General features: G+C 42.2%; 1 protein-coding gene, 2 long non-coding RNA genes and 1 pseudogene across 5 annotated transcripts; 2 read left to right on the forward strand and 2 right to left on the reverse strand.

Moving 5' to 3' along the window:
• Nucleotides 1-5,749: 5,749 nt before the first annotated feature.
• Nucleotides 5,750-79,238, reverse strand: RNF24 (ring finger protein 24). Of its 3 annotated transcripts, none has more exons than XM_045445204.1 (7): nucleotides 79,068-79,238; nucleotides 52,803-52,938; nucleotides 30,550-30,699; nucleotides 24,343-24,385; nucleotides 22,077-22,118; nucleotides 7,842-7,921; nucleotides 5,750-6,868 (listed from the first exon to the last, which is right to left on the reverse strand). In XM_045445204.1, exons 3-7 carry the CDS (start codon nucleotides 30,690-30,692, stop codon nucleotides 6,730-6,732), a joined length of 447 nt encoding a protein of 148 aa, XP_045301160.1. In that variant the 5' UTR covers nucleotides 30,693-30,699; nucleotides 52,803-52,938; nucleotides 79,068-79,238; the 3' UTR covers nucleotides 5,750-6,729. The 3 variants fall into 3 exon arrangements, with proteins under 3 accessions (XP_045301160.1, XP_045301161.1, XP_045301162.1); XM_045445205.1 differs by lacking the exon at nucleotides 79,068-79,238 and adding an exon at nucleotides 58,552-58,970; XM_045445206.1 differs by lacking the exon at nucleotides 52,803-52,938.
• A 29,677-nt stretch (nucleotides 79,239-108,915) lies between these two features.
• LOC123579655 lies at nucleotides 108,916-110,672 on the forward strand. The gene is made up of 2 exons (XR_006702874.1): nucleotides 108,916-109,032; nucleotides 110,459-110,672. It is a non-coding gene; the product is annotated as an uncharacterized LOC123579655 (long non-coding RNA).
• Nucleotides 110,673-119,842: 9,170 nt separating this feature from the next.
• Nucleotides 119,843-120,350, reverse strand: LOC123579656 (annotated as a pseudogene).
• Nucleotides 120,351-133,787: 13,437 nt separating this feature from the next.
• LOC123579657 lies at nucleotides 133,788-135,019 on the forward strand. Its single transcript, XR_006702875.1, has 2 exons — nucleotides 133,788-134,052; nucleotides 134,651-135,019. It is a non-coding gene; the product is annotated as an uncharacterized LOC123579657 (long non-coding RNA).
• Nucleotides 135,020-144,179: the final 9,160 nt, after the last annotated feature.

Genomic DNA, 144,179 nt, shown 5'->3' on the forward strand with positions numbered 1-144,179 from the left:
TCCCAGTGAGGCACCCAGGCTTGTTGGGAAGGCTTGGTTTTGGATTGCCAGGTCTTGATACCAAAAAGGCAGCTGAATATTTGGGTTGGAGATTACAGACCTGCAAATGATGACTATCTAGGTGGGAATTTAGTGAATAGGAAGGTAGAGGGAGAATAACAAGATGGGCAGAGAAGGAAAAGGCTGCAGAGCATGGTCTGAGAAGGGGCTGAGGGAGAGGAGCTCTCCAGGCACCTGCATTCAGAGGAGGTTTAAGAAGTGGTCCAGATTTGTTGCAGGGTCACAGATGGCCTTGAGGGGGCCAGTTTCCCCCAAGCTGCGGAGCCAAAGCTGACCTGCAGGGCTTCTCGTGAGTGGCAGTGAGGAGAAACAGCAGTCACCACAGGGGGACTTTGGAGTCTAGGTGTGTTTTTTTCCCTCCTGACAGAATAGTTGGTATTTCCAAGCCTGAGATGCAGCTAGAGAGGTGGGGGGCAGCGTGGGCTAGTTCCACCACCTCAACCCCCCTGGGCGCTAGCTCCCGCATCTGTGAGACAGCTGGTGTGTCCCGTGGCATCTGCAGGGCTGAGGCCAGGGGGCAGGTGGGGTCTTGGCCACCTCCTCCCTCGCTGTGGCCTGGTGCTCTGCTCCTCACCTCTGACCTGCTCCCCACCCCATGGGGGTGCAGGCCCGAAGCTCCTTCATCACAATCACATGTTGCTGGTGACCAGCTCATTTTGATCAGAGCTACTTACCTTGACTTTCCATTGCTACACAGGCTCAAGAGGGGTGTAGGTGATCTCAGGCCCCTCTGAGTGGAAGGGTACATGCTCGGCACAAAGTATTTTCAAAACCTGCTTTTTATTTACATTTAAGTCAATTACATGCATGTTTTGTTTTTAAAACAGGAGTAATTAGCCAAAAATGCATTAAAATTTTAAAATAGCAATTAAATATACAAAAATATAGCTTACAAAAAACTGCGGATGTTTAAAAATATTCTGCTGCAGAATTCTTAGTGTACAAACACGTCTATGAAACCTGAGGCTCAGAGTTTCATAAACCTTTTTTTTTTTTTTTTTTTTTTGAGGGAGTTATACAAGATCTAGTGAGTAAACCCCAGTGGGCTAAACTACAGGACTAAACTACCCCCCTCCTTCCTGGCAATGATGTCAAGAAACCCAGAGACGACAGTTATGAGGAACACTCTTGGAAGACCAGGCTCTCTCCAGGAGGAGCTTCCCTAACACCGGCCCCACCGGCCCCACCTACCCACCTGCTGTAGGATGGCCTGGGAGGGACCGTGTGCAGCTGGCCCTAGATGCAGGCACAGGGAGCTGAGAGGAGCTTCACTAAGTACAGACCGGTCCCTTGACATTGGCGGGGACCACATTCTAGGTCCATGTCCCTGGAGCAGGGAGGGTGTTCTCCCTGACCTGAGAGCCACAGAAGTGAGCACTGGATTGGTAAGCAAGGGTGCAATGCTCGGTCTGAAAGTGGAACCAAACTATTAGCATTTTGCAAAGTTGGGCTCTAAAGCTGAACCGGACAAAGACAAACTTATTGAACGAGCCCCTCTATTTTTCTTGTGATATTCCCACTCAAGTGGAAGCACAGTCCATGGCATGGGGGATCTTTCATTAATACTATCTACTAAAGAACCACTTCTGGTTAACTGCAGATTTCACCAGAATTTAGACATTGTGAATTTAGACACATTCATCTCTTTTACTTAAGAAACTCGTAATAGCTGACGTGAAAGACATTCTAACCCAGGGCCAGATACTCAGGTGACAGAAGGGTGGCATTTCACATACAATTCCTTTCAAGTTTCAGGTTAGGGGCCTAAATTGCACTTTTAAACCAAGGAAAGCGCTGGGCTGCTGCTCTGGGAGGCAGGAAGCCAGGGAGGGGGGTGAGAACCACTGTAGGAGTCCATGCCCCTCCCCCTAGGGCTGCCTGGAAGAAGCAGCTTTGTAAGACATTTTTTTCTTAAAAGATTTCTGTTGTTGAATGGAGAAAATTCTGTGGCAAGCATTTTCTTTTTAATGTGTACATAAAGAGTGGGGAGGGAAAGGGAGCAGAGCCAGGACCCTGAAGACAGACACTGAAGTGTGTGTATCTATGGTTAGTCTTGAGGAGACTGGCCACCTACCTGCTTAGCGTCATCTGAGACATCTGTCCCCCAAACAGAAGGATGCCTCAGGCTTCAGTTGCTGCTGCTTATCAGACTCCTGCCTCAGAAACACAAGAACTCGCCTAAGAAATGACAGTTGTAGCCAGACGTCACCCCATCGGATGGGGTTGGATGGGGACCAGGGGGGTGTAAAGGCTGTTGGACCTGGACGAGAGGCCTGCATTGCTGTTCTCAGCAACACAGCAGAGCCTGCTGTTGGGTGTCCTGTCACAGACCAGACTGTCCTTGTGCAGTCTGGAAACTGGTGGTGCTCTCATATTATCTGAGTGTGTGGTAAGGGTCAGGGAGGGATTGCTATTTCTGCTTTGTATGGAAAACTAGAATTTTAGTATGCTGCAATCAATAAAAAATGCCTTATTCAAAAGGGAATGTGATTGCAAAGACATCCTCCAATTATGGGCTCACCTTGTACAGATACTCGGACTTCTGAGATGGCTCTTCCCCCATGAATAGCAATGCTCCTTGGATATACTGGTCTGGTATCACATGAGTAAAAGAGAAGAGTTATATATACACGTGTGTAATCCCTGTTTATGCGCAAATGGTCACTGGAAGGATCTACATGGAACGTAGTGGAACACAGCGGGTGTTCAAGGGGCAATAAGTTGGGCTCGCTAGGTCAGGGATGCAAGGAAGACTTGTGATTTGTGAATTATATGAAGGGATTACCTATTCAAAAATTTATGGAATAGCTGCCAAGGAGCACCATGGGCAAAGACAGATGGAGGTGACTGGCAAGATCAGGAGAGGAAAAGGAAGGGACCCAGGTAAACGCAGGCCCTACCCCAAGGGAACTCCTGTATCTCAGGAGGCTCTTGCTGAGGTTTTGTTGCTACCTGAGCTACAGAGGAGCCCTATGTGACTGGCATGATCCTGCCTATAATTAGGAACTTCCACAACCCCAGGCCTACTGCCCACCAGGCTTTGGACATGTATGGTCCTCATGAGAGCCAGCAGAAATGTCACTACAATTCTTAGAGGGCAGAGAAGGAAATCAGCTTTGGGAGGCTAACTTGCATAAAGACACATGGCTGGTGAATGGCAAGGGATGATTAAACTCACTCAGCACTTTTTCTGTCCAGATCCTCCCTGTGTTCATTTCATAATTCTCAGAAAGACTCAGAAAAACTACTACAGTTCAGAATAGCTTAGCAGAGCAAGACCAGGCCACAGAGGTGGCAGGCTTTGGAGTGGGGCTGTGGAAAGGTACAAATTGGTCCTCTAATGGGCCCAAGGGACTTGGCACTGGGGCAAAGGAACTTAATTTTGTCAAGATGTGTTAAGAACAGGCTATCTGGCAATGATGGAATGTTCCCTGTATTCCTCAGCTTAGACTTCCCCGTGGGCCATCTACTCGCATCTGGCCATTTCTGTCTAGTCCAGCTCCCTGCCTTGGTGGGCACAGGCTACGAGGACCTCACCTGCCAGGGACAGGCCCAACCACATCACACTGTGGCAGAGAGAAGCGGCAGATGACAATGTCTTATGCCTACTTAATCAGGAATCAAGTCAGACTGGTTTTGTTCCCTGTTTCTAAAGCCACCTGAATTCAGCTGTACTCCTAGCAACTAGATAATGATGCAGCCACCCATGGAGTTCAGTTGGGGCTGAGTTACATTCTTTTAACCCACAGCATACAAGTAACATCCGATCTTTGAGCTGCTTAGACACAGCAAGACAAAGTAAAACAAAAACAAAAACAAAAAAAAACCTGCCATGTCACCCCCCAGTGGCCCAAGAGCAGACCAAAGTCCCCACGTGTCTACAGATTAACAAAAGATCACCAACAACTTCCCAACAAAAGACAGATGTGGCCAGGGTGGCCTCAGTGTAAGGTGTGAGCCTGTGCCAAGAGTATTAGGGGATCCTTAACTCATTCTTTAAAAAGTTCAGATGAAGATTTAACCTTGTCCACAGACAACTGTGTTTTAATCAGAATTGAAGATGTAAATTAAGCCCTGGCCATTGGCAATAATGACAGTGCAGCATAGAGTCCTGGAGGAGGACCCAGGTGTGGGGAGCAGGTGCATTCAGGTTGTCTTGCTAAGAGTGGCAGGAACTACTACTCTGGGTGACACTGGCTGAGCTGCAGTGGGACACCGAGCCAAGAAAGGAGATGGCGAGCAGAGTGAGTATTCACCACTCCATATCCAGCCCCACCCTGGTGAAAGGGTGGCATTTTAAAAGCCCTCTGCATTCACAGGTGTGGAGGTCACGTTAGCGGCACCTCGTGGGGGTTGGTGACCAATGGAGAGTGCACGGCATTCTGGCGCTTTCCTCTAATGGCTGGAACTATGCACCAACCATATCAACTTGCCCTTCCTGTGACAGGGAAATGAACTAATCTACCCACACATACAGGGACAGAAAAAAGCTGCAACTGATGAGTTATAATCTTGCCAAAGCTGTGAGCTGAAATCATTTGCAGTTTTTAGAGCATGTGAATTCCTCCCTTCAGGGGAAAAAATTCTCTTTCCTGTTGGAACCTCGTAACAAGGTGAGATCTGTCCCAAGCCATCCCATGGGGAATGGTGGGTGTTGGCCACAACTGAGGCTAGTCTAGAAGCAAACCTACTTTTGACACTGTTCACTGGAAACATTTCACTGTAAACTGGGTGCTTTGCAGTATTCAACTCCATTGTGCTACCAACACAACGCAGAAATGGTGAAAGTAGGAGCGCATGAAAATCTCTTTTCAAGGATGCCCAACAGGCTAAGGCTTTCATATAAAAATACCCCACGCTTCCTTGCCCTGTTGAAGCAGCCAGTTGGCGTGACATGAATAGGTCACAAGGAGGAAACAGCCAATTCTGACCAACTGGATTTGTAATTTTCCAAACTGGATTTTGTCCAGCACTTTCCTAGGCTAATGGGAATTTTCCTCATCTGACCCCAGCCATTTGAGCCAAGGACAGGTTCTGTCTCCCATTCTAAGATGGTAGAGACGAATCCAGAAAAAAATCCCTGGAGACATGCCATGAACAGAGTAGTAAAGCTTCCTCCATTCTCTCTCCATACCATGCAGACCACATTTCCAATGAGAAACTGTCCTCACTCACACCTGGGGAATGGAGCAGAGGCAAAGCTCTTGACGAAGAGTCCACCCTATAACAGAAGGAGGTGGAAAGCAGTGTCGTGGAAAAGAACTTTCTATCTGACCCAAAGCCACTTCAGATGGCAAATTTATACAGTATTCATGAATCTGAATGGACTCTTCAGTCATTTCTAGAAAAGTTGGACAGAAAGAGCCAAAGAGCAGCATGCATTTCTCTCCTATAAAGACACTTTAAATTACTTATCGCAAGTCTGAATACTGAGGCACACACCAATGGGTGAACAGCCCTACGGGAGCTTCCTGAAACTATTTACAATTTCAAGTGGATCCCTCGCTTCAGAATTACAGAAAGATCTTATTTGGGATGCTTCAAATTGTTAAAAAGCCAATGACAGGCATTTTCTCTTAAGTAGAAACACAGGGCAGGAGAGGGAAGGAAACGGAAGGAGTGGAGAGAGGCAAGGGAGTCAGCATCCTCTCGTCTCAGCAGGGTTAGGGTTAGGGCAGGGCCTAACCCTCGTCTCAGCAGGGCCGGGAAGACTGGCCATTCTCAGGAAGAAGCTCCCCTTGGGAGCCATCTGAGAGGCTCACAGCAGCTCCTTACTGAGGCAGTGGGCTAAGACCAGCAGCTGCACTGGAACCCCACTGTATGGGGGTAGGCAGCACCCTGAGGCTCCCTGGGTCACACACAGACAGCACATCCCCTGCTGGGGCTCCAGACGGGCGGCCTGGCTGGGCTTCACTGGGGAGTTTGGGGGGGCGGGCAAGAATAAGAGGAAATGACTTCTGACCAAGCCTTTCCAAGCGCATCTAATGTGTTTAGATGATTTGATAAGCAAGTGTCATGAACTTGAGGGAGAAGGAGTGGCGAGGGGGCACTGCTGCTCTGTGGTAACCAAAGCCCCTGGGTTCCAAGATGACCTTATCAAAGGAACATAATGTGAAAAGCCTTGTTGGCACTGCCTCACCAATCACTGGCAACCAGTCGGGCTTCAACTGAGGTAACCGCTGGTTTTACTTGGCTCAGGGACTGCCAGGAGGGTCTGCTGCTGCAAAAGCATGCACGGTCTGCATAGAAGCTTATCTGTCCACAGGGTGGGGGGGGGGCGGGGGGGGCTTTAAACACCTGCCCTCAGTTCCCTTCTCTAACAATCCTATCTTCCCTTCTGCTTGATAAAGATTCACCTTGACATGGAGAAAAGTATCTGGGAGACAGAGTAATGGCGTCAGCAAGAGACCCTCATGAAATTTCTTGAACGTAACCGGAAGGCTTATCCATCATCCACTCCTCTTCTCTTGGCATGGGGTAGTGTCAGCGTGCTTTGGTTGTCACAAGACCCAGCAGTCTGGCTTCCCAGCGTAGCTGGCCCGAGTTCTTCATGAGGCAAAGGAAGTGGCAGCTGGTGCCCCAGGTAGAGCAGCCAACGCAGAGACCGCTTGTGTTCCTCCTGGCTCCATATGGATGTCGGATCCCACAGCAGTTTGGTCCTTGGGGGAGCTATACGATGTTCTCTGCCCCGGGCAGGGGCCCCTGCGGGGGTCCACGGTCCTGCTTACTGTGCAGCTGGGCCAGCTGCAGAACTGGCATGTTGCACAGTGGACATACTTTACGAACCTCGAGCCACTTAATAAGGCACCTGCAGGATGAGACAACACAGGAGGAAGATGTCAGTCCCAGGCTTATGGCGCCCCCTGCCAGATGCCTCATGGGTTAAACACATCTGCCCCTCTAGCCAGGGGTTGGTGTGAACACTCAGATCCCAAGCAGCTCCACCAGCAGGTGGAGAATGCCTTTTACCCTCTGGAGAAATCAAAGCCTCTAATCTTCTAAAAGGTGATACGAATCAGCCACAGCATGCTATACCCTCGAATCATCCATGACTTCTTAAAGGATGAAGTACACTGAGGAGGGTGGTGGGAAGTAGGAGAAATAAAAGTTTTTAATAGAAATGAAAACAAAAAATTGTGAGAGAAGAGGGAATATTAGTATGTTGGCATAGGAGATGGCTTCACACTCCCACTTACATTCATACTTTATTTATTTTGATTTAAAATAACTGGTTTTAAGTTTTTAGGAATAGAAGCTCTCGTTGGAAAATTCCATTTAAAGCAGCTGTTCGTAGCCTCAGCTCTAAGGAGGTGTGGGCTTATTTGGCCCTCTGCCCAAACTCCTGCCTGGCAGTCATGTTCTGCCACCCGGTCCCTCCTGATGTCACGTATGTACACACACACGTGCACGCATGCACCTCACTCCATAGGGTGCGTTGAGCTTGCTGCATTGTAGACTAATGATGAAGCTGTCCAGCTTGTCTGGCACTGCTCTAAACCCACAAGTAAGTGGCTCAATGTGCCTCAAATTCAGGTCCCTTTAAATAATTCCACACCAGGGGCACCTGCGTGGCTCAGTCAGTTAAGCGTCCAACTTTGGCTCATGATCTCGCCACTGGGTGAGTTCGAGCCCCGCGTCGGGCTCTGTGCTGACAGCTCAGAGCCTGGAGCCTGCTTCGGATTCTGTGTCTCCCTCTCTCTCCCTCTGCCCTTCCCCCCTTGCTCGCTTGCTCTCTCTCAAAAACCAAACATTAAAAAAAATAATTCCATACCAATACTCACTTTCTGTGAAAGGCATGCTTACATGGACAAATGCCCAACTCATCTCGAGGCTTGAAGTCTTCTAGACACACTGCACAGAGCTGAAAGACAATTGCACACATGAAGCAGAGTGCTAAATACTCTCCCAGGCCCCAAAGTAAAGTGCAGGCCCCCCGAAGCCAGCCATTTGAAGGGACTTACAAGGTCCCACAACTCCTTAAGTGAAAGAAGCAGGCTTGAATGGGCGAGGTCTTCTGAAGAGTCTCCTGCTCTTCCTGTCACACATCTTCAAGATGGAGGGCAGACAGGAGAAGACAGAAAGCAAGAAGCAGCTTCCTTTACTTCAGTAGTCAGAAGAGTCTGACTTGGCTTATTCTCAGTAGACAGGCTAAACATAAAGCGGCTGTCCTGGGTGGGTGAGGGGCTGGCTTCGCCAGGGAATGCTCTGCCCGCTCAGCAGCACGGCCCCTGAGGGGAGTGCTCATGCCCCGGGCCAGGCCCTGGAGCCCTCCTTTGGTTTTCACAATGTAGACACTATAAACTACATGGCACAGCCTGTGGTGACGTGCTTCTCACAGTCCCTGGGGTCCCTCACTTATGGGCTGCCTTGTCAACGTCTTTGTCATATATAAAGTTATTCAAGAGTCTCTAATAGTTAAACTTAAGAAAATACACAGACGGGGCCAGGCTCACTCTCTTGACAGGTGGCTAGGCTCCACTGCCTGGAAAGAGGCCTTCACTTCCAACCACTACTCCTTGGGCACACAGCAGTGTCCAGAGACATCAAGTATTGCATATACGCACTTCACAGGCAAGAAAACAGAGGCTTGGAGCCACCCTGGTGAGTGGCCGGACCTGGCTGAGGACCCAGGTCTGTTGCACTAATGTGCTGCTGTCCTACTTGTCTCCTGCCCAAAGGTTGAACTCCTCCCTGCTTGTTTCCCTGTCCATCTCCAGGGATCCTGATTCAACCGTCACCATTTCTTGTCCATCCAGCTGACACGGCCTCCCTGTTGCCTGTTTCTTAACCTATAATGTGTAGCCCAGTGTCTTCTTACATTATGTGATAGGCCACGTGGCTCTTGGTGCCCTGTGGCCAGTGCTGTGAATCTCAGTTTTCCAACACCCTTCTCTGGGGAGCTCTCAGGAGCCTTGTACACAGCAGATAGGATCTTCACAGGAGGAGAATGGTAACTGTCTTATCAAGATTCAGCCTTACCATGGAGACAGCAGGAGAGCAGGGGAGGAGGAAGGACAGACAGCTGGCCTTGGCTCAGACACCCACTAGCTGTGGAACCTCTGTCATCATGTGGCCTCTCTACAGATGTTCCTTCATCTGTAGAGTGGGGACACTACCTGCCCCACTGTCATCAGTTCAGACTGGGGACAGGGCTGAGGAGGCAGTAAGGCAGTCTACCAATACCAGTTGTTTTTATTTATGTTTAAATTTCATGACGGGAACACTATTTTTAAGCCCATTTTTGACTTCTGCAGGAAGGCTGAGAACGAGCTGTGTGGGTAAAGGTGAGAAACTAGCAGTTCCAGCCTTGGGGGTGATTTTTTGGGCTTCTGCTTAAAAGGAGAAATGATGTTCCCATCTGGTAGGCATTCTGGGAAGGCCCAGCTTTCCTCCCAGCACAGGGAGGGAAACAGGGTCAGGACTGCTGGCTCTGCCCTGTGGAGATTCAGCACTGATCCTACCAAAGGGCAAGAAGTTGGACAAGCCACTCAATTTTAATTTGCTTATTTTTCTAGGATCCAAAATTAGATGTGTAGCCTTTTTAAAATGGAGTTACAATTAATGGTTATAATGTGCTATTATGTTGTTAAACAAATTCTAAAACCATAGTCACCTGTAAAGAAAAAAAGGTTAAATTCTGACACGTTAAGTGCCAAAGGTGACCAAAAGCAAGGGCAGTCATGAAGAGAAAAGCCTCCGATCTGACTTTTCAGAAGTTCCATGAAGGGCCAAACTAATTTTACAACTTTACAGGTCCTATTTTGCACTTTACAGTATTTCAACAACAAACTGCTTCTCCATTGTAACTTCCCATACCTTTTTAAAAATGGAGGTATATTTCACATAATATTCATCCCTTTATACAATTCAGCATTTTTTTAGTATATTCACAGAGTTGTGCAACCATCACCACTATCTAATTCCAGAACATTTCATTCCATGCTCCCAAAGCCCACACCCATAAACAGTCACTCCCCATTCCCCCTTCTCGCAGTCCCTGGCAATCACTTACAACTTTCTGTCTTGATGGATTTGTCTATTCCGGTCATTTCCAGAATGGAATGGAATCATGAAATGGTATCATACAATAAGTGGTCTTTTTTTGTCTGCCTTCTTTCATTTAGCAAAATGCCTTCAAGGTTTATTCATGTTGTATCATGAATCAATATTTACTTTTATGGCTAAATAGTAGTATGGATACACTATATTTGTTTATCCATTCATTAGTTGATGGTTACTTGGATTGTTTCTACCTTTTAGCTATTATGAATAATGTTGCTCTACTCTAAACAAGTAACACAAGTTTTCAATTCTCTGGGTATATATCTAGGAGTAATTGCTAGGTCATATGGTAATTCTGTATTTAACTTTTTGAGGAATTACTAAATTGTTTGTTTCCCAGAATGGCTACATCATTTCACATTCCCACCAGCAGTGTATGAGGGCTCCAATTTCTCCATATCATCAGGTAATTTTTATTGCCTTTTAGATTATAACCATCCTAGATGGTATGAAGCGGTAATCTCATTGTGGTTTTGATTTGCACTTTCCTAATGACTAATGATGTGCTTATCGGCCTGTTGTATATCTTCTTTGGAGAAATGTCTGTTCAAAATTCTTTGTCCACGTTTTTAGTTGGGTTATTTTTCTTTTTACGGGTTGTAAGAGTTCTTTTTTTTTTTTTTTTTTTTTTAATTAAAAAAAAATTTTTTTTTTCAACGTTTATTTATTTTTGGGACAGAGAGAGACAGAGCATGAACGGGGAGGGGCAGAGAGAGAGGGAGACACAGAATCGGAAACAGGCTCCAGGCTCTGAGCCATCAGCCCAGAGCCCGACGCGGGGCTCGAACTCACGGACCGCGAGATCGTGACCTGGCTGAAGTCGGACGCTTAACCGACTGCGCCACCCAGGCGCCCCAAGAGTTCTTTATATATTCTAGATACAATTCCTTATCAGATAGCCAACTGATTTTGACAAAGGTGCAAAAAAGCATTTCAATGGCAGGACAACCTTTTCAACAAATGGTGTCGGAGCAATTGGACATCCATAGCTGGCTATCACCAAAAGCATGAAAGCATAAGCAATTGAAGGAAAAAGTAAATAAAATGGACTTTATCAAATTAAAAAAACTTTTGTTCTACAAAAGACCCTGTTAGGATAAAAAGGCTGATATAAAATATTTGCAGTTCTTTTTATTTTGTAGGCTTTTTATTGAATTGTAACAGTTATTTCTATGTTGTGGATACTACCTACTCTTATCAGATAGAAGATCTCCAAGTATTTTCTCCCTGTGGGCTATCTTTTTACTTTCTTGATAATAAGGGTTTTTAAAGTTTGATGAAGTTCAATTTATCTTTTTCTTTCGGTTGCTTGTGCTTTAGGTGTCATATCTAAGAAACCATCGTTTAACCCAAAGCCACGGAAATTTATATCTATGTTTATTTCTAAGAGTTTTGTAATTTTAGTTGTTACATCTGGGTCTTTGGTCCATTTTTAATTTTTATATATGGTGTAAAGCAGAGCCCTAACTTCATTATTTTATACAATTTGGTTATCCCAGCACCATTTGTTGAATCAACTGTTCTTTTCTTATTGAATTGTCTTGATGCACTTGTTGAAAATCAATTGACCATAATTGTATACATTTGTCTTTTTTTCTTAAAATAACTTTTTTTGGGGTGCCTGGGTGGCGCAGTCGGTTAAGCGTCCGACTTCAGCCAGGTCACGATCTCGCGGTCCGTGAGTTCGAGCCCCGCGTCGGGCTCTGGGCTGATGGCTCAGAGCCTGGAGCTTGTTTCCGATTCTGTGTCTCCCTCTCTCTCTGCCCCTCCCCCGTTCATGCTCTGTCTCTCTCTGTCCCAAAAATAAATAAACAATGAAAAAAAATAAAAAAAAAATAACTTTTTTTGGGGTGCCTGGGTGGCTCAGTCAGTTAAGCGTCCGACTTCGGCTCAGGTCATGATCTCATAGTTCATGAGTTCGAGCCCCGTGTCAGGCTCTCTGCTGACAGCTTGGAGCCTGGAGCCTGCTTCGGATTCTGTGTCTCCCTCTCTCTCTGCCCCTCCCCTGCTCTTTCTCTGTCTCTCTCAAATAAATAAATAAATAAATAAATAAATAAATAAATAACTTTTTTTTTTTTTTTTTTTTTTTTTTCAGTTTGAGAGAGAGAAAGAGTGTGTGCATGCATGTGTGAGTTGGGGAGGGGAGAGAGACAGGGAGAGAGAGAATCCCAAACAGGCTCCATGCTGTCCAGCTCAGAGCCCTGATGTGGGGCTTGAACCCATAAACTGTGAAATCATGAGCTAAGCTAAAACAAAAAGTTGGATGCTTAACCAACTGAGCCACCTAGGTGCCCCATATAGGTTTGTTTCTGAACTCTCAATTCTATTCCAGTGATCTGCACATCTCTCCAACTGGTAGGATCACACTGTCTTCAAACTGAGGCTTTGTGTTAAGTTCTAAAATTGGAAGATGTGACTCCTCCAACTCTGTCCTTTTGCAAGATTGTTTTCAGCTATTCTGGGTCTCTTGCATTTTCATGTCATTTTAGGATCTGCTTGTCAATTTTCACCAAAAAAAAAAAAAAAAGAAAAAAGAAAAAAAAAGGCAGCTGTGATTTTGATTGGGATTGTGTCAATTCTGTAAATATTTGGGGGAATATTGCCATTTTATCAATAGTAGGTCTTCCAAACCACAAACATGGTAGGTTTTTCCACTTATATAGGTCTTCTTTAATATCCTTCAATGGTATTTTGTACTTTTCAGTGTACAAGTCTGAGCTTTTGTTAAATTAATTCCTACCTGCTCTTTTTGATGCTGGTGTAAATGGAATAGTTTTCTTAATTTCACTTTTGGATTATTCATTGCCAGTGCATAGAAATACAGCTGGTTTTTGTATGTTGATCTTATTTGTTGCACTCATTTATTAGCTCTCATGATTTTTGGTGGATTCTGTAGGGTTTTCTGTTTTTATAAATTCATGTCATCTGAAAATAATAGTTTTCCTTTTTCCTTTCCAATCTGGATGCCTTTTATTACTTTTTCTTGCCTGACTGTTCTGGCTAGACCCTGCAGCACAATGCAGTACAACTGCAGTACAATGCTGAATAAAAATGGCAAGAGCAGACATCCTTGTCTTGTTCTGATCTTAGGGGAAAAAGCTTTCAGTTTTTTACCATTAAGTATGATGTTAGCTCTGTGTTTTCCATAGATCAAGTTGAGGAAGTTCCCTTCTATTCCTACTTTGATGAGTGTTTTTATCACGAAAGAATTTTGAATTTTGTTAAGGGCTTTCTCTGCATCTACTGAAGTGACCATGTTTTTTTTTTTTTTTTTTTTTTTTCCTCCCTTTATTCTGTTAATAGGGTGTATTACATTGATGGATTTTTCTTTGTTAAACCAACCTTGTATTCCTTGGGATAAATTCCATTTGATTATGGCATATAATTCTTTTTATATGGTGGTGGATTTAGTTTGCTAGTATTTTGTTGAGGATTTTTTCTCCTATGTTCATAAGAGATACTGGTTTGGAGTTCTCTCTCTCTCTCTCTCTCTCTCTCTCTCTCTTTTGTGTGTGACGTCTTTGTCTGGTCTTTACATTAGGGCCTGATAGAAGGAGACAGGAAGAGTTCCTCATCACTCTTCATTTTTTGAAGTCAAAGAATGGACTATGATAATGTTAGCCCTGCCAGAAGCTGGGATAGGAAGACACATTTACTGACTGGTTAGTCTATAAATACTTGAGTTTGCTTGTTTTACATGTTAAAAGTCAGAAAAGTTCTTAACTGATGGCACCTGCAGAAAGCAGAAGGAAGCTGAGTCAAGTAGCTCCAAAGTAATTTTTTTGCAGGTTGGGGAACAACAGAAGCTTCAAGTCTGTGGGGGCAGTTGGAACAGCATGTGATGACTCCAGACTCAAACACCTAGGGCCACACTATTTTTGTTTTGTATCCAAAATGTGTTTATTGGGATGGTTTCCCACTCGTCTTGATTCAGGGTGCTTTTAGTGCTGCTTTTATCTGAAGGAGCATTCTTCTTTTAAGTCTTACTTTTCTTCGTGTAGGTTGGCAGAGGAGAGTGAAGTAGCTAACGCACAAAATTACTATTTGTGCATGGTTAAAGGTGGTGGTGATTTTACAGCAACCTGGGCATTTCTGGGCATTTCAGTTCCTACTTCTGTATGGCTTATTTCACTTAGCATAACACTCTCCAGTTCCATCCATGTTGCTACAAAGGGCCATATTTCATTCTTTCTCATTGGAAGTGGCACATTTTAAAAGTGCTGAAAGAAAAGAAGTGTCAACCTAGAGTTCTATGCCCTTCCTTCAGGAATGAAAATGAAATAAAGACATTCTCAGATGAAGGCAAACTAGTAGAATTCAGAACCAGCAGATTTGCTCGAAAAGAAATGTTAGAGGAAGTTCATCAGATAGAAAGAAAATGACATTAAGAAGGAAACCTGATGGTAATGCAAGCTGGTGCAGCCACTCCGGAAAACAGTATGGAGGCTCCTCAAAAAATTAAAAATAGAACTACCCTATGACCCAGCAATTGCACTATTAGGCGTTTATCCACAGGATACAGGTATGCTGTTTCAAAGGGAAACATGCACCCCCATGTTTATAGCAGCACTATCAACAATAGCCAAAGTATGGAAAGAGCCCAAATGTCCATCGATGGATGAAGGGATAAAGAAAATGTGGTATATATATACAATGGAGTATTACTCGGCAATCAAAAAGAATGCAATCTTACCATTTGCAATGACGTGGATGGAACTGGAGGGTATTATGCTAAGTGAAATTAGTCAGAGAAAGACAAAAATCAAATGACTTCAATCATATGAGGACTTTAAAGAGACAAAACAGATGAACATAAGGGAAGGGAAACAAAAATAATATAAAAACCGGGAGGGGGACAAAACAGAAGAGACTCATAAATATGGAGAACAAACTGAGGGTTACTGGAGGGATTGTGGGAGGGGGGATGGGCTAAATGGGTAAGGAGCACTAAAGCATCTACTCCTGAAATCATTGTTGTACTATATGCTAACTAATTTGGATGTAAATTTTAAAAAATAAAAAAAAAAACAGTGCAAAAAAAAAAAGAAAAAAAAAGAGAAAGAAAGTATGACCCAGAAAAAAAAAAAAAAAAAAAAGGAAACTTGAAGGGGCACCTGGCTGGCTCAGTTGGTTAAGTGTCCGACTCTTGATTTCGGCTCAGGTCATGATCTCACAGTTTATGAGCTTGAGTCCTGCATCAGGTTCTGTGCTGACAGCATGGAGAGTGCTTGGGATTCTCTCTCTCTCTGCCGCTCCCCTGCTCTTTCTCTCTCTCTCTCAAAATTAAATAAACATTAAAAAAAAGAAGAAGAAGAAGGAAACTTGAAGGGGCACCTGGGTGGCTCAATCAGTTAAGCGTCCAACTCTTGATTTTGGCTCAGGTCACAGTCTCACAGTTCATGGGTTCAGGCTCTGTACCAATGGGATGGAACCTGATTGGGATCTCTCTCTCCTTTCTCTCTGCCCCTCCCCTCAGCATATGCACACACATGGACTATATATATATATATATATATACATATATATATATACACATATATATACATATATATATACATATATATATATAAACATTAATAAAAGAAGGAAACTTGGAATATTAGGAATGAAGAGCAACAGAAATGGTAAATATCTGAATATTTATGACTATTCTTCCTTTCCAGAATCCTTTAAAATATATTTGACAGTTATAAGTAAAAAATATAACACTGTCAGATGGATTTTCAATGTATATAGATGTAATATGATAGCAACTGCATAAGTGGAAAAAGGTAAAAGGGTCTATCTACATGGTGGAACGTTTCTACATTCCAACTGAAGTGCTAAAAAAAATAGTTCCAGGTGTATTTATTTTGTAATTCTCTAAAATATTACACAAAAAAGATAAAGCCAAAATCACAAAAGATACTAAAAATGGATTACTAAAAGTCTTCAAATAATCCAAAGGTGGCAGTAAAAGGGAAACAAGAATGAAAGAGGGAAAAACAGAAGACAGGTAATAAAATGGTAGACCCAATTACAAACATCAATAACTGCCTTGAATGTAAATGGTCTAAACACACCAATTAAAACAAAGATTGGCAGAGTGGATTAAAAAAAATCCATCATGACCCAACTTTATGCTATCTATAAGAAAACTCACTTCAAATATAATTCTATAGGTAGACTGAAAATAAAAGGATGGAAAAATACAGGCCATGGAAACATTAATCAAAAGAAAGCTAGAGGTGCTGTACTAATATCACACAAAGATTCCAAAGCAAAGAAAACTGCCAGAGATGAAGAGGGATATTATGTCTTGACAGAGGGATCAATTCACCAAGAAGACATAAAAATCTTAAATGTATAATAAGCACTAAAAACAGAGCTTTATATAAATCAGTATATACATACATGGAAAGACATAATGTGTTTTTAGATCATAAGACTCAACATGGTAAAGAGGCCAATTTTCCCCTGACTTACAGATTCGATGCAATACTAATCAAAATCCCAGGAGGACTTTTTCTTCTTTTTCGTAGATATAGACTAGCTGATGCCACAATTTAAATGGAAGAGCAAGGAACTAGACTAGCTAAAACAGTTTTGGAAAAGAAGAATAAAGTTGGAAGAATCCTATTGTCTTATTTTGACTTATTATAAAGTTGTGGTGTTGGTGAGGGAATGGGTGCATAAATCAATGGAACAGAATGGAGAACTGAGAAAGACAGTCACAAAATATGGCCATTTAATTTCTGACAAAGGAGATTTAATGGAGAAAGCAACTACTCAACAAAAACTAGAGTTGGGGACACTGTGGTGAACAAAGACTAAATGCAAATAGGGAGCAGATCGTAAACTAATGCCAAGACTCTCCAGCTTTTCTTGAAGAAACCCAGATCTGGCAACAACTGGCCTGCATTCCCCCATGACAACAATTAGCTAGAGCTGAGTGCTAGCAACTCCTTTAACAGGACCTGCATTCCCCAGTATGTCACAGATTCCACAGCACCTTTCTGTTTTTCTCGACACTAGATGTCAAGAAAATGTTTTTCTTGACATTAGAGGTCATTTAGGACTCCACTTACATGACTGTTCTGTTGTTTCTCTTAGAGATCTCCTTCTCTGTATCTGTTTCTCTATTAAAAGATGGAGAAATAAAAACAGGGAAGACTATGGGTATTAAGAGGATATTTTTCTTTGTAGAAGGATAATATATTATGTTTTGAATATGTATATAGTACCTCCTTAGCTTCACTCAGTGTAAGTGTTGCTTGACCCCTATACTGGTAGAAAAAATTAAACAAAAATGATACAGTCATAGATGTAGAGCTAACTAATAAGCTGGAGGGGGCAGGGGTGGTGTCTGGGCATCTGAGTTGGTAAGGTCCCAGGAAGGCTCCCTTAGGGGAGCAAAAGCCAAGAAGTAGCTATGTGATTATGCAATATCAGACCCCTTAAGAACTTCTCAGTATATATCCCAGATAACACACAGCACCCTTTTGCACACCCCAGTGTGACTTGCTTGTTTACAGTCTTCTCTACCAGATTGTTAACTGCCTAAGGGCAGAAATTAGTATTTTACGCTCCTTTGTGTCTCTGTAGTTTAGTAAGTGTCTGACATGTTTTATGTATTCAATAACTCTAAAATTACTGTAAAAGTAATGTACTATTTTCCTTCTTTAAGACCATTACATATAAAACTAACATCACTTTTGGGGCACGTGGGTGGCTCAGTCGGTCAAGCGTCCGACTTTGGCTCAGGTCATGATCTCGCGGTTCGTGGGTTAGAGCCCTGCGTCAGGCTCTGTGCTGACAGCTTGGAGCCTGGAACCTTTTTCGGATTCTGTGTCTCCCTCTCTCTCTGCCCCTCCCCTGCTCGCACTCTGTCTCTCTCTCCCTCAAAACAAATAAACACTAAAAAAAAAAATTTTTTTTAAACTAACATCCCTTTGACCAACTTCCCCTAATCTTTTTTCTCTTCTCTCCATGTCCCACGTGATCATGTGTCCTTCTCAAACCCAGTAAAACACCTTGCAGTATGCACATAAATCCATGAACAATATGGTGTTTATTTTAGTTTACATATGTGATATAAACATTTATATCACTTTATAACTTGTTTTCAGATCCCATTAGAGATCTATCCCAATTGATATATTTACAGATAGAGCTCAGTCCTTAATTTTGTCTGCTTTTATAGTACCTCACTGTATGAATCACTAGATCAGGTTTCTCTTCCTTCCCCCCCACTCTCTTGGTAGATAATCTTTGGTATATCATGTTTTATTTATTCACTACACCACTGAAGGACATTTAGCTTGTCTTTGATTTTTCACAATTCTAATTATTCACTAATAACAGTATCCATATCAAAATTCCATGTGCTTACATAGGACAAAGCTATGTCATCACTGTATAATTAGGCTACAGGAATGCACACACACATAAAAGTCTGACAAAATAGTCTCATCACCAAGAAATGCAACTGGAAAAAACCAAATGAACTGCAAAAAATACATGATTGCCTCTGGAAACAAGCTATATATAGAGCAAGGTTAGGTTTTCCTAGCTACAGTTTCAAATAACAGGGAAAGGGGATCAGCAGCTTAGTCCAATTTAGCAAAATTGGAATTGGTGAGTGCAAGTGAAATACTAACTCTGATACATAATGGTGCAACCAACACAGTGTACTCATTCAAGATAAAAGATCCATTATAAACTAATGGGTCAAAACCAATAAGGAAGACTTCTGAGGAACCTGGTTATTCAATATGGGTAATGTATGTCAGAATTTAATTTTTCCATTTATGGTCATCAAAGAGACCCCAAATGGAAAAGAGATCATCCTCTATTACTTTATGTTAATTTTGGGAAAATTTAAAAATCAAACAGAAATTGATGCTTGGGTTTATTCCAAGGTTAGGTCTAAAATGCTGTAACACAGCAACTCTTTGTTAAAAAAATGCAGATGAACTATTGGGACCTCATCAAGATAAAAAGCTCTGCATAGCAAAGGAATCAGTCAACAAAACTAAAAGGTGATTCCATTACAGTGGAATGGGAGAAGATACCTGCAAATGACATATTGGATAAAGGGTTAGTATCCAAAATCTATAAAGAACTTACCAAACTCAATACCCAAAAAACAAGTAATCCAGTGAAGAGATGGGCAGAAGGCATGAATAGATACTTTTCCAAAGAAGACATCTAGATGGCTGACAGACACATGAAAAGATGCTCAACATCACTCATCATCAGGGAAATACAAATCAAAACCACAATGAGATACCACCTCACATCTGCCAGAATGGCTAAAGTTAACAACTCATTAAACAAAAGGTGTTGGCGAGGATGCAGAGAAAGGAACTCTCTTGCACTGTTGGTGGGAATGCAAACTGGCGCAGCCACTCTGGAGAACAGTAGGGAGGTCCCTCAAGAAGCTAAAAATAGAACTATGATCCAGCAATTGTACTATTAGGTACTTATCCAAAGGATATAAAAATGCTGATTCGAAGGGGCACATGTACCCCAACTGGTGTGTGTGTGTGTGTGTATACATACACACACATACATGTATAATGGAATATTACTTGGCAATTGAAAAGAATGAAATCTTGCCATCTCCAACAATGTGGATGGAACTGGAGGGTATTATGCTAAATGAATTAAGTCATTTAGGAAAGACCAATATCATATGATTTCACTCATGTGGAACTTGAGAAACAAAGCAGATGCACATAGGGGAAGGGAAGGAAAAATAAGATAAAACAGAGAGGGAGGGGCGCCTGGGTGGCTCAGTCGGTTGGGTGTCCGACTTCGGCTCAGGTCATGATCTCACAGTCTGTGAGTTCAAGCCCTGCGTTGGACTCTGTGCTGACAGCTCAGAGCCTGGAGCCTGCTTCGGATTCTGTGTCTCCCTCTCTCTCTGCTCCTCCCCTGCTCATGCTGTCTCTCTCTGTCTCAAAAATAAATAAAAACATAAAAAAAAAACAAAAAAACAGAGAGGGAGGCAAACCACAATAGACTCTTAAATACAGAAAACAAACTGAGGGTTGCTGGAGGGAAGATGGGCTGGATGATGGGCTAAATGGGTGGTGGGTACTAAGGAGGGCACTTGATGGGATAAGCACTGGGTGTTATATGTAAGTGATGAATCATTGGGTTCTACTCCTGAAACCAATGCTACACTATATGTTAACTAACTTGAATTTAAATAAATTAAAAAAAAAAAAGGAAAAAAAATATGCAGAAATAGCAAAGGCACAGTAGAAATTTTCAAAGTGTTTGATGATAACAGAAATCATTGTTTTATTATTATTGAAATAATTTCACAAATTAACTCTTTTTGAAGAGACTGGCAATGTAGCTGCCCCACAATGAGATTATATAAAACATAGATATTACAATTTGCAGCTTTCTAACTCCTTGCTTTACAAATAAATTAAAGAACTCAGAAAGGAAGAGAAAAGGGTCCTAAAATTAAAAATAAAATCACTGGGTTCTACTGAACAATTGTAGTCAGAGATGACACAAAGAGTAAAATGAAAAAGAATTCTGGGGCGCCTTTGTGGTTCAGTCGGTTAAGCATCCGACTCTTGATTTCAGCTAAGGTCATGATCTCACAGTCCCTGAGATTGAGCCCCACATCAGGCTCTGTGCTGATGGTGCAGAGCCTGCTTGGGACTCTCTCTCCCTTTCTCTCTGCCCCTCCCCTGCTCGTGCTGTCCCTCTCAAAATAAATGAACATTAAAAAAAATTCTCATAGACAATGTGTATGAAAGTGTACAGCAGGATACACACACACTTTTGATTTACGTTACAAAGCACAGTAAAGTTGTGAACACCTGGGAGCCAACCATGCAACCTCATCACTAGACAATCCCAAGGAATCATATCTTCCCTTATGTTCTTCTCTATTCTATCCCCTTGCCTCATCTCCCCAAATCCCCACCCCCAAGAAGTAATCATTGTCTCTTTTGTACCATTGATATGAAGGAACTACTAGGAACTTTTTTAAGAGTGAAAGTAGTGCAAACTCATCTTGAGTAGAAAAACAAATTTGTATCTATCTACTACTCATATCAGGGACAACATGCAGCATCCCTATTACTATGAAATCTTACATCAGCACCATTTCTTTTTTTAAAAAAAAATTTTTTTTCAACGTTTATTTATTTTTGGGACAGAGAGAGACAGAGCATGAATGGGGGAGGGGCAGAGAGAGAGGGAGACACAGAATCGGAAACAGGCTCCAGGCTCTGAGCCATCAGCCCAGAGCCCGACGCGGGGCTCGAACTCACGGACCAACATCAGCACCATTTCTATTAAAAATGAGTTATATTACTCTTTTTAAAAAAAATTGTTTTTAACGTTTATTCATTTTTGAGGGATAGAGTGTGAGCAGGGAGGGGCAGAGAGAGAGGGAGACACAGAATCCGAAGCAGGCTCCAGGCTCTGAGCTGTCAGCACAGAGCCTGATGCAGGGTGTGAACCCATGAACGGGGAGATCATGACCTGAGCTGAAGTCGGACACTTAACTGACTGAGCCACCTAGGCACCGAGTCACATTACTCTCTTATGTCTTCTCACAATTGATTTTTATGTGACCTCACTTTCAATTATCCTATTAAGGGCTGATAAAAATAAGCCTAATTTTTTTTAACTTCTTAAAATAAAGATAGTTAAGCATATCACTTCTATTAGATAATAGCTCAAGAAAAGATTAAAACGCTTAACAGGGGGCCTGGCTCAGTTGGTTAAGTGATCGACTCTTGATTTCAGTTCAGGCCATGATCTCATGGTTTGTGGGATCAAGCCCCACGTCTAGCTCAGCACTAACAGCATGGAGCCTGCTTGGGATTCTCTCTCTCCCTCCCTCTCTGCCCCTTCCCCAGTCGTTCTCTCTCTCTCTCTCTCTCTCAAAATAAATTAATAAACTTGAAAAAAAGATTAAATACTTATAGGCAACTTACCTCATGTAAATTCAGTTCTTTTACTTTCTCTTTTAATATAACCTGTAAGACATAAAAGTATGTCATACTCATTTAAATATGTAATTAAAAAATATCTCATTATACTCACACATATTTTTCTATTGTATATGTTACTCATTTCCCCTCTCATTCAATATTAGAGAAAATCTCTTTTATAGCTTGAGACAGAACATTTTTTTAGCAACATTCTTTCTTTGAAAAAAAAAATTTTTTTTAATGTTTATTTTTGAAGGAGAGAGAGAGAGAGAGAGAGAGAGAGAGAGACCACAAGCGGGGGAGGGGCAGCTAGTGAGGGAGACACAGAATCTGAAATGGGCTCCAGGCTCTGAGCTGTCAGCACAGAGCCCAACACAGGGCTCAAACTCATGAACTGTGAGATCATGACCTGAGCTGAAGTCAGATGCTTAACCAACTGAGCCAGCCAGGTGCCCCAGCAACATTTTTTCAACTTGAGCAATGATGCAATGTTCTCCCAAAAAGCAATTTTAAATCCCTTTGGGTATAGATTAACTTTTAGGAAAAGATATTAATACATTCTCATCTGGACTAAGTGCTAACCCAGGAGGAAAATAAATGAGGTCGACTCTCATGATTCAGTAAAACACAGTATTGGCTGACGGGAAGTGAACGATTACTAATATATAAAAGATTAAAAAATAAGGTCAATCTTAATTTTAGAAGTTTTGCTTATTATTTTGCATTACTATCCCCAGGAAATTTTAGCTCTACCCAGAGTTATGTAAATGAACTTAAAATTCATCCAGTCCCTAACCTGACTCTGTGGCGACTGGATACCAAAAAAAAATGCCAAGTGATAAGAGGATGGATTATTATTTAAAAAGAAAGTTTCTGAGAATAAACAGCTTATTAGAACTACATGCCATCTTAAAGTGAAAAAACAGGCAAGTGAAATTTGGAGAAAATCTCCCAATTTTGAGTATCTTATATTCCTGAACCAAAAATGGTTTTCAGGGCATATTACATTTTCAGAAATCAAAAGCTACCATCCGACTACACAGGGATGTACTAAATTTCCAACTCAGTAGATTTTAAAGACCATTTTACTTTCTGTCTTCTTACTGTATTAATTCTATCAGTCAATTTCACTTCTTGAATAACCATCAAGGCCAATTTTACTTTCTACTTAGCTTACATACAAATCTTATAGGCTGTCAAGTTTACGATAATGTTGAGACAACAGGATTCATTCATTTAGAAAAACTAAAACATTCAACTCTGTGTGTAAATCCCACATGAGACCTATGGGAAAGAGCGTGGGGTTACCTATGAACATCAGTGTATACATCTAAGGAACTTGACAAGGAGCTCAGATTTCAAAAAGACACGAACAAAAGATGTATAAAAAAAGATACGTAATCCTAAAACAGTGACATGGTCCTGTAGTGCCAGTGTCAGTTAAAGGCCCAAATAAGCTAAAGCTTGCCCCACAACCCTTCAAAAAAAACCAACAACAAAACCCAACAAAAAAACTAAGAAAACAAAACAAACAAAAAAAAGCAAACAAAATCTAAAAAACTGAAAGCAAAAAACTAAGGACAACAAAAATAATTTCATACTTTTGACCAAAACAAAATTAAGGAACACCTAGACCCACTGTTTGGAGTAAAATGTTAATGGATGACACATGGAAGAAAAAACAAATTGTACTTGGCCGTCAAGAAAAGCTAACTTTATTACCTTAAAAAACAAATCAGTAAAAGGATGATAGTACAAAGGGCTAGGGGTTAACAATAATGACCCAAGTATTTGGATTTCTGGTGGTGTGACATTAATAGAAAGGGGGAGGAGATGAGATCACTATAATACAACTGGTCCCCTCTGAGGAGCTGGTGTCTCCTACTGGAAGAGGTGAAAAAAAAAAAAATTCATTTCATGGAATCTCTGAATGCCACTAGATTAACCATAGCTTTAAGGATTATAAACCACAGCATCTCCCTTTAGCAAAATGTTGGCTAAACCTCCCTGTTATATTATTATATCATCTGAACTTTCTATAACTTCAAATAATACTTAAAGAAAATACTTAAAGAAGTTGACCTATTTTGTAGTACAAACTGGCAAGTGAAATGCTAAAATGAACACAAGTAAATTCAGCCCCAGATTAAAATATGAGTGGAAATCTAAATTCTCATTTTTTGGCAAAAAACCAAAACAAACAAAAAACAACCAAAAAAACAAAACAAAAAACATAAAGATCAAAGCCAATCTGAAGTAAATTTCTCACCTGTTTGTAGGCATAAAATTCTTTGTGTGCTTGATGTCTTAGCCTAAAAGACAGAATATGAGTAATGTGATATTGAGGTTTCCAATGTAACAATTTGATAAAAATCTTAAACAGATTTTTGATATTAATTTATATCATTTATTGTTTAAAATCCAAAACCTTTATCCTGAAAAATACCCACATGACCTGTTACCATGTTATGACAATAACCATAAAATATTATCAAAATATTAACTCAAGTGAAATCTCATTAAAACAAAATCTTAACACAACAAATATTTTAATGAACAAGCCTCAATTTATATTGGTGATAGTCCACTGGTTTCAGTAATATTTAATATATTACATTTTTCTTAATTAAAAAAATTAAGTATAACATCCATCTAATAATGTACAAAAACTTTAAGAATCCAGTTAAATATGTTAAAATATATATATTTATACACTGCTGTAACTATCACCCAGATCAAGATATAGAACATTTCCAGGACCCCTGAAATGACTCGTCCCAATCAGTATCTACTCCTAAGAGGTACCCACTATCTTGATTTCTACCATTACAGATTAACTGTGCTTGTTTTGAGCTTCACATAAATGGATCATTTGGTACACTTTTTATGTTGGCTTTCAGCTAACAAATACTTGTGAAATTCATCCACATTGCAGTAAATCTTTCTGACTGACATATAGTGCTCCGCTGTGTGAATATAAGACTATCCATTCCACCGTTGATGAATATTTAGGTTACTTCCAGTTTGGGGCTATTATAAAGCTGCTAAACAAATTCTTCTACATGTCTTTTAGCAGACATATAGACTCAATTCTGTTGAGTATATACGTAGGAGTAGAATTGCTAGTCAAAATGCTTATACCAATTTCTACTCCTAGATGTAATTCATGAGAGCTCTAGCTGTTTTAAATTTTTGCCACTACTTGGTAGGGTTGATTAAAATTTTTTTTAGCTGGACTAAAGCCCAGGGCTCTGTCGGTTAAGCATCAGACTTTGGTCAGGTCTTGATCTCATGGTTCGTGGGTTCGAGCCCTGTGTTGGGCTCTGTGCTGACAGCTCAAAGCCTGGAGCCTGTTTCAGATTCTGTGCCTCCCTCTCTCTCTCTGCCTCTTCCCCATTTGTGCTCTGTCTCCCTCTTAAAAATAAACATTAAAAAAAAATTTAGCCAATCTGATAGGTCTATTCAGTGGTATCTCATTTCAGTTTTAATTTGCATTTCCCAAATGATGTTAAGAACCCTTTTATATGCTTATTGTCCATTTGTATATCTTCCTTTAAAAAATACCTATTTGGGTCTTTAAAAAATGAGTTACCGGGGCGCCTGGGTGGCGCAGTCGGTTAAGCGTCCGACTTCAGCCAGGTCACGATCTCGCGGTCCGGGAGTTCGAGCCCCGCGTCAGGCTCTGGGCTGATGGCTCAGAGTCTGGAGCCTGTTTCTGATTCTGTGTCTCCCTCTCTCTCTGCCCCTCCCCCGTTCATGCTCTGTCTCTCTCTGTCCCAAAAATAAATAAACGTTGAAAAAAAAAAAAAAGTAAAAAATGAGTTACCTTTTTCTTATCAATTTTTCTTTACATATATTATATATATATTAGATATCTAACATATCTAATATATATATGTATACATACATATATTAGATATACTCTGTTGGGTCTATGTACTGCAATTATCTCCTACTCTGTGGCTTGCATTTTCACTCTCTTGATGGGTGTATCTTTTGATGAACAGAAGCTTTTAATTTAAATTAAGTCTAATTTATAAACTCTTCCCAATAATGTCAGTTCTTTTTGTGTCCAGTTAAAGAAATCTCTGTCTACCCCCAGATCATGAAGATATTCTCTTGTGTGTACTGTGAAAACAATGTGTTATTTTACCTATCACATTTAGGTATCCATTTGAAATTACTTACAATCCATCTGAAATTAGTCTTTATATATATGACATGAGTAGGGGTTAAGATTCTTTTTATCCACATGCAGATTTTCATTTGACTCATTTATTGAAAAGTCCCTATTTCCCTTTTGCATTTCAGTGGCATATCTGTTGGGAGACAGACCCAATATGTGGGTCTGTTTCTAGAGTTTCTATTATGTTCCACTGGTCTATTTGCCTGTTCTTGTATACTAGGTTGAACAGTGTAAAAAATTCATGTCTGCTGGAACCTCAGAATGTAGCCCTGTTTGGAAATAGAGTCTTTGTAGATTATTTAGTTAAAATGAAGTCATATTGGGATTAGGGTAGACCCTAAATCCAATACAACTGGTGTCCTTAGAAGAGAAGAGAGACCATACAGAAACACAGGGAAGAAGGACAGGTAAAGATAGAGACAGACTGAAATGATACAGCTACAAACCAAAGAACATCAAGGATTTCTGGTAACTACCAGGAACTAGCAGAGGCAAGGAAAGATCCTCTCTTACAGCCTTCGGAGGGAGCATGGACCTGCTGACACCTTGATTTCAAACTTCTAGCCTTCAGAACTGGATTTAATGTTTATTTATTTTTGAGTCAGAGAGAGCGCGAGCAGGGCAGGGGCAGAGAGAGAGGGAGACACAGAATCCAAAGCAGGCTCCAGGCTCTGAGCAGTCAATGCAGAGCTGGACATGGGGCTCGAATCCACAAATCATGGGATGAGATCAGGACCTGAGCCGGCCAAAGTTGCATGCTTAACTGAGCCACCCAGGTGCCCCTAGTGGGTTAGGTGTATTAAATGCATTTTTGATTATAATATTCTCAACTTACATTGGGTTTACTGGGATGTAACCCCACTGTAAGTTGAGGAAGATCTGTACGTGTATATTGTTCTCCAGTTACTTTCATCTCTGTCTTAAAAAGGTATTCTCCTGCTTAAAACTAATAGCAGTATAGGGGTGCTTGGCTGGCTCACTTGGAAGAGTTATGTAACTCTTGATCTCAGGGTCGTGAGTTCTAGCCCCACATTGGATGCAGAGATTACTTAAATAAACTTAAAAAAAAAAAGAACTAATACCACTATAACTTTTAAGTGTGTCTCCTCTCACCTCCATGGTTCATTCCTTCTCACAAATCCTTCACAACTAGCTCACTCTCCTTAATACTATTTATATTATACTGTATTTATTAATATGCCCGAATCTCTTAGGACAAACACCAAAATACTTCCTTGATTCTATAGCAAACTGTACACCTACCCTACCCCAACCTAATCTTTTCTCAGCCAAGATTCTTCAAAGAGGAGGTCATATTTCTTGTATTCATTTTCACCTGCTGGTCAGGCCTTGCCCCATTACAGTCCACCTTTCATCACCCCTGTATCCATGCTACTGAAACTTTTCTAACTAAAATTATAGACGCAAGCTTAATTGTCAAATGTAATGGGAACTTTTGACATAACTGACTTAATCCACTGAAATGCTACTTGTGGGGTTCCTGTCCTATGATTTTTCTTCCTATCTTCTTCTATCCCCTTCTAGTCTCTTCTATGGGATCCTCTTAAATATCAGTGTTTTCCTAGGATTTTGTCCTGGATCCATTTTATTTCTCTATACACATTCTTTCTAGGGGACCCTCCTGGCCTCAGCTTCTACCTATTATTACATGACTCCCTTTTTCTAGACAGATTTCTTATAAGCTTTAGACTTATATATCCAACTGTGTACTAAATATTTTGACTGTTAACACAAAAAAACTCAGTCATCCCATGTCTAAAATGGAATCTATCATCTTTCCACCCCAAACCTGCCTGTTTTCTAGCTCTATAAAGGGACTGCTATCTTCCCAGCTGCCTAAACCAGAAGTCCAGGAACAATTCTGAGCACATCTTTTCTTGTCCATCATTAATATCTGGTCACCAAATTCTGTTCATTTTCACCACCCAAATATTACTCACAACCATCCATAACACCCTATGTAGCTCTACTGTCATTATCTTGGTTTAAGACCTTAAAATTTTTGTTAGATAACTCAAAAGCCCCCCTATAACTTTAGTTTTCAATTTTTTCTTACTTTTAAGTGTTTATTTTTGAGAGAGAGAGAGAGAGAGAGAGAGAGAGAGAGAGAGAGAGAATATGAATGAGACTGAGAATAAGAATAAATGGGGGAGGGGCAGACAGAGAGGGAGCCACAGAATCCAAAGCAGGCTCTGGGTTATCAGCACTGAGACCAATGTGGGACTCAAACCCAGAAACTGTGGGATCATGACCTAAGCTGAAGTCGGATGCTCAACTGACTGAGCCACTTAAGACGCCCCAGCTTTGATCATTTTAAAAGAGCTGAATCCATAAATCTCCAGATTAACTGCAAATGACTTGTTAATTCCAAATTTAATATATGAAAGGTTAAAACTAACACTAGGTTCATCAGAAAGGAAAAGCTCCTTACATCATGATTTAATTTTCAAAATGGTACCACTGACTTGTAAATGAAGTTTAGAAATGTTTGAACATTTCTAAAAGACTGGTTTCTCTAATTAGACAAGATAATTTTATTTTAGTATAGCAGATCCCCACTTATTTGCTTTGTTAGATAAATAATAAAAAAGATACAGAAAGGATAAAATGAAGTACAATGGTAATATATGAAGACAACCGTTATCATTTTTTTCCCTTTCTCTACCTATTTGCTTGATTATTCAAAGGAATACAATGAAGTAAAATGGTGTTTCACAATTGATTTCTCAAAAAACTTACCCAGAATCACAATTGGTATATTAGTGTTTTTCTTAAAACAAGGTTAAAGGCTTAGTTCTTAGACATAGTAATAAAAACTATACTATGAGCTAGCTTGAATATTTTAGAATATTTTACATATATAAAACTCCTTCATTAATGAATCTTTAAAAAATATTTTGTTATATTATATTATTTTATCTTTTAAAGTATAATTTGGTTTCAAATATTAAATTCACAAATTTCTTAGTTAAAACCACTATTTATAGCGAAACCAAAAAATTTAGTAGATCTGAGGGAAGAAATAACAACAACAAAAAATCAGCAGTCCTCTGCCATCCTCCCCAAAGATAATCATATTTTAAGGTTATGAGGTCCTGTTTTTGCTATGGCTAATTCCTTCATTCAAAAAAAAAAAAAAAGCCAAATATTTACATAACATTTATCAAACAATTATTAAAAAAAGTTAGAAAAAAGAAATTTCTGCAAATAACATTTTTCCTAAATGCTATAATTATATTAGTTAAGTGTTTATTTATTACTCTGAGAAAGACCTAAAAATCCTAAGTAGCCAGCATATCTATGAGAGGTAAGAAGTGATTACATTTTGTGAGAACTTCAAAAAAGATTCAATTTCTGTAGGAATGTAGACTTATTTATCAGAATATTGGAAACAATACACTAAATTCATTCAAATTTGACCATCAGTGAGTAGTCACTGGTGGCAACAATTAATTATTGCTTAAAGACATCTGATGAGGGTATGTATCGTAACCATAATCACATTCTGTACAAGCACTAAAAATTGTTAGAGGTATAGGTGTTTAATAAAATCCAACTTTCTACTCTTTTACTCATAAAGCTCTTTGAACAATACAGTATATGAATTTTTACAGTCTTTAAGTTTCAGCTTTGAAAACTTAAAAAGAATAAGATGTTTGTTTAAACAATTATGAGTAAGTCAACTGTGAATCTTTACTGGCCAAATCCATTACTCCTTCATGTGAGGTGTTATCCTTTGTCACTTCTCCATACACGTGCTGCAGAGCTTTTGGAATATTTAGTGTTTTATGCAGATAATCAATCACCTGAACACTTGACCAAAGGGACTTAAAATCTTAAGAGACCACAAGAACCTGTTTAAAGGCTTGGACCTTGTCTTGGACATTGTTTTCTAATCCCTAATGACTTTAGCTAACAATGATGCAACACCATCCTTGAAAAGATATCTTGAAATCTTTGTGAATGTAGATTAAATCTTGGGAACAGATAATAAGTGTATCTGGACCAGGTGCTAATATGTTAGAAAAATAAATGGGGACAATTTTCTTCTATAGAGTAAAACACATTCATCAACAAATAGGATTGAAGACTGTATAAAGGTGTTTTATTCATTAGTAACTAACTCACAGAAGGTTAAAATGTTTAGCAACCTTAATTTTAGAAAACTTACTAATTATTGCACATATACAATTTTTTAACCTAAGGGCAAAAAGCTGATTTATAATTGATTAATATATTCTGAAGTAACACAGAATGAAAACTGATTACCTAATCAAGTAGCAACAGAAGAGTAAACTAAGGATGAAGACAAATATAGCAGTGCCAAAAACCACAATATATATGTTGAGAGGCAGATTCTGGAATCCAATATTAGGCATCCTGAAATTGTAATGTGGGAAATCCGAGCTCATGGATGAACTGTGGGGGGAAGAAAAGAAAGGAAAAAAATTAGGTTATAAAGACTAAGAACCAAGATAGCATTATCTTTGAATGTATATAGAGGCAATAATTTTAAGACTTGACCCCATTTGAAATAAATATGATAGACAAAGAGTTAATATTCTTGCCATTCATTTATCATGCTATAAATATATTTTATTTTTAAAAATTTGTTTTTTAAAGATCATCAGTTTATTTGAAAGGTGATCACCAGAGGATAGCACTTTAAATTTCCAATATTGATAAATTTTAAATTGTGACAATTTAAAGTTATAAATAAGGTTATTTTCCCTTCCTTTAACACATCATAATATTGTTTTAAGGACTACAATGAAATATTTTAGGCTGAAAACTTTCTTAGTATCCTCTTAAAAAGGTTTTGAATTTCTTGTCTAGTTGTGGGTTTTTTCCCCCCTTTCTTTTAAATTTAAATTTTAGTTAATATACAGTGCAATACTGGTTTCAGGAGTAGAATTCAGGGATTCATCACTTACATACAACATCACCCAACTAGCCCATCTCCCACCTCCCTCCCTCTGTCAACTCATAGTTTGTTCTTTATCATTAAGAGTCTCTTGTGGTTTGTTTCTCTTCTCTTCCTCCGCTCCTTCCCATATGTTCATCTGTTTTGTTTCTTAAATTCCACATATGCGTGAAATATGTTATTTCTCTTTCTCTGACTGACTTACTTCATTTAGCATAATACACATCATTGCAAATGGTAAGATTTCATTCTTTTTGATGGCTGAGTATATAGATACATACCACATGTATGTATATATCCATTCTTCTTTATCCATTCATCAGTCGATGGACATTTGGGCTCTCTCCATAGTTTGGTTATTGTTGATAATGTTGCTATAAACATTAGGGTGTATGTACCCCTTTGAATCTGTATTTTTGTATCCTTTGGGTAAATACCTAATAGTGCAATTGCTGGATAGTAGGGGAGTTCTACTTTTAGCTTCTTGAGGAACCCCCATAGTGTTTTCCAGAATGGCTGCACCAGTTTGCATTCCCACCAACAGTGCAGGAGAGTTCCCTTTCTCTGCATCCTCGCCAATACCTGTTATTTTTTGTGTTGTTAATTTTAGCTATTCTGACATGTGTGAGGTGGTACCTCATGATGGTTTTGATTTATATTTCCCTGATGATGAGTGGTATTGGGCATTTTTTCATGTGTCTCAGCCATCTTCAGATATCTTCTTTGGAAAAGCGTCTATTCATGTCTTCTGCCCATTTCTTAACTGGGTTATTTGTTTTTTGGGTATTGAGTTTGGTAAGTTCTTTATAGATTTTGGATACTAACCATTACCAGATATGCCACTTGCAAATATCCTCTTCCATTCCACAGGCTGCTTTTTGGTCTTGTTGATTGCTTCCCTCACTGTGCAGCTTTTTTTTTTTTTTTATCTTGATGAGGTCCCAATAGTTCATGCTTGCTTTTGTTTCCCTTGCCTTCGGTGACAAGTCTAGTAAGAAGTTGTTCTAGACAAGGTCAAAGAGGTTAATGCCTGTGTTCTCCTCTAGGATTTTGATGGTTTCCTATCTCACATTTAAGTCTTCATCCATTTTGAATTTATTTTTGTGTATAGTGTAGAAAGTGGTCCAGTTTCATTCTTCTCTATGTTGCTGTCCAGTTTCCCCAACACCATTTGTTGAACAGACTTTTTTCCATTGGATATTCTTTCCTGCTTTGTCAAGGATTAGTTGACCATATAGTTGTGGGTATGCCACAAATATTTATTGAGTACTTACTATGTACTTGACACTACTCTAGAAACTTGAGATCCTACCTAAAACACCTTTACAAGTTACATTCATTCATGAAAAGGTACTTCACTGAAGTAATGCCAGGAATCAATTGACAAATGAAAAAGTTCAACCTCAAAGTGCAAACTGTGCCCCACCCCGCCAAAACAAAAACAGAACAAGTCTTAAGATCTTAAAAACTTTGTAACCTTTAAAGTAAGGAACATAGGGGCGCCTGGGTGGCTCAGTCGGTTGAGCGGCCGACTTCGGCTCGGGTCATGATCTCGCGGTCCGTGAGTTCGAGCTCCGCGTTGGGCTCTGTGCTGACAGCTCGGAGCCTGGAGCCTGTTTCAGATTCTGCGTCTCCCTCTCTCTGACCCTCCCCCATTCATGCTCTGTCTCTCTCTGTCTCAAAAATAAACGTTAAAAAAAAATAATAAAGTAAGGAACATTAATAATGGTAAAATATTGGAAATAACTTAGATATCTCACAAGGAGGTAATGATTAAATAATTTTGTTGAGTCATGTTACAGTATTATGAGGTCATAAAAATCTGTTTCGGTAAATTTTAATGTTAAGGGAAATATAAGGATATGTGGGAAAAATTAAGCAGGATATAGATTGTATATTAAACATGATCCCATGGGGCACCTGAGTGGCTCAGTCGGTTGAGCATCCAATTTCAGCTTAGCTCATGATCACACAGTTTGTGGGTTCAAGCCCTGTGTCGGGCTCTGTGCTGACAGCTCAGAGCCTGGCGCCTGCTTTGGATTCTGTGTCTCCCTCTCTCTTTTCCCCTCCCCTGCTTGCAACTTTGTCTCTCTCAAAAATAAACAAACATTAAAAAATATTTTTAAAAATTATCCCAATTTTGGAAAAGGTTAAAAAAAAGGATATATATGTACATCTATATGGGTAGTACACACTGGTATGTATGTGTGCGTGTATGGCAGAAAAAAGCCTGAGAGCTAATATGTCAAAATGTTAACGGTGGCTTGTGGTTTATTTTTTTTTTTAATTTTTTAATGTTTCATTTATTTTTGAAAGAGAGAGAGAGAGAGAGTGTGTGAATAGGGGAGGGACAGAGAGGAAGGGAGACACAGAATCTGAAGCAGGCTCCAGGCTCTGAGCTGTCAGCACAGAGCCTGACGCGGGGCTCAAACCAACAAACCATGAGATCATGACCTGAGCCAAAGTTGGATGCTTACCCAACTGAGCCACCCAGTCGCCCCCATTTTGATTTTCTTCTTTTTTTAACTCCCTTAAGTCAGGCCCTGTTCTGAGCATTTTAATGACTTTATTTTATCTCCACATAAAACTTCTATGTAGGTAGATACCATAATATCTCCCATTTTATAGATGAGGAAACCAAAGATTAGAGAGTTTTGGTCACATAGTCATGACTGACCAAGTATGTACAGGAGCCAGGGCTTCTCCACCTCCAAAGCCAGTGCGCCCTCACCCTATATGTTCTACAATCTTTTTCTTGTGTTGTTCTTATAATCAGAAAACAGCAAATATTGTTTAAACCTTAAAAAGGGGGATATTTCTGTCCATTTGTTTGGTAATACCGATCTCACCACATAGTTCAAAACCCAAGAATGGAGGCTGCCCCCTTCATTAGATGATGAGCTACAGTAATAAAGTGGCTCATCACACCTTCTCACTAGAACTTTTGTCATTTGGATCCATTGCAAAATGGTCAAAATGAAGACCAACTGCCAGGCTTGATTATCAAGACCACATATTGATAACTGAATTATAACAATCACTACTGCCAAAATCAAAAGTAAACAAAAACCTACCAAACAAAACATTTCAACTTCTATTTATATAAGGTAAATTAAAAATATGTTTACCGATTTTTAATGTCTTTCTTGGTTCCCAGAAGAGCATACTTAAATTGCAGACACTACTGAGATATTGACTGGCTGTATCTAAAATCTAATGTCTTATTATTACTTTAATTTCCAGCTTCTAATAACTTATACCAGGAAGTCAACAGCACAAAGAACAACTTCATCCCATGGAAACTCTTCTCTGAGAACTTCCAAACATAAATAATGGTTAATATTTAGTTTTGAACTTTCAGCCATTTTCTGCAAGTGCTTTTTTACTCAGATACATAATTTCCTTTTTCCTATACTCAGATAATCTTGGAAGGGAAGGAAAGAATTAAGGACAACTTTACTACATATATCTAGAACATACATTATAGAGTTGTAAGAAAAGTACAGCTGCACAAAACTTCACCCTTAATCTCCACATTGCTGACAGGGCCTCACCTGATGACCCTTGCTACAGTCAAGACTTTGATGATGTCCTTCAATCCCTTAGAAATATCCCTCACCAGACAAACTGGGCTTGGTAAAAGAACTCTCACTTTAGGAAACAAGAGATTAAACATCCATGCTAGAAGGGCTAACAGAGAGGAAATAGGCAAAAAGAAAGTGGTGTGGTAGAAAAAAGGACAGGTTAATAGTCAGCAACTTCAGATGTTGCTCCCAGGATAACACTAGCTAGATGTCAGCATTTGGCCCATCTATACCTTAATTATCTCATCTTCAAATGGAGTAATGCCTGTGCTACCAACTTCATTGGATTCCTGGAAGGATAAAATGAGACCACAGATACTGAAGTGTCTGAGAACTCTAAGAGTCATGACCAAATACTAAAGTTTTAGTGTGTGTGTGTGTGTGTGTGTGTGTGTGTGTGTGTGTGTGTGTATGTGCGTGTGCGTGCATTTGGCAGGGACTGGAGGAGGGGTGACATTAAATAAAAGAACATAAAAGAAGCTCTGACAAAGATCAAGTCTCTGGAGAGGATTTCACCAAACCAAGCACTCCTTTCTCAGGGAGCTCTTCTGCACACACTGTCAAGCTTTGTGTCAAGTGGCCTGCCAATCCAGTCCCCAGTGGTAGGAACTGGAAACTTATCCTTTCTAAAGGCAGCCATCAATATAGGCCAGCAGGGCATGTGTCAGTGGTGTTGAGAACACTGCCCTGCAGGAGTCATTGCACTGGGTGGCACCACCAACAATGTCTTGAGGAATTTTGAACAGGTACACGGATATGCAGACTGAGAGGTAGCGCTGCCGTTAGAGGGGAAAGACATCTTCCTCGGTGCTCCTGAGAGCTGGCTGGCTGCTGAGACTTTCCTAGGAGTTCTCCCTTCTTAGCAAGGCCTTACAACCTATTACCAGAGGGGTGAGGTTGGCAGGGGATATGCTGATGCTGAACACATTTTAGGAATTTTCTCCTTTTCCTTTGATGAATGAAATTGCTTAGCTACAATTGATATGTTGGCCCAATAGCTAAGTAGAGGGTGTATTATTCCAAGATGTTAATCCTGGTGTAGTGACACATTAGTTTTAGAATATTTTCATCATAATATCTCTTCAGTATGAGTATTAATAACCCTTTAAAATGTCATCTTTAAAAAGAGAGCCACTATTCATCATCCTAGTAATAAGCATACTTTGCTACTGAGGTATCACAAATGTAAAAGTTACTTAGGAACTGCTCCTTGTGAGGAGAAACAGAACATACAATATGCTACTGGATTTTACTTGCCATTTCTGACTTAATTCACGTGAAAACCTTTTCCCTCCTTATGAAATTCATAGTTGCTGAAATCTGTAGTTTCAACCTAAATTTCAAACCATCTATCTAATTAGGTTATTTATAAAAAGAAAGAAAAAGAAAAACACAGAAGATCTGAGTATTTTATGAGCAATGGGATTTCCCACCAAAATACAAGAGATATGGTTCCACAGGGGACCTGAGTTGAACACAATGCACCACAGCTAGACAGGCTACAGTAGTGTTCTTGAAGTGTGTTTGGTAGCCACATACTTCCTAGGCCAGTTCCTGTTCCCTGGACAATACCACATCATCATCTTCCCAGTAGTTAGTATTCTACTTTAGCTTCAAAAATGCTCAGATAGACAGACACCAATAATCAGACTGCTGTATTTTATAATTTATGGTTCACAAACCATTAAAAAAAATCCTATACTTGTTTCTTATAATACAAAAGCCCAAGAAAAACTTAAGAACAATTATTTTGGGTTTTTAAAATCTTTTTTTTTTTTTTTTGGAAACATGAGATTTTTAATTTACATTAAAAAAATGCACCCATGTTGTATGTACCGGTCAAAGAGTCTGGCCAAACGAATACACCCATGTTACCATAACCCTAATCAAGATACAGAACACTTCCATTTACCCAGAAAGTTCCCTTGTACCCCTCTGCAGTTAATCACCACTCCCACTGATCTGATTTCTATCATTATCAATTAATTTTCCTTATTCTAGAATTTCACAGTCAAATGGAATCACACAGGATGTAGTCTTTCGTGTTCAGCTTCTAGTCATCATCAGGTCCTTGAAAGACTCTGAATAGTTACAGAAAACACTTCACATTATATTCCCAGTTTGCTCTAATTATCACATTATCTCCAGTTATCGTCTCTTAAAGATTACTGACTTCATCTTTTGAAAATATCAATTTTATGGTTAATCCTTTGACATTTCTTTCTATACAGAATTCCTGGTTATCTTTTTTAATTGTGTTACTGATTTCATGGAAGAAATTTTCACTATGTCCTTTATATAGGTGTTCCTTTCCATTTTTTAAGTCCTTCTTCAGTGGAGCACTTTCTTTTTTCCTATTGTTTTTTAGGTCTTCAACAGAAGAAACATACAATTCACTTGCCATGTTTTGTCCCAATCAAATTCTACAAGAAAATAAGAACTCTGAGGTGCTCATGAGTGAAGCAGTCAAGCCCCTTCTATGGTGAGGCATCTGCTGATATGGACAAGTCTCTAGTAGCTAAGAGAACAGAAGTGCTAGCTACAGCTTAGTCCAGTGGGCTCCCTCATTAAGCTAGGAGGGAATACAAAGGATGTGGATACGCACAGAATTCTTTCTTTTACTGATGTTGTTCTCTAATAAAAGGTGATTTTCACCTTTTATTTTCATAGAATCATGAAAAAACCTTCGAGTCTATGGTCCTATACAACTGTTGGTGGGCAACATGTATGGCTAACGCACACATAACATGATTGACACCCAGGACTGCCTAAACATTTTTGTGCACTTCTGCCCCAGCACTATTTCTTGAAAAGATAACCCCTGCCCCATTGAATTGCCTTGGGACCTTAACAGAAAATCAGTTGACCATAAATATGTAAAGATTTATTTCTGGGCTCTGAATTACTTCATTGATCTGTATGTCTTTCTTTATTCCAATTTCACACAGTCTTGACTACCATAACTTTGTGGTAAGTTTTGAAATAAAAAAGTGTTAAGTCCTCCAACTTTGATGTTTTTCAATATTGTTTTGACTATTTTGGTTCTTTGTTATTACAAATAAAATTTAGGATCAGCTTGTTAATTTCTGCAAAAAAGCCAGCTGAGATTTTGAAGGAGATTGCTTTAAATCTATAAATTTGGGAAGAACTGCCATGTCAATAATATTGTCTTCAAATGCATGAACATGAATTTCTCTCATTTAGATGGTCTTTCATTTCTTTCAGATATGTTTTGTAGTTTTCAGTGTATTACTCTTGCATTTCTTTTGTCAAATTTATTCCTAAGTGTTTTATCCTTTTTAATGCTACTGTGGATGGAATTGTTTTTTTAAATTTGTTTTGGGTTGTCCAATGTTTATATATAGAAATAAACTGATTTTCTCTATAATGATCTTATATCCTGTGACCTTACTGAACTCATTTATTAGTTTTTTATTCCTTTGCATTCCCTAAATGCAGGATGATCACTTCATCTGTGAATAAAGACAGCTTTATATCTTCTTTTCTAATCTGATTGTATTTCATTTTTCTTTCCTGAATTAATTGGCTAGAACCTCCAGTACACTGTTGAAAAGAAGTAGTAAATGCAGACATCCTTTCTTTGTTTCCAATCTTAGAGGAAAAGCATTTAGTATTTTATTATTAATTATGATGTTAGGATTTTATGTAGAAATTTTATATGCAAATTTCTTTTATTCCTAATTTGCTGAGAGTATTTAATCGTAACAGTCTATTATATTGTTTTCTGATATTAAATTAATCTTGCATTTCTGGTGTAAATCTCAGTCACAATCATTTTTATATATTCTGGGAATCAGCTTTGTGGAGGATTTATGAAGCTACGGTCATAAAAGATATTGGTCTATAGTTTTCTTTTTTTTTTTTATAAAGTTTATTTATTTTGAGAGAGAGAGAGTGAGTGAGTGAGCAGGGGAGGAGCAGAGAGAGGGAGAGAGAGAGAATTTTAGGCAGGCTCCATGCTGTCAGCACAGAGCCTGATGTGGGGCTCTAACTCACGAACTGTAAGATCATGAACTGAGCCAAAACCAAGAGTTGGACCTTTAACCAATGGAGCCACCTACAGGTGCCCCTGTAGTTTTCCTTTCTTGTGATTTTTTTTTTTTTTTTTTTTTTTTTTTTTGGCTTTGGTATCAGGCCAATACCCAGGATACCAAGGTATCATGGTAAGATAACATACTAGTCTCAAAATGAGTTGTGAAGTGCCCCAGTTCCTCTATTTTCTGAAAGAGTTCATGAAAAATTGGTATTATTTCTTCTTTAAATGTTTAGTAAAATTCAGTGAGCCTATCTGGGTTTGGGTTTTTCTTTGTGGGAAGACTTCATAAGTTATTCAATTTGTTTACTGTTCTAGGTCTATTCAGATTTTTTATTTCTTGAGTCAGTTCAGTGATTTGGATCTAAGAATATGCCCATTTCATCTGCATTTTAACATTCATCGTTCATGGTATCCCTTTATAATTCTTTTAATTTTTCTAAGATTTGGTAGTGTGTATCCTCTTTCATTCGGGATTTTAGTAAGTTGTATCTTCCTTTTTACTTGATCAGTTTAGCTCAGAGGTTGGTAAACTAAGGCACATGGCTTATTTTCACATAGTCTATAAGCTAGGAATATTTTTCACATTTTAAAAGGTGTGCTAAAAACTCAAACAAACAAGAATATATGAAAAAGACCACCTGTGGCCCTCAAAGCCCCAAATATTCACTCTCTGGTCCCTTATAAAAAAAATTACCAATTCTTGCTTTAGCTGAAGTTCTCAATTTTGTTAATCTTTTCAAAGAACCAACTTTTAATTTCACTGATTTTCCTCTGCATTTCCTTGTTTTGTATTTCATGGATTTCTACTCTGATCTTTATTACATCCTGCCTTCTACTTGGTTTGGGTTTAGTCTATTCTTTTTCTACTTCCTTATAGTGGAAGCTTAGGTCATGGGTTCGTATTCTTTACTCTTTCATTTAAAAAAAAAATTTATTTACTTATTTTGAGAGACAGTGAGTGCATGCATGAGCAGGAGGGGCAGAAAGAGAAGGAGAGAGAGAATCCCAAGCAGGCTCTGTGCTGTCAGCCTACAGAGCCCAACATGGGGCTCAATCCCACGAACCATGAGATCATGATCTGAGCTGAGATGAAGTCAGATGCTCAACTGACTGAGCCACCCAGGTGCCCCATCTTAACTCTTTTCTAATACAGGCATTTACAGCTATAAATTCTCTCTCTAACCTCTGCTTTAACTAGGTCCCTTTAATTTTTTAGAATTATCAAAGATCTATTTTTTTGAGCAATAATTAAAAAATAATTTATAGAATTTATAAAAAAACAAGTAGCAAATGATTATTACAAAAGTGATACCTTTGAATATAACTTTCAAAATTTTACTTTGTCACAATTTTTTTTTTTTTTGAGAGAAATAGAGAGAGCGTGATTGGGGTTGGGGCAGAAAGAGAGGGAGACACAGAATCTGAAGCAGGCTCCAGGCTCTGAGCTGTCAGCACAGAGCCTGATACGGGCCTCGAACTCACGAACCATGAAATCATGACCTGAGCTGAAGTCAGACGCTTAACCAACTGAGCTACCCAGGTGCCCTTTGTCACAACTTCTTAAGAGGCATACCCTGCATATGCTTAAAAATTTTTGAGGTGAAATTCACATAACATAAAATTAACCATTTTAAAGTGAGCAATACCAGTGTTATGTAGTGTCTTCACAATGTTGTGCAACCATCACCTCTAAGTCTAAAACATTTCATTACTCTAAATTCAGAGACACCCTGTATCCATGAAACAATCATTCCCTACACCCTCCCTACTCCCAGCCTTGGCAATCACCAGGCCATTTTCTCTTTCTATGGATTTACCAATTCTGGATATTTCATATATATAGCATCATTCAATAAATGACTTTAGTATCTGATTTCTTTCTTCGCATGTTTTTGAGGTTTTTACCCATACTGTAGCATGTATCAATACTTCATTCCTTTTTATGGGTGAACAATATTTTACTGTATGTATATATTACAACTTGTTTATCCATTCATCCGTTGATGGACGTTTGGGTTCTTTCCACCTTTTGGTTACTGTGCTGCTATCAACCTTTGTATATAAGGATTTGCTTTAGCACCTGTTTTAGTTCTTTTATATATATTCCTAGAAGTGGTATTAGTGGGTCATATATATTTCTACATTTAACTTTTTGAGGAACCATCAAACTGTTTTCCACAATGGCTATACCACTTTACATTCCCAGCAGCAATGTACTTTCTTCATAATTCAACTTTCTTCATATTCTCAATAATATTTCTTATTTTCTGTGATTTTTATTTTTTAAAATATCCACTCTCATGGGCATAAAAGTGGCATTTCACTGTGGTTTTGATGTACATTTCCCTAATGAGTAGTAATGTTAAACATCATTTTGTATGCTTATTTCACTTGTATATATTCTTTGGAGAAAAGTCTGTTTAAGTCCTTTGTGCATTTTTTTTTTTTTAATTTTTTTTTTTTTCAACGTTTATTTATTTTGGGGACAGAGAGAGACAGAGCATGAACGGGGGAAGGGCAGAGAGAGGGAGACACAGAATCGGAAACAGGCTCCAGGCTCTGAGCCATCAGCCCAGAGCCCGACGCGGGGCTCGAACTCACGGACCGCGAGATCGTGACCTGGCTGAAGTCGGACGCTTAACCGACTGCGCCACCCAGGCGCCCCTTGTGCATTTTTTAAAATGGGCTGTCTTTTTTTTTTGTTTTTTTTTTTGTTTTTTTTGACGTTTATTTATTTTTGAGACAGAGAGAGACAGAGCATGAACGGGGGAGGGGCAGAGACAGAGGGAGACACAGAATCCGAAACAGGCTCCAGGCTCTGAGCCATCAGCCCAGAGCCTGACGCAGGGCTCGAACTCACAGACTGTGAGATCGTGACCTGAGCTGAAGTCAGACGCTCAACCGACTGAGCCACCCAGGCGCCCCTAAAATGGGCTGTCTTTTTGTTGCTAAGCTAATAAGAGTTCTTTCTGTATTCTGGATACTAAACCCTTAATAGACACATAATTTATAATTATTTTCTCCCATTATGTAGTTTGTCTTTTATGTTTTGATAATTTCCTTAAATGTACAAAAAGATTAAATTTTGGTGAAGTCAAATTCATCTTTTTTCTTTTGTGGCTCATGCTTTTGGTGTCATACCTAGGAATCTATTGCTAAATCTAAGATCATGTAAGTTTACCTCTATGATTTTCTTCTAAGAGTTTTCTAGTTTCAGTTCTTATATTTAGGTCACTGGTCCATTTTGAGTTAATTTTTATGTAGGATATGAGAAATGGATCCAACTGTATTCTTTTGCATGTGAATATCCAGTTATCCTAGCATCATTTATTAGACTGTTCTTTCCATACTGGTCTTCACACTCTTGTCAAAAATCAACTGGCCATAGCTGGTTGGGATTCATTTCTGGACTCTCAAATCTATTCCATTGGTTTACACCAGTACCACATTGCTGTGATTACTGTAGCTTCATAGTAAGTTTTGAATTGGAAGTGTTAAGTTTTCCAACTCTGTTCTTTGTCAAAACTGTTTTGGTTTTGGGGGCCCCTTACAATTCCATAAGAATTTGTGGACTGGCTTTTCCATTTATGCAAAAAAAATGATTGAAATTTTTATAGAAATTACACTGACTCTATAGATTGCTTTAGGTAATCAATCCATTATTTTGGTTATTGTATTTTCATTTTCATCCAGTTCAAATGTTTTCTAATTTTGTGTTTTCTTTACCCATGGGCCATGTAGAAATATAGTATTTAATTCCAAATATTTGTGGGTTTCTCAAATTTCCTTCTTTTGGTGACATCTAATTTAATTCCATCATGATCAGAGAACACATCTTGTCAGGTTTCACTCCTTTTCAATTTATAGAGACTTGTTTTATGACCTAGCATAAAGTTTCCACTAAAGTTTAGTGGAACATAGTCATGCTCATTCATTGATGTTTTGTCCATGGCTGCTTTTGAGTTAAAACAGCAGAGTTGAGGCTGTGACAGAGACAATTCAGGTAATAAGTCTAAAATACTATGTGACCCTTTAAGAAAATTTTAACCAACACCTGGTAGCATATGGTCTATTTTGGAGGTTATTCCATGTGTGCTGAAGAACAATTGGTATTCTGCTGTCATTAGGTAGAGTATTCTATAAATGCCTGTTAAGTCAAGTTGGTTGATAGTGTTGGTTCAACTTTCATAGATCTTTGGTGATTTTTGGTGTAACTGTTCTACCCATTGAGAGTGAGGTCTTAAAATTTTCAATTCTTATTGTTGAATTACCTATTTTCCCCTTTAATTTTATCAGTTTTGCTTTGTGTATTTTGGGGCTCAGCTGTTAGGTGGGTATTTGTTTTTAACTGTTACATCTTCCTGATAAATTGATCATTTTATTATGAAATGTCTTTGTCTCATAATTTTTTTAAAAGTCTATCTTGTCTGTTGTTGGCATAGCCACTCTAGCTCTCTTACGCATATTCTTTGCAAGATTTCTCTTTTCCCATCATTTTCTGTCTTTGAATTTGGTGTGTCTCTTGTGACAGAATACTGTTGGACCTTTTTTTAATCCAGTCAGCCAATGTCTGCCTTTTAGTTGAAGTAATCTAGTCACATTCAATGTTATTATTGCTATGCTTGGGTTTATGTGCCATTTTGCTATTTGTTTTCCATATATCTCATGTCTTTTTTCTGACCTTTTTTGTATTGAGTGGATATTTTCTAATGTACCATTTTAATTCCTTTTTTGAATTTTAAAATATTTTTCCCTAATTGATAATTTATTGACATAATTGTAGATTCGTATGTAGTTGTAAGAAATAATAGATCCTTTGTATATTTTGCCAAGTGTCCCACAGTGCTAACATTTTACAGTATAAATCGTAACTATACAGAGCGCCTGGGTGGCTCAGTCAGTTAGGTGCTTGACTTCAGCTCAGATCATGATCTCGCAGTTTGTGAGTTTAAGCCTCCATTGTGCTCTGTGCTGACAACTCAGAGCCTGGAGCCTGCTTCGGATTCTGCGTCTCCCTCTGTCTGCCAGTCCCCTGCTTGCGCTCTGTCTCTCTCTCTTTGTCGCTCAAAAATAAACATTAAAAAATCATAACTATATATTAGTTATATTTATAACGATAACATCACAAACGGGATAGCCGTTGATATAACCAAGCTTACTCAGATTTCCTCAGTTTTCCTTACGGTTTGTTCCTGCATGCATGCATATGTGTGTATCTACCACCATAGAGAAGAATACTGAACAGTGCGAACACCAGAAGGATTCTTTCATGAAAACACACTACTGCCCTTCACTCTCAGGACTTAACCTCTGGCAATGACCAGTATGTCCTCCATGTCTAAGATGCTGTCATTTCAAAATTGATACATAAATGGAATAATTATGGAACTTTTTAGAGTTAGCTTTTAGCTTTTTCCACTCAGCCTAATTCTCTGGAGATTCAGGTAGGTTATTGCATGTATAGTTTGTTCCTTTTTATTCCACAGTTATGTATGTACCACAGTTTGTTTAGTCATTCATCTGCTGAAGGACATCTGGGTTGTTTCCAGTTTTGGCTATTACAAAAAAATCTGCTATGAACATTTGGGTACAACACACTTCTAAAATCCATGGGTCAAAAGAGGTCTCAAAGGATACTTACAAAAAAATACAGTAAAGTTGACTGAAAATGGAAATACAATACATCAACATTTGTGGGACACAGATCAAGCAGTACCTAGAGGGAAATTCATACCACTAAAACGTATAACATTAGAATAGGAGAATTTCAAATCAATCTAAACTCCATATCAAGACTCTAGAAAATGAGCAAAATAAACCCAACTTAAACAGAAAGAAGGAAATAAAGAGCAGAAATCAATGAATTAAAAAAAGGAAAATGATCTAGAAAACCAAAGAAACAAAAAGCCGAGACTGTTCTTTGAAAAGATCAATAAAACTGACAAACCTGTAGCAGGATTTAAAAAAAAAAAAAAAGGCACAAATTACCAATATCAAAAATTAAACAGGAGGTATCACTACAGATCCTGCAGCCATCAAAAGGATTAGGGCATACACACATAAATTTAACAACCTAAATAAAAAAGACCAATTCCTCAAAAAACACAAACTACCATAACTCTAATATAAAGTAATTTGAATAGCTTTGTAACTTTTAACAGTTGAGTGTGTCATTTAAAAATACACAAAAAAGAAAGCTCCAGGCCCATATGATTTTACCTGAGAATTCTACCAAATGTTTAAAGAAGAATTAAAACCAATTATTGAAGATCTCTTGCGGAAAACAGGAGGAAATACTTTCTAATTAATTTTTTGAAGCTAGTATTACCCTGGTTGCCAAAGCAGATAAGGACAGTTATCTCATGAACATAAACATAAAAATTCTCAACAGAATTTAGCAACTAGAATTCAGCAATATATAAAAAGAATTTTATATCAGGACCAAGTGGAGCTTATTCCAAGGATGTAAAGCTGGCTTAATATTTTTTTAAAAAATCAATGCAATCACTATATTAAACAGCTAAAGGATACAAAAAAATCATATAACCATAATAATTAATGCAAAAAAAAAAAGCATCTGACAAAATTCAACATCAATTCAATATAAAAACCCCCAGAAATACAGGATTAGAAGGGAACTTCCTTGACTTGATAAAAAGCATCTACAAAAAATAACAACAAAAAAATCAAACACAAAAATACATGTGTTAAAATGTAGTGAGCCACAAATGGGATGTATAGCTTTCATGACTAGGAGGGAAGACTATGAAGCAAAGAAAACTGGGTCATTTTAGTAAAATCTCAGAAGGAACAAAAGTTGTATGTGTGGGGGAGTAGTCATAAGAAAGCAAATGAAGGAAATATAAAATAAAATGGTAGGAACAAGATCTAAAGTTAATTATGAGGAAAATAAATGGTTTAAATTCCCTTAATAAAAAAGAGACTCTAAGACTACATAAAAACAATAATCAGTTATATGCTGTTTATAAGAAAATACTTAAGACAATTCTAAGAATTTTCTAAATGAGGATGGTGATAGGAAAAATGAGCAAAAATATTTCAGGTAAATATTGTATAAGTGCCAATTTCAAACAAGTAGAAATGAAGGCAGAAACAGGTTACATGGAACAATGATGCTTTATGATTAAAAAATTAGAGGTATAATATAACCAAATAAGACATATAGACATAAACCTTTACTTAACACAGCATCCAAATACAGAAGCAAAGGTTATTAGAAACACACTAAGAATTTGGTAAAAATATAACCATGGTGCAGCCTAGAGAGAGAGAGAGAGAGAGAGAGAGAGAGAGAGAGAGAGAATATAAACAATACCATTAACAAATAATAAATATACATTTAGAACTTTGTATCTTACAGAGAAAACACATTCTTTTCAAATGACTCTGGAACATCTACATTTAGATAAACTGTTTATTATAAGGAACATTTAAAAGATCACATTCTGTGCCCACAATGCAATAAAATTAACTCAACAGTAAAAAGATAAACAAAAGAAAACTAACTACTTGGGAATTCAAAAAATAATCTTTGAAATGACTTGGGTCCAAGAGGTAATCAAAATAAATTATAGACCATTTAGAAATTAATCACATTGGAGGAAAAAGCCTTGTACTAAGAGAAAAATTCATAATCTTCAATCTTGTATTACCAATCTTTATGAAAATAAATGAGCAAAAGAATTCACTTTAGAAGCTAGAAAAAGAGTAAATCAAACAGAATAAACTAGAAGAATGTATTAATAAAGGTCAAACAGAAATAGATGGGTTAAAACAAAAAATTCCACAGGGGAACTGAAATCAACCAACTAACCAATAAAATATTAAGAATGTGAAAAAGATAAAAACTAGTGTTATGCTGACATTTAAAAAAATCTTATAAGAGAATTCATTTATAAATGTATGATTTTATAGGAATATATAGAATTTTATAGGAATAGGAACCAAACTGGCTGAAGAAGAAATCTTGAAAATATACAACTGTGTCTTCATAAAAAGGTCCAGACACTGATGGCAATGGAGGTGGAACTCCATCTAAACTTGTACAGATAATTCCACTACCAAAAAAACTGACCCAGAGTACAGAAACAAAGAAAAAACAAAAAAGGTAGAGAGCATCCCAACATCTTTAAGCAGGTAAGCATAATCACGAAACCAAAACTAAAACTATACAGTGGAGTTCACAAACTTGAGGCTTATGTGCTAAATCTGGGCTTGTGAATATGTTTTGTTTAGCATATACAAAGTTTTAAAAATTGAGATTAGGGGTGCCTGGGTGGCGCAGTCGGTTAAGCGTCCGACTTCAGCCAGGTCACGATCTCGCGGTCCGTGAGTTCGAGCTCCGCGTCAGGCTCTGGGCTGATGGCTCAGAGCCTGGAGCCTGTTTCTGATTCTGTGTCTCCCTCTGTCTCTGCCCCTCCCCCGTTCATGCTCTGTCTCTCTCTGTCCCCAAAAAAAATAAACGTTGAAAAAAAAAAATTGAGATTAACAGTTTAAATTTGGGAGATATACAATTTGTGGGGCACCTGGGTGGCTCTGTAGATTAAACATCTGATTCTTGATTTTGGTTCAGGTCACGATCTCACAATTTGTGAATTGGCATCCCAAATTGGGACTCTGTGCTGACAGTGTGAAGCCTCCTTGGGATTCTCTCTCTCCCTCTCTCTGCTCCATATATGTATGTATGTATGTATGTATGTATGTATGTGTGTGTGTATATATATATATATATATATATATATATATATATATATATATATAAAATTTGCAATGTCCAGCTTTACATGGAAAAACATCAGAAGACCTAATAATTCTGGGCTTCATTCTTGCAGGGCAACAATTGCTCAGTGGCCTTGGGGCCTCCAAGCTGCTATGCTGCTGTGCAACTGGGAGGTGAGGAGGGGACATTCTTACATACTAGGGGACATTCTTACATACTAGGGGCATAGTGACCCCTGGGCTAAGTCACTATGCTCTCATTTGTCACAATTTCCACTATCCCCTAATACTCCCTAACTCTGAACCAAATGTCAGTAGGTCACTTGTACTTATCCTGTTACTTTTCTCAAAGTAGATAAATATTTCTACCTCTATCAAAAGAAAGAAAGAAAGAAAGAAAGAAAGAAAGGAAGGAAGGAAGGAAGGAAGAAAGGAAGGAAGGAATCAAGGACTGTATGATTTTGTTTTCTACCCAAGTGTACTTGAGTGATTCAATTTTCTGCCTGGCCCTATTGCCACCAAGTTTGTTGCCTTTCCCTTATGATTTCTATCTTTGATTTTCCCACATCAGATAATAGAAATTCTCACCTATACCCTTTCTTAATACCTACGTGGTACTTAACCCATCTAGAAACTATTGCGTGGAAAAAAGGCCTAAAATTGTTTTTCCAAATGGTTAGTCATCTATTGCAAAAGCACTTGTAAAGCTCTTTCTTCACTGTCTTAAAATTCTACCTTTTTCAGAGTCACTTTTTACATATGTCTGGGTCTGTTCCTGGATTCTGCAGTCCCTTCACTTTTTTCTATCTATGATAATGGCCTGCACCAGCATGCAATGTTTTGTTTTAATATAGCTTTATCATACCAATAATTAATACATGATAGGGCAATATTTCCATTATTACTCTTCTTTTTTAATATTTTCAGTAAGTCTTTATGTATCATCATCATCATTATTATATTATTATTATTATTATTATTATTATTATTATTTGAGAGAGCACGTGCATGCATATGGGAGAGGGGCTGAGGAAGACAGAGAATCCTAAGCAGGTTCCATACTCAGAGTACGGAGCCCAACAGGGGCTCTATCCCATGACCCTAGGATCACGACCTGAGCTGATACCAAGAGTTAGATGCTCAACGACTGGGCCACCCAGGTACTCCTCAAGGCTTTCTTATACCATTTTTTTTTCCAGATAAACAAAAGATATCCTGTTGGGAAGTTGACTGAAAGTATATTAAATTTATAGCTTACTTCAGGGAACTTATTTTTCATTTATTCTAGTTTCATTTTATGCCTTTCAGTAGACTTTATAGCTATATTCATACAGGTTTTATACTTTCCTTTAGTTTATTCCTAGTTATTACATGTACTTTTGCTGTTATTATGAATGGGATCTTTTCTTCCATTATGTTTTCTAAGCTGGTTATTCCTGGCATAGAGAAAAGCTACTGCTTTTTGTATATTTACTTTGAAGCCTAACATGGAAAAATTTTTTAGGGTAGGTGTGACTAAATGCCTACATAAAAATAAAGCACTCACAGTGCTTAATAAAGCACTCACAGCTCTGAGCAGTGAGACCCCAAGAACAACTAGCTACAAAACATACACCAAGGCAAATGAACATAGTGACTTTCAATCAGGCTTTTTACTTATATATCACCTAAAATAATTGTTATAAATATATTCTCACCAAATATAACTTTACTTTGAACTAGGTGATCTCTGGCTCATTGTTCTGACAATAAAATAGAAAATTTACAAGTTGTCTTTCAAGACCCTGCCCAAATGGGACAGTGCCCAAACAGTATGTGCTTTAGAAGATGCAATCTTTTTGTCTTCTAAGCATAACCAAAGATGGTCTCAGGAATGAATTACAAATATAAGAAAACCAAGATACATCCTTGTTTGTTTAGCTAGAGCATAGGAAAACAACTGCAGAAGAGATTATTCTCTCAGACCTGTGACTGAGGTTCAGCTGATGAGCCACAGTGTGGCCTTACTAGGCTGGCCAGGACCTGGCTCTACTGCAATAACTTGAGCCTAAAAGAATTAGATGGCAGGTTCTATGTCTCTATTAATAGTCAGGAGCAGATGTGGAGCCTCTGCAGCTCAGTCCAAGCTGACTGTTCTCTACTTTGTCAGAGGCCAATAAAACCACAACACATCTATTATGAGTTGGATTTGGTATATTTCACTACTAAAGAATACAGGAATTTGATTGAATGTGTGCATCTCTGGAAGGATGCCTAAGAAATTGATAACATGAGCTGCTTTTTGTGAGGGGATGAGGTATCTAGGAGGACAGAGTCTTCATTATAGAATTTTCTGCATCTTTTTAATTTTTTGTATTTAAAGTAAAAGAAAAAATCCAGTGATGTATCTGACTAGTATTTGTCTATGTCTATAAAAGCTGGTAGAGCCAACGGTATTAAAAGATTTAATGTTTACTTTTGAGAGAGAGAGAAGCACAGAGTGCAAGTGGGGGAGGGGCAGAGAGAGAGGGGGAGACAGAATCTGAAGCAGGCTCCCTCTGAGCTGTCAGCACAGAGCTCTGTGCAGAGCTCGAACTCACAAATGGTGAGATCATGACCTCAGCCGAAGTCGGACGCTTAACCGAATGAGCCACCCAGGCTTCCCTGGTATTAAAGGGCTTAAAGGGAGCAAGTATTAGAAGTCCATTGGTATAGAAGCATAAAGTATATGTACAGAATTAAGCATACATTTCCTGCCATATCTACAGTGCACCAGTGAATGTCAAGCATTTAGGTCCCCCAGAAAGCATCCCTATACCACGTTAGAATACTTCCAAGTTTAGCAGAGAAACACTGCTTAAAATCACTTACACTCCTTGATTCTAAATCTATTCTAATGTACCAAAGTTATACAGTAATTTTAATTCCATTGCCCCCATGTGACTTACATAAGAGAAAGTACAAAAGTTTTACTCATGCCTAGTCAACACTTGAGTTCACCTGAAAATTCCTTTTTTTTAACAAAAAACTTTTTAAGTTTATTCATTTATTGAGAGAGACAGAAAGAACAAGAGAGGGAGGGTCAGAGAGAGCGGGGGAGAGAGAGAATCCCAAGCACTCAACGCTGTCTGCACAGAGCTGGATATGGGGCTCAAACTGTGAGATCATGACCTGAGCTGAAACCAAGAGTTGGATGCCTAACCAACTGAGCCACCCAGGTGCCCCTGGTTCACCTGAAAATTCTATTTCTCATGATAAGTCTGTAAATTGACAGTCTTCTGAGCTTTGGTCAACAAGATTTTCCTAGGCCCTGGTTATCCTTGAGTATAGGTTAAGGTTGCATTTCCATATGTGCAGAGGCCCAAACCCCAGAATGCAGAACCTCAGGTAGAGGTCATGCCCTGAGGTGCTTTGTGCCTGAGTACCTAAGCTGCTCCTCTTAGATGGTACCACCAACTCACTTCCTTCAAAGTGCTCCAGTCTATCACTTTCAGAAATTTCCTCTGCATTCCCAGTCTTTTATAATCTCCTCTGGTACTGGGCTATTGGAGATTCTAAGATATCAGGGCTCAAAAATCTTTCATCTTCAAAAGGCAGACAACTAGACAAGATAATTGGTTGGTATTCTGTAAATATTTCTCTAAATGCATCTTGTGTTATCTGAGTTACAAGTCTAAGGTCATTTTTATCTTTCATCCTCCAGAGGATAGTTATTTCCAGTGTTAAACTGGTAAGTAGGTATGTGAGTATACTGTCTTTAAGGGTCAAATCTGGAAAATAAGTACACGCCAAACTCTCAACCTGCAGGCAAAGGTTTTTCTCTACAATAACTTCAGTTTTTCCTTTACTGAAACTTCTTCCTATTTGTAACACTCCCCCCCCCCCCCATTATTTGGAGGAGAGTTGCAGGAGCAAAAAACTAGGTATACAGGATTTGTTATAACCTATTTGTCTATTCCATGAATTTTAACCTGAATCTTTCCATTTGGCCTTAATTTTATTGACCACTCCACTATTCTTTAAAAAAATTTTTTTAATATTTATTTTTGAGAGAGAGAGAGAAAGAGAGAGACAGAGTGCAAGCGGGGGAGGGCAGAGAGAGGGGGACACAGAATCCGAAGTAGGCTTCAGGCTCTGAGCCGTCAGCACAGAGCCTGATGCAGGGCTCGAACTCACCAACTGTGAGATCAAGACCTGAGCTGAAATCAGATGCTCAACCCGCTCAATCCACTGAGCCACTTAGGTGCCCTGACCACTCCACTATCCTGATAACATTTTTTTCCCCTTAAGGGATGTACATTTTTTTAAAAAATATTTTTACCACGGTGCTTCAAGGTGGTTTTTTTTTTTTTTTAATTCTAACTAGTTCTTTTTAATAGTCTTTGTGTCTTTTATTCTTTTTAGTCCTATTATTGACAATTCCATTCCTTCTCCATTTCAGTTTTTTTTTTTTTTTTTCCCTGCTTCTTCTATTACCATTGTTTTCTCTGGTTTTGTACACAGCTTTTCTCTTTGTTGGTATTGCCCAAGTTCTAAAATCAAGGCTGTGGTGCTACCTTTGCTCGCCACAACTGAACTCTGTCTTCTTATACATTTTATATTTCAGATGTTTGTTATTTTGGTGGGTCTCTTTTTACTCTGTCATATTCCCAGTAATTATTCTGTGTTGGCTCCATGAAGACTTTCTCTCCATTTTTGTGTAAAGTCTCTATTTTCAGTTTAAATCATTCCATCAGATTTTTATGAGACTTCACTTTGATGATGGTGAGGTATTCAAATTTGATGTCTTGTATTCCTTTCTGACCTCTGTCCTAAGCACAACCATACATACAATATAATTTCACAAATAATCCGCTTATCAGCACTTAATGACCAACTTCTATTTAATTCAGTCTTGTGATTCAGTCTTGTGATTAAGGACGGAACTCTTAAAAGAGTATGGATTGTAGGAAAAAGAGCAGAATAATGCTGAGATAGGAGTACAAAATGAGAAGTTGTAAAGAAGGAAAATACTCTCAGGTTGAACTTTACATCATAATTACAAAGGCAGTACAAAGAAGTGAGATGTAATGAGCAGTTCTCATTCTTAGCATGAAAACAAACCCTAAATGTAATATAATACCTGCTTACTTTTAGAAATAAGCTGATTCCCCCCACAAATGTTATTTCTCACAACAAAAGAAATAAAAATGTAACAGGAGAGCAATGCCTGTGTCACTCAAAACCATACTCTAATTACCTGGGGATGTTTAATTTTCAACATCTCTCAAGTTTGATGAATGGGCCAGTGAGCCTCTTTCTTTAGAGCCAGATCTTATTCTACATTAATGGCTCATCATCTCCTGGGTTCTTGTACAGGTGGGCATAATAGACACCTGCAGAGCACAAAACAGATATAATTCTTAAAAATTGGTAAGTGCTTCTAGTTGCTGGAGTAAATGTATTATTGTTGGTGTAATGCTAATCTACTTATTTACTAGAATTATTAAAAAGATGGATCATGAAAAGAAAAATCTTCAGTATGAACTTAAAAAAATTTTTTTTTGATGTTATGGATATGTTATTTGAGAAATGGTTATCTTTTCTATTCCTTCAAGAAAACCAACTTGATTATACAGAAGGAATTTAAATGATTATTTGCAGATGACAGTAAAATAAAAAAGAATACTAATAAATATACACAATCTATATTAAGAAAATATGAAAGATACAAAAGAAGATGTAAATAACTGAAAATATATATCTGCTTCTTGGTTGTGGAAACTCAATATCATAAAGATTATCAATTTTCTTTAAATCTATAAATTTAATGCAGACAAAATGAAAAATACTGCCATAATTTGGCTTTTTTTCTGGAGGCTGGAGGGTAGTTAGAGAAGCTAGTTCTAGTTCAACAGGAAAAATGAAAATGGGAAAATAGCAGACATATTCCAAAAAAGAAAAACTTGTGTTACTAACACATGAACTGACAGATTACAGGACAGAATAGAGATGTGATAATTAATCATAGCTGCAGTTTGCCAAATATCTCCAGTTTTCCATCTTCTGGGCACATGTATGACTACACTGATGGTGTGAGACTCTCCAGGGCCCTCTTCCCTCTAGCCAGGACAAAGAGCAATGTTCAAGATGGTGGCAACCCTGTTGGCCTAAGTTACTGAGTGAAAGTCACGGTGCTGAGCCTCCAGCGACCCTTGATGGACATGTACCAAAAGGAAAGAAATTTCTTATTACAAACCACTAAGAGTTTGAGGTTGTTTGTTATGGCAGTTTAACCTAGCCTACCCTGGTGGATACGAGAAAGCTGGAGAGCAGTCTAAATTCATATAGGAATCTAATATATTATAAAGTTGATATTATCCAGTAGTTGATATTACCCATTAGTAAGCACTCACACATTAGTGACATTGCCAATTAGTAAAACTGTCAGCCTCCATGAGAACAACTTGACAAAATTATGCATGGATTTACCCATTGACCCAGCAATTCCACATTTAGGAATTTAATTTTCAAATGTGCTTACATGTCTACTCAAAAACACATATATACCAGGCTCTTCTTTGCAGTCCTGCTTGTAATAGCAAAAGGTTGTAAGCAACCTAAATATGTAACTGGTTACAGTTTATCACCATAAACTAATTTTGCAGTTGTTAAAAAATGTTGTAAATAAGATACCTAGGAATAAACCTAACCAAAGAGGTGAAAGACCTGTACTCTGAAAACTATAAAACACTGATGAAAGAAAGTGAAGACAACATAAAGAAATGGAAAGACATTCCATGCTCATGGATTGGAAGAAAAAATATTGATAAAATGTCCATACTATCCAAAGCAACCTACACATTTAATGCAATCCCTATCAAAATATCAACAGCATTTTTTCACACAGAACTAGAACAAACAATCCTAAAATTTGTATGGAACTACAAAAGACCCCGAATAGCCAAAACAACCTAGGAAAAGAAAAGCAGAGCTGGAGGCATCACAATTTCAGACTTCAAGTTATATTACAAAGCTGTAGAAATCGAAACCGTATAGTACTGGCACAAAAACAGACACATGGCCAATGGAACAGAATGGAAAACCCAGAAATAAAGCCACAATTCTATGGTCAATTAATCTTTGACAAAGCAGGAAAAAGTATCCAATGGAAAAAAGTCTCCTCAACAAATGGCGTTTGGAAAACTGAACAACAACTTGTAAAAGAATGAAACTGGACCACTTTCTTATCCCATACACAAAAATAAATTAAAAATGGATTAAAGACCTAACTGTGAGATCTGAAACCATAAAAATCCTAGAAGCGAACACAGGCAGTAACCTCTTTGACATTGGCTGTAGTAACTTTTTTCTAGAGCTGTCTCCTGAGGCAAAGGAAACAAAAGCAAAAATAAGCTATTGGGACTACATCAAAGTAAAAAGCTTCTGCACATCAAAGGAAATAATCAACAAAACTAAAAGGCAACCTACAGAATGGGAGATGATATTTGCAAATGATATATTCAATAAAGGGCTAGTATCAAAAATACATAAAGAACTTACAAAACTCAACACTGAAAAACAAATAACCTAATTAGGAAATGGGGAGAAGACATGAAGATATTTCTCCAAAAAAGACATAAAAAACGAAACAAAAAATTAACCAAAAGACATACAGATGGCCAACAGACATATGAAAAGATGCTTTACCATCACTTATCAGGGAAATGCAAATCAAAACTACAATGAGATATCACCTCACACTGGTCAGAATGACTAAAATCAACACAAGAAATCAAAGGTGTTGGGAGGATGTGGAGAAAAAGGAATCCTTTTGCACTGCTGGTGGGAATGAAAACTGGGCAGCCACTCTGGAAACCAGTATGGAGGTTACTCAATAAGTTAAAAATAGAATTACCCTATGATCCAGCGATTGCACTACTGGGTATTACCCAAAGGATACAAAAACACTAATTCAAAGGGATACACGCACCCCCATATTTATTGCCCCATCATTTTTAATTTTTTTATTAAAAAATTTTTTTAATGTTTTTATTTATTTTTGAGACAGAGAGAGACAGAGCATGAGCAGGGGAGGAGCTGAGAGAGAAGGAGACACAGAATCCAAAGCAGGCTCCAGGCTCTGAGCTGTTAGCACAGAGCCTGACGCGGGGCTCAAACTCACAGACTGTAAGATAATGACGTGAGCTGAAGTCGGACGCCCAACCGACTGAGCCACTCAGGTGCCCCTGCCCCATTATTTACAACAGCCAAAATATGGAAACAGTCCAAGAGTTCACTGATTGATGAATGGATAAAGAAGATGTGGTATATATATATACAGTGGAATACTACTCAACCATAAAAAGAATGAAATCTTGCCATTTGCAACAACATGGATGGAAGGAGCTAAAGAATGTAATGCTAAACAAAATAAGTCAGTCAGAGAAAGATAAATACCATATGATTTCACTCATATGTGGAAGTTAAGAAACAAATGAGCAATGGGGAAAAAGAGAGAGACAAACCTAGAAACAGACTCTTAACTATAGAGAACAAACTGATGGCTACCAGAGGAGAGGTGGGGGGGCAGGGGGTGGGTAAAATACGTGATGGGGATTAAAGAGTGCACCTATAATGATGAGCACTGGCTGATTAAAAATGTATTTTGTGCTGATTTGGCACAGTTTGCATGATAATATTACTAAGTAAACAAAATAAAAACAAGGTACAGAACTGTGTATGTGGCACAGTACCATAAATGTAAAAAGATTAAGAGAGAAACTAGCTTTGCATATGCCTAAAACATCTCTTAAAGGATATATAAAAAACTGGTACCAGTGACTGTTTCTGACAGGGCTGGAGGAAGACTGACTTTTCATCAAATATCTGTTTAAAATACTGAACCTGGGTGGTTCAGTTGGTTAAGCCTCCAACTTCGGCTCAGGTCATGATCTTGTGGTTCACGAGTTCGAGCTCCACGTTGGACTCTCTCTGCCCCTCCCCTACCTATGCTCTCTCTCTCTTTCTCAAAACTAAATAAACATTAAAAAATAAATAAATAGAATACCTTTTATATCTTATAATATGTGCATACATTACTTACTAAGGAGGCTACAACACAAATTTAACTGTAAATGTAAATAGAAAAAGGTTCCCTGTGTTGTTTGTAAAGATTTGTAAGGATTTTTCAAATTTGATTATTATTTAAAAGACTTGGTTGAAAACCCTGGCCTTTTTGGGACAGATTTGGTGAGGAAAATTTTCCATAAGGATTATTAGATATTTCATAAATATCCTGTGGCTATCCATCTTAAATCAACATTTGCTTAGGATAATTATCTAATGATTTTAATTCCTCTTTTACAAATTATATAAATTGTTTCTTCTCTCAATTATCTAATATTTCTAGAACAATGTTAAAAATACAATGGAAATTGTTTTCCTCATAATCTTATGAGATTGTTGTTTTATCAATAAATAAGATGTGTAGGGCGACTGAGTGTCTCAGTAGGTTGAGCATCCGACCTTGGCTCACAGTTCGTGAGTTTGAGCCCCGCGTCTGGCTCTGGGCTGACAGCTCAGAGCCTGGAGCCTGCTTCGGATTCTGTGTCTCCCTCTGTCTGCTCTGCCCCTCCGCTGCTTGCACTCTGTCTCTTGCATTGTCTCAAAAATAAATAAATATTAAAAAATAAATTAAATAAATAAATAGGATGTGTATAGCACTGAGACACAGACACAGGCACACATATACATACCATATATTAAGGAAGTTTCCATCTATTCTTAATAAACTACTTTTTTACTAAATTGGAAAATGCATTGCTTGAGGATAACAGATTTTATTTTTTCATTTTACCAACTCGGTAACAATCTTTTTAATATTTCTCTTCTTCAAAGACAAGCAATTGAAAAAAAAAAGAATCTGCTGCAGATCAGCATTTTTAGAATGTACCAATATATTGATACTAATACAAAGTTTAAAATTATGTGTTTCTGGGGCGCCTGGGTGGCTCAGTCGGTTAAGCGGCGACTTCAGCTCAGGTCACAATCTCGCGGTCCGTGAGTTCGAGCCCCACGTCGGGCTCTGTGCTGACAGCTCAGAGCCTGGAGCCTGTTTCGGATTCTGTGTCTCCCTCTCTTTGACCCTCCCCCATTCATGCTCTGTCTCTCTCTCTCTCAAAAATAAATAAACGTTAAAAAAAAAATTAAAAAATAAAATAAAATAAAATAAAATAAAATAATGTGTTTCTGCCCTGTCTTGAGAGACATTTTGTTTAATTTGTGGTTCACTAAAACTAGATACTCCAAAAAAAAAAAAGATAAGCAATTGAGGACTACTGATGAGCAGCTCTGACTTCACGAGATCTTCTATTTCTTTGACCTTTTGGTCTTGGCTTTAAATTAAAAAAATTTTTTTTTAATGTTTACTCATTTTTGAGAGGGAGAGAGAGAGACAGAGCACAAGCAAGGGAGGGGCAGAGAGAGAGGGAGACACAGAATCCAAAGCAGGCTCCAAACTCTGAGCTGTCAGCACAGAGCCCAGTGAGGGGCTAGAATTTACACTGTGAGATCATGACTTGAGTGGAAGTTGGATGTTTAATCTACTAAGCCACCCAAGCACCCCTGGTCTTGGTTTCAGATTGGGATTTTTGAAAAAGAGCCTGATTGATCTACATGAGGCTGCTTTAATGAAACAGCTAAAAATCAAGACAAAGCAAGAAGAATAATTAACATCTGATTGAAACCAGACAGCAGTCCTTCACCAGGTACTGAATCAGAGCATTAAACCACCTGAAATATGGATTTAGAATCAACTTTATAACCCTTAGATGTAAAATTTAAAAAAATTAAATTTTGCCACATACACCTCAGCACTACTTAAATATATTGGCTGAGTTTTTTTTTTTTTTTTTTTTTTTCCAATTTGTTATAGAATAACTTACTTTTGGAAACAAACTACAAGTTTGTATATAAGCCTCATATAATTGGTAGACTGGACATTGTACCTTTCTAGGGTCTTTCTTGAAAGTAGATCCACAGCTTCCACTGATGACTTTCACTTTAAATTTCAGGAAAACCAACAAATTTGGAGCTTTCACATTTGAAATTCTCTTCTTAGTGTTATGACTTCTAAAGCAAAAGGGCTAGACATTGGCTTAAATAAGTAAAAATAATGTTCATGTAAAATCTCTATGTTAAGTATACTATACAATATTCAGCTTACTGCTTTGTGGTTCTTAGTCATATTGGTTCAAGTTCAAACTGACTGTTAATGATAAAAGACTCAAAATAATGTAAACACAATTATAAATATATCACCTATGGATTCTGATTGCACTCAATGCTACAATACAATTAATCTAGGGAAAAAATAACCTTAAAAATCTCTGAAACTGGAGAATCTTTTTTCTTCAAACAATTCTTTAGGATATGAACCAAAGTGAAGATTTTGCATAGTGTTTTAGAGTTTATAACTAGCATTCACATATATAAATCTCATTTAATTCTTAAAATCACTGTGGGATGGGTATTATACTTTGTATTCAGATGAAGGAATTGAGACTAACAAAGGTCAAGGTAGCTGCCCTACTGAAAACAGTAGTGAATGGTGGAAGAGGGACTGAAACACATCTGAATCCAAATCCTTTCTTCTTCCCATAAGATCCTACTGCATCCTACTGTTGCATCCTACTGTTAGTGTTTCAATGGATGCACAAATGATTTCTGGGATTCCTGTGAGCAGTGAGTATGCTGATGCATCCTGGTTCATTGTTGTTGCCTTAGAGAGAGACTCAAGAAAGGCCAACATTATAATTACCAAACAATTTGGAGCTGTGAATATACATGTATATTTAAACTTTTAATTTTGAAATAATTTTAGAATTTCAGAGAAGCTGCACAAGTTACCATAAAATTCACCTAGCTTCCCCTAACGTTAAAATCTTACACAACCACCAGGACAGGAAATCAAGACTGGTGTAACACTACTGTACTGCCGACTTCTTTCAAATTTCACCAGTTTTTCTATTGATTTTTTTTCTTTTCTAGGATCTACTCCAAGATCTCACATCCCATTTAATTATGTCCCTTTATTTTTCTCCAATCTGTGACAAAGAACTGTGTCTTTTAAATTAAAATTAATTAAAGTTTATTTTATTCTGATTCTGAAAATGTCATGGCATTTCTGGAAACAGCACTGACTATTGAAAACATCACTTGGGAATTGCTGGGTATATGCGATAACCAAGAAGACATCCTGAACAAAGAGCCAGAGTGGCCTGAAAGACAGAAAAAGAGCCGCTCTTTAAATAAAGGAAAAAGTCAGCTGTGATAATCTGGAGAGGTCAGTTGTATTTAAGACATTTGTCCACAGAAAATACACGAACAATCACTTGTAACTCCCTGGAAAAACACAGGTTACCAGACAGAAATCAAAGCAACTCTGTTTAATGGAGCCGTCATGAAAGGTTATTATTATTATTATTTTTAATTAAAGGACTTGAGTTTGTTTAGTCTATAGATAAGGTAACTTAATAATTATATTCAAGTATACAAAAGGTTATTAGAAGGCACTACATTTCCTTTACATATGGATCACCTTTTGTAAATTGTATCATAAAAGTGGCTGAGTTGTGGCTAACTCTAAATCAAACCTGAACCACTGGGAAGGTGCACAGACCCTGTTCAAGTTACTTTGGGGGAAGTGCCAAGAAGGTCCTCTATAAACTTTTATAGGTTACCTCCTATTCTTGAAAGTTATGGGTTGAGCACATTAATTCCAGAACTTTATTGATGAATTCTCAATTACCAAAAAGGTAATGGTTTTTTAGAATTCATTCGTACAGCTTAGAATCCCTGAAGAAAGATTACATGGCATAAACTATACGTACTAAAACCTAAACAAGGAAGTTAAGTAAACCACAAGCACTTCTAGAGTAGTAAAACAAGAACAAGTTAACAAATGAAAAAGATTCTGTTGATTGAAGATTCTGTTATTGTACAGCCTTAAAATGAGAGAAAACAATGTCTCTGTGGTTTAGAAATTCATCAGCCAGGAAATGAGGGTAAATCAGAGGGCTCCACCGCAGTTAAGTGAGCTCTATGGAAGATGCCATAGGAGAGGCATTAAGTGCAGATTCAACCTTAGCCATTTCCCTCACTATGGCTGTGGGCAAGTCTCAATTCCCTCATATGTTAAGTGGGGATAGTTACCACATCTGTCTCTGGAGGGTGTACCTGTATATAGTGAGTGTTCATCAACATTATCAGGGTCTTTTCTAGTTCTTTGTTGCAAGGTTAGCATTGGAATTAGCGTCTGAATTTTCTCGTGTCAGGGATAATATGAGTCTAGGCCACGTTTTCCTGGGCCATTCTGTTCCAATCCAAATCTTTGAGCCTGGGCCACAAGTGGACTTCTTTCTGATGTGACTTGGAATAGGGAATTCTGGGAAATGGGAATTCGTTTAGCTACATTTCTTCAACAACAGTTATAGATGGCTGATCTGTATAAATCAAAAGCCTATCAGTTTTTAGATCTTAATTTTGTAGGAGAATTCTACAGCCATAAAACACCATCTAAGATGTTCATGACTAACTTAGCAAACCTCAAATAGTTATGAAGCCAGCGAAGTGTACAGGCTGTCTGGTACTTTGACACTGGTGATGATTACCTTAAGTTTATAGATAGTTTACCTTGTATTACCTCAGGTTTATAGATATTATAGTCCTATGCATAGCCTCAAAGGCTCTCCTTTGTCTACTGGGATCACTTTGTTCTTTTAAGAAAGATACGGGAAGACATCATCCTTAAGAGGATTTTAGGCAGACTATGGAACAGGTGGGATAATGGCACAGATGAAACATGTTATTTCAATATTCTGGGGATGAGTCTGGTTCTGCTGATTTTGTATTTTCAAAAATTCTGAAAAGGTCATAATCATTCCAAAACAGTGAATAATTCTTCTCTAAATGGGTTTTTAAGAGTCAAGACTTGCAATATCATTAGCCCTTAGAGGCTCTTTCCTATATAAAAAAATTTTTACAAGACCACTACTAATCTTCATCATGCAAAACACTATTATTTTGATTTTGTAGGTGGATATATTAGAGACTATTTATAAGTTTGTAATTTTTCTCCCTTTTCAAGATCAAGAATAAGATGGGTGGCTCAGGTCAAATGAAGCCTTACAAGGCATATGTTCCCTCTAAAGTCATTGTACATCTAGGGTTGGGTCTATTCTCTGCTTGATCAGTTCTCTTGGGGGCTACTGGGCTCAGTGGGAAAAATTCACACTAACTAAACTCACAAGAGCCTGGTTCATAAATCATAATATCAACTCATGAATTCAAACCAGGAAATTGACCTAGCAATTCTCTCTTGGAAGATCTTATGCATTAACCCAGTTACAGAAAAGAGAATCACATATTCTTAAGAGATGTTCCCATTACGTTGTCAGCTCTTCACCTATAAAATGACATTTCCATTTTGAGAACCAGTATCACCTACTTACAATGGCAAATGCTCCTTAGTTTTCCCTTTCATTTATCATCAACCAGATTGTAGTGGACTCCCCACCCCCAGTATCTTTTCTTCCTTTCTTCCACTATAGGTAGAACTTTTAGTGAGGCACATGGCTATACTTCCCACCTTTCCTTGCAGCTATGCATGGCCATATGTCTCACGGATTCACATGTGATGATTCACATGGAAATATCTCATAATTATGCTTAACAGAGCAGTGAAGGTACCTTCTACTTTCTGCTTCATCCCTCTCTCCATTCTGCTTCCTGTAATGTGGATATCACCATCTTGCTCAATAAGAATATGGTTTACACCCAAGAGGGAGGGTAGAGTGCTAAGAAGGAAAAAGGGACAATTGGTAAGCAGTCCCTGATGTCATGGAGCTCCATACCAGACTTGTGCCAACTATTACATGAGTGAGAAATAAAATTTAATCTTGTTTTAAGCCACTTTTTGTTTTGGGTTTTCTGCTACTCATAGCTGAATATTTATCTCATATATAGATGTTCTGGGTGAGTATTATTTTAAATTATTTTATATTAATAGTCCATTTGGAATATCAGACCATGGCTCCAAATTCTATTTCAGAAAAATTTGATTTTTGCTAAATTGATATTTAGCCTTCTGTCATGACACCACATTAGATAACTAATTAGAACACAGGAAATCCGACATTACAACACCCTAACCTCTTGATGTAATGTAGGAAGCAGTCTGGGCCCATCAGTAGTACATTTACCAATTACCTTCACAGAATCACAGAGTTAAAGACCATCAGCACTAATTAAGTATCATAGTCCAATTGCTCGAATTTATAGAGGAAGAACCTGAGGCACAGAGAGGTCAGGTTTTTCAAAGTCAAAAGGCTGGCCTTTGTTTTTTGTTCTTTTTTTAACTACATCCACAAATTTGAGGGGAAGATGCTCTGAAGACTGTATTTCTGTGCATCCTATCTCCAACATTTATACTAATATCTATCTATCTATCTATCTATCTATCTATCTATCCATCTCATTGGTTATCCCCAAATAAAATATCTAGGCTTTAGCTCACCAAGCTCACATAAAAATAAAAAATGCAGTATGTAACCACAGACATTAGCACATAACAGTAGCATGTAAACACAGACATTATATGATAATGTCTGAGGTATGCAGAATATTCAACAGGAAAATTAGTTACAAAAGGAAAATAGCAAATAAAAATGAGAGTGTGCAACAGTTTGTTACAACAGTCCCACAGAGTTATATCTTATTATCCATATTGAATGATGTACCTATAATTATGACATTATTCACATACACAAATGAAGCTGAAAAGAATGCTGAGACATGAATGAATCTTTTCCACAATCTATGTTAGAACACCATTCTTGGGTTGGCAGTTACAGTAACTATTTGTAGAACTTTTCTCATCATCTGTGACTGACAACCAGTCCTGAGATACCAGTCAACTTTACTTAAAAGAAAATCATTTCATCTCTTCTCCCTACAGGATAGGTTAGTGTACCTCTATGAATCTTTTTAAACATGTTTACTCATTTTTGTGACTGGAGGGATGGGCAGAGAGAAGGGACAGAGGATCTGAAGTGGGCTCTGCACTGACAGCACAGAACCTGATGCAGGGCTTGAACTCACAAACTGTGAGATCATGACCTGAGCTGAAGCTAGATACTAACTGACTGAGCCACCCAGGCACTCCCAGCTCTAGGAATCTTAGTATCTCTTTTTGTTATAAAAGAGAACATAGATAGACCTTGAAAATATCATGCTAGGTAAAAGAAGCCAATCACAAAGGACCACATATTGTCTGATTTTTTTTATATAAAAGCCCAGAATAGGTAAAATCTATAGAGATACAAACAGTAGATTAGTGATTGCTTAGGGTGGAGAACGGGCGAGCAGAAGGGGCAGGATGGAAGAGTGATGGCTAGGATACAGATTTCTTTTTGAGATAATCCAATAACAATGAGAATATTGTTAATATTAACAATGAGAATATTCTAAAAGTGACTGTGGTGATGGATGCCTAACTCTGAATATACCAAGAACCACTCACTGCATTGTACACTTTCAATGTATGGGCTATGAATTATGTCTCGGAAAAGCTGTTTAAAAAAAAGGGGAGAGGGAAGAGAACAGACTTAAGACAAACATTAGAAATGATGTATCCAGACTCTCCTAAAAAGTTAAGAAAGTATGCAGAGCAGTTAAGTGGTAACAATTTTTTTTAATATCATCTGACTGCTATTGGAATGGAACCAGCCACAGCTCAGTAGCCAGGTGAAAATGGCAGCATAACGGTCTCATCCTTATGAAAGGGAGATCACTGACATGTAGCGAGGATTGTTTGTTCTTGTGTTCCATTTTGTGTTCAACTCTTTCCATGTTCCATCAAATTGCCTAACAGCAAAAATCATTAGGAGAGCACTTTATTAAATGAGATAGACCATACTCACAATATCTCTGAAGTAACTCAATTATAAATTCAATAACTCTGAAACATTCCATTAGAATTACCTTCATTGAAGCACACAGTTAACAAATAGTAGGGCCAGAACTTAAATACCACATGCCTTTTTTGCCTTTAGGAAATTAAACTTGTAATTAACTGCAAAAATGTATGCTAGGTTTATAAGAGTTGGAAAGTTAGTTTGAATAAAATCTAAATGCGAGTTCCACTGATTTCACTACATTTGTTCTTATTTATCTTAGCCTGCAGAAAGTATTGGAATTCCTTATGAGGAGCCAGTTTTCATTTGCTTTATAGGAACTTTTAAGTCAGATTATATTTAAAATGTCAGAAAAAGAATATTAGAATTACAACCTCAGATCTAATAAATTCAGAATTGAACTATACCTTAACTTCATTAAATGTACTGGAGCTATTTAATAAGAGTTATTTACCACAACATGTGAGATTTCTATAAATTCAGACTAAACAATACCTGGCTCTTAAAAGATACTCAGTAAGGGGGTGCCTGGGTGGCTCAGTCAGTTAAGTGTCCAACTTGGCTCAGGTCATGATCTTCCAGTTCGTGGATTCAGGCCCCGCATTAGACTCTGTGCTGACAGCTCAGAGCCTGGACACTGCTTTGGAGACTCTGTGTCTCCCCCTCCCTCTGCCCCTCCCCTGCTCAAGCTCTGTTTCTCTCTCTCTCAAAAATAAATAAACATTAAAAAAAAAAAGATACTCAGTAAGAATTTATTGATATGAATAAAGGCAAGACAGTAAATCCAAGCAGCATACTGGATGAAATAATTGAGATATTCCTAAGAAGACAAAAGCCACCCTTGTATGAGAATACACAAGCTTTGTGGCCTCCAAAGAGGAGAGTTTCAACCCCATAATTCCAGTACTCCACCACTTTCTAGCCCATACAGCACTTAACAAACAAGGAAACAAGACAAAGGCTGCATCTTGGGGCCCAGGCCCAGGGGCTTCCTGCTGCATTAAATGAAGGTGAGGAGGCAACAGCTGAAATACAATTTCCTAGAGGGCTCTTAAAAACAACAACAACAACAACAACAACAACAACAACAACAACAACAACACCCTTCATCCTAATAGTGAAATCAACTCTACTACTCAGTAAGTGCAATGACTTAAAGAGAGTAGGTGTTCCACAAGCATCTGTGTTAATTCTAAAGTAGGAAAAGGTAATGGGTTTTTGTTTGTTTTTGTTTCTTGTTGGGTTTTTTTGGTGCTGAAACCTAGGAAAATATAATTTTCAATACTAAAACCATTTCAGAGTCCTGATGAGGAATAGTTAGTTTTTATGCTTAGCTCAACTGACTAAAAATAAGTATAGATCTTATTGATGGTCTTTTGAAAGATCCCTTTATAACAGCATTCTTTATCTTTCAGAAAAGACACACGGTATTATTATTTAAAAATAATAGTAAGCAAGGGTATGCCTATGAAAAATCATATTAGCACAAACTTTTAACAGCTTTCTCAAGTAACATTACAGACTCTCTAGAGATGGTCACTAAGCTAAGAACACTGGCCTCTTTAATTTTCATTTGGTATCGAGGTTACTTTCCTCACAACACACAAATTCAAAAGATGAATAAAAACAATCTGGATTAAGGTAAATGAAGCATGACAAATAAGTAAGGCTTTTTTTTCAGCATGACTTTATTTAGTAGTTTTACTGGATAAGAATATGAAGACATGAAGTTAAACAAGAAGTATTAGGAGAAATGGTGATCAAGAGACACATAAAGTACAATTTAAATAAAAAGAATGATATCCAATAAAGAATTCTCCCTGTCTTTAAAGATATTCAAACATTAGTTCTACAACATACAACTTTGATTTCTTTACACACAATTTCACAAAAACACTGACAATATTTTAAGGACACACACACAAAATGCTCAGCCCGGGAAGAATGAATGGATAGATATTCAGGGGCTGGGCCAAATTGACTCTGGAAATCCCCTGATTTTTTAATCCTAATCTAGTACTCTTTCCTCTTCACTGCTTGATTCTAGTCTATAACAGGCTTTCATATATACACCTTGAACTTTCAGAGCAACTGGAGTCCACATTCTCAATTGTAAAAGAAAAGCAATCGTTCACATTTTGCTATAGTACTCAGAATTTCACTGTGACACTCATTAAAACAAAAGAGTAACTCAATTCTTTTTATTCTGATTCAAACTCATTATCTTTTATCAAGAACACAATTATTATAAAAATACTTGACAGGGGCGTCTGGGTGGTCCAGCCGGTTAAGCGTCCGACTTCAGCTCAGGTCATGATCTCACAGCTCGTGGGTTGAGTCCTGCATCGGGCTCTGTGCTAACAGAGCCTGGAGCCTGCTTTGGATTCTGTGTCTCCCTCTCACTCTCTACCCCTCCCCCGGGTCATGCTCTGTCTCTCTGTCTCAAAAATAAACATTAAAAAAATATTAAAAAATATACTTGACAGCCTCTTATACAAAGCATATTTCAGGGTAACCCTAAATAGCCCTACTTGATGAGATAGTCTTCTTTACAGAATTCCTGTTACCAAATGTGGATCAGATAACAGAATAAGAAAATCACCACTCTGCTGCAATGGATGAAATATGATATTGACATGACCATCAGTGGAGTCTTTTATCATTACTACAAGCAGGGTAGCCAGGCACAACAGCAGGCCTCTGGATGTGGTATAATATTAAGCACCTCCTAAGCATTCTTGCCAAAGCACTGAAGTCTGATTTTAGTCAAGCCTCTAGAGCTAACTTCCATTTGTAGGAAATACTAGGAATAGATTAATAAACTCACACCATGAAGAAGCCAACAGACAAATCCCAAATGTGAGATATTCCACAGGACAAATGACCTGGTTCCTGCAACTAACTAGTCCATGACATACCAAAAAAGGTGGGGAGAGAGGGTGGGAAGAGGATGTGCCCTAGATCAAATTAGACACGAGAGACAAAATGACCAAAAGTGGTCCAGGGACTTTGAATCCTGGTATGAACAAGACATCTCTAAAAAAACATATTCTTGAGATAATCAGGCAAACCTGAATAGGGTCTATCTATTAGATGACACCAAGAAGTAAATGTTAATTTTATTAGGTGTGAGAATGGCATTTGGGGTCTATAAGACAATGTCTTCACTTTTTTTTAGAAATACATTTAGAAATATGTCAGGGTACATACACTGAAATGCTGGAGATTTGCTTTAAAATACCTCAGCAAACAGGGGCGCCTGGGTGGCTCAGTTGGTTGAATGTCTGACTCTTGATTTCGGCTCAGGTCATGATCCCAGGGTTTTGGGACTGAGCCCGCACTGGGCTCTGTGCTGAGCATGGAGTCTGCTTAAGATTCTCATTCTCTCTCTCACTCTCTCTCTCTCCCTCTGCCCCTCTCCTTTGCTCACATTCTCTCTTCTAAAATAAAAAAAATTAAATATTAAAAATTTAAAAAAATACCTCAGCAAATGAAGGTGAAAGAAAAAAGGATAAATGAAACAAATGTGGCAAAACGCTGGTAACAGCTGAACATCTTGTGATGGGCATATGGAGGTATGTTGTACTATCTACTTTTGAATATACTTACAATTTTTTTATAATAAAAAAATGAAAAAGAAGAACTTCACTACCAGAGAAGTATGAAAAACAGTACAGGTGGGTTTTGTATGGAAACCAATTTGACAATAAACTTCATATATTGAAAAAAAAAAAAAGAAAAACAGTACAGGTAAATCTTTTAAGTAATATTAACCTTGGGTAGAAAATAAACGGATCAATAAAAAAAAATCAATGGCAGTTGATTATTTAGAAATCGAATTATAAGGAGAAACATCAATTTTCTCTCTGTACCATATGGTCAGTGCTACAGACTGAATGTTTGTATCCCCCAACCCTCAATTCATATATTGAAACCTAATCCACAATACGACTGGTATCTGAAGGTGATTACATTATGAGGGTGAAGCCCTCATGAATGGCATTAGTGCCCTTATTTTTTTTTTTAATGTTTATTTATTGGGGTGCCTGGGTGGCTCAGTAGGTTAAGCGTCCAACTTCAGCTCAGGTCATGATCTCCTGGTTTGTGGGTTCAAGCCCCACATCATGTCAGCTGTGCTGACAGCTCAGAGCCTGCAGCCTGCTTCAGATTCTGTGTCTCCCTCTCTCTGCCCCTCCCCCACTCACACTCTGCCTCTCTCTCTCTCTCTCTCTCTCTCTCTCTCTCTCTCTCTCAAGAGAGTGTGTTCGTGTGCAGGCAGAGGAGGAGCACAGGGAGAGGGGGATAGAGGATCTGAAGCCTATGTGGGGCTCAAACTCACCAACTGTGAGATCAAGATCTGAGTTGTACACTGAGCCACCCAGACACCCTGGGATTGTGCCCTTATAAGAGGCCCAGCCCAGATAGCTCCCTTGCCCTTATCCACCACATGATGACACAGCAAAAAAGCAAAATGTACAATCTATGCACTAGGAAGTGGGTTCTCACTAGACACCGAATCTGTAGGTGCCTTGATCTCGGACTTGCCAGCCTTCAGGACTGTGAGAAATTTTCTGTTATTTATAAGACACCCAGGCTAGGGTATTTTGTTATAGCAGCCCAAATAGACAAAGACATTCAAACAGCTACGGAATATATCATTTTATTCCTGAAGTAGGTTATTCCACTGAAAATCCACAGCAGAGAACAAGCAGTTTCACAGACTACATTAAAAAAACACAACTTTTAAGAACACAGCTGTTGGCTTTCTCTCCTCAGAACTGTGTCATGCTTTTATATAATTCTGGAGTTCTAAATGGGTGGTGGTAGTGAACTGAAATAACAAAAATTGAGACACAGAAAACAGAAATCACAGCTGCATTTTGAACTGAATGCTATGAATTTTTTTTCTTTTTATGTAATCATTTGATCGCTTTTCTAAGAACCCTGGACCTACTTCACATCCCTCCTGAAATAGTATTTTAACTTTTTAGTATGCAATGTTCATAATGTATTCCACACAGAGTGCTGACTAAGGCTCCTTGGAGCTCCATTTTCTTATCTTCCAAGTAGTTCAAAGTAAACCAAACAGAATAATCAATCATCTTCCAGAAACATCTTCAAAGCATAAAACATTTCATTTCTAATAGAGCAGTGGTCCTTAACATTTTTTTTAGGGTTATGAATCCCTCTGAAAATCTTTTTATAGAAAAAAATGCAACTCTAAACAAAGTACAAATTCATCAACTCAACACTAAAGGCCTCCCATGAATTGGCTCAGACTTTTCAACCCCATTCACCACTATTTCTCTAAGTACCACACTTTAGTCAAATGCATTAGTTATGGTTCCCTGAATATGCCTCCCTATCTTTGTTCTGGATATTTCCACCATCTGCACATTTCAGGCTATCTCGACCATTTATTCTTCATGGTCTGTCATAAGCAATACAACCTTCACGAAACCTTCCGATTCCCTAAACCTCCCTCTGAACTTGTCTTCTATCCTATACTTTCAAGACTTTTCCCCATTTTGTATCATGGTTTATCAAATACTTATCTAATCTGGGATTCTGAGTAATACAGCAGTGAAAAATGAAAATTATCACTAAAGAAGTTCTTACCCCTACAACGGGTTGAATGGTGGCCTCCCAAAAGATATGTCCACATCTTTACCTGAGGAATATGACCATATTTGCAAAAAGGGTCTTTGCAGATATAATTAAGAATCTGGAGATAAGATCATTTTGGATTGTCCGGGTGGCCCCAAGTCCAATGACCATGTCTTTAGAATAGAAAGAAGAGAAGGCCATATGAAGAGAGAAGCAGAGATTAGAATTATGTAATCACAAATCAAGGAACGGTGGAACCACCAAAAGCTGGAAAAAGCAAGGAAGGTTTCTTTCCTAGAGTCTTTGGAAGGAGTGTGGCAGGCAGCCTTGCTGACATTTTGATTTCAGACTTCTGATCTCCAGAACTGGAGAAACCTGGAAGCCATCCACTTTGTCATAATTTGTTATGACAACACTAGGAAACTATATAGTCCTTTCTAGTTATTTTTATTTGCTTAATTTTTTGTTTATTGTGTAGTTCTGCAATGGTTAATTACTTCAAGAGCATCAGAAGAGATTTAAAAAAATGTACAGGCTCTTCAAATCTCTCCTTATTTGCTTGCTATTTTCTGCAACAGTCTCTGAATTCCCTTTATCAACAGTCTTCTCAAAGTACCAGTGCAGGATAGCATCTGAATAGGAAAGAGCTGTATTCTTGTGAAAGTTGACATTATCAACTGTGACATGTGGTGGGTTGGAGGACGAAAACCTGCGTTCTAAACTTGGCTTCTGACCTTGTGAACCTTAACAGGTTGCTTCTTAGACCTCTTATCATCTATGAAAAATCCTTTGAGGGTTGCTGTGAGAAGAAAATAAGCAATACATGTAAAGCTACTGACAAAAAAGGTATTTAGTAAAGGTTAGCTAATGTGAAGGATGATTTTCTGGGTATAATATTGCCCCTGGCTATTAATCTACTGTTCTATGATTAAAAAAAAATCACTCTTACTGCCATAATAATTCACCCTGGCCTGTTTTCAAGGACAATTAATAACTTTAAGTAAAAACTTTAATTACAGCCAAGTATGAGACTTTCCAGCATATTTCCAAAGAAGTTTTGCAATTTCTTTCCTGCTAAAGGAAAAGAATGAAAGCCTACACCTCTGATTTTCCTTCCCACCCACTTCCTATAAACTACATTAGCTCATACTTTGGTGTTTCATTATCTGCCAAACTTTTTCTTTCAGTTCAAGATGAAGAGCCTATTTGGATAGGACACCTACATTCTATTTGCAGTTTATAACATTGAGCATAATTTTTCATGCTCAGAGTTAGGAGAAAATAATAAAGACATACAAAATAGTTCATAATTTTTTGGTTTGCCTAGATGAACTTAACAAATATAGATGACGCAGCACCATTCAATCTCTAAATTAAAAAAAAAATTTTAGGGGCGCCTGGGTGGCGCAGTCGGTTAAGCGTCCGACTTCAGCCAGGTCACGATCTCACGGTCCGTGAGTTCGAGCCCCGCGTCAGGCTCTGGGCTGATGGCTCGGAGCCTGGAGCCTGTTTCCGATTCTGTGTCTCCCTCTCTCTCTGCCCCTCCCCCGTTCATGCTCTGTCTCTCTCTGTCCCAAAAATAAATAAACGTTGAAAAAACAAATTAAAAAAAATAAAAATTTTAAAGGTAACATAAAGCATACTGACAGACTGTGGCAAAATTAATTTTTAGAATTCAATAAACACTGTCATCAAATGAACTGAATGCTCATACTTGTAATGCCATATTTGTACTTCTTTTGTTCTCAAATTATTCTGACATTCCAATTTTAGTATATGCGCTGCTGAAGTGAACACCCAAATTATTCTGACATTAAGTTTGCTAATGGAAGAACTGTATCTGATATAAACACCTGCCTAGTTGTGAAAACATAAATAACAGACAAAATGAGACACAGATTTTCAGGCAACACACATAAATTAACCTTCTACAGAAACCTATGGTTTATATAGGAGCAAGTTTTATGACAAGGTGAAAATTTACTAATCTGAATGACCAAAACTTTAGAAGATTAAGAACAGGAAAACCTCACTTTAAGAAAAGTCAATAAATGGGGTGCCTGCGTGGTTCAGTCAGTTAAGTGTCTGACTCTTAATCAGGTTCGTGAGTTCGAGCCCCTCAGTGGGGGCTGTCAGTGCAGAACCGACTTGGGATTCTCTCTCCCTCTCTCTCTCTCTCCCTCTCCCTCTCTCTGCCCTTCCTGGGTGCATGCTCTCACAAAATAAATAAACTTAAAAAAAAAAGACAATAAATAAAAAAAGGAACTCGGAAAGTAGGTAGGTAAACTGGAAGTTATTTACAATGTGAAAACATTCATTATGGTTACTTTAGTAGTAAGCAACTCTAATACACCTAATAGCACTAAATGCATAAAAATCCAAGTTGCATTACACTTTTTCAGAGCAAATTCACAATTTAATGTGAGATTCACTTGTAATGGTATCTAAAAAGTGGCTTTCTTTCCTTGCCACACAGGCTTGCTCCAACTCTCTGGAGTACCATGGAGGCAGAGAGCAACTCTCTGGTGTCAGACCGTCCTTAGGGCAGATGGAAGGCCCAGGCTGGTTTTCCCAGGAATGACCAACCAAAAGTAAGGCCGCTGGCCAGCTACTCCTGGGCCAGCTGGCATGGAACAAAGTGTCTGGTTCCTACCTCCAGAGCAGGGGAAACTCAGCCAGCTGGCTTTCAATGGACGGCACTAGTTGGAGTGCTCACAATTCCTTTCAAACCATCTGGCATTCTTTTTGAACCCTAAATTTACCAAGCACTACACTCTGCTCTCCGAAATGCTCAGATAATTGGAGGAATCCCCACTGCCTACCTAGATAAGAAAAGAAAGAGGCAGAATAACTGCTAAATCAATTACTTCAAGAAATAATTTCTCAAGTTAAAAGTTGCTTTCAATTTTAGCTTGTACATTATCTACCTTAAAATCTAAACTATTCCCATGATTATCAGGTAAACTTTCAAAGTAAAGATCAAGTCAAATAATAAGGAAATAGGTTAAACAGGCAATTTAACATGCAGAAAAGTTGTAAAAATCCCTTAAGGCTTGCAGGACCTGACTCACTCTACTCTGAACTTCTACAGAGCCTGTCTGTATCCTTCAAAGTCCCTAAAAGTGGACTTTGTATTGCTACATATACTTATCTTCCCAGCCACCAAGTTAAGTGAAAACAACAGTGTCTTACAGCTACTTCTGAAAAAATATCTATTAATGATGTATTGGGTGTTTTATAAGTTCCATTTCTAGAAATATTAGAAAACTTAATGTGGAATAACATGAAGAAAGGGCCTCACTTCCAGGGAAGCCAAAGAACAGGATTTGGCTTGAAATAAAAAAAATGTTTTATCAAGTGTTCAAAATGATTTATTAAGTGACCAACTGTTGGGAAGTGCAGAACTTGCTATAGGGTGTTCACCTATCAATTGTAGATCATTTTACTAATCTATCACATGGGGTAATATGAGGAATAGAGATGCAAGCAATCAGAAAAAGGACAAAAACAGGTGAGTCACATTTATAGCCAATATACCTTATGTGATGTAAGTACTATGAACAAAAATATTAGATTAAATATTAGAAACTGAAGAAGGCTATACAAATAACTGCAATTGTAATTTTCACTGTGTTTACCCCCATGCCAAGTACTGACTTTAGCATTTTACATATTATTTCATTTGACCCACACAACAAACATATGAGGTGGGTACTATTATTATTTCCATCTTGCAGGTGAGGAAACCTGTCCAAGATCACATGGCTAAACTGAAAGAGCTGGAATTCAACTCCAAGCATCTGGGTGCAAAAATGACAGTATTAAGTTATACTTATGAAAGAATGAAATGTAGTATAGAGAAAAATTCAATTAATATAGTCTTTGTAACGTTTTCAACTCTAAGTGTAGCATAAGGTGGTAATTAAAAAAATAAACACTGATTTTTTTGTCAGAAAAAAATTTTTTAAAAGCAAGAGCTAGTCTACCAGGTTAAAAATGTCAGTTTTACCCTTTTTTGCCCATACATTGAGTAGGTACTTGTGCCAGTTGCTATTCTAAGGGACATGGTGGTAAATAGGGCAGATGGAAGTCATTGCCTTCTTGGACCTGATGTTCCAAGGGGGTAAGACACACACACACACACACACACACACACACACACACACACCAGTTAACAACAGAATTTCAGAGAGTGACACATTTTACAAAGAGGTAGGGAGGAAATGTATAGTTCTCTTTTGAGACATTTAACCATGAAGGTAAATGAAGAGGATGGATGGGAGGTCAGGGGGAAGTTTTTAATTCTGTTGTAATTTTAAAATTATTTTTAAAGATGGACAATGTCAGAGCATGTGTGCATGCTGACATGGATAGTGGCCCTGGAGAGCTGCTGATGATGCAAAAGACAGGCATATATTCAGAAGTGAAGTCCTTGAGTAGGTATGAGGGGGAATACAGAAGGGAGGGAAGTTAGCCTCTGATAGGAAGAAAACATGGGCCCTAAAGAAGGTGGATTTCTAGATTCAGTGAAGGGAAGCTGAGTGGTATCTGTCTTATAACTTCTAAACCTCAATGAAATATGAAGCCTGCTTATCTGCATGAGGAAGGGTGGGCTGCTCATGAGTTAAAGAGTGGGAAGAAATGATTAAATGGTTACAGGCAAAAACATTAGGAATCTGATAGCCTTCCTGGGCTGAGAGCCTACTTCAGTTTTCTGGTCATGAATCTGAAGTTCTCTAATATTCAACTACTTAATGTGTACTCAAGGAAAAGCTAGATGAGGGACAAGGCAACTGTAAAAAGAAAACAATTCAAGACTAAAAAATAAAATAAAAAATATGTATCCATGAGCTATATCACAGTCACTGACAATGTCCAATTAAACTGTTGGCTATCTATGTAGCTCCATTTGTCTCCATCTTCTCAGAATAGAAATTCTTGTAAGTAATATATTTGTTGTATTTAGTCATGACATATTTAATTATGAAGGTTAAAGATTGTTTCTTTTTGGTCATGAATGGTTCTGTCACTTCCTAAGGTGGATTTAAAAAAATGAACTGGATAGTCTTATTGTAGATTCCAGAGGTGATTCCATTTCATGGCTTGAAGAAACTTCCTCTGTGTTAACTGAGATCCTAAAACAGAAACATCCTAAAATCTTCCAAAGTGGGAGAAAAAAGAGAATGGGGATTAGACTTGGGTTGGACTTCTTAACAGAAATACCAGAAGCCAACAGAACAATGCCTTCAGAAGAGGGTGGCTAATTTTTGATGTAGAATTCAATATTCAGCTAAACCACTATTCAAGTGTGAGGGCAGAATGAAGACATTTCCAGATACGCATCTTCTGAATTCAGGAAGAATTTCAGTTTGTATGTCCCCTTTCTCAGGAAGGTGCTAAAGAATAAGGAAGAGAGGGGCGCCTGGGTGGCGCAGTCGGTTAAGCGTCCGACTTCAGCCAGGTCACGATCTCGCGGTCCGTGAGTTCGAGCCCCGCGTCAGGCTCTGGGCTGATGGCTCAGAGCCTGGAGCCTGTTTCCGATTCTGTGTCTCCCTCTCTCTCTGCCCCTCCCCCATTCATGCTCTGTCTCTCTCTGTCCCAAAAATAAATAAACGTTGAAAAAAAAAAATTTAAAAAAAAAAAAAAAAAAAAAAAAAAGAATAAGGAAGAGATAGGATCCAGGAAATAAAGGATCCAACACAGTAGGAGGGCAAAAGGAATTCCCAAAGTGATGACAAACGGAAGTCCTAGGTGACAGCTAGGAAAAAGAAATACAACAGATTACCTGGAAATACTGAAAGATTATTAGTTTTGTCAGAATTTGAGAATGAGTCAGTGACTGGGACAAAGAAAACTAAGCAAATGAAAAACAAACAAAAGAGGCAATTATTTAATTTAGAGAAACAAAAGTCATACAAGACAGCAAATGTAATTATTAGTACCCTACAGGGCTCATCTGTGAATAACAGGTACACTGTCAGTCATATAAATACTGAATACTGACTTGATTGGGAAGTATAGGTAGGAGTGGGGGGATGGAAGGATGGTTATGTAGGACAGCCAAGTCCTCAACTTCCAAAATAGAACTCCGCAGATAATGTCCAATGACAGATAATCAAGAAGTTTAAACATTAAAAATCAAATATAAAGGTAAATATCCGAAGGAAGTGTTGAGAGTTGAAGGTGGTTCAACATTCTGAAATTGCTGGTTTTTCACTACTCCCTAATCTAAAAAATGGCAATTTCATACAGTTTGAACTAATACATTATAATAACATAACTTTATTACTGATTTTTAAATGAGCTGCCATTTGAAACAAAACAATTATTGATAGAAAATGCTCAACAGAAAACAAAATTCTACTTTCTGTTATCAGACATTGTTGGGGGGACAACATATCCCAGTTTGGAGTAAAAAAGTATCACCATACATGCTATTACCATCACTGACATAACAATATTAGTATTGCTAACAAAGAATACATTTACTAGTAAAACAACATTTAACATAATTTAATCTATTTTCATGACAAAGACATTACTTTAGAATTTTCCTTCAAACATCATACTACACAAATGCTAATCTATGGGTCGGTAAAGACTTTGATTAACAACATGGCTGAATAAAATGGCCAAGATGTTTTTCAGTTCCTTTCTTGATACAAATAATAGCTAAGTCACTCTTGCAAAATTAAAGTTCCACAATACTGCGGTACTATGCAAGCCTATTTCAGTGATAATTCCGGTTATACTACTCTGTTTATCTAAGACTTCCCCTTGTGGTTTGTTTTAAGGGAATTCCTAAAAAAAAAAAATTTCATGCCGGCAGTTATAAATTATCGGGGTTGCTTCAATATTAGTGACACTAGTTTATGAAATTAATGAAGCCTTTAATTGTAAGTTAACCTCTTTTAAGTCAATGACATTGAAATTTTATTTAAATTCTACCATAAAATCAAAACTTCTCCAAACTGAAAAGCCAACCTTTACTAATTTTAACTTCTACAAAAAAAGAATTTGACTATGCTAACATAGACTTTTACCAAGAATAAAATATCCTTATCCAACCAATGGAAAATTTCCCCTTCAAATTAAAAGCAAATGTTTTTAATAGAGGAAATATTCATAAACAAACACATGCTATGGAAGACTGCTTAAGTTTGGATTTCATTTTGCATTGAAAAACACCAGGAATTAAAATACATGTGATTAAAAAATAAGCTTAAAGAGAATCTTAAAACTGAACCAATTCAATTATTCACATCACCCAATAAGATCCTCTTATTTTTTTTTACCACCACTATGTTCAATCAAAAGATCATCATAAAAATATATTTTGGAAATATGTTTCTTATCAACAAGTGTAGCTAATTTCCTATCACTCTGCAAAATTGTAGGAGTAAAAAAGAAACTGAAAATGCAACCAACAATCTTCTAAAACTTATAACATCTGGTTTAAAAAGAGAAAAAGGTCCAACTGAAACAGCAAGGAATAACTGGTACTCTTAATGCCTCCTTTTCATCGGTCTGCATCAACTGTAACTCTTCCTAACTCCACCAAGACAACAAAGTGAGGCGGTCCGGCCCACGGAACCCAAGTCTGTGGGAACCGCAGAGCTTCCCTCTCTCTCTGGGGATGAGGACAAGGATAAAAGGTGTTCTGTTTTCCCCTAGTCCTGTAAGAGGAGCCATTGAGCTGGGCCACACAACCAGACAACAGAACACAGGAAAATTCAGATCAAAGCAAGGGCGCATGCCAGGAGAATATGCAATAAAACCCTTTGCCAAAGCATTTAGAAAAAAAAAAAAAAAAAAAAAAAGGCAGCAAGGAGGTGAAGAGACCACCTTCTTAACACAGGGAGGCAGGGAGAAACAAAATCTGCTTGTACTGAGGAGCTGAGAAAACAGTGTCCTGGATATACCGAAGTATTTCTGTGGACGTGTATAGGAGTGAGTACCTTGACATTACCAATGAACGAAACCCCAAAGGCGGTGTCCTATACGTCCTGGAGTATTCCCATACACACATATATGAGCATATTTCCATTAACTAAACCCAAAAAGCAAAGTGTTGTAGGTATACAGAGAGGAGAACATTAATTTCCAACCAACATATAAAAACATTCAGTTTCAATTAAAACACACTGGTTTTGCAGTAAGAAACATACAGTATTGTTTAAAGAACACCAGAGGCAGAATTGGGTGGAGGTCTGATGAAGTAGTGTCTCTTTTTCTTCAGACCCTTTTTAATGATCTTTGATTCTCTCATTTCATAGGGGACACGGAGGAGGGACACACACACACACACAATTAGGTCTCCAGAAACAAAGGAGGGTCTCCGGCCTGTGGAAGCACACACGCCCCTACCCACAGACAGGGGGCCACCACCTGACTTTAATTAATGGGTAAGCTGAGGCAAGAGGTCTCACCCCAGCCCACAGCCATACGCACAGTGACAAACGGGCACGAGACCAACGCCACAAAGAAAGGGGAGGGGCAGGTGGGGACCAGGAAAACACTGCCACGCCGCGCCCCCTAAAGCGCGTTCCCATCGCCAGAGCGGAGGCAGCCGTCCTCACCATCCTCGTCCTCGCCTCCCCGCTTATCCAAGCCGCCACCCAAGCCCGGGCACCGACGCCGGGCACGGGCTAGCGGGGCGTGCGGGGAGCCGCGAACCTTCCCTCTGTGACCTCCGGGTGACAGACAGCCTCGCGCCGCCCTTTGTGCGGGACGCACCCCCGGCCCCGGGGGACCCCCTCCGCGTCCCTCCCGGCCTGGGCCGCTGTGCCACCCCTCCTCGTCGAAACGCCCGGAGAGCTAACGGGGGAGGCTGGCGCGGGCCCGCAGTCTCCTCAGCATCCCGAACCCGGAGCCGCCCGGTCCCCTAAGCCCCGGCCCTGGGGCGACGGCCCCCGGCGCTCCGCCCTCGCTCCCTCACTTACTCGGGTGCGCCGGCTGCGGCGGCGGGTGTGCGGAACGGTCAGCGCCGGGAGGCGGGCGACGGGCGGCAGACTGCTGGCGGCGAGCGTCCGTCGGGACAGAGCGCGGCTGAGGTGGCGGCGGTAGACTGCGCTCGGCGGCCCCCGACAAGGGGCGGGCCCGGCGGGGGAGGGGCGGGCACCGCGCCTCTCATTCATGCAGCGGGGGCGGGGTGAGGGACCCGGATGCCCGGGCAGCTCCCGCCCACCTCACTGAGGGCGCTGTGGCTTCAGAGTCTGCAGTGCGCACGCGCAACGCTTGGCGGCCCGGCCTGGTCCCGCCCCGCCCACTGGAGGGTGGGGGCGGATACTCCACCGGCCGATTTGCCGCGGGCAGATCTACCTACTCTTTCATCTGTTTAGTATTTTTGCATGTTCTATAAACATTTTTTTTCAAGAGAAGGCTTGGAACGCTACCTCCTGCCTACCATCCAGTCTGCCAGTCTCCGGGGCACAGGAATGCCCATTAGTTTGATGGAAAGACAGCGCACACCTCCCCCACCCTCCGTTTCTCTTGCAGCAGGTCCTGTCAGCTGAATGCTGGAACCGCAGTGGGAGATGAGACCCAGAATCTGCACAGAGAGTGAAGTGTGTGCAAGAAAGAGTGCATTACATTGTTTGGGGTCCCCTCAGCCCCCAGCTGTCATTCCACAGGGCAGTCAGGAAATTGACCTTGGTTTTGGAGTGGGCTCAACCTTTTCTGTAATGTCAAAGCCTCAAGTTTTGCAGCTCCACGGATCTGTGCAGGCCTCTCATCTTTCGTAGGCAGTATATTTTGTGGAGACACCCTTCTGTTCTTAGCCCTTTAGCTTTGCCACTCCTGGGCCACAGAAATCTTTGTCGATGCTGGGAGCCTGCAGGAGGCCTCACACCCTTCCCCTCTGAGGTTCCTCAGCTGAGTGTGAGGGTACAGCTCAGTCCCCCTGGCCCCTTCTGAGGCTCTCCTTCCTTCTCTTACCTTCCAGGTTTTCCTCAATTAAGCCATAAACAACTCAGTGGCTTAATTTTGGGAAGCAAAAAGTCATCGTGGAAAGTGCCTGTAGACAAGTTCCTTCTGCTTTGGCAAACCATAAGCCTCCAGCAAGGGGGAAGTAAAGACAAAAACATCAGTGAACATCTCAAGAAGTTACTCAGTAGTTACAGGCCTCCAAGGTGAGAGATGGTTGGAGGCATGTGCTGTATAGGGTGTAGAAAAAGGAAGGATGTGGGAGACCCATTCTTCCTCTAAAGCTGCCTGTCAACACTTATCCCTCCCTGCCCTGAAAGAACCTCAGGGGGCTTTTCCTTCTACCTTCCCTTCTAGATCTCAATGAAAGCTGTTACCAGGATGGCCTTCTCAACTGTGGTTTGCTGATACTTGTCACTTTTTAAATTTAAATTTTTATATTTTTACTGTTTATTTATCTTTGAGAGAGAGAGAGATACAGAGATAGAGTGCGAGCTGGGGAGGGGCAGAGAGAGGGAGACACAGAATCTGAAGCAGGCTCCAGACTCTGAGCTGTCAGTACAGAGCCCGATGTGGGGCTCGAACTCACGAGCTGTGAGATCATGACCTGAGTTGAAGTCGGTCGCTCAACCAACTGAGCCACCCAGGTGCCCTGATACCTGTCACTGATTAAACTGGGCCTCCTCATCTCTCTCCTGGCCTATTGATTCCCATGCAAATCAATTCTCATTATATGCAAATCTGTCCATATTACTGTCTTTTTCTAAAGTATCCCACTTAGTACTTTGATCCTTATTTTCCAGGCATTTCCAGAGCAGCACCACGATGCTTCACCCTTAGTGCCTGTATTCTTGCTGTTCTCTGCTAGGAAAGCAAGCTTATCTAGGAACGCTTAATAGTTGCTTTTTAAAATATGTATTTTTAAGTTTATTTTGAGAGTGAGAGAGAGAGAGAGAGAGTGAGTTTATGCATGAGCCGGGGAGGGACAGAAAGGGGGGGAGAGAAAGAATCCCAAGCAGACTCAGTGCTGTCAGCACACAGCCCAACATGGGGCTCGAATTCACGAACCGTGAGATCATGATTGAGCCGAAATCAAGAGTTGGATGCTCAACTGACTGAGACACGCAGGTGCCCCATAGTCACTTTTTAATGAAGTCTTCCTATCCCTACCTTGTTGACAGACTGTCTTTTGGAAACTTTCTGGGTCTTGTACCCAAGTCCATCCCAGCCCCAGGCACACTTAGGATTCATACTCATTTGCTAGTATTTTCCTCCCCAACCAGAATGTGAACCCTTTAATGATGGGAACAATGTCTTCTCAAGACCTAGCAGGTGATTGGCAAACAATCACCAACAATGGTTGTTGGGGCAGGTGATGTTCCCTGATAGGCCAGCAAGGTTCCACAGGTGTGAGAAGAGCTAAGCTCTCTTTTCTTTCTCCTCCCTTCTTGTGGCTTCCTTTCCCTGCTGCCACTGATATGTGTTTGAAAACCTGTCTTATTTGTTTAAAAAGCTTGGTTAGAAATTCTCCAGTCCAAGAAGGCTATAGGGTTGAGGGTGGAGTGGCGTTAGCTTCATGTCCTTTGTCCTTGTGAAACTCAGGAGAGAGAGAGTATAACAGATTGTTCCTTGTTTCTCTTGGAGAAGTCAGATTTTTTTGATCTCCTTGTGTCTCCAGCTGGAGATTCACAAGCTGATCCATGGTCCTATCTGCCTACTGAGACAGAAGGTTGTACTTCCCTCTCACTATACCCAGCCACCCCCACCTAGACAAAATGCATGTGGGGGTGATTGTGGGTACATTAAGAGAGGCCTGGGCAGTTTAGGTGCATACCCCAAAACAGCAGGCATCCAGGACTTGAAATAGCTTTCTCAGCTAACATGGTCCCTTGTTCCTTGATGGAGGAGTGGGGAAGGCTTCACTGTTTAGGGCTTCAGAGGATGTCCCTCCTTCTATTTCCTCTTCCCCCTCCCTCCAGTCCTCTTCCTACCTTATACTTCTTTTAAAGCGTTTTCCTCACCCCGCCCCCAGCCCATTACTCAGAAAATTGCCCTTACCCACATGGTCAAAAGTCCTTCAAGATTCCTCTATCTTCTGGAAAATAAATGGCATCTAATTTTAAGTCAAATGTTAGTAACCAATTTTGGAACAGTAACTTTCTGAATGGTAACTGTTGTGGGACCAAGGGCTACCAGTCATCTTGGATCTGGTGCTCAATACAAGTTTGTTGAATGACTGTGTGATCAATAAAGGCAAAATCAGTCTTTCAAAGAGAGGCTAGAAATCAAAGAGATCATTTGGGTTGTTCTCAGCCCAGCCCCTCTACCCATCCTCTCCTCCTGGTGAGGCCTATCCATCTCTTGAGTGGTGGGCACTATTCCAGAAACACATTCCTCATATTGGCCAATGATTTGGCTGCTTAATTATCTGGAGCTCTGAATAACCCTTCCAAGAGTTGACCATTCAATGCTTTGACACTTTGGACTAGGTCAGCAGAGGAGTCCCCACCATTTCTGTGAGAGCTTGAGGCATACTCTTGTGTTCCCTGAGCCCCTTCATTCGAGAATTCCAAAGTCTCCTGCTGGGCTTCCTCCTACAAGAACCCTCCTGATAGCCCATGTGGACCTCTAGGTGGGGTGTGACCCTGCCCATAGAGTCCTGAATTGCTTCTTCTTTTTTTTTTTTTTTTTTAATTTTTTTTTTTCAACGTTTATTTATTTTTGGGACAGAGAGAGACAGAGCATGAACGGGGGAGGGGCAGAGAGAGAGGGAGACACAGAATCGGAAACAGGCTCCAGGCTCTGAGCCATCAGCCCAGAGCCCGACGCGGGGCTCGAACTCACGGACCGCGAGATCGTGACCTGGCTGAAGTCGGACGCTTAACCGACTGCGCCACCCAGGCGCCCCGAGTCCTGAATTGCTTCTTGATGAAGGATGTATGTATACAACGAAAACAGTGCAAGTGGGGGAGGAAGTGTAGGCTTCCATGTGCATGGTAGCTTTGGGTAAGGCCATGTCTACCCTCAGAAACAGGCGTCAGGGATTCTGTTTCCTTAGCCACCAGCAATCCATTCTGCCTTTCTGGCACCCACAGGCCCAATAACCCAAATAGAACTCAGAGCCCTCAAAACATAAATGTGCTCAGGATTCCATGTGGGAGCTAGCTGAGACCAGCTGTAGATGGAGAAAGTGGAGGCACAATTCCTCAGGGCTGGTGCAGCCGGCTCAGACTAGCTACTGGATTGGAGTACACCTGTCTTAGTGTGGGTTCTCCCCCAGATAGACCCAAGACAAGGACTGGAATTCAGGTAATTTACTTAGGAGGTAACCTCAGGAAACAGAAGGGGGGAAGTGGGAAAGCAGAATAGGGAAGGGAGAAAAGTCAATACAAAGGTGTGCTGATGAGCCAGTTACTGCTCTGGGTGACTTGGCCTCCATTCTGCTGGCAACTCAGAGAAACCTTGTGGAACAGTCTCAACACTGTCCTTCCAAATGTTGATGAGGCTGGAGTATTTACCTACTGACATCCATCTCCCTTTTGCTTATAGATGACCACCATGGAACTTTCAAATTATGACTGTGCAGCAAGGCATGCTACCTAGCTCAGCTCCTCCTGCCTCTACCACTGCCATCACATTAGAATACCACCATCACCACAATTCCCACCCCTCTTTTCCCACCCAACTGTGTCACTACCTTTTCTCTTTGTTCTTAGGTCTGATCTTAAAAGAGGAAGTGAAGTGGGGTGATATCTTTGCCCACAAACTGTTCTAGGAAAAAGGAACTGTAGTGGTTCTTCCCCCATTTGAAACTATCTGATCTACCCAAATAGCTCTCTGCCGTCATCACCTCATCCCAAAGCAAGGGACAGGAAAGAGAGACAGGCAGTCTTTCTGGAAGGACTGCTGGCATCACAGAGTCATAGAAGCAGAGCTAGAAGGGATGAACTCTCTCCCTAGAAAAATGAACCTATGTTTTGCTTCTCCTGCTACTGTAGCACCTCCTCTAAGCAGCTTTCCCTAGTTTATCTTGGCTTTCTGCCCTTCCAACCCACATGATCATAACTCATGAACTGTGAGATCATGACCTGAGCTGAAGTCAGAATGCTTAACCATCTGAGCCACCTAAGTGCCCCCTCAATGGATTTTTTAAAAAGACACAACCTGGGGCACCTGGGTGGCTCAGACAGTTAAGCATCCAACTTCAGCTCAGGTCATGATCTTGCAGCTCGTGGGTCCGAACCCCACGTTGGGCTCTGTGCTGACTGCTCAGAGACCAGAGCCTGCTTCTAATTCTTTATCTCCCTCTCTCTGCCCTTCCCATGCTCAAGCTCTGTGTGTCTCTCTTTCTCTCTCCAAAATGAATAAACATTTAAAAAATAAAAATAAATAAATAAAAAGACACAAACTCAGAGGACAGAGAAAATAGAAAGGGAGACAATGGCAAAAACAATTTTGTAAGCTGGAAAACAGATGGATGAGTGGTAACTGACTTAGCAGCACCCCTCTTCCCCCAAAAAGCTAAAAGCCCAGGAAAGGCAAAGAACAGCCCTATTTTCATGGCAAAATCCTAAAACAAAACAGAACAAAAACAACCAAAACCAAGCAAACAAATAAAGGAATTGGCAGTCCTAGATACCTCTGGAACTGAGCAAGCCAATATCAGAAGAATCGGGTGAAAGGTGATTGGGAAACAGTTAAAATCCTAGTTCTCTTCTACCACTCTCCATGCTGCAGAGCCCCTCTCCCAACAGGCAGAGCACTGGAAATGTAGTCTCCAGAGAGGGTAAAACAAGGTTTCTGGATTGGGTACATCAGGAACAGCTAAGAACAAAAGGTTTCAGGTGAAGAGCAGGGCCATTAAGTGAATATTTACTCACTGCAGACAGATCTTCAGCTTTCTTTTCTGCTCACTTATCAAATCCCTGGCAGCCACACTCCATCCCTTGTCTCTGGAATTCTGACCAGTCCAAAAGGAAAGAACTAAAGATACTGACATTAGAATTTTCAATAAATGACAACCCATGTCTCCCTACAGTGAATCTCTGAGTTGACACGTCTGACTCCCACACTTTCAATAAGTTTTTCAGGGCTTTGCTCTTAATCAAAAGCAGACAGCAAAAGATCACCTTAGGTTCCCTAGAAAAGAGGCTTAAATGAAGAGTCAGGTGCACAAGATTTATTGAGGGTGAGCTCTCAGCAGACACCTTCTCTACTCCTCATATCTCACCTCCTCCGGAAGGAGCTGAGCAAGGATGTGGTCCCAGCTGGAGTCTAGCCTCAGTCTGATCCTACAGGGAGCCCTGGAGTGTGAATTGCATGACAGGATTGATTTCACCTTGAAGCAAGAGGGCTGTTTTGTGCCCACACATTAATCAATCATTGATTGTGGGCTGCCAGGGAGGAGGCCATAATCTCCCAAACAAGGAAGCTCCTGTCTGAGGTCAGTTCTCTAGAGAAAGGGGCAACTCTGATCCATTAATAACCAACACTCGCAGCAGCTAAGGGTATGGGTAGGCCACCAATAACATCTGCTACAGATTACTAGATATCTGAGGAAAACTGCTAACATGCAAGAGAAGAAACAAATAGTAATAAAAACAAATAAAAACAAGAAAACTAACAACCAAAAGAAACAGAAAAAAACAACTTGGAAGAAACCAAGACTTATTCTCAAGGATAAGAGATATTACATCCACGAAACAAGAATAAGATGCTATTTTAGAAGACAGGAAACAAAAATAAGCTTTTAAAAACAAACAAACAAACAACCCTGATGGCAGAAATGAAACTCGATAGAGGGTTTAGGAAATAAAGTCTGGGTTATCTCCCAGAAATAGATCCAAAAGACAAAACAATGAAAAATAGGAAAGAAAAGAGGAATGCAGAAGGAATAGTCCAGAAAGCTTAAAATCTGAATAACATGTATTCTAGAAGGAGAGGAGAGGAAATTAATAATGAGATAAATCAAGAAAAATCTCTCAAACTGAAAAAAACAAATTTCCAGGTTGAAAGGGCCCATCATGTGCCTAGATCAACATATAAAATAGGCCCAACCAACACACATACTTGTGAAACTTCAGAACCCTGAGGACAAAGAAAATTACACAAGCTTGAATAAAGAAAAAACGAGTCATATACCAAGTCTCAAGAATCAGAATGGCTTCAGACTTCTCTTCACTGGAACTGTTCCAGAAACACTGGCAGGTAGAATACTAAAGTAATATCTTTATAATTCTAAAGGAAATTTGTTTCCAATGTAGAATTCTATACCCAGTGAAACTATCAATCAAGAACTAAGTAGAATAAAGACTTTCAGATATGCTTTCATTAGTTGGAAGTAACTGAAGTATGTGCTTTACCAAAATGAGACTACACCAAAGAGAATGACACAGAATACAGGAAGAAGGAGATCCAACACGTGGGGAATCCCTGTGAGGCTGATATAGTATGAACCTAGGAGGATTGGAGCAGAGAGATGCAAGAAACAGAGATGTTAAGGATTGTCGTTACCAAGATGTCATTACTAAGATTGACACTGTAGCACTTTATAACCAGTTTTTCTTTGAGGTACAGACTTCTGAGGTAAATTGGCAAAATGACAGAGACCCCACTTATTGTTGGAAAGATTTCTAGCCTAATACTGTTGAGACTTGGTATCCAGTCCTGGCTTTGGCTTGAAGTGGCTGTGCTGGGAAAGTCTCTTTCCCTTCCTGGACTTCTAGATCATCTTCTGTAAATGTCAAGAATGGGCATGTCTTGAATGTGCAAGAATTCCATGTGTCTTTAAGGCTATTTGTGCCTCTGTGAAATTTATTCATGATATATCATCCTATGAGTTTTGAAAAATGCATAGATCATTTAACCACCTCCACAGTCATGCTACAGAAACAGTTCCATCACCCTAAAAAAATGCTCTCATGGTACTCTTTTGTAGTCAACCATCTCTCCTCCCCTTAACCCCTGGAAACCACCAATCTATTCTCCATCCTTATAGTTGTATCATATAATTTATCATATGAATGGAATCATACAGTATAAAGCCTTTTGAGTCTGGCTCCTTTCATTTTACACAGTGCAGTTGGTTTGACACACTAGCCATCAATTACCACTAATCTTGTTTTCAGTGTTCCCTGAAGCAGATTCAGAGACAAGAATTCAAATGCTAATAATTGATGTGGGAGATGATCTCTGGAAGCACTGCTTAGGGGAATGAAGACAGGGAAGGGAAGGGAGCCAGTATAGGGTGTGTTTTTTTCAAGGGGAATATCACTGTTTTTTTTCAAAAACTCCACTCTCTTGGGACTCTGGGATCTATTGCAGAACTCACAACCCAGAGCTGTCCAGCCTAATGAGTGAAGAAGCTAGGATATTTGTCTACCAACTCTTCTTTCACCATTGGTTGAGGGTTGCTTCTGGGGGCCTTAACTCCCCAGCATTCTGGCTTTCCTGGTATGTGGATCAAGAATGTTCTTGCCACCAGAAAAAAAGCCCTCAGGCAGAAAGTTACAGGTGTTCACATTAAGCAGCATTTGGTGTGCAGTAGTGAGTGCCATAAGAGATGTGTGGGGCATTAACACCATCAGCTATGCCCTGCCCCACCAGTGAGAGAATGAAACCAGCTTCAGAGAGGAGAATTGAGGACTTCTGTGATTAGGGTCTGAGAAGACAGCCAGGACAACGAACCCCTCGGTCCCACTAGATGAATTCTAAGGATGAGAACTGTTTTGCCTTGAGAGTAGGAGGGGAACTCTGAGAGGTAAAACTGCCCCCTCATAGGATGGATGGAGACCAACCAAAAACAGGGCTACATCCCCACTGCTGAATCACACCCATGCATCTTCCCCCTCCTCTATTAGAGTCCCTGATGTGAACAGTAGAGCTTTTTCTCTAGACAGTTGGTAAAACAGGCTTGTATTATTACCTTAAAACTCTTGGCTCTCTTAGCAAATTGTTGGTGTAATGGATGTGCAACTCAGCAGAAAAATGCAGACGTGTAAGAAATACCTTTCAATTTTCACAACCTAAATTGAACTCAGTTTCTATTGTGCACTTCATTGTGTATTGGTGTCACCTTAATATCAATCAGTTGTTGCCCGTTTCCAGGAGGCTTTCAGAAATCCAAAGCGTCAGCAGGTGGCTTCTGGTCTGCATCATCACTGTCCACGTCAGCATCACGTGAGATGTGCTCTCTTGATGTTGTCTTTGGTGGTCAGTTCACACAAATCCTTGCTGGCCCAACCTTTTGCTCATTTTCTAACTACATTATTTGTGAGGGGTTTGTTTGTTTTTGATTTTTTACTGTTGAATTTTCAGAGTTCTTTATATATTCTAGACACTAGTCTTTTGTTGGATATGTAGCTTAAAAATATTTTCTCCCAGGCTGTGGCTTTTATTTTCATCCCCTTAAAGGTTCCTTCACAGAGTTTTTGATTTTGATGAAGCCCAATTTATCAAATATTCCTTTTACGGATTATACTTTTGGTGTCAAATTATGAACCCTTTATCTGGCCTTAGATCCTAAAGATTTTCTCCCAAGATTTTTTCTAAAATTTTACATTTAAGTCTATGATTCATTTTGAGTTAATTTTTGTACAAGGTATGATATTATGTTAAAGGGTTTTTTTCCTTTCTTTTCTTTTTTTCCTTTCTTTTCTCTTTTTCTCTTTCTTTCTTTCTTTCTTTCTTTCTTTCTTTCTTTGTTATTGTTGTTTGCCTTTGGATGTCAAATTGTTCTAGCACCATTTGTTGAAAAGGCTACCCTTCCTCTGTTGAATTGGTTTTGCATCTTTGTAAAAGGTGAATTGGGCATATTTGTGTGACTCTGCTTTTGGGTTCTCTCTTCTGTTCCATTGACCTATATATCTATCCCTATGCCAATACCACAAAGTCTTTGTTGTTGTTGTTGTTGTTAAACTTGTTTTTTTTTTTTTTTTTTTTTTTAAGTAGGCTTCACACAGAGCAGGAGCCCAACTCAGGGCTTGAACTCAAGACCCTGAGATCAAGAGTCAGATGCTTAACCAACTGAGCCACCCAGGCACCCTGATAAAATCTTAATTACTATAGCTATATAATAACTCTTTAAATTTGGTATACTAATTCCTCTTGATATTTCTTCTTTTACATATTTGTTTTATCTGTTCCAGGTCCTGTGCCTTTCCATATAAATTTTATATTATTTTCCCCAGGTTCTTTGAGATGTAATTGACATATAACATTGTATACGTTTAAAGTATAAAACATAGTGATTTTATATATGTATACATTGTGAAATTATTACCTGAATAAGATTAATTAATACTTCCATAACCTCATATAGTTATATTTTGTATGTATGGTGAGAACTTTTAAAATCTATCTTAGCAGCTTCCAAATATATAATACAGTATTTTAACTACAGTCACCCTGATGTACATTAGATCACCAGAGCTTATTCATCTTATAACTCTCACTTTCTCCTCCTTCTCTTCTCCCACTTCCCCTTCTGCTGCTTCTTCCAGTCTTTGTCCAGTTTTGGTATCAGAATAACATTGGCCTCGTAAAATGAGTTGGAAAATGTCTTTTCCAGAAGACATTGTATAAATTGGTATTACTTCTTTAAATGTTTGTTAGAATTCTGGAGAATTCTGGAAATGTCTTTTCCAGAAGTCATTGTATAACTTGATGTTAATTCTTCTTTAAATGTTTGTTAGAATTCTGGAAAATTTTGGAAAATGTCTTTTCCAGAAGACATTGTATAAATTGGTGTTAATTCTTCTTTAAATGTTTGTTAGAATTCCCATAGGGACCTAGATATTTCTTTTGCAGGAGTTTTTAAATTATGGATTAATTTTATTTAATGTGGGGCACCTGGGTGGCTCAGTCGGTTAAGCGTCTGACTTCAGCTCAGGTTACGATCTTGCTTGCGGTTTGTGGGTTCGAGCCCTGTGTCGGGCTCTGTGCTGACAGCTTGGAGCCTGGACTCTGCTTCAGATTCTGTGTCTCTCATGCTCTCTCTTCCTCTTCCCTGCTTGCAGTCTGTCTCTCTCTAAAATAAATGAACATTTTAAAAAATTTTTTAATTTATTTAATGGTTATAGGATTACCCAGATTATCTATTCCATCTTGGTAGAAATTCGGTAGTTAGGTAGGTTGATTGGTCTGTTTCTTTTAAATTGCTGAATTTATGAGCATAAAATTTTTTATAGCATTCCCTTATTATCCTCCTAATAGTTTCAGGAATGAAGTGATATCCTATTTTATTTCTGATATGGTAATATTTGTCTTCTTTTTTTGATCTTCATCAGTTTTGCTAAAAGTTTATAAACTTTATTAAATTTTTCAAAGAACTAGCTTCTTGTTACAATAATTTCTCTATTATCTTATTTTTAGCTTCATTGATTTTTTTTTTTTTGCTCCTTATTTATTCAGACTGATTTGGGTTTATTTTGCTGTCATTTTGCCTAGTTTCTTGAGGTAGGAACTTAGATTATTGTTTAGAGGCTTTTCCTCTTTTCTAATGTAAGCATTTAGTGCTTTATTATTTTTTTTAATTTTTAAAAAATTGTTTATTTTTGAGAAAGAGAGAGAGAGAGAGTGAACAGGGGAGGAGAAGAGAGAAGGGGAGACACAGAATTCGAAGCAGGCTCCAGGCTCTGAGCTGTCAGCACAGAGCCTGACATGGGGCTTGAACCGTCGAGCTGTGAGATCATGACCTGAGCTGAAGTTGGACGCTTAACTGACTGAGCCACCCAGGCACCCTTTATTATAAAAAAAATTTTTTTTTTAATTTGAGAGAGACAGAGACAGTGCAAATGGGGGAGGGGCAAAGAGAGGGAGACAGAATCCCAAGCAGGCTCTGTGCTGCCCAGAGCCCAACATGGGGCTCTAACTCATGAAACCATGAGGTCATGACCTGAACTGAAACCAAGAGTCAGATGCTTAACTGGCAGAGCCACCCAGGCACCCCACCATTTGGTGCTTTAAATGTCCCATGCAGCACGGCTTTAGTCACATCCCACACATTCTGATATGTTGTTATTTCATTTTAATTTAGTTCAGCCTTTAAAAAAAATATTTCTCTTGAGTCCTCTTTGACCCATAAATTATTTAGATGTGTGTTTAGCTTCTAAATTTTGGAGCTTTGCATGTTGTCCATCCATTATTGATTTTTTACCTTGCTTCCACTGTGGTCAGAGATCATACTTTGTCGATACGGTTTCAATTATTTTAAATTGGTTGAGGTTTGTTTTATGGCCCAGGATATGGTTTATCTTGGTGAGTATCCTATGAATTCTTGAAAAAAATGTGTATTCTGCTATTGGTGGGTGCAGTATTCTTCAGATGCCAGTATCCTAGTTGATGATGTTCAGTTTTTCTCTATCTTTAGTGATTTTCTAATAGTTTTATCACTTGCTGAGAACGGGGTTGAAGTCTCCACTTGTAATTGTGGATTTGTCTCTTTCTTCTTTCAACTCTATCAGTTTTTCGCATCATATATTTGGAGGCTCTTTTCGGCATGTACACATTTAGGATCCTTGTGCTTTCCTAGTGGATGGATCCTTTTATTTTTATGTAATGTTGTTCTTTGTCTCTAGCAGGAAAAAGTATTATCCCCATTTACCGATGAGGAGACTGAGGTGCAAAAGAATTTAAAACTGGGTCTAAAAATGCTGGAAATCGAAAACCCCCATTAGGTAAACCCTACAGTAATAATATTTGCAGGCAAGGTCCATTGATGGTTGCTAAAATTAGTAGGTGAAAATTTGGCAGGCAACAAAATCTCAAAGTATCTCCTCAGCATACTTCTTACAATTATTATAGTCATTAATTATAAAAATATCAAAGTGGGGAAACCCTGCAGACACCACTATAATCAAGGGATCAAGGTTAAGATCACTAGTAGGAGCCATACTGACATTGCATACTCCTGACATGATGCACTGAGAAAGGCACAATATTGCTTGTTACCTCGATCTAATCATAATAAAATACCAGACAAACCCAAAGTGAGAGACAGTCTACAGAATCCCACAGAGGTGCCTGGATTAGAAACCAGAGCCTCTATTCTTTCCACTTTGGTCCCGGAGGGTATGGGAGCCAAGGATGTGGGAGTCCCTCATTTTTGAGGGGCAATGCACTGCTGGCTGGACAGGTACCTATCTCACTGTTTGGGACTCTTTGCTGGAGTGCTTTCTTCAAAGCATGAAGGTGGTTTTGGGTATGCCACCCAGAGATGAAAACACTCTCCCATCACCCCTTCCACAGCCCTCAACCAGTGACTGATGGGAGCAGGTGTATAACCATCCCAGCTCCCTTTCCCTCCTGGGGTCGGGGAGAGGTAAAACTGCGGCATGTTCTCCATTGGCTCCCAAAATTCCTCGTGGGAAATGAACTGTAGTTGCCTGTACTGGTAACTTGTTGATAAGGTACCTTTACTGACTGTCTCCCCCTCCCTGTCTTACTTCCTCATTCCCCTACCAATGTTTCCTAACATCACCTCTCAAATTTCTTGCATCCAGTTTTTTTGTCTGAGAGTCGGCTTCTGGCTTCTGAGGGAACCTAAATTAAGGTGATTGCTAAAGGGCACCATTATCCTTCAGTCACACACTGACTGCGGCCAGCAAAGGCATTATGCAGGGGCAGCGCCAAAGTAGGCTACCATGAACAGCTATTCAGGCAGTGCACTGTACAACTACTGCAGCTGTACAAATCGGTACCTGTACTAGTTTCCTATTGCTGCGGTAGCAAAGTAGCTTAAAATGATACACATTTGTTATCTTGCACTTCTGGAGGTCAGAAGTCCCAAATGGGTTTCACTGCACCTAAATCAAGGCAGCTCTTGATTTTTGGCAGCTCTGGGTTCCTTCTGGAGGTTCTGTCTAGGAAAGGATCTGTTTCCTTGACTTTTTCAAAGACTCCTTGAGGCTTTCTGCATTCCTTGGCTTGTGGCCCCCCCCCCCCATCTTCAAAGTCAGCAGTGTAATAGCTGAAATTTTCTTTCTCTTTCTCTCCTCTGCTTCTATCATCACATCTCCCTCTCTGACTCTCCTGTCTCCCTCTTTACTTTACGAGGATCCTTGTGACTGGACTAAACAGGATAATCCAGGATAATCGCCTCATCTCAAAATCCTTGATTTAGTCATACCACAAAGACCCTTATGCCATATAAAGCACCATGATCACAGGTTCTGAGAATTAGGACAGGAATATCTTGGAGGGCCATTATTCTGCCTACCATAGTGCCCACAGTCAAGGGTCTAGAATAAAGGGGCAGTGAGTTGGCAATACCTGCCCAGAGGAAGTCAGCACTGTGAGGAAGGAGAAGGTGGCGAAGAGGCTATTACCTAAATTGGAGAATACAAAGAAGATATTTCAGTGGCTTTATATACAGTATATATTTATAGTGTGTGTGCATGCATGTGAGCGTGTGTGTGTGCACACGATCATGGGTGGGGGTGACCGGGCATGGAGCTGGAGGGAGCAGATGACTCTAACAGTGACAGAGGCCTCTGGAAGGAACAAGAGGAACCATAAGGAGGAGATGGGTAGGGTGGGGCTATTTCTGAGGAAGTGACCCTGAGGTAAAAACAGAGGAAGGGAGTGTGGTCCGGAGCTCCAGGCAGAGCACAGGGTGGGCGGAGCCTTCTCAAGGAGTCCGGGATTGGGGGTGGGGGGGGGGGTGGAGAGAGAGAGAGAGAGAGGGAGAGAGAGAGAGAGAGAGAGGAAGCAGGGTTCTGAGACCAGGAAGGGGAAAAAGAAAGAGAAACTAGGTTTGTTCTGGGAAATAGGACTGTGGTTTTTATATTTGGAAGTTCCTGGGCGTGATGAGCATTAAGTGTAGAATGTACTAACTGGTTGGGGAAAAGTGATAAATTTGCAACTTCTATCAAGCATTTTGTCCCCTATTAAAAGTTCCCTGTAAATTTCAAATGAGATTCATCTGTGAATTCATGTAATAAACATTGAGCTACTGCCAGACACTGGGCGATGTTTGCTGCACTGGAGATACAAACAGTGAGCAAATGAGGTGAATGAACAGATTCAGAGAATCAGTGTGAAAGAAAAAGACAAGGGTATGGAGGAGGGAGAGGGGAGTGGGTGACAGAGGCCACATAAGGGATGCAGTGCAATTTTCAGTATCTTTGTCATATGTGGAGGGAGGCTTGCCCAGTCGCCATCCTCCTTCCCACCTGACGTGGGAAGCAGCTTTGAGGCACATGTTCCCCACTCTCCTCTTCCTTGGAGCCTTTCCCTCTTTTCTTGCTCTTCTCCCTCTCTCCATGTCTTCCTTTTCCTAGAGCTTAGGAGGACCAAGCCTGGAGGAGACAGTAACTGTGGCTTCCTTCTCTTGCCTCCACCTTTAATTCCTATTCCTTGGACCCAATTCAATAAACAAAGATGAATAGAGGCTTACTCTGGCCCTGGAATATACAAGATGGGCGACTCCCATGGCCAAGGGCAATTCTCCAGCAAGGAGACATCTGGGAGCCATTAGCAGCCAACATGCACAGCAGCTGGGCCAGGGGTGTCCCAGCCAGCAAAGGGGATCTGTGTGAGGCAACAACAGCGGATGATCTCACACCCTGCTCAAGGGAGTGCAAATTGGTATAGGACTTTGGAGAGCAAGGTAATATAGAGTAGAAGGCTCACGTATCCTATGACCCGGCAATTCCACTCTCAGCCATTGACCTAGAGAAACGTTTGCATGAGCAGGAGAATATGAGTAGAAGACTATATATTGCAGCGTACTCTGAAATAGCAAGAATTAGAAATAAACAAAATGCTCATCTAAGTTGGATACATACATTCGCACAGTGGAAGGCAGCAGGTAAAATGAACAAGAATTACAAGTATCATCGGAGTGAAAAAAGCATGCTACGTAACAATATGCACGATGTTGCAATTTATACAAAGTTTAAAAGTATGCAAAATATGCTACGTAACAATATGCATGATGTTGCAATTTATACAAAGTTTAAAAGTATGCAAAATATGCTACATAACAATATGCATGATGTTGCAATTTATACAAAGCTTAAAAGTATGCAAAATAATGTAGCATTTACGTGTGTGTGTGTGTGTGTGTGTGTGTGTAAACATGTTTGGGAATCCCAATATTCAATGTGAGAGTCCATATAGAGTAGCAGCACTTGCAGCCAGATTGCTGTGACTCCATTCCCTCTTGTCTGTCTGTCCATGTCTTTATTCTGCCACTTCCTTCTCTTCCTTTCCCCTTTTGCTTCCCTTGACCACCCCCAGTGACCACCTCCAGCCCCAGCTCATCCTCTCTTCAGCCTCCTGCCCCCTTGGGTCCCTACGGCAAAAAGGCCCAGGCTGGAAGGAGGCCTGGGGCAGTTGAGGCTCTCTGGGACCGGGAGCAGAGCAGGAGGTGGACAGGGACCCCTCTTTGTTCCTCCTTTTAGCCTGAAAAGCTCCACTGAGCCTTCCTGAAGGGCAGGCAGCCAAAGGCCTCAGGAGAAGGTAGACTCATTTCCTTATAAATGATGTGGTTATGAGGGCGGGAGTTTCACATGTGGCTTTTTGCATAATCAAGTTATCAGGTAGTTAGCCCATTAGAGGGCTCATAAAGTCTCCAGCTGCTCTGACTCAGGGCGGGAAACATCCGTGAGATGAGCCAGCAGGGATGGAGCTCTGAGGATGAGGCTGCCGACATGGTGTCAGATGGGGATACTCTCTGGGGCTCATGTCACAAAAACCTTGGCTTTAGAATCCGTCTGAGTTCAAGTCTTAGCCTCACCACTTGCCAGCTGTATGACCATGGGCAAGTAACCAACCCTCCCCGAGCTTTTATTTCCATATTAGGGCAATGGTGGTTTCGAGGTAGAAGATTGGCCCGGAGAAGTACAGCCGGCCGCTCTGACAGGAGGGCAGTCCCTGGGTGTGGCCACCAATTTCTGGAATCTAATCCCCAGACTTCCCTCAGAAAATGAGAGGTTGGCACTTTGGCAACTGTGGACGGTATCAGCTAGACTCACTGTATCAGATTCCTAGGGCCATCATAATGAAGTGCCACAAACTGGGTGGCTTGAAACAACAGAAATTTATTCTCTCACAGTTCTGGAAGCTAGAAGTCTGAAATCAAGGTGTCAGTAAGGCCATCTCTCTCCAAGGCTCTAGGGTGTCCTCCTGTCAGGGAGGGGGGTGGTCACCATCGCTCCTTTGTCCAAGGTGGTAACTTTTCTGTGGAGGCCAAGGGTAGGGCAAAATGATGCATTTGTCAGTCCTGATGACATGTGGAAGGGTTGGGGGCCCTCACTGCATGAAGAAAGGAGGGAACATTATAGAGCCTAAGCTTATTAAGGGAGGATATTTTGGGCATTCTCATATCCCGTCTTGTCCCCTAGAGATGGCCTGGGTCCTCAGCATCCTGGTGAGAACACCAGGAGTGAATGGGAGCAGAGAACTCTGCCAAGTGCTGCCCCTTCTGGATCTCTCTCTCCCCATCCTGGGGATTCACTCCTCTGCTCATGTCTCTACCACCTTAGGTTAAGGAGGGATGGGGTGCAGAAAAACTGGAGGCAGGGCTGGTGGGAGGCACCTCAGAAGTGGAGTGCCCACCTGAAGAGTCTGTGTGGGGGATCCAGCTTAGTGGATGCCAAGAAGGCTGGAAGAGAGGTGCTCTGTCTTCATTCCCAACAATTTGACCTCAGACGTGTAGGAATTTGAAGTGTTATGGGCTTCCTACAAGCACGGTTTGGTGGTACATAGGGCCATGCCCTTGGACAATGATGTTGAGCCCTGAGATGCCCACTTCCTGCTCTCCTTTCTATGTGTAGTAGTCTAGGTTCTTCAGAGAAGTGGGCCAATCCAAAATACATAGGGAGAGGGAATGAAGGGGGGAGGGGAAGGGAGAGGTTGGTTCATGTGATTATGGAGGCTGATAAGGCCAAAATCTGAAGGGTGTGCCACCAGGCTGGAAACCCTGGGAAGAGATGATGTTACAGTTCCAATCCAAAGGACATCTGATGGCAGAATTTCCTCTTGTTCAGGGAAGGTCAGGCCCTTTCTCTATTCAGGCCTTTAACTGATTAGATGAGGCCCACCTACATTATGGAAGACAATCTGCTTTACTTAAAGGCCACTGAGTTGAATGTTAATGTTGTCTAAAAGAACCCTCACAGAAGTATCCAGATATCCAGAAATGTCTAGAAATATCTGGATGTCCCATTTAAGCCAAGTTGACACACAAAATTAACCTCCTTACTAACATGACTTTACCAAGCAATAGGAATGATAGCTTTTAGTCACTGAGGACCTACCTTGTACTGGGGGCATTGTGCTTACTTCCCAGCACTTACCACATGTGTGGTAGATTTTACATTCCTTTCCCAGAGGAGTCAACTGAATCTTGCCTGGTGTTACAGCCAGTGTTGATGCCCCACTTGATCTCTTTTCTCAACCAATGACTCCTGCTCCAGCTGCTGCCAGTGAGGTGGCTAAAAGCTTACATCTGAGACCATCTCTGGAGGATTGCGTGTGACTGATGGGATTGCTTTTTTCCAGAACCTTCTGGGAATTTACATCCTCCTCTTCCACTGCCACTGCCCCATCCTTCAGGGATGGACAATGACTGATTGACCCAGGGGTACAAAAGTTTGGCCTGCTTACCTCAAGGGGAGACAGTGCTGGACAACTTACTCCCTAGAGCTTCCCGTGGGATCAGACAGAGGTTAGATACCAGCTGAGACCCCATTCTTGCTGAGCATCTTCTTCTACCTTGTTCTGCTTTCCTCCCTCCCTTGCTCTTGAGATCATTTCCTCAGTAAATCATGTGCCCAAGAATTCGCATCTTGGGTTCTGATTCTAGACAATGAGATCTAAGATACCTGTTAATGAGGAATTTAGAGCTAGGTCTAGTTGACTTCAAAGTTGGCCCACTGAACCCCTGCATTGTCCAGAGTTGGAGGAGGTAAGCTGGCAGGTGTGAATGATCCTTGAGGGCCCCTGGTCTCAGCTGAGGAGTGGAGAAGAGTCCTAACCTTTAGGAAGTTCTTGGTGACTTTGTCACACTCCCTCCCTTGCTTGCTCGCCCCTTGCTGCTGTCTTATTCCACAAAACACGACACCAGCAACAAGCTGCCCAGGTAGGTACCTCTACAAGGGCAGGGAAGGGCAAGTTGAAGGCCAAGCTTGTGAGTGAAGAGACCATGGGTCTGTGAGTCTCAGGCCTAAGTCTTCCGAGAGCAGGGAGTCAGCTTTCAGTAGGAGGAGGCCAGATGTGCAGTAACAGGACCGTACTTGAAGTCCTGAGCTGCAGCTTGGGAGAGGGTGTGAGCCAGACCCGGGTGGGCAGGCTGCCTGGTCAGCAGGCTCTGGGCCTAGGCTGCGGCCCGAGGCCCCATTCGCAGCCCCCTGCCTGTGGGAGTGCTGAGTCACCACCCTGGGAAGGTCTCAGCCGGATTTTTCCATAACTTAGAGGTTTGGAAGTGCTCCAGTCATGCCTGCTCCAGTTAGAATTTTTGCCTCCAGCTTTCCCAGGAGGCTTCCAGCCCTCTCTGAGAGTCAGCTGCTCAAGGATAGCAAATAAGTGAGAAACGAGCTCTCCCAGGTGGAGATGAGAGAGTCTGGACCCAAGAAGGTAGAGCCAGAGCCTGGCAGAGAGATTACTGAGGGCGGCTGTGGAGTTGGGGAAGGGCTCCTCGCTGGCCCCCAAAGAACCTTCTACTCCACCTGGCCGGTGAAGACAACAAAGGATGGGGTACCCGTTGGCTGAAGACTTCTCTAAACTAAAAGAGACATGTCGGACTGTTCTCTTTGGTTAAAGACCTTTATTACCGCCTTCTCTTTGAAAGAATATAGCATGGGGCCTTTGGTGTCAGGTAGACCTGAATAAAAACCTCTGTTCCATCCTTAAATTCTGTGATTCTGGGAGAGTCACTTAATGTTTCAGAGTCTCAGTTTCCTCATCCAGTAAATGGGTGGCCATGTTCAGTATATAGGCTTATTGTCTGGAATGGGACAAGTCAGATGAAGGAAGTAGATCATCAAGAGGCAGAGATAGGGGTGCCTGGATGGCTTAGTCTGTTAAGCATCCAACTTGATTTCAGCTCAGGTCACGGTTTGTGAGATTGAGCCCCATGTCAGGCTCTGCACTGACAGTGTTGAGCCTGCTTGGTATTCTCTCTCCGCCCCCCCCCCCCCACCTCTCTCTTTCTCTCTGCCCCTCCCCCATGTGTGCACCATCTCCCTCCCTCTCTCTCTCTCTCAAAATAATAAATAAGTTTTAATTATAAGAAAAAAGAGGCAGAGGGGTGCCTGGGCGGCTCAGTCGGTTGAGTATCTGACTTCAGCTTAGCTCATGATCTCACAGCTTAGCTCATGGTCTCACAGAGCCCCGTGTTAGGCTTTGGGCTGACAGTGCAGAGCCTGCTCTGGATTCTCTGTGCCCCTCTCGCTCTCTGCCTCTCCCCCGCTCCTGCTTTCCACCCCCCCCCAATAAACATTAATTTAAAAAAAAAAAAAAGAGGCAGAGATAGTCTTGGTGGACTAGGAAGGCTAAAGAAAAATTCATCCAACTTCACCATGAAGGAAATAATTATTTCTAGAGCCAGGGTGGTGTATATAAGGTCACTGCTTACCCGTTTCGGTGCTCAAGGCAGACATCTCTAGTTATGTCTGCAAACTGTAACGCTGGATAGAGCTTCCAGGTAGCTTCTATTGTTTGATCAGAGGTGGCACTTGAGCTAGAACCTGTGTGTCTGTCATCCTTGCCCTCAGGTCAAGATGGCTTGACAGCCATCACACAGGAATCTCTACATGAGTATGTGAGAAGCAATTTAAATGGAGAAAATTTGTCTTTAGGATGTCTTCTAGCTTGAATGCCTGGGGATGGAGATGGTTCTGATTGGGCAGCCCAAAGGCTCTATTATTTTCAGGCAGCTTGAGTTACTGGGCAGAGATCAGACTTGGTGTGGACCTTACAGAAGACTACTAGCTTGGCAGACCTGGACTTACCAAAGATGGACTCTTAGGCTGCACCCCCCTCCCCCCAGGAGCAGACCCCAAGACAAGGATTACACAAGTCATACAAGTAGCTTATTTGCAGAATAATCCCAGGACCACCCACAGGAAATTCAGGAAGTGAGACCGGGAAGAAAACGAAGCCAGTGCAAGGTGGATTTTGAACTAGGTTGTCATTGTAGGTGACTGGATCTTAATCCTGCTGAGGAAGGCTGGGAGACAGTGCAGAGCGCATATGTGAGTTCTGGCCTCTGAAGGGTGAGGGAGCTGGGGTATTTATATGCCACCTCCCACCAGTCATTAACTGAGGGCTATTGTGGTAAGATGTTAACTCTCTGGTTACAGATAGACAGGATGAGGCCAAGCAATCAGAGAAAGCGCTCAGGAAAAAAAAAAAAAAAAAAAATCACAGGTCCTGGCAGCCAGAAGTGGTCAGAGTCAAAAGGAGTTATCTGCTATTCATGTGGCCCCCAAATCCCAAGGAGCTCACCTGAGTCTGTTCATTGAAAATCAGATCAGCCTAACCTTTTTCAGTGTGTATTTCTCTTAAAATTCCAACCTCACCCTGCTCCAGTCTGCTCAACCCCTAGGGACATAGAATGGATAATCCCTGGACTGAATGACCAGAACCCCAGTGATTAAAATAGTAAATATTTATTTTACATTTACCATGGATCAGGTGCTTTGGTAATTGCTTTCTAAGAATGATCTCATTTAATGATCACAACACCCCTATGAAACAGGTGCTATTATTATCTCTGAAGTTCAGAGAGGTTAAGTGGCTTGTCCAAGCTCACACGGACAGTGTTATGGACTGAATGGTTGTGTTCCTCTAAAATTCATATGTTGAAATCCTAATCCCCTATGCATATCTCACCTGAGTGGCACTGCCCCATGCCAGCCCACGCTGTCCTTTCTGCCCGCCCAGACTCTACCTACCTGCCTCAGGCTGGGCTCCACCTCACCATTTCCCAAAGCCTCATCCAATCTCTGAGTGTACTCTTGATTTGCACAGGCTACGAAACAGGGGGCTCAGGCCAAAGTGAGCTAAATCTCTGGGGTGGGGAGCAGGGAGAGCCCTAATGATGCTCTTAGTCTCTTCCAGAATCTGACAGCCAAGTAATGAGCTCAAGGTAGAAGATGCCACACTTGATTCTCATTTTAATGTACACCCTGTGTCTCTACGTGTCTCCTGTTAGGTGCCTATGACAAGGTCAATGCTGTTGGGCACTGGAGGCACAAGTGCAAACTAAAAAAGCCCTACCCTCGTGGAGCTGACGTGCTGATGACAGACAGACAGACAGACAGACAGACAACAAACATGTCAACCAGTAAACAGACTGTGTCAGACGATGGTAAATGTTCTAGAGAAAAATAGAGCCGATAAAGTTGATCTGGCCGAAGGAAGGTAAAGGAGGGAGTCACGTGGACCATAAAAGAGGAAGAGCTTTGCATTCAGGGGAACAGCCAGTGCAAAAGTCCAGAGGCAGGAGCACCCTTAGGATATTAAAGGAACAAGCACAGTATGACTGAAGAGGAGAAAGGGAAAGGGGATGATAGGAGAGAAGTAGCAGGGAGAGATCACATAGGGCTTTGCAGACATTGTAAGGACTGTGGCTTTTGCTTTGAGTGGGGTGGGGGGCCACTGGAGGGTCTCAAGCAGAGGCAGAACATGGTCTTTCTTAGCCTCTGTGGGGTTACTCCGGTGAGAATCACCTGGGGGTGGGGAGGAGTGGGGGGTGGGAGAGAGAAACAAGGGTGGAAGCAGAGGAGAGGTATACTGCAGAGAGCCAGGTGACAGGTGATGGTGGTCCAGACCGGCTGGCAGCGTGGAGGAGATACGTAGTCAGGTGTTTTGAAGGCACAGATGATGGGATTGCCGATGGCTTGGTTGAAGGGTGTGAACAAAGAGAGGAGTCAAGGTTTCTGGTCTGAGCAACTAGTCTGGAAATACAGTAACATGGGGAAGAGTGGAAGGAGCAGGTTTAGGGCCATGCATGAGAAATTCCATCTTGAATATGGACTGTGATTTTATGGGGAAACTCCATTCATCTGTCTTTCTAGCTGAGGTCTGTGGCTAACTTGGCAGAGAAGTAATCCAGCAGGGCAGGACAGCAAATCAAAACCCTGGGAGGCAATGATGTTTGACTACAGAAAAACTTGTATATTTTTCTTGTATATGAATGTTTACAGGTTTATTTATTAAAGACCAAACCCTAGAAATGATCCCAATGTCTATCAACAAGAGAATGGATAAGCAAATTATGGCCTGTACATGCAGTGGAATAATACTCAGCATAAAAAACACACCAAAGCCAAAAACAAAAAACACAATGCAACCTGGCTGAATCTCAAATGCATTATGCTAAGCAAAAGAGACCTTACACTTAAAAGAGCACAAACTGTATGATTCTTTTTGTATGAAGTTCAAGAGCAGGCTAAACTAAGCTAAAATCAGAATGGTCATTTCCTCTGGGGAGGGGGGTGGGATTGACCAGGAGGGGCACACAGGACCTTTCTGGAGTGATGGAAATGTCCTATATTTTGTTCCGGGTGGTACTTTCACAGTATGTAGGCAAGTTTTAAAATTTTATCGAGCAGAATCCTTAAGATGTATGCATTTTAAGATGTGTGCAAATTAAACATTTTCAATGTTTTTAAAAAAATGACACGATGAAAAGAAAATGACCTCTGAAGTTGGGGGTCTGCTTGGAACACCCAGCTCCTTGTAAACAGATCCTAAAAGGACGGAGTGATGTGGGGGTCCTTATCACCTCCTTTGGTTGCCCAGTATCTGAAACCTCCCCTTATACTTGGAGGTACCTGGCACTATGGGCTTGCTTTCTCCAGTGACAAAGGTGCGGGTCCAGAACCAAGCTCGGCCTCCCTGGAGTGCTTCCCAGAGCTCTGAGTCTGGGATGAGGCCACAGAGAGCAGAGAGCACTGAGAACACGGCCACAGTCAGAGACAGAGGGTGCCAGGAGCGGCAGCGCCTGGCCACAAGCTTGCAGTGGTCAGTTCTTCTGATCAATCCCATAAGTCACCCTGTAATCTTCTAATAAATCCCTCTTCTGCTGAGGCCGTCCAGAGCCATTGCTGTGGTTTGAGACCAAGCGCCCTGCCTGGTAAAAACGCTGTGTGGAAAGAGCCCAGGGGTGAGTCAGAGAGACCTGGATGGTGTCCTAAGTCACTCTGGTTCATCAAGTCCTGGTGATCAGACAGCCAGAGGGAGCTTATCCCATGACCAGCCCAATTCATGAGGGAAAGCCAGAGGGCAGGGAGAGCCCCCTGGAAGGGTGGGGAGAGCTGCTGAGGGCAGCTGCAGGGCAAGCCGGCCCAGCAAGGGATTCCGGTTTTAGCTCTGTAGGGACATGCTGCAGCATACCGGTCTTACTGGACTTAGGGGCTTGACCCGAGCCCACAGAGCTGGATCCTTAAAGTCTAGACAGAGCACTAGGCAGGCGCAGCTTTCAGGGCATGAGGGGCCCCCGTCCCTGCCCGGGGAATGTTTCCTGGGGTGAAACAGAGCCTGGGCCTCAGGGAGCCCTCAGCAGAAAAGGAGACCAAACCCAAGATGTGAAATATGCCTTAGAGCTCACAAGTGTATGCATACACGCGCGCGCGCGCGCACACACACACACACACACACGCGCGCGCGCGCGCGCACGCACCTCCTCAAAGAGGGATCTCCTTGCTTCTTGCTTCGTTCCTCAAAGAGGAACGCAGGGAAAAGATGGGAGAGTGCCCCTGCAGGCCCATGGCGCTGTTTACAACCATGGCAGGTGTTGCTAATCCATCACCAAACTCTTGCAGCATAACCGTTGACAGAGCTGGGATGTCGGCAGGTGGCTGCTGGAGAAAGACTTCTCTGATCTGCACCCCCCCCCCCCCCCCCCCCCCCCCCGCACTGGAAGGCACACGAGGCCTTGGGAGATGGCAGCGGGCATGTTCAGCTGAGCCCCGTGGTCCCTGCTGCCTACAGGCTGGGCGATCTTGTCAAGTCCTCTGCCATTTCCGGGGCTTGCTGTTCCCCTGTGTAGGAATTCGAATTTTGCAGGGCTGTTAGCTGACAGACTGAGGCACGGTATGTGGAGGCATTTTGTGAACTTCTCGGAGCTGTGCACATCGCAGCGGTTTTATGGCTTGGGTTTGTTTTTCCTTTGAGAGACATTCGCCACTCAGGGATGGTGGCTACGAGGGACCTATGAAGGACCTAGGAGGGGGCATGAAGGGAGAAAATGAGGACTTGGGGTTCTGTTTGAGGGGGAGGGTTGCCTAGGAGGTGGGAGGGGTGGGAAGATCCAGAGAGAGGGCTTAGCTTTCCGGAGTCCCTCCACTTTGGGGAGGGGAAGGCTCAGGACAATGCGGTGGAGGGCAATTCACTCATGGCAGCCAGCCCCGCGCTCCCTCAAATGCTGGGCTCAGAGTCGGGAGTCAGTGGGGGGAGTGTGGTGGGAGAGCTTAGTCTCCCCGCCTGGCCTTCCAACTGCAGACTCCTGGGTGGTCTGGACCTACGTCAACACCGCTCCCCACTCCTCTCTTGGCCCTCCTCCCTGCGGCTCTGAAAAGTCCAGTGGCGTCACTTCTTCCAGATGTGGCCTCCAGATGTGGCTTGGAGCAGGTCAGGGAGATCAGGGATGCAGAGGCAGCCACCAAGCCCCTGGCTTTTCCTTCTCCCTCCTTCTCCGAGGGGGCCTGCTCAGTCCGCTCCCTCCCCTGCCTTCCTTTCCCCGCTGGGTCAGTGTACCAGGGACCTAGAGGCACGGGTGGATGGATAAATAAATACCAGTTACGAAGAACCTGAGCCAGACAGTTGCATCTTTATTCATGTTGGAAAGAGCGTATAGCGGGGGGAGTGGAGAACTCTCAAATATTTCCGTTCTGAGCCGTCCCAGTGGCTCCAGGAGGAGGAAGTGAGCTGTCTCCTTGGCTGGGGACCTGCCAGGGCTCTGGGCCCGGGGCCAGCCAAGGCCTGAGAGGAGCTGCTGAAAACCTCCCCCTTAATGGGAACAGCCTGGCCCCTTGTGCCTCACTAGGATGGAGAGCCCCAGTTAGGGGGGAAAGGCAGCTGTTTTCTTAGTGGCAGCCTGTGCAAACCAGGTGGTGCAGCTGGGAGTGAGTTCCCCGCCTGGACCAGCGTGTATCAAAGCGAACCATGTGCTCCAATTCCCTAGGGCTCTTGTTCAAATGCAGATTCTGGGGGCGCCTGGGTGGCGCAGTCGGTTAAGCGCCCGACTTCAGCCAGGTCACGATCTCGAGGTCCGTGAGTTCGAGCCCCGCGTCGGGCTCTGGGCTGATGGCTCAGAGCCTGGAGCCTGTTTCCGATTCTGTGTCTCCCTCTCTCTCTGCCCCTCCCCCATTCATGCTCTGTCTCTCTCTGTCCCAAAAATAAATAAATGTTGGAAAAAAAAAACAACAACAACAACAAAAAAAAACAAAAACAAATGCAGATTCTGACTCAGTCCATCTGGGACCAGGCCTGGGATCTTTTAGTTCTAACTAGCTCTCAGGTGATTCTGACGCTTGCTGGTCTGTGGACCACATTTTGAGCAGCAAGGCCCTGGACTGGATATCTAAATCATGTCTATCTTTTTCGACACTTCTCTCTCTCTCTCTTTTTTCTGCAGGTTTTCCTAGATTTCTTTCTTTCTTTTTTTTTCTTTTTTAATTAAAAAATTGCCACAGGGTAGACAGCGAAAAATCTCCTATCTCTGCCTCCAGCAACACGGGGATCCCTTCCGGTGGTCAACCAGTGCGGTGGGGTTTTGTGTACCTCCCTCCCAAAGATATTTGATGAATATACAAGTAACTACATACCTTCTCTTCCCTCTCCCTGCCCTGGTACCTGATATGGTGCTCCTTTGCATTTTGCTTTTTCCATTAACGACATGCCGGGGAGGGGGCTCCGGTTCTTTCTCTCTCTTTTGAAGTTGCACACCTTCATTATGTGCCATAACTCACTGAGCAAACCTCTTGTTGGTGGACGCTCGGTTGTGTCCAGTCTTTTGCCCTTGTGGATGGCAGTGCAGTGAACACCTTGGTAGCCTGTCGCTTCCTACGGGTGCAGTCTATCTGGAAGACAGAGGCCTGCGAGTGGAGATGCAGGGTCAGAGTCTACGTTCGTTTGGAATTTTGAGGAACGTTGTCAAACCGACTTCCCCACGGAGGTTAGAGAAGGCCTGTTTCCCTTATTCTCCCAATGCCATGGCTAAAACTTCCTGATCTTTGCCAACCTGATGTGTAAAAAATGGTAACTCTTTTTTTGGAAACTCTCCCCCCCCCCCCCCCCCCCCATTAGCTTCTATGGTCCTCTTCAACTATTTATCAGTGAGTCGAAGCATCCATCATCTCTGGGCCAGCTGCCCTATCGGGTACTGGGGATCCAGCAGAAGACTCCCGACTAATCCCTGTGCTTTCCTCTAGTAGAGAAGATGAACAGTTAAACAGTCAATAATTCCTTTTTTAAAAATATTTATTTTTGAGAGACAGGCAGATTTGTGAGTGGGGAGGGGCAGAGAGAGAGACGGAGACACAGAATCCGAAGCAGGCTCCAGGCTCTGAGCTGTCAGCACAGAGCCCGATGCGGGGCTTGGGCTCACAAATCATGGCCTGAGCCAAAGTCAGACATGTAACCACCCAGGTGCCCCAAACAGTCAATAATTCCTAATGGGCATGAAGAGCTGGGAGAAGGGGGTGAGTTCTTCAGGTGGCACTTCTCAAACTTCAACGTGCTCATTGCATCAACCTGAGGATCTCATTAAAATGCAAATTATCACTCAGCAGTGGGGGGGCTGGGGTGGAGTCCGGGGTTCTGCAGTTCCAACAGGCTCCTAGGCCAAGCTGGGCTGTTGGTCCCCAGATTGTGTGTTGAGTAACGAGGACCCACCTGAAACAAGTTTGCAAACTTTTCCCGTAAAGGACCAGATAGTAAATATTTTCAACTTTGTGGGCCACTGTGGGCTCTGTTGCAGTCCTTCAACCCAGACTTTGAAAGTGGCCCCGGACAATAGGTAAATGAGTGGGTGTGGCTTTGTTCCAAGGAAAACGTATTTACAAAACAGGCAGTGGGCTGGATTTGGTCAGCGGGCCCTGGTTTGCTGCCCCTTGCCCTACAACACCATAGGCATCCAAATATCTGCTTGTTGGAGTGAGGAGGAAAGGGTGCCGTTGGAGCGGTAGCAGGGGGCTGAGCCTGTCAAGGGGTCAGTGGTGGCTGGAGGAATGGCGTATGAGTCAGAGTCCAAACAGGAAAACAGAAACCAGGGTTTAATAGAGGTCATTAAATGCAGGGGATTGGTTACATAGGTAATGAAGAGCTGAGCAGTCATCCAGGGACAGCCCAGAGATTAGCAACAGCAGGAAGCTGCTACACCCTGGGGAAGAGGAGGGGGTGTAGAGGTAGCGTAGAGGTGGTGTTACTGGGGCTCAGATTACCCAGGGGGAATGGGAACCATGGTGGGTATACCCAGAGGGAACAGGAATCATAGAGGAGGTCCGGCCATGGTTGGAGACACGGGGAGGGAGTATCCTTGCATCTGCCTTTTTCGGGCCTTCCCATCTCCCACCCATTAGCCAAACCTAGTTGTGATCTGACCTATGCGGGAGCCTGCATGGACCAGCCCCCATCATATAGAGCTAAGCAGGGGAAGTCAAGACATGACTTGAGGCCAACAGGCCAAGGCCCAGTCAAAGGGACACTTAGAATGAGACTCGAGTGAAGGTAGTCGACCAGGCACGTGATGGAGGAAGGATGGGTGTTTCAGGCACAGACAGCAGGCGTAGGGTGTGTAGGGGTGAGTGTGTGGGAGGAGGTCAGCAGGGAGGCCACTCCCTTAAGCCGGATGACATTTATGCTTTAGAACAGGGGTTGGCAAACGTCTTTGTCACATAGTTTTCTTTGTTTTGTTTAAAAACAAAATGTAGAAACGTAAAAACCATTCTTAGCTCACAGGCCACACCAAAACACAGCCAGCTTTTGGCCCATGGCAGTTTGCTGGCCTGTTTTAGAAAGTTCTACTTTAGAAGGCTGGGGGTGGATAGGAGGCTGAGAGCAGACAGAGAAGTGGGAAAGGAGGTGGCTGAAGACGCCAGGCAGGAGATGGTAGCCGCCCAACCAGGGTCATCACGGAGGAGAGAAGGGATGAGGTAGAGATTTGGAATGGACAGGACATAGAATGAAGTTCTAGGCCGGGCCTGGAGGGGTTTTCTGACACCTTGAATATTCCCCTGAGTAGCTTGGAGCCCCTGGCTCCCTTGCTTCAGGGAGCTAAAGAGACACCTGTCATCCTGGCAGTGTACTTCCCTACCCCATCCCCCAACTCCTCCCCAGACCTCTCTTTAGGGCGATGGTGGAGGAGCAGGTCATGCTGCCTCTTAGTGAGCCAGGGGTCAGGGCTGCCCAGCGGATAGTGACACACTGACTGCTCATTCTAGAATATTGGTACTGAGTATTTGCGATTCTCAGTTTCTGGACTTGGTGGCCATTCCAGAATGACCATGGGTAAGACCTCTCTGGCTTTTGGGTCCAGAGTAGGGCTGGGAAGCCCCTTAACCAGCTGTGGGTCCAGACACCTGTTGGTAGCCCCCACCATGATCTTGATCACAGGCTAATTGTGGTATAGACAGGGCTGGAATGATGTCTTAGTTTGGGCTCCCCAGAAGAAAGAGACAAAGATTCAAGTGCAAGGAGTTCAATGTACTGTGGGGGAGTGGGAAAGTGAGAGAGGGGAGGGAAGCAGCTCATACCGGGCACATTATGGAGCCAGTTCCAACTGTGGTCAGCTGGAACTTAGTTCTTCTGGAGGACTCTGGACTCAGAGTAGAACATGTGCCCCAGAGTTAGCCTGTCTGAGGGGCGAGGAAATGGGTTATTTATCTATCAAGTCCTTCCTGGTTGGAGGTCTCTCCAAGGCATGCTAACTCCCTGGCACGTACAGCCTGCTACCTGGCTTTCTGCTGCTCAGGAAAGAAAGCTCTCAGGTGTAGACATGAAGGAGGAAGATAGCTAGAGCTTTCTGAAGCGGTAAGTCCCCAAGGAGATGAGCAGGATGTCTGTCACGCTATTGATAATTATCCTCTGTTTTTGACAGATGGGGAAATGGAGAAGCAAAGTGACAGCCCAAATCACAGGGAGCTTTGTGACAAGTGGGCGGGGAGGTGGGGTGGGGAGGCTGGAGCTCAGAGCATGTGGGCCCAGCCCCTGCCATCAGGAGTGTTCTGGACCTGAAAGGCCCTGCCCTTAGTGTCTTACAGGCTGATCTAGTTGCCCCACCTGCCTGTCTTCAGCATTGTCTATGCTGAATATTCCCCACTTCCTTAGTCTACTCCCAGAGCCTTATCTGGGGAAAGGGGGAGTGGCAGGACACATACATGTGGCAAGACTTGGCTTCCTTACCAAGTGCCTATACGGGGCTTACAGAGCCGAGGAGGAGGGTAAGCAGAAAACAGAGGGGGGGGGGCAGGAGTTGGGAGGTGGCCAACTGGTCAAGCTGTGGGGGCAGGATGTGCTGAGCAGAGGCAGAGACAGAATGGGATGGAGTCAGTGTGGAGGGCTCCCAAGGGGACTGTGAAGTGGGCTGGGCAGGTTTGCATAACAGGGAACAGATGTCGCAGGCCTTAGCACTAAAGTCTGTGTGTGTTCAGAATTGAACATGAGCCAACCACTCAGTCATCTGTTCATCCAAAGATCACTTATGGGGGCTCAGTATATCCCAGTCATTGTGCCAACCCCCTTGGAGGAAACATGGAGGAACCAGGTTATTATTGGCTGTTCTCAGAACCTGTTGCACCTGTTTGGGGAGGGGGGTGGGTAGGTCAGTTTTCTTCCACCTGAACTCTTCATTGAGTCCTGAGTTGGATGGTGGAAGGTAACACAGCCCTCAGAGAGCCCCTAGTCTGAGGGGGAGACAAACTTTGAAATCCAAATGTGGAGTTGCTCCTTGCTCAGGGATGCTTAGAAATAATTTTGTTCCTGAAGTCTTTGATACCCAAGAGGGGGTGAGGGTGACTGGAATTTCCACCTGAGTGGCCCAGCAGAACCCCCATGAAATCCCATCCTGTTCCTAAACCTAGCCTGTGACAGATCATTAGCAAAGATTGCTATACCCTCTCACTCCCTGTGTGTGCCCTCACCCTTTGCAATGTGGCTTTGCAGCTTCTCCCATCAGGAATCTATTCATCCCTTGAATCTGAATCTGGGCTGGTGCATTAGTCAAGGCTCTCTAGAGAAGCAGAACCAAAAGGATCTATCTATCTATCTATCTATCTATCTATCTAGATCTAGATAGAATTATCTAAAATTAGATAATTAATCTAAAAGTAACCACCACAGTTGGCCTGCCACTTGCTTTGGGCCACAGCGTATGGTGTAATTGATGGTATGTGAGTCCTGAACCTAGGCCTCAAGAAGCCTTCCTTAATTCTACTCACTTTCTTGGAATTCTGCCCAGCCACCATGTGAACAATCTTGGACTGGCCACTGGAGGATGAGAGACCATATGGAACAGAGATGATTCATATCAACTGATGTCAGGTCCTATCCAACTTGGCAGCTGACTGCATGTATACAAGGCAGCCCAGCCAAGATAAAATTGCCCAGCAGAGCCCAGACCAAATTACTGACCCACAGAACTGTGAGTTAAATAAATAGTTGTTGTTTTGCCACTTGGTTTTTGGAGTGGTTTGTTATACAGCAAAAACTAGCTGATACACAGTCCAGCTTCTGTAGTACCCTATCAGCCTGCCATCTTGCCTGATGGAGAAGACACAGGCAAACAGAGGGTCTATTTCAGGTCTGTACTGTAATGTACAAACAGTACATTTCAGGCATATGCATATGATAAGGCTCTCTGGGTGTCTATACCCATTGGGGGCATGCATGTAGACATACTTCCACCCTGATATTTAAATATAGCCCTGCCCAAGCACACTCTGGCCTGGCAGGCTCCCACGATAATGTGCCAGAGCAGAAGGAGGGGTGGCAGCTGGCAGCCAGGGAAGTGCATGCTGGGGGGACAAGGAAGACCAAGGGCTGGTCTCTGTGCCGCAGGCCTGGAGGAGCCTCAGGGATGCATCGTTGGATAGAGCACAGGAAAAGTCTTGGAAGCAAACCTGGGCCGAGTTCTGCTTCTATGATTCAACAAGTCTGTCCTGGAGCAAGGTGCCTCACCATGCAGAGCCTCAGTTTCTCCAAGGGCAGAGTTAGGTTTCGAGGGGGCCCAAATCGGATGTAAGCTGGGAGCCCTCCTTCAACAGAAGAATACCAGACTAGGATCACAAAATTGCAGGAAGGGGCTCAGGCAAGTGAGCTTAAGCTTCATTAGCTTTGCAGTAAATCGCTTCTGGCTTCCTCGCTGGTAAAATAGGAGAGTTAATAATAGTGATTGAACAGGATTGTTTTGAAGATGAATATACCATATATGCATATACCATGTATTCATATTATAGTGGGTGTCCTAGAGGGTGGGATCTAGCAGTAAGGCATCTTTGTATGGAGGAGATGGTTCATGTGGCCGCTGGTGGGTAGGGATGGGTGGGGATGAGCAGGAGTGGAGTGAGAGGGATGGTGTGGTATCTATACTCCCACCCAGCTCTCTGGCTTGCAGAGAGGGGATATGGCGGACACCAGATCTCGTTTCATGAGGGCCTTTGGGAAATCCTGGGGCCTAAGTGAGATTATAGCACATTTCTGGACACAAAGTTGGGACATGTCTTTTCTTCTCTAGCATAAGAAGATGAAATGGAAACTCTTGAGCAAGTGATTTTTTGAGGGCATGCTTTCGGAGAAGTATAAACAGGAGGGAGGGGAAGCAGGACAGGGCAGGGGAAGATGTTCAGCAAGGATGGGGTCTAAGCTGGCATCTAGCCTCACCCTCATCCCACAAGGCGCTCTAGGGTGTGAATGGACCAGAGAGTTGTCCCCCCTTGAGGTCAGCAGGGCAGGCTTTTTTCCCTAAGTGTCAATCAGATGCTGGGAGGATGGTGGGGAGTAAAACTTTCTAGAGTCACCCATCAGCCAAGGGCAATTCTTGGGAGAAGGGAGCAGCTGGCGGATGAGCACAGTGGCCTGGGAAAGGGGATCTGGTCAGGGTACCAACAGAACATACCACAAGGGTTCTCTTCACATTTCTGCATGATATTCAGATCTATCATGGTATGGGGTTGGCAACTTGGGGAGTGCGAGGGGATGAACGGTTGGAATTTAGGAAGGACCACAGTGCTGATCTTTAGGGCACTCTGGCGGGGGCACTGGTGAGATGTTGCTCCCCAGTGCCTTCTAAGGACTTGGCTTTCTAGGAGGAGTCACGGTGCTAAGTTCATCTGGAAGGGCCTGGGGGCTTTCAGAAATAACTGGGGCAAGTTAAGGGGCCCTGAGACACCCGTGGTCTTCAGATGAGGGTAAAAGCGCATGAGATGTGTATTTTTCCTGTTAATGCAACCTCATTTGTGTCCATGGGGTGGTGAGGCCTGGAGGAACTCTGGGCACATGAGGGAAAGGGCTTTGTTAACTCTAAAGGACAGGATGATTTCCAAGGCCGTGCGTGTGATCAGATGGGAGAGAGTTTCCAACCCTGTGGAAGGACCAGAGATTCATTCCAATCTTGGCAATGGCCCATTGGCTGGTTCATAAGGCAGAGGAGCTAGGGAGGAATGTATAGCAGTTTGGTGGAACCAGGGTCCTGCACCTTGCTGTGTCTTGTTATCAAAGGCGATGTTAGTTTTCTTTGGTGAGATGGGTCTTAGAGAAAAGCAAGTGGACTGGCACATGGTATAGGCTGGAGCATAAAATGGGACAACCGCTTTGGAAAACTGGCAGCTTTTTACGAAGTTAAACATATATCATAGGACCTAGCAATTCTTCTCATAGGTAGTTACCCAGGAGAAAGGAAAACATACCATATTAGTTATCTGCTGCTGTGTATTAAATTATGCCCAAACTTAGCAGTTAAAATAAAAAAATTTTTTTTAATTAAAAGAATTTTTTTACTGTTTATTTTTGAAAGAGAGAGAGACAGAGACAGTGGGCGAGCAGGGGAGGAGCAGAGAGAGAGAGGGAGACACAGAATCTGAAGCTCCAGGCTCTGAGCTGTCAGCACAGAGCCCCATGTGGGGCTCAAACTCACGAGCTGCGAGATCATGACCTGAGCTGAAGTCGGACGCTCAACTGACTGAGCCACCCAGGCGCCCCATAACTTAGCAGTTTAAAAGAACAAAACCCACGTCTCATCTTCACAGTTTCTGTGGGTCAGGAATCCAGGAGCAGCTCAGCAGAGTGGTTCTGGCTGGAGGTCTCTCATAAAGCGATAGTTTGGTGGCCGTCAACAGGAGGGTTGGATGGAGCTGGAAGGTCTGTTCCTAAGACGACTGACTCAGACACCTGGCAAGTTAGTACAGACTGTTGGTGAGAGGCTTCAGTTCTTCTCCACATGGGCCTCCCTATAGGGCTGCTTGAGTGTCCTTAGGACATGGCAGCTAGCTTCCCCCAGAACAAGAGGTCCAAGAAAGCGAGGCAGAAGCTGCAATGCCTTCTATGACCTAGCTTTTGAAGGCACATACCGACATTTCTGTATATCCTACCAACGGCTTGGTAGCTCTGTCCAGTGTTGGAGGGTTCTGCATGACGTCATGAATAGTAGGAAGGGGAGGGTCATCGGGAGCCATTTTGGAGGGTGGTGACGTCAGGGGTTAATGCAGCCCCGCCTCCTCTGTTCTGCACAGAGCACCACATGCAAACCTTTGGTATCTTGAGATTCTAGTGCATTGAGTCCTGAGTATCCCTGGGGGCATCTGTGTGGGGGCTTCATTTCCAGTGGAGCTGTAACAGCAGTAGCAGCAGCAGAAGATTGCAGTGCTCAGCAAGAGGCTATGCAGAGGGGCCTTATGGCTTGGCTGGAGGGTATGGGTTCTTGAGTGAACATAGGCTTGCTCCAGAAGCCAGCCATGGTGTGCAGTGAGGTTTGGTGTGGGTTAATTAGGCCCAATGGGAGGGGACAGAGGAGTCACTTGGTCTCCACTTTTATATACCCTGAGACCAGAGTCCAGGACACCCAAGGCAGCCTCTCAACAGGCGTGTGAAGTTCAAGCAAAGTGGATGAGGGATTTCCAAACCCAAGGGCTTGTCTTTCTCATCCTGTAGTCTCTTTGGCAGGGCAGGGAGTGTGTGAGGAGTCTCTCTGTGCCACAAAACTCAGGCATAGTGCCCGTTTCCAGATTGTGGTCCCACGATACCTCTCCTGCTTTCCAGGACAGGAAGCAGGACTCACCCTCCAACTATTAAGGACCTTTATTATCTGGCCATGTGCTTTATGAATAGGTCACTTCAACTGAGTTGCAGAGAGTTCTGATTGCTGGGCTCCTCTCCAGGAGTTGAGTCTTTGGCTGAGTGTGTAGGTCCTTAGACCCCAATCCTTTCCCACCAATCCCACCAACTCAGTTTCCTGTCTGGGAGCTGGGAGGTGGGGTGAAGTTGTGCCCCCCTCCCCATCATATGGGCTATATTAGAGGATGGAGATAGCAGAGCAAGATATAGCCTCCAGTCCTTGAGGGCAGCCTATGTTTCCGTAATGGATTTTGGGGCCCCAATGGTGGATTTTGAATGAATACAGAAACTTAGGGACCCCACAAATAAGACGGCTTCTTTTTCATTACCAAAGCCCACAGTATTTAGGGGTATGGGTAAAGAGATGAGAGTGGAATGGGACAGAGAGGCAGTAGCCCTTTAAAGAGGAACCCAGGGTTTGCAAAGCAGTGCAAATTAACATGCAAATGGTCTGCAAAAGTAGACTTGGGACCCAGGGCAGTGGACTTGGATGAACCAAAGGGTTCTCGTGCCAGTGTGCCCAGCCCTGAATCATGGTTCCCTGCTGGATGTGAGAAGAGGTGCTACAGCTCCAGAATTTCTATAAAGGAGGCACTGGGGTGGGGGTTGCAATCTGGCTGGGAAGGCGGGAGGCTGTGGAGCGCCACTGAACTGAGCCACATACTTTTTAATGATTGTACATTTATTAGAGGGCAGCTTTGATTCTCAGTTTCCTATCTCTAATCTGTTAATGTGGTAGCAGGAATCAATGTCACTTCAATAACTCCTCTACCCAATTATTGGGCTACCTCTTTCCAACTTGACAGTCTATTTTGGAATTTTGTAAACCAGTCCTCCCTTCATATTCCTTTCCCACCCGGATTCAGCTGGAATGGAATTTGACATTCTTTTCGTGTACTTGCCTCGTTTTAAGTTGATTCCAATGACCAATGCAGACCCCATCCTGGAGCTCTGAACTCAAGTAGCGCGGTGTTTCCTAAACAACTCTCTCTGGATATCTTCCAGGGACCTCAGGCTGAGTGGATTTGAGATAGGACTCTTAGTCCTCCAAATCCAGTTCTTGGGAGTATTCCACACCCCACTCCATGTCTTATTAAAATGGCAGCCCCATCCATCTAGTGTATAAGCCAGAAGGCTGAGGTCAGACTAGATACCTCCCTTACTCCCCTGCCTCTCCGCTCTCCCACCCTGCCCCATGCAATCTATCTCTAAGTCCTAAGTCCTCTTCTATTTCATTGGCTCTTACTATTCCTTTACTATTTCAATGGCTCTTAACTGGTCTCCCATCACCAGCTCTTATTATGCTTGTACCATTCTATCCCCAACTCCTCCAATCTTCACTCAGATGTCAGGGTTATTCATGTCCCCTCTGTGATGCTATAATCTATCTGTGTGATACTTGGAAGGCTGCTGCCCTTCTCTGAGCCTTAGCTCCCCATTGGTCAAAGGAGAAGTTGGTCTGGAGGATTGCCAAGGACCAGCACAGATCAGTTTCTGGGGTGCCATGCTCTGAGAGGCTGGCTGCTTTCTGGGTAGAGAGTAACTCCGTAGTGAGGGGAAGGAACCCTAGGGTTTAGGAAACTACAGTGCAAGCAGTCCTTGGAGCCTTCACTTTCCAGGTCTTACAGTCTGCCTGCCACTTTCTGCCACCAGGATGAAAGAAGTGTAAGACACAGCTGAAATTCATTGGTCTATTCTGGTTCCTCTTCCCCTCTCCCACATACCAAAAATATGTGCTTGTTTCTCTCCCATTCCAGAACTTCAAAGCCAACACGGTCTAACCCAGGCTGTCATCACTGGGAACTAGTATATATTGATTAAAAAAAAAAAAAGCTTTATTTTGAATTTGTTATAAATTCACAGAGAGCTACAAAGACGGTAAGAAAAGGTCTCATGTACCCTGTACCCCTCATCTGGCTTCCCCCAATGGTTACATCTAACCTAACTACAGTACATTATCAAAACTGGAAAATTGGCATTGATACAATGTATGTAGAGTTCTATGTTATTTTGTTACTCGTATGGATTTGTGTAAGCATCACCCATGTCAAGATACAGAGCTATTTCATCACCACAAAGATCTCCCTCTCTCTAATCCTCTGTAGTCATATTTGCCCCTCTCCTTACCGTCCCTAATCCCTGGCAATCAGATTTTTGTCATTCTGAGAAATGTTACACAAGTAGAAGCATGTAGCATATGACCTTTTATATTCCCCCCCACCATGTTCCAGAGAACCATCCGGGTTGTCACATATACCAATTGTTTGTTTCCATTTTTGCCTAGTAATGCATAGTGTGAATGTACCTGTTTGTTTAACCATCCATTTGCAGGACATTTTGATTGTTTCCTGTTTTTGCTACTTTATTTAAAGCTGTACTGAGCAACCTCTTGACAGGCTTTTGTGTGGACATAATTCTATTTCTCTGGGATAAATGTCCAGGAGTACAATTGCTGGGTTGTATGGTAAGTGTACGCTTAGCTTTTAAAAGAAATTGCCAAGCTATTTTCTTTTTCGTTTTCTGTTTTTATTTTGAGGGCGACAGAGAGAGCGTGAGCAGAGGAGGGGCAGAGAGAGAAGAAGACAGAGAATCCCAAGCAGGCTCTATGCGGTCAGCATACAGAGCCTGACATGGGGCTCAAATTCATGAAACTGTGAGATCATGACCCGAGCCAAAACCCAGAGTCTAATGCTTAACTGACTGAGCCACCCAGTCACCCGTTATCTATTAAAAAAAAAAATTGTTTATTTATTTTGAAGTGGGGGGGGGGAGCAGAGAGAGAGGGAGAGAGAATCCCAAGCAGGCTCCGTGCTGTCAACACAGAGCCCGGTGTGGGGCTCGATCCCGTGAACCATGAGATCATGACCTGGGCCAAAATCAAGGGTCGAACACCTAACTGACTGAGCCATCCAGGCGCCCCTTCAGGTCTTTTGCCTATTTTTAAAATTAAATTATTTGTTTTTGTTTTTGCTATTGAGTTGCATGAGTTCTTTATATATTTGGGGTATTAACCTCTTATCAGATATACTGTCTGCAAATATTTTCTCCCATTTTATAGGTTGCATTTTCATGCTGTTGATTGTTTCCTTCGCTGTGCAGACGCTTTTTAGTTTTATGTAGTCCCACTTGTCTATTTTTGCTTTTGTTGCCTGTGTTTTTGGTGTCAGACCCAAAAAACCCCAGCTTTCCAGCTGCCCTGCTCTCTAAGGCCACTTTTGTATGTTCGGGACAGGTTCCAAGAGTATCAGGTCATGGAATGATTTCCCTTAGGCTCCCTTGGTCTGGATTAACCCTCACTCTTTTACCTCTTCCCCTCTGCATGTTCTTTGCCAGCCTATAGATTCTATCATGGGGACTCCCACCAGACCCCTGCTAGCGTTTTGTTTTTTTCAAATACATTCTCTGAGTGCATGAGATAGAAGAAAACTACAGTTGATTTTTTTATGTTGATCTTGTATGCTGCAACCTTGCTGAACTTATTTATTAGCTTCAGAAGTTCTTGTTTGTTTGTTTTCTGTTTTTGTTTTTTATAAATCCCTTGGGATTTTCTAGGTAGGCAATCATGTAATTTGCAAAGGAGTTTCTTTCTTTCTTTTGAATCTGCATGCGTGATATTTATCTCCTTGCCTTGCCTTTTTGCGTGGGTTAGATCCTCCAGTGCTATGTCGAATGGCACTGGTGAGAATGGAAAAGCATTCACTCTTTCGCCATTAAGGATGATGTTGTAGTTTTCTGTAGAGAAAACTTTATCAAGTGCTTTATCAAGTTGGGGACATTTCTCTCTATTTCCAATTTTCTGAGAGGTTTTTTTTTTAAATCATGAACAGATGTTGGGTTTTGTCAAATGCCTTTCTACATCAATTGATATGATTTTCCTTCTTGTTAATATGGTGGATTGGGGCGCCTGGGTGGCGCAGTCGGTTAAGCGTCCGACTTCAGCCAGGTCATGATCTCGCAGTCTGTGAGTTCGAGCCCCGCGTCGGGCTCTGGGCTGATGGCTCAGAGCCTGGAGCCTGTTTCCGATTCTGTGTCTCCCTCTCTCTCTCTGCCCCTCCCCCGTTCATGCTCTGTCTCTCTCTGTCTCAAAAAAAAATAAATAAACGTTGAAAAAAAAATTAAAAAAAAATATGGTGGATTACATTGATTTTCAAATAACAAATCAGGCTTTCCTACATGGATTAAGCCACAATTGGTGATGATATACATATACATGTCTTTTAAAAGATATCATTGACGGGCGCCTGGGTGGCGCAGTCGGTTAAGCGTCCGACTTCAGCCAGGTCACGATCTCGCGGTCCGTGAGTTCGAGCCCCGCGTCGGGCTCTGGGCTGATGGCTCAGAGCCTGGAGCCTGTATCTGATTCTGTGTCTCCCTCTCTCTCTGCCCCTCCCCCGTTCATGCTCTGTCTCTCTCTGTCCCAAAAAAAAAAAAAAATACACGTTGAAAAGATATCGTTGAATTTTATTTGTTAATATTTGGTTAAGGACAATAGCATCTATATTCCTGAAGGGTATTGGTCTATAGTTTTCTTTTTTTTTTTTTTTTTTTTCGTCTTGTCTTTGCCTGTTTTTGATATCAGGATAATACTGGATCCAGAAAATGAATCGGGAAATGTTCCTTCCACTTCTATTTTCTGAAAGAGATTGTCTAGAACTGATGTTAATTCTTCTTTACACACTGGATAGACTCCTCCAGTGAAATCATCTGGATATTTCTTTCTTGGGAGTTTTAAGATTATGAATCCAATGCCCTTACTAGCTAAAGGTCTGCTTAAATTATCCATTTCGTATGGGGGGAGGGAATTGTGGTAGTTTGTGGTTTTCAAGGACTTTGCCCATTTCATCTCAGTTGTCAAATTTGTGTGTGTGGTCTTCATGGTGTTTTTGTATTATCCTTTCAATGTCTGCAGAGTCTGTAATGACAGCCCTTGTTTCTTTCCTAATATTGGTATTTTGTGTTTTCCCTCTTCCTTCTTTTGTCTGTTTTGTTAGAGGCTTATCTATCTTATCAATCTTTTCAAGGAAACAACTTTTTGTTTTATTGTTTTTATCTATCATTGTCTTGTGTTCTGATTTAGTGATATCTGCTTTTATCTTTATGATTTCCTTCTTTATGCTGGATTTTTTTTTCTTCTTCTTTTTCTTGTTTCTCTTTTCTTTTTTTTTTTTTTATAAAAATTTTTTTTTTTCAACGTTTATTTATTTTTGGGACAGAGAGAGACAGAGCATGAACGGGGGAGGGGCAGAGAGAGAGGGAGACACAGAATCGGAAACAGGCTCCAGGCTCTGAGCCATCAGCCCAGAGCCTGACGCGGGGCTCGAACTCACGGACCGCGAGATCGTGACCTGGCTGAAGTCGGACGCTTAACCGACTGCGCCACCCAGGCGCCCCTCTTGTTTCTCTTTTCTAATGTAGGTATTTGGTACTACAAATTCCCTGTCATTGTTGCTGGTCAAAGAACACACCTTTGTGTGATTTTATTTTTATTTATTTGTTTTTTTTTTTTTTATGGTGAAAAAAATTTAGACTTCTAAATTTAGCCAGCTGGACTCAGTTGAGATGATCCCAATTCTGCTGGCAATATCCAAAGCATCATAGTCAGGAGCCAGTTGAACATACGCCTTCTTCTCTCCATTGGGCCTGATCAGGGTAGTGACCTTGGCCATATCAATGTCATAGAGCTTCTTCCCAGCCTGTTTGATCTGGTGTTTGTTGGCCTTGATGTCCACAATGAACACAAGTGTGGACACAAGTCCACATCGGTCGTCAGGGGGAACTTGATGATGGCATGTTGGTCAAGCTCGTTTCTCCTCGGGGTGTTTTTTCGAGCATGTTTGGGCTGCCTTTGGCAACACGGTGTCTTGCGCTTTTGGAAGGTGGGTGACATGTAGATCTTATTATCTTTTGTGCCTGTGGATGCCTTACAGTGCTGCTTTCTCGGCCTTCAAAGCCTTTGCTTTGGCTTCAGCTTTGGGAGGGGCAAGGACTTCCTTCTTCGCTTTGGCACCGTCTTCACCAGTGGGGGGCAGTCTGAGACCAGGATTAGAGGTCCCACTAGGTTATTAGGCTAGGTTGTTACAGCATAAGCTCCCATTTTTGGCGCTGAAACCTGATTGGTTAGGGGTCTGCTTATTGGGGCAAAGGTTTCTCCGAGGGCATCTCACCCCTCCCAGCTTGAGGACCCCTCATGGGGTCAGTGGAGCAGCCACCAGCTGTTTATTTTATTTTTATTTTTTTAGGTTATTTATTTTGAGAGAGAGAGAGAGAGAGAGAGAGAGAGAGAGAGAGAGAGAGACAATGTGAGTGGGGGTAGGTTATTTATTTTGAGAGAGAGAGAGAGAGAGAGAGAGAGACAATGTGAGTGGGGGAGGGGCAGAGAGAGAGGGACAGAGCATCCCAAGCAGGCTCTGTGCTGTCAGTGCAGAGCCCCATGAGAGGCTTGAACTCACAAACTGTGAGATCACGACCTGAGCCAAACCAAGAGTCTGTTGGCTTCGCTGACTGAGTCACCCAGGCGCTCCTGGCTGGATTTTTAAAGCACCATCTCAGCTAGTCAGAGCCTGGCTTGCTTTCTGGGAGGAGCTGCTGTGCCGATTGGCAAGGCTGTGGGGCTCACCACTGCCCCCTGGCGGCCAGCCTCAGCCCCCTCCAGCTCTCTGACTTGGTGTCCTCCTAGTCTCAGGCTGCAACCGCACATCCTGAGGACGGGTCCCACGAGTTCTCAGGTGAAGGAACAGGAAAGAAGGCTCACCAGCTCTCCCGCTCTGCCCTCCTTTCTGCTGCATCTTCATCAGGGAAGACCTCAGGGAAGGGCTTGGGCATCCACGAAGAGACCGCCAGCTCCCTAGCCCTCGCTGCTCTCCAAGGCCACTTTCATATGATCAGGACAGATTCCAAGAGTATCAAGTCATGGAATGACCTCCCTCAGCGCCCCCTGAGTCTGGCGTGACCCTCACTCTTTTGCCTCCTCCTCTCTGCATGTTCTTTGCCAGACTGTAGATTCTATCGATGAGGGAGCCCCAGAGGCCCCCCCTGCTTCTGCAGGTGCCTGCCTGGAACTGCAGGCACAGGGCCTTATGAGAGTCAGATGAGCACACACTTTCAACCGGCAGGGGGCTGGGGAAAGTCCGCCATTGCCGCCCCCTCTTTCCCCAAGGCTCGGTGCCCCTCAGCAAGCCTTCCCCAGAACAGCCCTTTGGACATCCTCTCCCAGGGGCTGTAGCCATTGCCAACCCACACCCACCGGCAGCTGTAGTAGACGGAGAGGCCACAGGCCCCCATATTCTGGATCACTGATGGATTTATCCCCCAACATGCTCTGACATTGTTTGACAGAGAGCCCAGGATGAGCAGCCTCCATGGTGGGGGGCATCTGGGGTAGGTGAGGTGGATGTGGGCGGGGTGACAGCTGTTTCTATGCCTGGAAGGACAATCATCCCAGATAACGAGGCGGAAGTATGTGTTCTTCACGCTTTCAGGCCCGTCTGCTTTATCTACAGCCTCTCCCTAGTGCCCAGGAAAGAAGATGTGAAGCAGGTTCTCCCTAGGTCTTGGGAAGAGTCTTCACTTCCTCCTCTCTCTCCTCACATGGCAGAAGTTCATGATAGAAAGAGAAAATTGTGTCTCCACCAGGCCTAGATGCCTCTTGTCTGCCAAGGAAAGATGTAAAGTGAAGATGTGAAAATTATGTCAGTTGATGGGGTTTTACTCAATAAGTTGTCCTTTCTACTGTGTTCTGGGAAATCTTTACTCACAGGAGGCAAACCAGAGGTCCTAGGTCAGTTCCCAGCTCCCCATCTCCACCAGCTGCCTGGGGGCCTTTGAGTTTGGTGGGACGAAGTGGTTTCTGGGGACCCACACAGGCTGAGACTTACACAGAGCCTGGTACTCCCTGGGGGCCCAGTATTGAGTACTGGGTGGAGAGGAGCAGAGGGCAGCCTGTCAAAGAGGTCATGGGAGGATCAGCGAGTCACAGAAGCTCTAGAAGGGCACAGATGAGGCCTTAAAAATGGGAACAAAGGAGCATGGGGTCCCCCAGCTGCTCTGTGCTGGGGCCTAGTGTCTCCTTAAGGGTTTGAATCTCTTCTGAGATTGAGAACCCAGGCTCATAGAGCATTTTGTGACCAGCCCTTATCTACTTGGAGGACTCAAGCAAAGCAAATCTCAAAGGCCAGCAACAGGGACTGATGCTGGGTGCAGGGATTCTGGGATATAGGCAGACTTCTGAGGCATAGGAAGCCCAGGGGCTGGCCTGAGCTGCGGCTGGGATGCCCAAGAAAGAACATTAAAAAAGCAGAGCAAATTCAAATATAGTAAAGCCAGACTTGGGACAGGAAACTCCAAACTTGTGGGTAGAGGAGATCACCACCAAGTTCAGGTAACCAGAGATACTTGAAAGGCCAGAGGGTGATGGGCTTGAGTCAGGATGGATCTCTCTCTCTCCCTCTCTAGTATCTATCTATCTATCTATCTATCTATCTATCTAGTCAGTTATTTCTTGCTGCATAACAAGCCATCCCAAAACTTAGTGGCTTAAAGCATTAACTATTTATTATTTCTCATGGGTCTATAGGTTGGCTGGGCCCAGCTAATCTTAGCTGGGCATGAGTGAGCAGTTGCTGGGTTGACTGGGAGCTGGCTGGTGTGGCATGGCCCGCCAGTAGGCCAGTCCAGGCTTGTTCACATAACAATTGCAGGGGTCCAGGAAAGCAAGTGAAAACATACAAGTCCTCATGAAGTTGTGATTTGGAACTGATACACCGTCACTTCCACCACGGCCTCCTGGCCAAACAAGTCTCAAGGCTAAGCCTTGCTTGAAGGTGTTCGGAAATAGGCTTTGCCCCTTGATGGGAGGCACTACAAAGTCACATTGATGGTAGGGGAGGGAAACGGGGCCATTTTTGCGATCAATCTCCCACACCACCCATTTACAAAAGACAGAAACCTGGGTGACATCACGATGCCTCCTTTCTACTTCTCCGCCATCCACTACATCACCAAGTCAATGTGATTTCGCCTCTAAAGTTCCATCCAACTTCTCCCACTGGCATCACCCATGCCCGAGGAGCCCTAAGTGTCTAACTGGTTTACTCCCATTTGTCTTCACTGTGCTTGGATTTCTTCAAAGTGCAAGGCAGATCAAATCAAGATCATATCACCTTTCCTTGCCCAACCCTTCAAAGACCCTGCATCAGTCAGGTCACAGTTGTAAGCAGCAGAAACAGGCTATGACTAGAGCAGCAGAGGAATCTAATGAAAGGGTATTGATCAGCTCACAGGACACCCGGGCAGCTGGACCCAGAGATCACACAGGCACAAGGAATGGTGACTGGATAGCCAGCACCACCATCAAAACCACACTGTTAGAGCATCTGGGGGTGGGTGTGGGACACCGTGGTCCCCACTATCCCTAGCCCCTAGATGTTGCTGGAAGACTCCATAGTTCCCCTTTCCTCGCATCACTTGCTACAGACTTTAAGACCTGTGTGGAAATGTCGTATTGGCTAAGCCCCTAGTTGTGGAGATGGGAGTGAAAAAAACCTCATTTAAATTTCTGTGCTGATTCAGTCAGTGGGGATTGCTTGTCACAGGCAGGAGGTTCAGATGTTGGACACTCGTTTTTCTCAAACTTTATGGTGCTTAGTGGGCTCCCAAAGCCACCAGGAGCTGGGTGGGTATCTTAGCTGGTATGCGGTGTTCCTGCTTTAATAAGCATCCTTTTAGTTAAAAGTCACAAGTCCCTTTTAGTTTAAGTGATAAAGTGGTGAGGACGGGACCTTGGTTTTTTGCAAAGCCATAAAGAGGAAAAAGTTAGCCTCGTCCTCTGAAGAAAAAGAAATAGGTCAAAAGCTAAAAGTATGACCTAATCCCTCTGTAGTCAGGCAAGAAATAGGAGACAGGCAAATGTTGTGCAAGAGATTCCCCTGGGCTCGGCCAGGAGGAGCCGGCTAGAGGATCCAGTGCAGGAGGCTGGGCCTCAGGACCCATTAGACTCTCACGAACTTTGTCAAGCTGCTATGAAAACTCCCAGGGTCTGGGTCTGCAGGATAGGCTCCCCATTCCTACCCTGAAAAGAGCGAGAGAGGCTGGAAGGGGACAGAAGTAAACTGGACAGGGGACTTAAGGAGTCACTTGTTGGTGCCTCCCCCAGGTCCCTTTACAGGCTTGTGCGCCACCCGCAGCTGTAGTGCACGTTGCCAGCTGCTGGGTCACCCCTGACTTCTAGTGCTTACTAGGCTCTGTGTCCCCACCCCCGGCAGCCCGCAGCCAATGGCTGACTGCTACGTAACAGCCCCTCCCTCTGCCTCCAGGTGAGTCTTGCCGTTGAGGCTTCACTCCAGCCGAAACCACACACTGCCTATAGCCGTGGCGGTGACAGAGGCCCTTCCCACCGTGGATATGAGGGCGGGCGGGGGGGGGGGGGGGGAAGGGGGAGAGGAGGGGGGCAGTTGACAAGCTCCCGGCCCCCCCCTCCCCCCCTTCCCTTGGCCCCTGCTTACGCATCCCAGCTCAGAGGCGGCCTCCTCTCTGCTCCGCGTTCCATTTCCTCCTCCCGGGGCTGGGAGCCAGAGAATGGATGGCAGCACGCCCTTTAGCTCTCTTTTGCCCCCTCGTGGATCTGGTGGGAACTTTGGTGACTCCCGAATCGTTTTTTCCCCCCAGCCTACTTGTGGTTCCAGAAGCGGAACACTGGGACTGTGGAGAGCGGGGGAGGGGTCAGGGTAAACACTTGTAGTTGGCATAATTGAGGGTAGTTTTCCAAGCAAAGGGGTTGGTGGAATTAATGGGGGAATGCATGGTAATTCGACTCAGAAAACGTTGGGATTCATGAGGGCCGGGCATGGAAACTGGGCGAAAGCGCTGGTTAATTCCGTGAGTGACTTCTGTGACCACGTAACACCTCTTTGGATCACAGATTCCTCTTCTGTCAAGGAGGGAGAATCCGACCGGCTCCCGTCAGCTGAGGTCACTGGCGGATTTAGAGTGATTACAGATCTGAGAGAGCTTTGCTGTCTCAAGCCATGTGGATCTCGTTGCCTATGAATTTCCATCATATGTCCATCTTAACTATGCGACTTTGTATGTGACTATTTTTTAATTACATTAAAAATTTTCAATCCAAGTTAGTTAACATACAGTGTAGTCTTGGCTTCAAGAGTAGAACCCAGTGATTCATCTGTTACATTTGACCCCTAGTGCTCATCCCAAAAAGTGCCCTCCTTAATGCCCATCACCCATTTAACCCATCCCCCCCACCGACCTCCCCTCCAAACGTCCTCAGGTTGTTCTCTGTATTTAAGAGTCTCTTATGGTTTGCCTCCCTCTCTGTTCTTGCCTTATTTTTCCTTCCCTTCCTCTATGTGCATCTATTGAGTTTCTCAAATTCTACATGAGTGAAATCATATGATATCTTTCTCTACTGACTTATTTTGCTTAGCATAATACACTCTAGTTCCATCCACGTTGTTGCAAATGGCAAGATTTCATTCTTTTTCATTACCAAGTAGTACTCCATTGTGTGTATGTACCACATCTTCTTTATCCATTCATCAGTTGATGGGCATTTGGGCTCTTTCCATAATTTGGCTATTGTTGATAGGACTGCTACAAATATTGGGGTGCATGTGCCCCTTCAAATCAGCACACCTGTATCCTTTGGATAAATACTTAGTAGTGCAATTGCTGGGTCATAGGGTAGTTCTATTTTTAATTTTTTGAATTAAACCTCCATACTCGTTTCCAGACTGGCTGTACCAGTTTGCATTCCCACCATCAGTGCAAAAGGATTCCCCTTGCTCCACATTCTTGCCAACACCTGTCGTTTCCTAAGTTGTTAATTTTAGCCATTCTGACAGGTGTGAGGTCGTATATCACTGTGGTTTTGATTTGTATTTCCCTGATGATGAGTGATATTGAGAATCTTTTTTTTCAATATTTATTTTATTTTTGAGAGGGAGAGAGAGAGAGAGACGGAGGAAGAGTGAGAGCACAAGTCGGGGAGAGGCAGAGAAAGGAAGACAGAGGATCTGAAGCAGGCTTCATGCTGGCAACAGAGAGTCCAATGTGGGGGTCAAACTCATGAACCATGAGATCATGAGCTGCAGTTGGACCCTTAGCCAACAGAGCCACCCAGCCAGCCACTGGGTTATTTGTTTTTTGGGTGTTGAGTTTGGTAAGTTCTTTATAGATTTTGGATACTAACCCTTTATCTGATATGTCATTTGCAAATATCTTCTCCCCTTCTGTCAGTTGCCTTTTAGGTTTGTTGACTGTTTTCTTCACTGTGCAGAAGCTTTTTATCTTGAGGTCCCAATGGTTCATTTTTGCTTTTATTTCTGTTGCCTCTGGAGACATGTCAAATAAGAAGTTGCCGTGGCTGAGGTCAAAGAAGTTTCTGTCTGTTTTGTCCTGTAGGATTTTGATGGTTTCCTGTCTCACATTTAGGCCTTTGATCTATTTTTAATTTATTTTTGTGTACGGTGCAAGAAAGTGGTCCAGATTCATTCTTCTGCATGTTGCTGTCCAGTTCTCCCAGCACCATTTGCTAAAGAGACTTTTTCCATTGGATGCTCTTTCCTGCTTTGTCAAAGATTAGTTGGCCATATATTTGTGGGTCTATTTCATGGTTCTCTATTCTATTCCATTGATCTATGTGTCCATTTTTGTGCCAATACCATACTGTCTTGATCGATGATTACAGCTTTGTAATACAGGTGAAAGTCCGAGATTGTGATACCCTCCAGCCTTGGTTTCCTTTCTCAACATTACTTTGCTATTCAGGGTCTTTTGTGGTTCCATACAAATTTTAGGATTGTTTGTTTTATTAGCTCTGTGAAGAATGATGGTGTTATTTTGATAGGGATTGCATTGAATGTGTAGACTGCTTTGGGTAGTATTGACATTTTAACTGTATTTGTTCTTCCAATCCATGCGCATAGAATGTTTTTCCATTTCTTTGTGTCTTATTCAGTTTCTTTCATAAGATTTCTATAGTTTTAAGTATATAGATTTTTCACCTCTTTGGTTAGATTTATTCCTAGGTATTTTATGGGTTTTGGTGCAATTGTAAATGGGATCAATTCCTTGATATATCTTTCTGCTGCTTCATCATTGGTATATAGAAATGCAACTGATTTCTGTGCATTGCTTTTATATCCAGTGACTTTGCTGAATTCATGTATCAGCTCTAGCAGTTTTTCGGTGGAGCCTTTTGGGTTTTCCCTGTAGAGTGTCATGTCATCTGCAAAGAGTGAGAATTTGGCTTCTTCCTTGCCGATTGGATGCTTTTTATTTCTTTTGGTTGTCTGATTGCTGAGGCTAGGACTTCCAGTACTATATTGAACAACAGTGGTGAGAGTGGACATCCCTGTCGTGTTCCTGGTCTTAGGGGGAAAGCTCTCAGTTTTTCCCCATCGAGGATGATATTAGTGGTGAGTCTTTCATATATGGCTTTTATGATGTCAAGGTATGTTCCTTCTATCCCTATTTTCTTGAGGGTTTTTTATCAAGAAAGGATGCTGTATTTTGTCAAATGCTTTTTCTGCATGTGTTGAAAGGATCATATGGTTCTTATACTTTCTTTTATTAATGTGATGTATCACATTGATTGATTTGCTAATATTAAACCAGCCCTACAGCCCAGGAATAAATCCCACTTGATCATGGTGTATAATTCTTTTGATATACCGTTGAATTTGATTTGCTAGAATCTTGTTGAGAATTTTTACATCCAAATTCATCAGGGATATTGGCCTGTGATTCTCCTTTTTAGTGGGGTCTTTGTCTGGTTTTGGAATCAAGGTAATTCTGGCTTCACAGAATGAGTTTGGAAGTTTTCCTTCCATTGGTATTTTTTGGAACAGTTTGAGGAGAATAGGTATTAACTCTTCTTTAAATGTCTGGTAGAATTCCCCTGGGAAGTCATCTGGCCCAGGACTCTTATTTGTTGGAAGGTTTTTTTTAAAACATTTATTTATTTATTTTGACAGAGAGAGGAGAGAGAGAATCTCAAGCAGGCTTCATGCTCAGCACAGAGCCTGACGTGGGGCTCATGATTGCGAGATCACGACCTGAGCCAATGTGAAGAGTCAGATGTTTAACTGACTGAGCCACCCAGGCACCCCTGTTGGAAGATTTTTGATAACTAATTTCTTTTCTGGTTATGGGCCTGTTCAAATGTTCTATTTCTTCCTGTTTGAGTTTTGCTACTATGTGAGGGTCTAGGAATTTGTCCATTTCTTCCATATTGTCCAGTTTGTTGGCATATAATTTTTCATAGTATTCTTTTATAATTGTTTGTATCTCTGTGATGTTGGTCATGATCTCTCTTCTTTCATTTGTGATTTTATCTATTTGGGTCCTCTCTCTTCTTTTCGAGAAGTCTGGCTAGGGGTTTATCAATTTTGTTTATTCTTTCAAAAAACCAGCTCTTAGTTTCATTGATCCATTCTACTATTTTTTTTTTATTCTGTATCATTTATATCTGCTCTAATATTTATTATTTCCCTTCTGCTGGCTTTGGGCTTTATTTGCTTTTCCTTTTCTAGCTCCTTAAAGTGTAAAGTTAGGTTGTGGATTTGGGACGTTTCTTGTTTCTTGAGATAGGCCTGAATTGCAGTATATTTTCCTCTTAGGACTGCCTTTGTTGTTTTCCAGAGTGTTTGGACTGTTGTGTTTTCATTTTCATTTGCTTCCATGTATTTTTTAATTTCTTCTTTAATTTCCTGGTTAGGCCATTCATTCTTTAGTAGGGTGTTCTTTAACCACCACGTATTTTCCAAATTTTTTCTTGCAGTTGATTTCAAGTTTCATAGCATTGTGATCTGAAAATATGCATGGTATGGTCTCAATCTTTTTGTACCTGTTGAAAGCTGATTTCTGACTCAATATATGATCTATTCAGGAGAATGTTCTATGTGTACTCGAGAAGAATGTGTATTTTGCTGTTTTAGGATGGAATGTTCTGAATATATCTGTTAAGTCCATGTGGTCCAATGTTTCATTCAGAGCCTTTGTTTCCTTGTTGGTTTCCTGCTTAGATGATCTGTCCATTGTTGTAAGTGGGATGTTGAAGTCCCCTACTCTTATGGTATTATTATCAATGAGTTTCTTTATGTTTGTGATTAATTGATTTATATATTCGGGTTCTTTCACTTTCAGGGCATAAATATTTATAAATGTTAGATCTTCTTGGTAGATAGACCCTTAATTATGATATAATGACCTTCTTCATCTCTTGTTACAGACTTTATTTTAAAATCTAGATTGTCTGGGGGGCGCCTGGGTGGCTCAGTCGGTTGAGCGTCTGACTTCAGCCAGGTCACGATCTCGCGGTCCGTGAGTTCGAGCCCCGTGTCGGGTTCTGGGCTGATGGCTCAGAGCCTGGAGCCTGCTTCCAATTCTGTATCTCCCTCTCTCTCTGCCCCTCCCCCGTTCATGCTCTGTCTCTCTCTGTCTCAAAAATAAATAAATGTTAAAAAAAATAAAAAAAATAAAATCTAGATTGTCTGATATAAATATGGCTACTCTGGCTTTCTTTTGGTGACCATTAGCATGATAAATGGTCTCCATCCCATCACTTTCAATCTGCAGGTGTCCTCGGGCCTAAAATGAGTCTCTTGTAGGCAGCATATAGATGGATCTTGTTTTTTTTAGTCATTCTGATACTCCATGTCTTTTGATTAGGGCATTTAGTCCATTTGCATTCAGAGTGATTATTGAAAGATATGAATTTTTTTAAATTTTTTTTTCAACGTTTATTTATTTTTTGGGGGACAGAGAGAGACAGAGCATGAACGGGGGAGGGGCAGAGAGAGAGGGAGACACAGAATGGGAAACAGGCTCCAGGCTCTGAGCCATCAGCCCAGAGCCCGACGCGGGGCTCGAACTCACGGACCGCGAGATCGTGACCTGGCTGAAGTCGGACGCTTAACCGACTGCGCCACCCAGGCGCCCCTGAAAGATATGAATTTAATGTCTTTGTGTTATCCATAGAGTCTATGTTTATGGTGATGTTCTTTGGTCCTTTTTAGTCTTTGCTGCTTTCCACTCAAAAAGTCCCCCTTAGAATTTCTTATAGGGTGGTTTAGTGGTCACAAACTCCTTTTTTTTTTGTTTGTTTGTCTTGGAAAGTCTTTATCTCTCCTTCTATTCTGAATGACAGCCTTGCTGGATGAAGGATTCTTGGCTGCATATTTTTCCTATACAACACATTAAATATTTCCTGCCACTCCCTTCGGGCCTGCCAAGTTTCAGTGGGCAGGTCTGCTACTACCTTTATGTGTCTACCCTTGGAGGTTAAGGACCTTTTTGCCCCTAGCTGCTTTTAGAATTCTCTGTCTTTGTATTTTGCAAGTTTCATTATGATATGTCATGGTGTTGACCTGTTTTTGTTGATTTTGAAGGGAGTTCTCTGTGCCTCTTGAACTTGGATGTCTGTTTCCTTTCCCAGGTTAGGGAAGTTTTCAGCAATAATTTGTTCAAAGAAACCTTCTGCCCCTTTTTCTTGCTCCTCCTCATCTGGGACTCCTATGATATGGATATTGTTTCATTTCATGGAATCACTTAGTTCTCTAATTCTCCCCTCATGATCTAGTAATTTTCTTCACCTTTTTTCAGCTTCATTATTTTCTATAATTTTATCTTCTATTTCACCTATTCTCTCCTCTGCTTCTTCAATCCTTGCTGTCACTGTATCTAGTTTATTTTGCATCTCAGCTATAGCATTTTTAAAATTCATCTTGAAGAATTCTGAGGTCTTTGATCTCTGCAGCAAGGGTTTCTCTGGTGTCTTCTAAGCTTTTTTCAAGCCCAGCTATTAGTCTTATGACTGTTGTTCTAAATTCTTGTTCAGATGTATTGTTTCTATCTGTTTTGGGCAAGTCTCTGGCTGTGATTTCTTCTTGATCTTTCATTTGGAGAGAATTCCTCCATCTTGTCATTTTGGCTAAGTTTCTGTCTTTTGAATATTTTAAGAGTGTGTTATGTGTCCTGCACCTGAGAGTACTACTGTATTAAAAAGGAGTCATACACCGTCCGGGGCCTGGCACTCCAGGAAGTGTTTCTGGTATGATGTGTGCACTCTGCTGTTGCATTTTGGCTGCTCTAACCACTAGTCAGTCCTCTGCAGAGCTCCTCCTTACTTGCAGTGTGGAGTGTTTGGAGCTTTAATTAGGTGTGCTTTGATTTGTTTGTTGAAGTAACCCTGGGGGGAAGAAAGCAGTGGGTGGGTGGGTGGGGGAACCTGATCCCATAAAGAGAAAAAAAGGAAAGGGGAGAAAAGAAAACCAAATAGAGAAACAAAAAACTATAAGGCTGATTCCAAGAAAAGAGAAAGGAAAAGAAAGAAAAAAAAAAAAGAAGAAAAGAGGAAAGAAGGAAAAAGAATAAAAAAGCCTGATCAAAAAATAAAAAGAATATATAATAAGAAATGACAAAAAAAAACAAATCAGGCACTATGAGCCTGATTCCAGAAGAAAAAAAGTGAGGGTGGAAAAAAAGAAAGAAAGAAAGAAAGAAAGAAAGAAGAAGAAAGAAAAATAGAAAGAGAAAGAAAAGGAAAGAAAAGAAAAAGAGTTGTCTGTTGGTGCCTGGGGTGGTGGCTGTGCTGGTCTGGAGGAGAGGCAGGCTACATTGGGTCAGTCAGTCTTGCTCCAGTAAATAATCAGTTGCCAGGCACAGAGGGGCGGGTTTTGGTGTAAGCATGTTCTGCCTCCACTGGGGGCCACTGTGCTGCTCTCTGAAGTCCCACCATGTTGGTGTTGGGGGGAAAATGGTGTCACTCCAATCCCTTCTCCCTGGACCAGAAATCTCAGCCCAGGCTGTTCAGGCAGCCCTCACAGAATAAGCGTGGGAAGTCAGCTTGACCTGTGCCACTGTTCTCCTGAGTCTTCCCCTTGGCGCTGGGCTGGGATTCAAAGCCCCAAGTCTTAAAGGACCCAGCATAGCATGACTCTGCTCCCCTGCTCCAGGGTGGAGCCTTTCCACCCTGCTAATGAAAGGCCTTTGGCTGGCACGCAGGCTCTTTTGTCCTTGAGGAGGCAATACATCCTCTTCCTAAACTACTCTAGGATGGGGACTGTTCTCTACCAGGGCTGCCCTGAGATCCGCTACACCACACTATGCAATTCAGGGACAGCTCCCTCCTCCCCAGGAGTGCACACCATGGCTCCACTCTGGAGAAAGTCATGCACTTCCAAAACCTGGGAGTTTTAGCTTCAAAGGTTGTTTGCAAAAAATGAGCCGGGATACTCAGTACTTCTCGTTCTCCACTCTGTGGTCCAGAGAGGTTTTCCTCGTGTGCTAACTCAATGCTGCACTTGCACAATTCCTCTCTCTTTCTCTCCCTTTTGTCTCCCCACAGAAAGGGTTCCCTCTCCTCCCTACCTCCACCATTTTATCTCCCTCAACTCACATACACGCACCTTGCTCCTGCCAAGCCGTCTCCCTCCAACTATGGAGATCCTTCCGCTGCTCCACAGATCTATTTCCTGGGTGTTCTAAGTGATCTGACCTCAATACAGCTGTGTTTGAGGGACAAGGAAAATTCAGGTCCCTCTACTTCTCTGCCATCTTAACTCTCATCTTGTGGCTATTTTATTTCTTCAACCTCTTCCTACTGGTCTTCAAGCTTCCGCATTGCAAATGGCAACTAGAATTCTCTTACTCAACGCCATTTGGCTATGACACTAAAAAGCCTTCAAGACTTTCTCATTGCACCTCAAGTCCCATCTGTGTTCTGTGCTCCCCCCGCCCCAACCCTGTGTGCCCTGGAGCTCATCTATTTCTCCAGCTTCACCCTTATACTCTCTTCTTTGCTTTCTCTTGTTCCACGCCTGCCTTCAGTTCTTTCACCAGCCAAGCTCTTTTCCATCTCAGGGTGTTTTCACCTGCTATTCCCTCTGCCTGGAAAGTCCTTTTCTTTTTTTCCTTTCTTTCTTTAATTTTTTAAAATGTTCATTTTTGAGAGAGAGATAGAGCATGAGCAGGGGAGGAGCAGAGAGGAGGGTACAGAAGAGCCAAAGCAGGCTCTGTGCTGACAGCAGTGAACCTGATGTGGGGCTCGAACTCACAAAACAGGAGATCATGACCTGAGCCAAAGTCAGCTGCTTCACTAACTGCCTGAGCCACCCAGGTGGCCTGTATCTTTCTTTCTGTGTGTGGTCAGCTCCTTTTTGGTTCCTTATAGCTCAATTTAGCTATCATATCACAAAAGGAGCCTTCCCTGGCTATACCCAGTTTCCCTTTATTTGTTAATTTGTTTTCATAGTAATTACCACAGTCTTACATTATCTTGTTTATGTATTAACTCTCCCCCCCCTCCTTTAAAATGTGTCTTTCTTTCTTTTGATAAAAAAAAATTTTAATGTTTATTTTTGACAGAGAGACAGAGCATGAGTGGGGAAGGGGCAGAGAGAGAGGGAGACAGAATCTGAAGCAGGCTCCAGGCTCCGAGCTGTCAGCACAGAGCCCAACACAGGGCTCGAATTCACAGACCGCAAGATCATGACCTGAGCCGAAGTCAGACGCTCAACCAACTAAACCACCCAGGCGCCCCTAAATGTGTCTTTCTACCTCAAGGGCGTTATTAATCCCCGATGCCTAAAATAGTAGCTACTATTCTTCTAACATCAGTTAGGAATATATTTGGCTGCAAGTAACAACAACAACAAACTATGACAAACCATGAACTTCACAAATTTTAGCCACCTAAGAAGAAATCCAAAGGTAAGCCAATTGCTGGTATTGTTCCAGTGACCCCAAATACCGTTAGGTACCCAGGCTCTTCCCATATTTCTGCTTCATTATCCTTAGCACGTTGATGTTTCTCCCCTCATTTATTACCTCATGGTCACAAGATGGCTACTCCAGATGCAGGCGTCACATCCACAAGTAAGCTAGGGAGACACAAAGAAGGATAAGTACTAATCATGTCTCCTTTTGTGTGAGCAAAAGCTTTCCTGGGACTCCCTGAGCAGATTTCCCTTCACATCTCTTTACCCATAACTGGGTCCAGCTTCCCTCGAAGCTAGAAAAACAGGAAACATATGATGGTTAATTTTATGTGTCCACTTGACTGGGCCATGGGGTGCCCAGATATTTGGTCAAACATTCTAGGTGCTTCTGTGAGGTTTTTTAGGGATGAGATTAACATTTCATCCCAAATGTTGACTCAACGGAGCACATTGCCCTCCCTAATGTAGGCTTCACTCAATAAGTTGAAGATCTGAGTGGAACAGAAAGGCTGACTCTTGCCCAAATAAAAGAAAGTTCTTCCTAGATGACTGCTTTCAAACTGGGACATTGACTTTTTTCTTGCTTTCAGGTTTGAACTGAAACATCGGCTCTTGTTGGGTCTGGAGGCTGCCAGCTTTTGGAATGAAACCACACTGTCAGCAATCCTGGTTATCAGGCCTTTGGACTTGGACTGGAACAAAATCATCGGCTCTCCTGGGTCTCCAGCTTGCCAACTCACTGCAGATCTTGGGACTTACCTTCTTCCATAATCACATGAGCCAATTCCTTGCAATCAATTGCTCAGTCTTATTGGTTCTGTTTCTATGGAGAACCCTGACTAATACAGAATGATATTGTTATGATTGGTTCAAAGGGCTGTACAACAGAAATATAATGTGAGTCATTTGTGTAATTCAAAGTCTTCTAGTAGCCACATTAAAAACGTGAAGAGGTGAAATCACTTGTAATAATATATTTAACCCAAGCTATTCAAAACATTTATCACTGTGACATGAAATCAACATACAGACGAATAATGAGATGTTTTACAATTTGAGCCACTAAATCTTTGAAATCTGTGGTGCATTTTATACTTATAACAAATCTCCATTCAGATCAGCCACATTTCAAGTACCCAATAGCTGCATGTGCATAGGGTCTACCATATTGGCCCATGTAGGTTTAGATCATCAAGGCACATTACTCATATGCAGAATATATAAGGAACTCTTAAAACTCAATGATAAGAAAACCAACAGCTCAACAAAATATGGGCAAAGATTTGAACTGATACTTCATCAAAGAAGAGATACAAATAGCAAATAAATGCTCAAAAAGTTGCACTCATTCATTCAACCTAGCTCGTCATTAAGGAAATGTAAATTAAACCACAATGAAATCTTACTATACACCTACTAGAATAACTGAAATAAAAAGAAAGACCATAACGAGTGTTGTTGAGGGCAAAGGTCAACTGGAACTCTCACACAGTACCGTTGGGCATGAAAATGGTAAAACCATTTTGAAAAAGAGTTTGGCATTCCTTAAAAAGCTAAACACACACCGATCATATGACCAAGCCATTTGCATTCACCCAACAGAAATATAATGTTCCTACAAAGATCTATATGTGAATGTTTATAGATAACATTTGACCAAAGATAGTATTACCACGGATAATAATGTTTGACCAAATATCTGGGTACCCCACGGCCCAGTCAAGTGGACACATAAAATTATTTTATTATTTGTAAATAATAAAAATTGTAAACAAACCAAACGTCCATCAGCAGATGAATGGGATACAAAGGAACACTTCAGGAATAAAAATAAATTATTGACACCTGTAACAGTATAGATGAATTGCAAAATAATTATGGTGAGTGAAAGAAGTCATATTAAGAAGGGCATTTTAGGTGGGTTCCGAGGTGGTACAGCCATGTTAGGTGGAGAAGGAGGTAATGTGTTTTGAAGAAATAGCTTTCGGTCTGTGTCATAGAAGGGCCATGGTATCTTTTCCCTTGACGCCTCAGAGGGTTTAGCTGAGCCATCTGCTTTTAGAAGTGGGAACCTCAGCAGGCCGCATGATGACTGCTCTCGTCCACATGAGGGCATCAGTCACACACCCAACGGTCACGGAGAAAGAGTCATTCCTCTGAGCCTAGCGTCAGTCATGGCTTATGCTGAAACACGATGCCATGAGACACAAAGATAGGTTCGTGACCCAAGGCCACGTTAAGGAGGGCTCCAATCCCATACTCCGGTTCCTAAATGCCAACTATTGAAAATTCCAACTTTGGCTGGAAAAATCTATTATTGAAGCTCAGTAGGACTCAGCAAATGCAGCACAAAGCAGCAAAGCTCAAAACACGAGGAGGGAGCAGAACCAGTTAATAAGCTAAGGCAAGAGAAGCCAGACCGCCAGTGGTTGTGGTCATTATCTAGACCCACTTGGTATGCCAGTTGTTGGTGACAACACATGTTGAAGTATTGCGGGATGGTGTGTCATGATGTGTGCAACTGGCTTTGAAAAACTTCATCCCGAAGGTAGTGGGGAGCCATTGAGAGCTTTAGGCAGAGGCGGGACAACATTGATTTGAGCCAGAGAAAAATCACTGGGATATACTGCAGTGGGGAGGAAAGGACGGAAGTGGGAGGAGCGTGTCAAGGTGATGAGTCTTAGGTGACCATCTTTTTTTTTTTTTTTTCTTTTAATTTGTTATGTTTTAGAGAGAGGGAGAGAATGTATGCAAGTGGGGAGAGAGGGTCAGAGGGAGAGAGAGAGAGAACCCTAAGCAGGCTCCATGCTCTGCGTGGATCCCAACATGGGGTTCGATCCCCGGACTCCGGGATCACCATCTGATCCAAAACCAAAAGAGTCGGACGCTCAACCGACTGAGCCACGCAGGCGGCCCTAGGTGACCATTTTAATAGTCCAATGAGAGTTGCAAAAATTCTCAATCTGTGGTTGGGCGGGGAGGGGGAGGGGATGAGGACAAGGGAAAAAAAGAACATGGTTTGGAGCCAGATAACTTGAACTCAGGTAGTTGTTGGCACATCAATTAACCTCCATGTGCCTCGGTTTCCTCACCTGTAAAATGAAAGTGCATTTCGTCTGCAAGAACTTCCATAACAAAGTATCATAAGCTGGTTGGCTTAAACAACAGAAATTTACTTTCCCACACGTCTGGGTCTGGGATCAAGGTTTTGCTGGGCTTGGTTTCTTCCCAGGCCTCTGCTTGGCTTGTAGGAGGTTTTCCCTCCGTATGCGAGTGTGTTCAAATTTCCTCCTCTTCTAAGAACACCAGTCATATTGGATCAGGACCTACCCAAATGGCCTCATTTTAACTTAATTATGTCTTTAAAGACATATCTCCAAATGCAGCCACATTCTCAGGTACTGGCAGTTAGGACATCAAATATGAATTTTTTGGCTACAAGTCAGCCCATACAGGAGGCTAATGAGAGGATTTGTGAAAATTAAGTGAATTAGGGCACATAAAGTACTTACAGCAGTGACCAAAAATGTTTTTCTGTTATTAAATATGACATAGGGAAAGGAGGCAGCCATTTCACAGGGGCCCCAAAGCTACTGCCTCCTCCAGAAGTAGTCCTGACTGTTCTCTGAGCCCAGCACCCTCAGAAGCCCTCCCACCAGCTTCTGGTCTCTTCCATCTGAGGTCATGGCTGTTAAAGGTCAGGATCCTCTTTAGCCCCCTTCTCTCCGGAGGAAAGCTTGATCAGGTGATCGCTTGGAAACAACTAAGGCTGTGGTTCTCAAACTGTGGTCTCCAGACCGTCAACCTCACCTGGAACTTGCTAGGAGGGCAAAGGAATCAATTCTGCTGGACTACCACATGGGGACAGCACAGGACCACTGGTAAGCACGGGCTATGTAAAGCATCCACAAATGCAAAAGCCTTTCTTTGCCCTTTCTGCCTCCAGTCTGGCCCCAAACCCCTCTGTTCTCCCCCCACAGCTTGAGGGACCTCTTGAGACCCTATACTCCATTGTGTTACTGGCTCAGAAATCTTCAGCGGCAAGAAAGGCCATCTCCAGCAGTATCTCCTTTCTCCTGCATCTTTCGGGTTTGTGAATTTCTGTTTGTACCTTCCCTGGGGTCAGACTGACCTGGATTTGAATTTCAGCTCTGGCATTTACCGTCGGGGTGTGACTTAGGCAAAAAACATCATTCTGAGGCTCTGCTTCCTCATCCCTGAAAATGGGGGCAATTAATAAGACTCCTGGGGTGTTAGGAGAGAGTGCTTGTTGATAAAGGGATCTTAGCCTAGGGTCTCGCAGACAGTGGGTACTTCATAGGCAGCAACCCCGTCTCCCCTTCTGCATTGCCAGGCAGGACACGCAGTCAGGGTGCACAGGCCCACATTGATGCCATACGCATGCATGCTGTGGAGCCCCCCCCTGCCCAATGTTTTCACTTCCAGCTGCTGGTACCCGCATCTCTCTCCCCGGGGCTTCCTCTGGCTGCTGGCATCCACTCTGCCTAGAGCTCTGCACAGTGGGGATAAATAGTACCTATCTCATGGCACTGCTTGAAGGGCCTGGTTAGTGCCCCTTAGAATAGGTCCTCAGACTGTTGCTGTTGGGGTGACCTCGCCCTTGCCCTTCTCTTGCCTGTCTCTGTGACATCCCCCCCCCCCCCCCCCCCCCGCCCAGGAGTGGCAATATCAGAATATCAGGCAGTGGACAAAGGTTGGGGGATACCTGCAGGGGCCTGGCTCACTGATGGCTCCCTGCTCTACCGCTTCTGACCTCCCGCCCTTGGGCCACTCAGGCTGGCTGGGGCTCACCCCCCTCGCAGATACCTAAGATGCCCCAATTGGTGTCATAGGATGTAAGAGGACACCGGACGCCGGGCACTGCCAGATAACCCTGGCACCTTGGCAGGGGCAGCTGGTGCTGTGTGGGCTCTCTGAACCCGGACCTTCTTAGGCTGGGGACCTGGAGGTGACACAGCCCCTCAGCCTGCAGCCTGCCAGGGCCAGGGACCTAGGCCTTATCCAACGGTCTCGTCACCAGGACCCCCCTGGTTTCTGTGGCTGCCTCCTGGGGGTGGTTTGTGCTTGGCCTTCACTTTCTGTGTGAGGCTAGTCCTGCCCCTGGAAGTGAAGGCTTTCATCTACAGGACTTGGTGTAAGGGCCTCCACAAGCACACTCCCCAGCCCCCAGCACGAGTCCCTCCCCCCTTGTGGCTGTCGCTGTCGCACTGTGTGTGCAGGAAGTCAAGGGCAGAGCCTTGCCGCCTCGAGGTACGCTTTGCAAAAGTTAGCAGACTATAGTCAGGACCAGCTACACAATTTACGGAGCCCCGTGCAACATGAAAATGCAGTTTTTCCTGTTCAAAAATCAGGAAGAGTTTCCAGACAGGGACAACGGAGCAGTAAGCCAAGTGGGGGGAGGGGGGGCTGCGTGACGGCACAGGGGGCAGGCGCCTGAAGCCGGCTCTGACTGCGACCCTTATCTCTCAGTGCGACCGAGTTTGTCAGAACTTTCCTTGCACCCTGGAGCGCTCGGGAAGGACGCAAGGGCACAGGGTTGAAATGGGCCCCTTCCCCAGCTTAGGACATCTGTTATCTCAGAGATGCTTCGAGCCGGTGTTCTCTGCGCAGCTGGCCTTTCTCGCAGGCTGGCCCCCAGGTTCCTGGGGTCATGGCAGCCTGTGGGGCCTTTGCTGCCTCTGACCTGCCGTGTTCACTGTGTCTGCTCTGGGGTGTGGGGTGGATCCCTTGAGGCCCCTTTCCTTTTCTGCAGCTAATCATCAGACCTTTGGATTTAGGTCTGAGCAGCCCTTGGGGAGCCCCCAGACATATTCCTGGTGCACAGGGTGCTCTAGGCTCTCCCTAGGCCCACCCCTCCCAGCTCGTCCCCCCAGCTCTGTGTCCCAGGGGGCTGGGCTGGGTGGCTGCCCCGGTGGGCTGCCTGCACCCTGCTTCTGGTTGAGTGTCACCAATGGGAGCAGGAGCCAGAAACTGGAGGAAGTGAGGAATGGGCGGGGGGGGGGGGGGAGGCATTTATTCCACCAGCTTCCCCCACCCGGAAACTCCCACCCCCTGTCTGGGTCCCTGTGCCAGGTCACAGCTCCTGTCAGGCAGCTTCCTCCATATTGCCCTCCCTGTCTCTAGGGTCTGATTCTCCTGGCTAACAGCTCCTTCCCCTTGGCTCGCCAGCCCCAGCCAGTGATGGAGTCCAGTTGTCATTACTATTTTTTTCCCCTGAGATGTCCTGATACCCTGCCCAAGCCTCTGTAAATAGGCCCTTTATCAAACTCTCCCAGAATTACCGCGATTTGAATTTGCATCTATTTCCTTCTGGGACCCTGGCTGGTACAAGGATCTCTGTTCTCTGTTGCACTCCCAAGTCTATGTTTGTAGCTCCCAGTCCCTAGGGATAGCGGGGTCAGGGACTGAATGTCCAAGAACTCAGGCCGGGGTCTACCGCCTGGCTTCTTGGAGAGGTGGGAACCTTCCCTCATGTTTTCCCGAAGATGTCTGCCAGAGCTCCCATCTTCAGCTAATTGGGAACCAGGGACCTAGAAGTTGTGTCTTCTCCTTCTTCAGTTTCAGGGCCTGATGGAGGCAAGTTGGTTCCCTCAATTGCACCCTACCCCCAGAGAGATCCCTTCTGATCAGGCGACCAGGTACTCAGACAAGTAGAGACTCAGATAACTAGACAACCAGGTGACTGGACAGCCAGGCGTGCAGATGTGTAGACATCAACACCTGCTGAATGTCTAGCTGCTGGGTCTGCAGCTCTACGGCCCCTACTCTCCCTTCCTTTGGGGAGCCTCTCTTCTCCTCCTGTCAGCCCCCTGGTTTACCTTTGACCTAAACCAATCAGCCAATCAGGCTTCACCAAACTGATCCCAGGACCTTCTAACCAGGAAGAGGTTCTCTCTTGTGGGACCGCCGAGAGGTCTGGAGGGGCCAACCAGGAAGAAGGCAGCACTGAGAGGCAGACATTGTTTGAGTCCTGATTAAGCCATTCCTGAAGCTAGTTACCCTGGAACCTTTCAGTTATGTGAACCACTGAATTCCCTTTTTGCTTAAAGCCAGTTTATGTGGAGTGCAATAGGAAGAAATCTGTGTATTTGGTCTTTGTCTCTGTTTCTGGCCCAGAGCTCCTCAAAACGCTTGTAATTTCTTAGGTGATAGGACTGTCTTTTGTCATTCCTAATAAGTCCTTTGGATCATACGCGAGTTTATGCCAATGAGGTGATTTAGGGTGGGGTCCCTATGTAGCCTCTGGTCGGAGCCGGGAGGGACCCTTCCCCAACTCCTATGAACCTCTTCATCTGGTTGCTAATCTGTATCCTTTATATTAACCTGGTAATGTAAGTGTGAGTAAATATTTCCCCGAGTTTGTGAGCCATTCAACAAATTACTGGAGGTGAGGAGGGGGTTGTGGGGACCGGTTTTACAGCCAGTCAGTCAGAAGTCTGGGTGGTCTGGACTTGGGATTGGCATTTGAAGTGAGGAGCAGTCTAATTTCCCCTAGCTTTATTGGGATGTAATTGACATATAACATTGTTTGAGTTCAAGGGGCATACGCCGTGTTGATCTGATATACTTACGCCGTGTTGATCTTACTTACATGTAGCAAAATGATTATTACCACAGTTGGCTAGCACTCCCATCTTGCCACGTAATGATCATTTCTTTCTTTTTCTGTGATGAGGACATTTAAGATTTACTTTCTCGGCAACATAAGTGAGATCACACAGTATTTGCTTTTCTTTGTCCGGCTTATGTCACTCAGCAGAAGGCCCTCAAGTTTCATCCAAGTCCCTGCAAATGGCAGAATTTCCATCTTTCTCATGGCTGAGTAATCTTTCATTTTACGCACACACCACACCTTCTTTATCCACTCATCTGTTGACAAGACACTTCTGCCGTTTCCTTATCTTGGCTATTGTGAATAATGCTGCAGTGAAATCAGGGTGCAGATATCTCCTCAAGATCCTATTTTCATTTCCTTTGGATACATCTCCAGAAGTGGGATTGCCAGATCAGAGGATAGTTCCATTTTTAATTTTGGGGGGAGCCTTCATCCTGTTTTCCACAGTGGCTGGAGTGATTTTACATTCCGAAGCTGGGGGTAGTTTTAACCTGTGGGGTCTGATACTTTCGGGTAGATAGTGTCGGAACTGAGCTAAACGGTAGGGTGGTCGGTGGCCACCGGAGAAATGGGATTGCACGGCTGTGGGAAGACTCCCCCACCTCTGGTGTCTGAAATGTTCTGGGTCTCCCAGACCCTGTGAAGGGAAGGGTCCTGGCTGGGGTAGGAGCCACTGAGCCTCTCCTCCACTGGCCTACCATTGAGTGGGAGGGGGATCAGGACAGAGTTGTACACACAGGAGGCCTCTCTCTGCTTGTAAGAGTCTCTCAGGAAGCCTGGGTTCAACCCTGGGTTTGTTTTTAGTGATCTGGGTCGGTGGACATGTCCCTCCTGCTCTCGGGCCCTGGCTTCTCACGGGGCGCCGCGGGGAGACCTTCTTGCCCTGCTTTGCCAGTGGGTTTGACCCATTGTGAGCATCATTCCCCGGAAGCTGCTGGCTGGGTGTGAAGGCCGGGAGCAGAGCCCACCCAAATCTGGCTCTCAGAGCCCAAGTCCTTGTGGCCTCCAAGAGGGGAGCCAGGGCTCTCCTCCCCCCATTCTTCATTCAGAAAGCTCAGGCTCCCAGCCAGGGTAACAGCCTCATGCGTGGGGCTAAGCCTTCTGTGCTCTGGCTCCTCCCTCCTTCTCTTTGTTCTTTCCCCAAACCCTGCCCCAAATTGGTGTGCAGGGAGCCGAGCACATGACGTTAATGACCGTTTTATCAGGAAAGCCCATCTGCAGTCATAACTCAGCCTTCAGTCGCTGGGACTTGCTTGCCCCAAATGTTTAGAGCTGTGGTTCTCAAAGTAGAGACTTCAGACCAGCCGTGTGAGCGTCGCCGGGGAACTTGTTAGAAATGCACATTCTTGGGCCCCATGCCCGACCCCGGGGTAGGACCCAGCAAGTGTGTTTGCAGGGGTCCCCCAGGGGATCCTCACTCAAGTGTGAAAGCCACTTGGAGCTGCTGTGGGAACAGCATGGGGCTGTTGCTAGGACAGAAGGTGCAGAAGGGGACGATCTGGTACCCACCTAGATCTCCTGTAGCCTCAGATGCCCCAATGCCCTGGCTCCTGTGAGTGAGTGTTGGCTGCTAACAGCCTCCAGCTGACCCTTCTCTTCAGCATTGCCCTCTGCAGAACCTGTGTGCCCAGAAACGCCTGAGAGGTCAGGTGCACACCTGCCTCCCCCACCCCCACCAGTAGGCCACAGCCAATGACTGATGGCTGGGGTGCAACAGGCTGGCCCCTGTCTCAAGGTGGGACATTCTCGTGTGAATTACTCTCTAGATCCCCTCCTGTGAATTAGGTCAAGGCTTTAACTGCTAGACTTTAACTGCTCCAAAATGCTGCTTACCCCAAATGCCTAGAGTTGTTGGTGCAACAGGTATGAATTAACGCACAACACCCTGATGTGAAAAGAAAATGCCGCTTGGCTTGCTTTGGGAAAATAAAAATAAACCTGGCTCTGAGGCCCTGCCTACCAAGATGACCACGCTTGGTGACTGTCCTCTGCAAGCTGGTTTGAAGTCAGCCAGGAGAGCCTTCTGTAGCCCAAGATGCTGGGGAGGCCCCTGGATCTCAGGTGCTGGTGACCACCACTGTGGTGGGGCCATTTTCTTCTTGGCCTCAAAGAATCAGCTTGTCTATTCTTGGTGAAGACAACAGAGGGACATGTTTCACAGGGGGAAAAAAAACCCTTTCAACTATTCTCCTCCCCAGCTGCCCTTCCTGAGAGGGGAAAGAGAAAAGTGTCTACTTCTTGTGTTCAGCGAAAGAAGAAAACAAAAACAAAAGCAAAACAAAGACAAGGCATGAATTAATTTCCCCAGTAGTTCCTGGCAGGTATCAGAGCAGATGGCAAGTTGTGTGTGTGTGTGTGTGTGTGCCTGCGCGTGCAGGGGGTGTTATTTGCATATGTGGACTTAGAGGTATGTTTACATATGTGAGCTTGGGGCTTGGGTTCCATTACAGAGAGATAGTAACCAAGGCCAAAGGCCCCATCAC

Source organism: Leopardus geoffroyi, chromosome A3 (genome assembly GCF_018350155.1).
Source record: "Leopardus geoffroyi isolate Oge1 chromosome A3, O.geoffroyi_Oge1_pat1.0, whole genome shotgun sequence".
Classification (NCBI taxonomy): domain Eukaryota; kingdom Metazoa; phylum Chordata; class Mammalia; order Carnivora; family Felidae; genus Leopardus; species Leopardus geoffroyi.

What these genes read in the sequence shown, in the direction of transcription:
- RNF24 (XM_045445206.1), bottom strand. Translation starts at nt 30,692, where the DNA reads ATGAGCTCGGATTTCCCACATTACAATTTCAGGATGCCTAATATTGGA. An exon ending in AATTTTATGCCTACAAACAG is followed by an intron (nt 22,119 to 24,342) that starts GTGAGAAATTTA and finishes TATGTCTTACAG; the next exon opens with GTTATATTAAAAGAGAAAGT. An exon ending in AAGAACTGAATTTACATGAG is followed by an intron (nt 7,922 to 22,076) that starts GTAAGTTGCCTA and finishes ATTGTCTTTCAG; the next exon opens with CTCTGTGCAGTGTGTCTAGA.